This window comes from Coturnix japonica, chromosome 9 (assembly GCF_001577835.2).
Source record: "Coturnix japonica isolate 7356 chromosome 9, Coturnix japonica 2.1, whole genome shotgun sequence".
Taxonomy (NCBI): Eukaryota; Metazoa; Chordata; class Aves; order Galliformes; family Phasianidae; genus Coturnix; species Coturnix japonica.
The window spans coordinates 13,868,498-13,975,546 of record NC_029524.1 but is presented as its reverse complement, the minus strand read 5'-3'; the positions used below and the strand labels follow the sequence as shown (position 1 = coordinate 13,975,546).

At 61.5% G+C, this 107,049-nt stretch overlaps 16 protein-coding genes and 2 non-coding genes across 45 annotated transcripts in view; 8 read left to right on the top strand and 10 right to left on the bottom strand.

Annotated features, from left to right (window-relative positions):
• Positions 1-10,441: 10,441 nt before the first annotated feature.
• Positions 10,442-15,794, top strand: POLR2H (RNA polymerase II subunit H). 3 transcript variants are annotated; one of them, XR_004308365.1, is made up of 6 exons: positions 10,442-10,580; positions 10,690-10,773; positions 10,851-10,944; positions 11,070-11,153; positions 11,270-13,487; positions 15,689-15,794. XR_004308365.1 is itself a non-coding variant. In XM_015871881.1 (5 exons), exons 1-5 carry the CDS (start codon positions 10,508-10,510, stop codon positions 11,385-11,387), a joined length of 453 nt encoding a protein of 150 aa, XP_015727367.1. In that variant the 5' UTR covers positions 10,444-10,507; the 3' UTR covers positions 11,388-11,788. The 3 variants fall into 3 exon arrangements, 2 of the variants coding, with proteins under 2 accessions (XP_015727368.1, XP_015727367.1); XM_015871881.1 differs by lacking the exon at positions 15,689-15,794 and having other exon boundaries at positions 10,444-10,580; positions 11,270-11,788; XM_015871882.2 differs by lacking the exons at positions 10,851-10,944; positions 11,070-11,153; positions 15,689-15,794 and having other exon boundaries at positions 10,443-10,580; positions 11,270-11,367.
• Positions 12,195-15,692, bottom strand: THPO (thrombopoietin). 5 transcript variants are annotated; one of them, XM_015871880.2, is made up of 5 exons: positions 14,251-15,692; positions 13,299-13,426; positions 13,107-13,193; positions 12,709-12,873; positions 12,195-12,612 (listed from the first exon to the last, which is right to left on the bottom strand). In XM_015871880.2, the coding sequence occupies exons 1-5, from the start codon at positions 14,261-14,263 to the stop codon at positions 12,472-12,474; spliced, it is 534 nt and encodes a 177-aa protein (XP_015727366.1). In that variant the 5' UTR covers positions 14,264-15,692; the 3' UTR covers positions 12,195-12,471. The 5 variants fall into 5 exon arrangements, with proteins under 5 accessions (XP_015727366.1, XP_015727363.1, XP_015727364.1 ...); XM_015871877.2 differs by having other exon boundaries at positions 12,694-12,873; positions 13,299-15,692; XM_015871878.2 differs by having other exon boundaries at positions 12,694-12,873; positions 13,107-13,426.
• A 4,228-nt stretch (positions 15,795-20,022) lies between the features above and the next one.
• On the top strand, positions 20,023-26,579 carry CHRD (chordin). Its single transcript, XM_015871872.2, has 23 exons — positions 20,023-20,172; positions 20,502-20,605; positions 21,095-21,218; positions 21,351-21,497; positions 21,572-21,689; positions 22,246-22,342; positions 22,424-22,565; positions 22,655-22,795; positions 23,072-23,154; positions 23,223-23,370; positions 23,456-23,562; positions 23,646-23,762; positions 23,848-24,004; positions 24,087-24,328; positions 24,416-24,529; positions 24,683-24,883; positions 24,964-25,057; positions 25,186-25,242; positions 25,317-25,420; positions 25,491-25,593; positions 25,675-25,829; positions 25,951-26,044; positions 26,155-26,579. Exons 1-23 carry the CDS (start codon positions 20,055-20,057, stop codon positions 26,211-26,213), a joined length of 2,826 nt encoding a protein of 941 aa, XP_015727358.1. The 5' UTR covers positions 20,023-20,054; the 3' UTR covers positions 26,214-26,579.
• Positions 26,580-27,282: 703 nt separating this feature from the next.
• Positions 27,283-38,283, top strand: CLCN2 (chloride voltage-gated channel 2). 4 transcript variants are annotated; one of them, XM_015871894.2, is made up of 24 exons: positions 27,283-27,708; positions 31,427-31,583; positions 31,899-32,030; positions 32,110-32,238; positions 32,563-32,696; positions 32,779-32,856; positions 32,929-33,007; positions 33,546-33,671; positions 33,748-33,832; positions 33,915-34,016; positions 34,119-34,203; positions 34,282-34,437; positions 34,717-34,786; positions 34,896-35,006; positions 35,260-35,473; positions 35,542-35,675; positions 35,761-35,918; positions 35,991-36,096; positions 36,164-36,237; positions 36,826-36,876; positions 37,262-37,300; positions 37,377-37,481; positions 37,554-37,640; positions 37,711-38,283. In XM_015871894.2, exons 1-24 carry the CDS (start codon positions 27,532-27,534, stop codon positions 37,900-37,902), a joined length of 2,781 nt encoding a protein of 926 aa, XP_015727380.1. In that variant the 5' UTR covers positions 27,283-27,531; the 3' UTR covers positions 37,903-38,283. The 4 variants fall into 4 exon arrangements, with proteins under 4 accessions (XP_015727380.1, XP_015727381.1, XP_015727383.1 ...); XM_015871897.2 differs by lacking the exon at positions 27,283-27,708 and adding an exon at positions 28,110-28,236; XM_015871895.2 differs by lacking the exon at positions 36,826-36,876.
• On the bottom strand, positions 38,253-39,600 carry LOC107318273 (heat shock protein beta-7-like). Its single transcript, XM_015871900.2, has 3 exons — positions 39,352-39,600; positions 38,669-38,820; positions 38,253-38,557 (listed from the first exon to the last, which is right to left on the bottom strand). The coding sequence occupies exons 1-3, from the start codon at positions 39,476-39,478 to the stop codon at positions 38,345-38,347; spliced, it is 492 nt and encodes a 163-aa protein (XP_015727386.1). The 5' UTR covers positions 39,479-39,600; the 3' UTR covers positions 38,253-38,344.
• Positions 39,601-39,709: 109 nt separating this feature from the next.
• FAM131A (family with sequence similarity 131 member A) lies at positions 39,710-44,652 on the bottom strand. 3 transcript variants are annotated; one of them, XM_032446575.1, is made up of 6 exons: positions 44,353-44,651; positions 42,854-42,984; positions 42,329-42,422; positions 42,061-42,243; positions 41,387-41,515; positions 39,710-41,263 (listed from the first exon to the last, which is right to left on the bottom strand). In XM_032446575.1, exons 1-6 carry the CDS (start codon positions 44,456-44,458, stop codon positions 40,815-40,817), a joined length of 1,092 nt encoding a protein of 363 aa, XP_032302466.1. In that variant the 5' UTR covers positions 44,459-44,651; the 3' UTR covers positions 39,710-40,814. The 3 variants fall into 3 exon arrangements, with proteins under 3 accessions (XP_032302466.1, XP_015727385.2, XP_032302467.1); XM_015871899.2 differs by having other exon boundaries at positions 44,357-44,483; XM_032446576.1 differs by lacking the exon at positions 42,854-42,984 and having other exon boundaries at positions 44,357-44,652.
• Positions 44,653-45,932: 1,280 nt separating this feature from the next.
• On the bottom strand, positions 45,933-63,943 carry EIF4G1 (eukaryotic translation initiation factor 4 gamma 1). 12 transcript variants are annotated; one of them, XM_015871808.2, is made up of 35 exons: positions 63,824-63,943; positions 62,597-62,657; positions 61,566-61,674; positions 61,368-61,454; positions 61,055-61,087; positions 60,157-60,177; positions 59,401-59,574; positions 58,994-59,093; positions 57,160-57,272; positions 56,182-56,274; positions 56,037-56,103; positions 54,765-55,682; positions 53,697-53,785; positions 53,310-53,496; positions 52,862-52,995; positions 52,488-52,625; positions 52,102-52,275; positions 51,812-52,009; positions 51,405-51,551; positions 51,079-51,315; positions 50,884-50,988; positions 50,361-50,514; positions 50,174-50,274; positions 49,989-50,091; positions 49,768-49,858; positions 48,853-49,109; positions 48,645-48,760; positions 48,331-48,503; positions 48,077-48,202; positions 47,912-47,993; positions 47,644-47,742; positions 47,417-47,551; positions 47,256-47,337; positions 47,046-47,186; positions 45,933-46,944 (listed from the first exon to the last, which is right to left on the bottom strand). In XM_015871808.2, exons 3-35 carry the CDS (start codon positions 61,638-61,640, stop codon positions 46,763-46,765), a joined length of 4,932 nt encoding a protein of 1,643 aa, XP_015727294.1. In that variant the 5' UTR covers positions 61,641-61,674; positions 62,597-62,657; positions 63,824-63,943; the 3' UTR covers positions 45,933-46,762. The 12 variants fall into 12 exon arrangements, with proteins under 12 accessions (XP_015727294.1, XP_015727296.1, XP_015727291.1 ...); XM_015871810.2 differs by having other exon boundaries at positions 49,768-49,870; positions 52,488-52,607; XM_015871805.2 differs by having other exon boundaries at positions 49,768-49,870; positions 63,824-63,942.
• On the bottom strand, positions 52,365-52,440 carry LOC116653880. The gene has a single exon (XR_004308473.1). It is a non-coding gene; the product is annotated as a small nucleolar RNA SNORD66 (small nucleolar RNA).
• LOC116653878 lies at positions 53,576-53,652 on the bottom strand. The gene has a single exon (XR_004308472.1). It is a non-coding gene; the product is annotated as a small nucleolar RNA SNORD66 (small nucleolar RNA).
• A 335-nt stretch (positions 63,944-64,278) lies between the features above and the next one.
• PSMD2 (proteasome 26S subunit, non-ATPase 2) lies at positions 64,279-69,707 on the bottom strand. The gene is made up of 21 exons (XM_015871825.2): positions 69,526-69,707; positions 69,294-69,350; positions 68,929-69,093; positions 68,661-68,782; positions 68,327-68,551; positions 68,073-68,231; positions 67,695-67,839; positions 67,427-67,487; positions 67,107-67,253; positions 66,855-66,961; positions 66,576-66,703; positions 66,412-66,499; positions 66,125-66,287; positions 65,940-66,041; positions 65,708-65,853; positions 65,447-65,530; positions 65,117-65,284; positions 64,943-65,037; positions 64,705-64,836; positions 64,506-64,628; positions 64,279-64,424 (listed from the first exon to the last, which is right to left on the bottom strand). The coding sequence occupies exons 1-18, from the start codon at positions 69,658-69,660 to the stop codon at positions 64,948-64,950; spliced, it is 2,292 nt and encodes a 763-aa protein (XP_015727311.1). The 5' UTR covers positions 69,661-69,707; the 3' UTR covers positions 64,279-64,424; positions 64,506-64,628; positions 64,705-64,836; positions 64,943-64,947.
• A 472-nt stretch (positions 69,708-70,179) lies between these two features.
• Positions 70,180-77,109, top strand: ECE2 (endothelin converting enzyme 2). Its single transcript, XM_015871829.2, has 19 exons — positions 70,180-70,606; positions 71,911-71,997; positions 72,335-72,479; positions 72,629-72,844; positions 72,920-73,044; positions 73,129-73,275; positions 73,350-73,415; positions 73,573-73,761; positions 73,854-73,996; positions 74,085-74,199; positions 74,411-74,521; positions 74,613-74,711; positions 74,784-74,861; positions 74,961-75,064; positions 75,423-75,533; positions 75,650-75,717; positions 76,254-76,444; positions 76,518-76,613; positions 76,735-77,109. Exons 1-19 carry the CDS (start codon positions 70,565-70,567, stop codon positions 76,909-76,911), a joined length of 2,310 nt encoding a protein of 769 aa, XP_015727315.1. The 5' UTR covers positions 70,180-70,564; the 3' UTR covers positions 76,912-77,109.
• A 369-nt stretch (positions 77,110-77,478) lies between these two features.
• LOC107318229 (mitochondrial ubiquitin ligase activator of nfkb 1-A-like) lies at positions 77,479-79,786 on the top strand. 2 transcript variants are annotated; one of them, XM_015871827.2, is made up of 4 exons: positions 77,479-77,700; positions 77,894-77,981; positions 78,063-78,183; positions 78,349-79,786. In XM_015871827.2, exons 1-4 carry the CDS (start codon positions 77,584-77,586, stop codon positions 79,028-79,030), a joined length of 1,008 nt encoding a protein of 335 aa, XP_015727313.1. In that variant the 5' UTR covers positions 77,479-77,583; the 3' UTR covers positions 79,031-79,786. The 2 variants fall into 2 exon arrangements, with proteins under 2 accessions (XP_015727313.1, XP_015727312.1); XM_015871826.2 differs by having other exon boundaries at positions 77,855-77,981.
• A 2,866-nt stretch (positions 79,787-82,652) lies between these two features.
• On the top strand, positions 82,653-84,957 carry CAMK2N2 (calcium/calmodulin dependent protein kinase II inhibitor 2). The gene is made up of 2 exons (XM_015871828.2): positions 82,653-82,901; positions 84,350-84,957. The coding sequence occupies exons 1-2, from the start codon at positions 82,733-82,735 to the stop codon at positions 84,418-84,420; spliced, it is 240 nt and encodes a 79-aa protein (XP_015727314.1). The 5' UTR covers positions 82,653-82,732; the 3' UTR covers positions 84,421-84,957.
• An 844-nt stretch (positions 84,958-85,801) lies between these two features.
• EEF1AKMT4 (EEF1A lysine methyltransferase 4) lies at positions 85,802-89,646 on the bottom strand. The gene is made up of 3 exons (XM_015871779.2): positions 89,538-89,646; positions 88,161-88,449; positions 85,802-86,721 (listed from the first exon to the last, which is right to left on the bottom strand). Exons 2-3 carry the CDS (start codon positions 88,350-88,352, stop codon positions 86,428-86,430), a joined length of 486 nt encoding a protein of 161 aa, XP_015727265.1. The 5' UTR covers positions 88,353-88,449; positions 89,538-89,646; the 3' UTR covers positions 85,802-86,427.
• Positions 89,585-92,209, top strand: ALG3 (ALG3 alpha-1,3- mannosyltransferase). Its single transcript, XM_015871774.2, has 9 exons — positions 89,585-89,960; positions 90,043-90,142; positions 90,231-90,378; positions 90,497-90,657; positions 90,736-90,856; positions 91,044-91,249; positions 91,389-91,465; positions 91,595-91,739; positions 91,829-92,209. Exons 1-9 carry the CDS (start codon positions 89,708-89,710, stop codon positions 92,016-92,018), a joined length of 1,401 nt encoding a protein of 466 aa, XP_015727260.1. The 5' UTR covers positions 89,585-89,707; the 3' UTR covers positions 92,019-92,209.
• A 216-nt stretch (positions 92,210-92,425) lies between these two features.
• On the bottom strand, positions 92,426-101,799 carry VWA5B2 (von Willebrand factor A domain containing 5B2). Of its 4 annotated transcripts, none has more exons than XM_015871773.2 (22): positions 101,101-101,799; positions 99,444-99,632; positions 99,172-99,333; positions 98,689-98,920; positions 98,431-98,585; positions 98,061-98,192; positions 97,858-97,982; positions 97,593-97,769; positions 97,412-97,522; positions 97,100-97,305; positions 96,909-97,023; positions 96,656-96,841; positions 96,436-96,574; positions 96,083-96,366; positions 94,822-95,047; positions 94,399-94,740; positions 94,195-94,332; positions 94,040-94,120; positions 93,728-93,805; positions 93,581-93,650; positions 93,268-93,376; positions 92,465-93,064 (listed from the first exon to the last, which is right to left on the bottom strand). In XM_015871773.2, exons 2-22 carry the CDS (start codon positions 99,580-99,582, stop codon positions 92,465-92,467), a joined length of 3,807 nt encoding a protein of 1,268 aa, XP_015727259.1. In that variant the 5' UTR covers positions 99,583-99,632; positions 101,101-101,799. The 4 variants fall into 4 exon arrangements, with proteins under 4 accessions (XP_015727258.1, XP_032302415.1, XP_015727259.1 ...); XM_015871771.2 differs by having other exon boundaries at positions 99,444-99,605; XM_015871772.2 differs by lacking the exon at positions 101,101-101,799 and having other exon boundaries at positions 92,426-93,064; positions 98,701-98,920; positions 99,444-99,697.
• An 87-nt stretch (positions 101,800-101,886) lies between these two features.
• LOC107318208 (serine/arginine repetitive matrix protein 2-like) lies at positions 101,887-103,811 on the top strand. The gene is made up of 2 exons (XM_015871776.2): positions 101,887-102,386; positions 102,447-103,811. The coding sequence occupies exons 1-2, from the start codon at positions 101,970-101,972 to the stop codon at positions 103,233-103,235; spliced, it is 1,206 nt and encodes a 401-aa protein (XP_015727262.1). The 5' UTR covers positions 101,887-101,969; the 3' UTR covers positions 103,236-103,811.
• A 128-nt stretch (positions 103,812-103,939) lies between these two features.
• The window catches only part of LOC107318209 (PHD finger protein 13-like), a 4,328-nt gene continuing 1,218 nt past the window's right edge, over positions 103,940-107,049 (bottom strand). Inside the window, exons 2-5 of one of the 2 annotated variants that reach the window (XM_015871778.2) lie at positions 106,922-107,014; positions 106,200-106,803; positions 105,903-105,938; positions 103,940-105,794 (exon numbers count right to left, since the gene is read on the bottom strand). In XM_015871778.2, coding sequence (XP_015727264.1) covers positions 105,568-105,794; positions 105,903-105,938; positions 106,200-106,803; positions 106,922-107,014 — 960 coding nt within the window. In that variant the 3' untranslated portion in view covers positions 103,940-105,567. Of the gene's footprint in view, positions 105,795-105,902; positions 105,942-106,199; positions 106,804-106,921; positions 107,015-107,049 lie in introns of both variants that reach the window. The other variant, XM_015871777.2, reaches the window with a different exon arrangement.

Sequence of the window (107,049 nt, the reverse complement as noted above, 5' to 3'; positions counted from 1 at the left end):
TCTGATCCCCTTTTATTGCCCTCATTCTGCTTTGATCTCGTGGTATCTCTCCGTGCCCGTCCGGGGGCCGTGGGGCAGTCCCTGTGTCAGACTGGTTCTGCGACACATTGCTGCCTAATGAGAAATTTCCTCTCCCCGCGCTTCGCTGGTTTATTTTAGCACTGGTATCGCTACCCCACCTCTGCCTCTCGTAGGGCTGAGTCATGGGGCACCTCCCGGCCCTCGTCCCCACTCCGCCACCACTCTACCACCCTCTCTTCTCCTGGGATGGCATCAGAAACCCGATGTCCCATGGCCCACCACGGCGCATGAGTGGGTGCCCATAAGCGATACCCCAGGACAGGCCCCAATTCCCTGCTCCGTGCTCAGGGAACCGCAGCTCCAGGCTGCTGCTGGAGTTCAAAGGGACGGGAGAAACCCGCAGCTCCCCCTCTGCGTGAGGGTTTGGGCTCGGCTCCCCGCTCTCAGCCTGCCGATGCTCCGTGCCTTTCCAGGCTTTCCTCACTAATGAGGCAGCGTGGGAAGCGGTGGGAGGTGTGGGCCCCAAAATTGGGTCAGGATGTGGTGGGGGGAGAGGGGCCCCCATCCTCGTCCTATATGGAGACTGTGGGGTCTCGTCTGCTCCTCGGGATCCCCAGCTGCCCCCTGCCCCTAACAGATCCCTGCTGGCCCCAGACCATTCCCCAAGAGCCCTGTACTGGTTCTCTGAGGGCTCAGGATTGATAGCCGCAAGTGTATCTATCATGCTGTCCCCAGCGTCACCCAGGTGTGGGGCTGAGGCTGCACCCCGGGAGGACAAAGCAGAAACCATGACCCAACCCGGATATGGTGAGTCAGGCTGACTGAGGCAGCCTGCACTGGAAAGCACTAGCCAGTACCATCCCTGTCCCCATCCTCATCCCCAGTTCTGTTCACATCCCTGTCCACACTCCTGTACCCATCCCTAACCCCCGTCCCTGTCTCAGTCTCCATCCCCATCCCTGTCCTCATCCCCATCCAAGCAGAGATCAGTGGCCAGTGGTCAGGGCACATCCCAGCCCCTGTGCCTGGATGACACCATCCCTTCTTTCACCCTACAGCTGCTGCCACCCACCCAGACCCCGGCCTCACCCAGCTTCTCTTGGGGCAGTGGTGGGGCCGAGGGCCCCCAGCCCTGCCATGGATTTATGACACAGCCGTGCTCTGGTGTTCAGGGGCCAGGAGAGGCAACAGAGCCTTTATGGCTTTCCTACACCTTTCTGCCAGCACCATCTAAATGGCCTCATAAACCGCCCCCCGCACCCACCCCCGTCAGGAGGCGGTGGTTTATTAGGGCCGTAACTCATCTCCTGGCATTTCATCAGCATCCTTTTAATCTGCACATCAGTTTTTTTTATTCCTGTTTAATACCAGCAGCTGGACGTGTTGTTAGGACCCTACAGAAGGGCTGGGGGCCAAGGCAGCCCCCTCCCTGGTACAGCTCCGCAGTGCCATGCGAGGAAACCTTCCCAGCAAACACTGGGATTTCGGGCACTAATCCTTTGTGTCAGCCTTTCTGCTTTCATCCCATTAACTCCCGCGCCCGGTGCCGCTGCCCTCGCGCTTCTCTGCGGCGGAGATAAGTCCCCGTGCTCGGCGCAGCGCATCCTCCCAGCCACGGTGCTGCTGGCGGGCGGCTTCCATCCAATTACAGCGGGGTGAAGCTCATTTTAATTGCATGGAGCAGCCGGGATTAGGCAGACTTTATCTCCTAATTCCTTCTTTATCTCCTAACTTCACACTCTCCGCTCGCACCGGAGGCACGGTGGCTTGTGCCAGCACTGGTGATTTTGGAAGAACGCATGCCCACTGCATATCACCCCACTGCATGGCTGACTTTGGAACCAGTGCCTCCCAAGTGCCCCCCAAATGCTACCAAATGCCAGGGCAGGGGCTGGTGAGGATGTCTGCCCTATGGAATGGGGATGAGGCGTTGACCACAGTCCCTTGGCTGCCACTTGGGGTGGTGCAGGATGTCCCTGTGGTGGCACCCACTGCAACACCATGCATCACTTGGAGCATCCAAGGATGGGGACAGGCACAACAAAGGGTCTTTTTCTCCTGGGTATCCAGCCAGCACTCGGGGGTCCCCATAAGAGAGGATGAAGGTGGCAGCAGTTTGGGCATCCAGTGACACCCACTTGTCTGTGCAGACATATCCACCCTGACCCGAGGGAGCTCTCAAGATAGCAGGAGAGCTGGGGGCAACCCAGCAGGGGCTCTTAGGGCTGCTTGATAGCCCTCATCCCCATAGCTCAGCTGGTGACGCTACTCCATGCTGCACTGTCCTCTGCAATGGCACATGGCTCACCCCTGGGTAAAGCGTGGCTCCATGGCTCAGCCATGCAGGCTCTGCATCAGCACAGCTGCCTGCTAATTAGCCACCATTAGCATCAGCTAATTAATGTAATTCTGGTGACCCACAATTCCGGAGCGTGGGAGCTGCTCCTCGTGATGCCTCTGCCCACAGCCAGCAGTTCCCAGCACCTTCACATGGGGTCTTTCCCCCATGGGTACCCTCATGCTGCACATTTGCATGTGACCATGATGCAGACTGTGGGGGGCTGAGGGGTAGGAATCTCTTGCATGCATGCACATGCGTGCTGGTAGCTTAGCATTTGTGAACTCATGTGTCAGTACCTTTGCAGGCACACACATGCATGCTGATGGCTTTGCACAAATGCGTGCACATGTGCAGCCCCATAGGTGCCCCATAGCAGGGGCACAGGGCCCACGGCAGCGAAAGGGTGGCTGCTAATCCTCCAGCAGCTGTGGGGCCCGCGCTTGCTTGTTCAAGGGATATGGCAGCTTGGTCAACAATCCCCCGGCCCGTTTCGGGGGGATTAGCAGCCCCCCGGGGAGCAAAGGGGCCTGCATGAATATTTGGCGGGTGGGAACGTGGAGAGACAAAGTTGGAGGGGGGGATTGATGGGGAGGATCCGCTGTCCCCAGGGTGTCCCCAAGGCAGGGATGGGGTGCAGGGAGTATCCCCGTGCGTTCTCACACCACACTGTGCTGACAGCAGGGAGCTCTGGTTATCATCCCACACAGCCCCATAGCGATAACCCTCACAGCCCTGGGGCAGAGGGCAGCCCCTGGAGTCACCCTGAGAGGGAGCACCCTAATGCTGGCACTGGGAGCTCAGGTGACCAAGAACCAATGTGTCATTAATTAGTGCCAGGGTGCAGCTGTGGGTCAGCTTCCCACCATCAGGGGCAGCTAAGGGCTAATGAGGGCTGTGTTAGGCTGTGTGGGGTATTAGGGCTCCGCCTGGGTTCTCCTGTGTAAAGTTAGACCTGGAATCCTAATGGACTTTGGGGTCAAAACAAGAGGTTTCAGATTGTGTCTGGGCAGCAGGTTGGACCTGGTGGTGGGTGAAGGGAGGTGGCATCAGGTCCTGTATTTCCCTGTCCAGCTTTGTCTGATATTTGGGATTTCTGCTCAAGGTGCAGCCCCAGCCCCCCTGTGTTTGCTGAGAAGCTTAGTGCCACCCTGGGCTTTGTCTGCCCTTAGGATTTACCCACCCAAGGAGCATAACCCCATGGACCCGCTCCCTCCTGGGTTGGGTGCAGGTGCCCACAGCCACAAAGCAGCGTACATCAGGGTGCCAGCGGTGCCCAGGGATGCCCATGTGCTCAGGAGGGTACACACATACATGGGGTCGGGTGTCCCTATGGGACCCCCACCACCACCCCATTACCCGCGGGTGCCGCTTTTCTGCTCCGTTAGCCACGGCTGTGCCGGCACATAATGACATGGTAATTGCGAGCCAGGTCCTGGCCACACGCATGGCCCTGTGCCCCACACCCAGGTTAGCCATGACCCTTTCTCCCCGTTCCCACCCCAGTGCCTCACATCAGCCCTACCAGTCTGGGTCCTGCCCCAGCCCCAGCACAGAGGCACCCTGGTCACCTCCTCGCCCCAGGCGCTGGGAAACCCATCCTTCCCCTCTGTGTTTACATGGGTAACAGGGGTCCTCTGCCGCTGCACATCGCATTTTCTGCTTGGTCACTTCCATCTGTGTCCCCGCATAATGATTTTTTCTGCTACATTAATTTAACACATTGCGGCGGGCCGAGGCGCTGGGACCCTGCGCTCCTTAATTGTGTCAAAGGAAAAGCTCCGCGCTCCCTTTCTTCGGGGCCAGGGGATGCTGCAGGGTGGGTGTCCCACTGGGGGGGCTGTGGGAAGGGGATGTGGGCTCGGGGTGGTCGTGGGCTCTGCAGGGAGGAATGGGGGTGGGCTGAGGATGTCCCTTGGGGGGCATGAAAAAGGTCTTAGGGTGGCTCTAAAACACTGCTTCCAGAGATCCTGCCCTGCTGGGATGTCCCATCCCATTGAGGTCCCCATGGTGGTGGCATGTCCCTGTGCCCACTGCATTGCTCGGAGCCCCGCATCCCCTGGAGGGGTTGTCGGGATCCAGAGGGTTAAGTGCAGTGTTTGTCTTGGCTGAATGCAGCAGGATCCTAACAAGGCACGGCGAATGGAGGTGAAGGGCTGTCCAGACGGGAAGTGACAGCCCGATTTCAGGGCTGTCAGCCCCGGCGTGGTGGGCATTGAGCAGGAACATTCTTCCCTGCTCCCCTGGCTCCGCAGCCCACGCTGCCAACAAAGCCACCGGGGCAGCCCCTTACCCATATGGGGGGCTACAGGGCAGAGCCGGACCCACAGCCGGGCTGGGGGTGTGGGAGCCCCATTGGCCCTCCCCGCCGGCGGCCCCGCAAGAAGTGGCCTCCGCTATTTGCAAACATTGTGGCGAGGGGCTGGGAAGGTCTCGGCCCACCCCAGCGGGCGCCTTTGTGTCAGGCGGACCCCTGGGGGCTCATTTCCATCCCGCCCGGGCGCTTGCCCCAATCCTTTCAGAGACCGCCTGCGCCTTGCTCCGGCTGCAGACAAAAGCGGTGCCAACCCCACAGCTGTGCCATGTCCCTGTCCCCATCCTCATGCCTCTCCCATGGCATGCTGCACCCCTACACATTGTGTCCCATGTCCCAAACCCAATGTGTGTCCCCACAAACACCCACATTACACACCCAACACCCCACACACAACATGGGGTTCCCAGCAGCCCCCCATGAACCGCAAAACCAGGTCCCCTGGTGCCGGTGGCACTGTGGGTACAAAGCAGGACACAAGGAGTGGGGTGGCACAGCTGGCACTTGGCAGCGCCCTTCCGCACACACCGCTGCTTTTATGGCCGTGCGTAAAACCGGTAGATCAATGCGCATTTTATTTGTGTTTGTGGTGATAAAGATGAATTAACACAACCGGGTGCTGTAACTGTCCTGCCAGGCACAGCCTGCAGGGCACAGCCAGAACACAGCGGGCTCGGTGCTCCCGTTCCTGGTGGCCACGCTCACAGCTCATGGGGCACCGCAGCCGCTGGGGTTGCTCTTTTCTCGTGCTTTTTATGGCCAGGAAATCTTCTTGAGGGCCCCTGCAAGTGACCTCTTCCTCAGCGCGGCCGCTAAGCCCTTTGTAATGGGATTTTGCTGCAGAAGCGTCGAATGAGGGGAGAAGTGAATGCCTTAAGCTGCCGCGTTCCCTCTGGGTTCCCCCTCCCCAGCCCATGGGCACAAAGGGGACAATCCCCGCTTTTATCCGCGGCCCTTAGAAGTGGGAGCAATACTGGGCCGTGTCCCCATCCCGAGCACACAGGGATGGGCAGGGGCTGGGGGCTGCCCATGGGAGATGGGGGCACTGGGAGGCTGAATCCAGGTTGGAGCTGCCCAGAATAGCGGCGATGCTGCGGGATGCTGGGGGAGGACCCGTCTGCTCCTGAGTTAATATTGTTCCAGCACAAGGACTTCATTAACGCTGGCAAACACGAGCTGTAAATACTCATTAATTCCCCACTCGCTGATGGCCTTCTGAGCTGCTAATTCAGCTCCCATCCCTTGGGTTCCCATGGGGGCTGCTGGGCTTCCCATGGGGGAAGAAAAGGGGGCATGCCCCCAGAGCACAGCCACCCCATTGGGACTCCCCATCAGGCTGCCCCATCCAAACCCATGGGCAATGCCCACTCGAAACCCCCCAAATGAGGGCACAGAGGTGGTGGGGTCCCACAGCCAGGGGACACCATGCTGCCCCCCAGGGCCCCCCATAAGGATCTGATTTATGGCTGTCTCCTAAACGATGCCATTAAGCAAGTGGGGCCGGAGCGGGGAGCACAGCTGCAGGAGCAGATCAGCGCCTGATTAATGTTGGGCAACTTGTTATATTGTCAGATAATTATCCCCAAACTGTATGACTTTTCTGCTAAGTGGCAGTGCTTAATTGCGTTTTTAATTACACCCTGATCACTGTGGCCCCTCCAAGCGGGGATGCCAGGAGAGGGGCATGGCACAGAGCCCAGACCCTGCAAGGGGGCATTTTGGGGTCATCCCATGCAAAACTTCCCCCTGACACAGCTGCACTTGGTGTGGGGTGCACCTGCAGGACCCCAGCCCTGCTATGGGGATGGTCTCTGCACCCCAGCTCTGCTTTACCCCGCACCATGGGGCTGTCGGATGCAGCACAGCCAGGAGGAAACACGGGTGTTATCGCCCCGCTGGCTCAGCCCTGCCTCAGCCACGGCCTCTGGCCCCAGATTTCCTGGCATGGCCATAAAGCAGCGCTGCTGTGGGCTTCACCCAGGGCCACCAAGCAGGCATGGGATGTAGCTTCCCACTGAGCAACCGGGCTGGGAAAGAAGGGAGGGCATGGAATGGGCCCATATTCTGCTGGCAAATGGGAAAATTGGGGTTTGCCCCTCTCTTCATGGGGCGCCTGGACGGAGGATGAGCATCAGGGTTTGGGGAATGAATCCCAAACCACAGCCATCCCCAGACAGCCCCTCTTGGTGTCGTGGCAGCCAGACGGGGTCCCCCCAGGAAGGGCTCCATCCGTTTAAAGGGGAAAAATTGTAAATAAAGGTCCCTGTCCTGCCTGTCCCCGTTATCTCAGGAATCCGGAGTGCGCCGGCACAGCCCCGGCCCCTTCTCGGAGCCATATTTCATCCTGCTGGCTGTGGACCAACGTGTCGGGATGGGGCTGGAGGGAGGCTGCAGGCACAGTGCTGCGAGGCTGCACGGGGTCTCGGTGCCTCAGCCCCGGGGACACATCCCCCTGCTCCCAGCTCAGCCGCTAATGATGTCTCCCGACCCACTCGCAAAGAAGAGCGTAAATTATTCAGCTCCTCATCAGGGCAATTAAATTAACTCGTCGATGTGGGACATGAATATTTCACGGGGGCAGAGGCGGAGCTGAGCCCCTTTTCACAGCTCTGGAAGGGACGTGCAATGAGCGCATCCATCCTCAGCCGCGGCAGGAGAGGTCTGTGCTGGGTGCCAGGCGGCTCAGCCCCCCTGGCCCCTGTCTGCCCAGGTTACTTCCAGTGGCTGCTGATGGAGGCCAGGTGCCGGCAGCCCCCTGCACAACCCCGGCCTCTTTTGGGGGCGGGGGGCACCACTGGGGGCTGCCTGTATCCCACAGACCCCATTTCCCTGCCCTCCCTGCTCCGTGCCATCTCGTGCCCGCCTCCCTCTCGGGATCTCGGTCAGGATTTCTCTTTTCTTTCTTCCTCGCTTCGAACAATTAATAATTTATCCCATAATAAAAGAGGAAACGGTTAATGAGATGAAAACAAGCCAGAAACATCTGCTGGGGCGGCTTTCATCGCCAGCCCTGGGCCGCCCGCGCAGGAAGCGGTGGCGGGAGGGGGACGGGGATGCTGGGGGGGACACGGCAGCAGGAGGCTGTCCCCCACACCCGGCCTTCCTCCCCTCCTCCTCTTCCTCCTGCTGCGCTGCTGAGACCTGCCACACTCAGCTCACCAGCGATGCTGGGAGATGGCACCCCAAAACAGGCAGCCGGGTCTCCAGTATCCTGGTACCAGAGACATGCCTGGCTGCTGGAGGGGACGTGATGCCATCGGGGATGTAGAAACCTATCAGTAAAGCAGGGCTGCAGGATTGCACCCCTGTCTTGGGTGCTTTGATGAAACCAACAGGGCCCTGACAGCAGCCTCATGCCCCCCTGCACCTGTAATGCCAAGCATCCCCTTTGCCCCCTCTTCCCCTATGGCAATGTCAGCCCTGCTTCCTGCATGGCATGGGAGGAGTGGTACAAAGGGACATGGCAGGGAAAAGGGGCACAGGGAAATGGAAAGGGACAGGAAGGGAAAAGGAAGGGGAAGCGCAGCAACACCCAGAGGCAACTGACACATGGCCAAAACCCAGGGCAGAAGGGACTGCTGTGACCCAGCACTGCAGGAAAGGATGGGGGTGATGGGGACAGGATGGGGTGCTGTAGGAATGTGGGCTGGGGCTGGCCACAGGGATCGGGGTGCTGCCTCTGCTTCCAATTTAGCTGATCCCTGTCCTGACTGCTGCAGCTCTCTAATCTGTTTGTCTTCCAAAGCCATTAAGCTAATTTGGAGCCCTCCAAAGTCCCCCAGCTCTCATCCCAACCCAGCTCAGCCAGATTTGGTCAATGGGTCTGGGGGGAGGGAGCAGAATTGCTGAGTTTTGGGGGAAGAGGAGACCCGATGGGACCCAGCACCCCAGAGCTCCCCGAGACTCCAAGCGGGGCACAGAGGGCAGCAGGAAAGGGCACTCAGCCCCCCACCACCACGGGAATGGGGGCCGCAGCCTGCAGCCCAGGGCCACCCGCTGATAAGGGCCATCACGGGGACAGCCCAGCGTGATGACAGCTGCAGGAAGATGGCCCTGTCCCCCCTGCAGCACCGGCCGAGGTGTCACGGAAAAACAGACGTCAGCATCAGCACACAGGAATTTGGGGACAGGGCTGTGGGGCACAAGCCTTTCCCCAGGCCCCGCACTGCAGGGGCAGAGGACCACCACTTATCACATATTTTCCCCCCAAAGCTCATTTTTTCCCCTTCCTTCATCGCCCATCATGTCCTCAGCAGGGAGAGGAAGGGGCTAATCCCTGCCCAGGGCCTTGTCCCTCACTCAGGGTGATGCGGTGCTAATGAGGGGATGATCGGGTGGGCTGTGATGTTGCTCCGTGCCACCTCCATCATCTCCTCCTTACCCACATGGGTAATTGGCAGCCTGGTGACAGACAGACTCATTAACAGCTTAATTTTGGCTCGCTCTCTTCCTGCCCAACCCCAGCCTTAGGGGGGCCGCTCAGTGGGGGGATGTCAGCGCTGCACCCCATAGCACCGCAACATGGGGATGGTGCCACCCCATAGCACCGCAACATGGGGATGGTGCCACCCCATTGCCCGATGCCAGCCAGCTTCTCCCCAGGTCTGTTTGCTCCATAACGGCGGTGCCGCGGCTCCTTTGTGCCCGCAGATAAGAGGGGCCGCGGCCGCCTCTGAAGCACCGCTCCCACCCCCGAGCCGGGCAGGCTTTGGGGAGAGGGCAGGGATTTAGGGTGCAGGATTTGGGGCTGCCCAACCACCCAGGTGCCGCCGTGGCTCTGCCACCTGCTCTGCCTCTGTGTGCAGACCCCATCCCCATCAGCCCTTCACTCCAAAGCCACGGCCCCATCTCCATCACCATCCCCCCCATCAGAGAGCACTGGAGGCTGTGTTGGCCCCCCAATGCTGCCCCACCGGATGGAGGCCTGGCCGCCGTTCAAAGCCGTGCTCATGTTGTATAATTTATCAGTGAAAGATAACAGCCCCACGGCTAAACCTCCCCACCCACACACAGCCCGGCACTGTGAGCAATGGGACTCCCAGCCTGGGGAGAGCCCACATGGAGGGACCCCCGGTGTGTCCTACTGTATGCTGGGATGCTTTGGGGTGCACCAAGGCAGAGCTGTGCCCCCCCCCCCCCCAAAATCCCTTCATATATCCCGGCGCACCGGGGGCTGCAGAGCACCTGGGGACGGTCTGTGGGATCCGTGCAGGTTGGGGGCGGGCTGAGGGCTGGTGCTGTGTGCTCTGAGCGGCACCAGGTGCCGGATGGGCTTGTTTGGCTCCAGATAAGGAGGAGACGGCGGCACCGGGCAGGTGCTATAGTGTGGGGGCTGCCCACCCCAACCTCGGCTCCTCGACCCCGGAGGTGCGGGGCCGCCAACCCGGGTCCCTCCGTGTCCCTCCGTGTCCCTCCGTGTCCCTCTGTACCAGCGCATCCCTCCGCTCACACAGCCCGGCCGCATTGAGCCCTTTGGGGAGGGGGCTGGCGGTAGGAGCTGGGTGTCACCGGGGATGTGACACGGAGGGAAGGTGACGCTGTGGGGTGTGACACGGGTGGGCTGTGGGGTGACGCTGCTGCCCCCCGCCCAGCTCCGAGCTCCGTCCCGCCGTGGATCTGCCCCGACCCACGCGGTTCGATCCGCGGCCGCGCAGCGCCCCCTACCGCCCCCTGCGCTGCAGTGCGCCCCCCCAGCCTGCAGGGGGCGCTGCCGGCGGCGCTAGGACCGCGCGGGCACCTCTGCCCGCCCACCACGAATGAGGTTTCCGGATGTGGAAACACGTCATCACCGTGCGCCGCAGCGGGAGCCGGCGCGGGAGCGAAGGGGCGCCGCCATGGCCGGCATTCTGTTCGAGGACATCTTCGATGTGAAGGACATCGACCCCGAGGGGAAGAAGTTCGACCGTGGTGAGATACGACCCCCCCGCTCCCCGCCCCTTCCTCCCACCCGGGGCTCCGAGGGCCGGGCCGGGTGCGGCGGGCCCTTCCCGTTGACGCCCCGTCCCGGCCCGCTCAGTGTCCCGGCTGCACTGCGAGAGCGAGTCGTTCAAGATGGATCTGATCCTGGACGTCAACATCCAGATCTACCCCGTGGATCTCGGTACGGGACGGGCGGGGAGGGGGGGGGGGGCAGCTCCGGCTGTGCGCTCTGAGCGCTGCTTTGTTATCGCCTCCCAGGGGACAAGTTCCGTCTGGTCATTGCCAGCACCCTGTATGAGGATGGGACGTTGGATGATGGGGAGTACAACCCCACTGATGACCGGCCCTCCAGGTAACGTGGCTCGCAGTGGTGGGAGAGACCCCTCCTACAAGGGGCCTCCTCGCAGAGGATGCTCTGTTAGGGGATGTGGGAAGGATGGTCTGACGCTTCTCTCAGCTCCCCTCATGTCATTGCAGGGCGGACCAGTTTGAGTACGTGATGTATGGCAAGGTGTACAGGATTGAGGGGGATGAGACGTCCACAGAGGCAGCCACACGCCTGTGAGTGGCTGTTGAGAAGGGGACGCGTTGCCTGAGGGTGGTGGGGAGGCAGCGTTATCTTGACTGGGTCTCCTATGGGTTTCCCTGCTCTCACTGCTCCTCTCCTCCTGCCCCAGCTCTGCTTATGTGTCCTATGGGGGGCTGCTCATGCGCCTTCAGGGAGACGCAAACAATCTGCATGGGTTTGAAGTGGACTCCAGAGTTTACCTGCTGATGAAGAAGTTGGCCTTCTAGGAGATGATGCACCTCAGAGGGCTGCCTGCCCCCAGAGACATTCTGTTGGAGAGCAGAAAGGACACCATCACCCCAAATCCTGCCCCAGCACCTTTGCTGCCCAGTCCCTCCAGTGGTGGTGGAGGAGGGGACTTTCCCCCTTTGTCATCCCAGTCTTTTCTGACTGTTTCCCTTCTGTGCAGGGGCTGATGCCTCATTCTCAGTGGAGACCGTGGGTGCTCTGTGGCCCTGCCTGCTGATCTCACCTTCCTGCACTTCAAAAGCAGGCTTAGCCCCAGCTCTAACCAGGGGCCGCTGGACTGGGGCACTCACCTGTCTGTGCTAGGGCTGGGCATCATTTTCTAAGGAGCTGTTCTGAGACAGATGTGGCTTCTTAATTAAACTGCTATGTGTTTTCTAGATGTGGTTGTTGTGGCAAGGTTGGCTTCCCAGAATGCCGGTTGGTAGATGAAGATGGGATGCTCATGGAGGATGTTGTGGTAGCAGACAGCAAAGGTACCACATCAGGGGCACTGGCTTTCAAGCTGCAGCTCCTGGAGGGGCTTGGCCTAGTCTGAGTGATGCTGTGTGACCCCAGAGCTCAGCACAGTGAAATTGGCAGGTGGATACTGGAAGGCAAGGGGCATTATTATCTCACATCCCCAGCTGAGCCCACCTGCCCTGCAGAGATGGCAGCCACCACAGGAGGGAGCTGGACACTGGGAAAATCAGGAGCGTTTGTTCCCCAGCTATTGCCTCCCCCAGAGACTGGTGTATGCTCCTTAGGCCAGTGCTACAGCAGGGGGAACAGGAAGACACAAACAATCCTTTAGAAAAATAGGTCTTTAATTGTAAAGCATTCACAGTCTGATAGGAGCAGGGCATGTGCCTCGTGCTGCACAGGTATGGCTGCTTTTGACCTCTGTGGGCCGTGTGATAGCCAAAGGCTTGTGGAAAAGGAGCCAACCCTTTCCCCGTGGCACCTTCCTGGGCATCCAGAGCACGGCTCCTTCTCCTGTGGGATTGCTCTGACCTTTTATCAGTGTTAAATCCCGTGTACAGCTTCATCAGTCCCTGGACTGGAGGTCCCTGCTTCCCCCCGATCTCAGTCACACGAGTCCTTAGCCAGGTTGTGGAAGAAGAAGCGCAGCTTGCCCTGCACCAGCTGTCGGTAGGTGAGGAAGATCTCAGTGACTTCAGTCTGCTCAATGGAGCGAGGGGAGCAGCCTGGCTCCCAGGGCCCTTCCTGAGGGGCAAGAGTGAGATGGGGGGGTTACAGATGCTATCATGCCCAGCGGACACGTGCCCTGAAGTTGTCTTTACTCACACATGGAGGTCTCACCTCCCAGCCGAATGTCTGTAGGAGCAGGAGGAAGGAGTTGGCGTGTCGATAGAGCTGGCTCAGCTGCCCGGCCCCGCATTCCTGGCTCACCTGGCCCTGAGCCTCTGTCACAGCACCCACCAGCAGCACCAGGTTGCACAGGATCTCACGCCACTTGATCTCATCCTGTGGAGCAGTGTGTGTGCTGACCCCACTGGCACAGGGCTGCAGGCCCATCCTTCCCACGCCCACCCTTGATACGGATGGATCCTCCACCTTATCCCCACACAACGCTCCTGTGCTGCTGTTCCTACAAGCTTATTGTTCAGCTTGCTTGGTGACCATACCCCTCTGCTTACCCAGGGGCTCCCCCTCGAGTCCCACGGGCACCCCAGCACCATCCTCCCAGCCCCTCTCACCGATTTGCTTTTCCACTGTCGCATGTTGAAGTCCACCAAAGGCAGAACCACGGGGCAGCTGAGTGCAGGTAGTGCCTGGCACTCGCTCTGTTGGGGGAGAAGAGCTGCTGCAGTGAGATGCCAGGAGCTGTTCCCAGCTCTGTCTTGCCAGCGCAGCCTGGTTCTGGGTTTTGGGGGGCACTGCTTCCTCACCACTCTCTTCTCCATGTCCTTGGCCTCCCCGATGTACTTCTGGATAAGTCTCTTGTCGCAGACCGGTCCAATCGGCCTGGCATGGCCCTCTTTGACGTGCAGGAGGAAAGATGTGAGGAGCAGTAGTCCTGGGAAAGAAGGGGATACTCGTGGGCACCTGACCACCCTCTTCAGAGAGCCCCAGCTCAGGTAACGCCTACAGCAGCAACTGCTCTGCCTGGTCTGGTGGTGGCTGGGATTGCCTTGTAGTAGGGCATGAGGAGCTTTTGGGGGCTGAGAAGGGTCTCGTCTCCTTTCTGTTCCCAGGGACATGGTTCTGTCTGGGCAGAGCTGGGATTTCCCAGCAGTGTAAAAGGGCTGGGGGGGAAGTGACAAGCATCAGTGCTGGGTTTTAGGCTCAGCTCCAGCCTGGGAAGCAGGCAGGGAGCTGAGCAGTGTTCCCTGTGCAGTCCCTCCTTTGGGAGCTGGTGCCAGGAGCAGCTCTGGCTGTCACGTGCGTTTCGGGGAATCCCTGCCTGCAGCCTCCTGCCCTGCACGTCGGCTCCTCCGCACTGCAGCAGCCAAGGGCTCAGCTGTGCATACAGTCACTGGGCACCGTGGGCATGCTGCTGCCCCAGGCACCCCTCAGCTGGCTGACGTCTGAGCTCCGTGCTGGTAACTGCCATCTCTGAGAGCCCTTGGTCCATCCATGTGTCCCTGCTTGCTGCTACATCAGCATTGCACCTGTCCCCAAAAGGATTGGGCAAAACCTGCTCCCCAAGGCTGGACGTAGCGAGATGCCAAACTGGCACTGGGCAGCACCAGCCAAACCAGAGCCACGCTTGGCATTCCCTTCCAACGTGTGGGGCGAGGGCTGTGCCCATGCCTGGGAGTCTGGGACTGTGATTTGGCCTTCCACTGCCACAGCAATGCCCCTTCCCACTCGTGCCCATCCCCTTCACCCCACACTCACTGTTCAGCTCCATGCTCTGCTGGGGGCTTCAGCCCTGCGTCCTCCGCCCTGGGGCCAGCGGCTGCTCCCCGGCTCCCGTCCCCCTTCCATGGAGGGCAGCTGTGGCGCGGGCCCCCCCCCCGCAAGCCACCGGTCCGGGATGGAGGGCTGGGGGCTGGGAACAGCCCTCGGGCAGCGCAGCACGGCGCAGCGCTCTGGCCCGGCCGCCGTGCCGAGGGAGCGTGATTTCCTGTTGTGTTGCTGCTGACCTTCGAGCAAAAGTGCTCCGGGGGCCCTGGGGACGGCTTCCTGCCTCCAGCCGCTTCCTCCCTTGGCTCCGGGATCGGGAAGGGCGTCCCCAGGCACTCACCTGCCCCTCGCCCTGGGTGAGAGTGATCTGCAAGTGGGATATCGGAGCTTGGAGCGGTGGCTGTGCCTATCCGTGGCACGAAGGTGGTCCTGGAACCAGCAGGATAGATGGTGTCAGTGGTGCTCTGAGCTGAGGGACAGTATTGGGGTGTGGGATCCAGGAAATGTTTGGGTAGGGTTTTATTGTGGAGAGAGATTGGAGAGACCCCAGTGGCAGGAGTGCATGCAAATATGCCCATGTGCACATCTGTACTCACGTGCACACCCATACTTGCACCACAGCCCCACATAGGCACTGTGGGTTGCGTGCTCACGTGGCCCCTGTGCACCCCACCATCGTGCAGCCCCCTATGTGTTCACACCTGCACGCACTCAGGAGCCCCCAGATCTCATCCTCCTGCACTCTATGCACAGCGCTGCTCTGGCACTCTCCTACCCCATCCCAGCAGTTCCTGGCAGCCCCTGGCCAGGTGACACCAACCACAATAAACACCTCAGCCACACTGTGCCCACCCCATGTCCCCCTGACCCCAGAGCTATCAACCCACCTTGCGGGTGGCGGGGGGTCCTGGTGGGTCCTGGCAGCCCTGTGTCTATGGGGACGGCGCTGGTGACGCAGCGCAGCATGGTTTGGCAGCAGCTGTGAGCACTGGGGTCAAACACCGCTGGGCTTCCCCGCTCGGACGTGTCCCTGCTCTGCGGACGTGACGGGCTGCAAATGCATCCCACTGGCACCCTGGGACAGCTCTGTCCTCACTCCCGACTCTTGATCCCTTCTCACAGTCCCCAGCATTATGCCCTGGTCCCCATCCCTCTGTGGGCACATAGCCCCTCACAGTGCCAGGCTGGAGTTCTGCAGTGCCCCATAGCCTTCATAATTAGGCAAAAAGCTCATCAGGGAAATGGGGCAGCTGGTACATGGCAGGATGCAGGTGCCCTTCACCCCCAAATACTCCTTCCAGCAATGCCAGCATGCAGCTTGCTGTTTTCCTGCTGTGAATGGTGCTGCTGGAATGTGCTGTCCTGGGGGGGACGCAGAGCCGTGCAGCTGGCCGGATCCCAGTGCTGTGTTTCCCACCTCTGCTTACAGGGTGCAAAGTGCCGGGATTCCTGCTGCGGGGAGCAGCCGTTCACACCCACTCCAACAAGTGCCAAGGGCAGCCGGAGGTGCCAGGCAGCGGGGGAGGACCGGGCAGGTGATAGAGTTGATGTCCCCACGGGCCACCCAGGTGTCCCCAGTAGGCACCCCCAGGATGTTGGTGCAAAGCAGTGGGACACGGGAAACCAACATATGGGCTTTGCAGGCAGTAGGGGGGGGGTGGTTCTGAGCCCCCTTTGAAGCCCCCATAAAAGGGTCCAGCATAAAGGGAAGAGAAAGTCAAAGGAACAAAGAGAGCAGCTAATCCCGGAGTGAGCAAACAGCCCCGTTTGCTCAGGACCCAGCTGGGCACAAAGGGGCTGAGGAACAAGGAACTGAGCTGGGGGTGCCAGCAGGATGCTGTGAGCAGGCCCTGTGCTCCCCCCACCCCACCACAGGCACAGATCTCAATCCCCTCCGGTCCTGTTTTACATTTGCAAATTGTCAATAAACATCCGTGGGCAAACAGAGTTCTCCTGCTCCACCGTCCCGCTCCCAGGAGCAGCCCAGGGAGGTGGTTGTGCTGCAGAGGGCACCTGGGTGGGAGAGGATTTGGGGGGGGGGAGGGGTTGGCACAGTTTGCCCATTCCATATATCCCACAGGCCCTGCACAGGGAATGTCTAGTAAGGGGTTGCCAGGATAAACCATGCTGTGCCCTCAATGAGCATCAGCATTGCCATGCCCAGAGCCGAGGCCAACCATCTGCACCACACGCTGCCCTGTCGCACTCCTTACCCACACTGCGCACATGGGGGGCACCAGGAGGGCACTTCCCTCCATCCCCTGGGGCTGTGAAGGGGTTAATGCCAGGCGGCCGAGCCGCAGGTGGGCGCAAGAATGAAATTCCTTCTCGCCGTCCCGCGAAGTCTGGGCACAAATATTTGCCTGCATGTCCGGTGGGGAGGGGGGGGAGACCACCATCGATTGCTCTCGGTGTGCTAATCCCCATGCCAAACAGGGCCCCCCCACCCCATGCACCCCCTGCCTTCTTCCCATAAGGATGAAGGGAATCTCTGCGGTGGAGGGGGCACTGGCGCCTTTGGGTGCCCCATAGCGGGTAACTGGGAGTGGGCACAGTGCCCTGAGCGTAGCACATGAGGATGCTTTGGGGTCTCTGCCCACATCCTGCCCCCATCCACCATGAGGCAAGAAGGGACAGAGAGCCCCATCCATCCCCACCGCACTGAGAACACGCAGTCCCTAATAAACTCCATGTGTCTGGAGACAAAAAGCAGCCGCTCCCCCAGCTCCCCAGCTGCACCCCTTCACCCCATACCTGCCACCCCCAAACACCCTCAGACCCCCCCCTTGCCTTCGTCTGGGGCGGCCCAGCCCTACAAGCCGCCTGCCAGTTGTGCAAATATTGCCGGAACGGCTGCAATCCCCGTGTCCAACGTGAATTATGAGATATTTCCACCCATTACGACAGCACCCCCCTCCCCGCCGCGTATGTGCGAGGCCGGGGGGGATTAGTCACGGGGCACGGCTTCGTTCTGCACAGAGCTTTGGGGAGGCCATAGTGGGATGGGCGAGGGGGGCTCTTTTTGGAGAGGGGGGGTGTCCCTGTAGTTCCCCAGATCCGGTCGGGTCCGGTCCCCATTGCTTGTGGCACGGGGTGCCAAGGTGCCTGCGGGAGGATGGAGACCGTGGGAAGGGGTTAGGGCATGCGGTTTCGCTTCGACCCCATCCCTGGGGAGAAGAGGCTCCTTCCTGCCGCCCCGAGCCCGGCTCATGTTCAAAGCCTGAAGCAGACAGCAGCTAATAGGGACAGACAATAGGGAGCTGCGTGGGGCGGCAGTGCTGGCACGGGCACCCCAAAGCCAGGCACGGCACCACTGGGCAGAGAGGGACGGGATGGGGACCCTCCGAATGACCCTTCGTGGCTACATGGCTACAGAGCACACACAGCCCATGCAGAGCCCACACAGAATTGCGGGGTGCAGGGAAGGAGCATCATCAATGCCCACCCTGATGTGCTCTCAGCACCCACATGCCACGGGGCCGGGCACCTGCTTCAGCTTATGGGGTGGCACACAGTGGCCGTGGCTGCCTGGCTCTGTCCCCATGCAGCTCCAGCTGCCCGCAGCCGGTAGCCCTGTCCCGTTGGGGCTGTGCCGGCGCCAGGCCCGGCTGCAGGGCTCCTCAGAGCCGCCTTTGTGCCGGGAGCTCCCAGTGCTCGAACAGGCGCCGGGATCCAGCTGGCAGCACTGGGACCCCTTCCCACCCCAAAAGTACGAAGACCCCTGGGGGGCGCTTCCAGGACTTTACAGGGCCATGTGGGGCCGTGGGGTACGGATGCCCACGTGCATCCTATCTCATCCCGTGCCTCTTTCCTCCCACGCTACGTGCCCCCGTTGTAGCGGTGACACCTCGCTACCCCCCACGCCCTCCCCGTGCCTCAGTTTCCCCCAGGACAAGGCCACGGCTCTCCCAGCTTTCCTTCCTTCCCAGGAAAGGGGAGGGAGCTTCCCCTGTTGCTTCCCCACATCCCCGCAGCCGAGCCAGGAGACTGTGACGAGCTCCGGGTGCGCGGAGCCAGCGGCGGATTCCTGGCACCGGCGGGGCGGCCGGCAGCCATCGCCCGCCTCCTCCTCCCCGCTCTGCCCCGCTCGCTCCCCGCCGTTCCCCCCGGGCTGCTCCACGGTGGTGGGCACCGGGCGGTGACGCTGGCACGGCCGCGCAGCCCCCAGCCCTCCCCTGCCACCGGATCCCAGGCCAACAGGAACAACGGGAGAGAGGAGCAGGGACAGGTCGGTGGCACTGACGGGGTGGGCACGGGGATGGGGTGCCCCGCCGCTGGGCACAGCCCATTGCGAGCAGTAGGGCGTCACACATGGGATAGCCGTGGTGTCCCATCCCCGGAGGTGCCGGCGGAACGTCCCGTCGGGGAAACCCGGCTCCCCATTGCTGGGGCTCGCTCGTGTCGAGTGCGGAGGGCACAGGGATGGGGCACCCTGGCAGCAAGGGCGCGGTGCGTGGGGTTGCAGCCCCCCCAGCTGCTCGCTGTGCTGTGGGGAGGCCCAGGAGGAGCTTTCTGGGGAGGTAAGGGCCTGTTGTGCTCCAGCTGCGCCGTGTTTCCCTAGTTACACCGTGCAGCTGGCCGGCTGTTTGCACCGCCCAGAGTTGATTTTGGCAGCCCGGCGTTTCCCCCTCCTCCCCTGCATACCCGCCCGCCTCCCACTGGTGGGGGGGGACCCGGCATCCCGTTCCCTCCCTGCTGGTGGGGGAGACACGGGTGGGACACACCACCCCCCTCTCTCCTTTTGCCCCGTGCCTCAGTTTCCCCAGCTACACTGTGCTCTCCCCAGGCCTTCCCATGGTGTCTGCTCCCTGCCCACCACCGCTGCTGCCCTCGTCAGCCCGGGCTCATGTGGGTGAAGAGCAGGATCCCTACTGGGTGCTGTTCCCGTATCCTCGGCCGTGGCACCTCCTTGGGACCCCAGGTCCTGTCCCTATGCTCGTGGGAACAGTCCTGTGGCACTGCTCTGGGGTCGCCCTCTGCCCTGGGATCTGGGGATGCCAAAGGCACATGTTGTGGGGTGCGTGAGTCTGACAACACGTGGCACAGAGTGGATTTGTGGGGGATGCTGAGGGGAGATGTGCCCTTTGTCCCACGGGTGATCCAATGGTGTGGGGGAAATGAGGGCTTGCAGGGGCTTTATGTCCTGGTGGAGTGTGAGGGGGGGATGTGGATTGGGGTGTACTCATGGTGTCCAGTGCCCAGAAATACCCCCAAGCCCCACAGAGGGGGGTGTGAGTGTGGGTTCTGCATTGCCCCAGTGAGTGCTGTGTGGATGTGACGGGGGTCCCCCACACCCTGACCAGGGGCATGCAGGTGAAGGGGTTACATTTGACCCTCATGCTCCAAGGTTGCTATGTGAGCAGGGGCTCCATACCCGAGGTACCCCATGTCTGGGAGGGGACCAATGGTTCAGGGGGATCCAAGGGATGCTCCGTGCCAAGGGGTCCCTAATGGTGCTTCATGGACGGGTTCTCCGTAGGTACCCTATTATCCCAGAGCAGGGGGTCAGTGGCTGGGGGGGGTCCCTATGCCCAGGGGGCCGGGACCCGTTTGGGAGGAAGGAGGGGGGGCTCGGTTCGCGGCGGGGGCGCGTCCCCCCGGCCGGCCGCTGCCTGCGCCTCATTAGCGGCCCTTTGTTTGCACAGGGCTCGCAGCTCCCGCTTGCCCATGCCGCCGCCTATAAAGCGGGGCCGGGGCCGGCGGCCGGGCAGAGGCGGTGGCAGCGGAGGCGGCAGGCAGCGCCCGGCCCCCCCTCCCCGCCCCCGGCCGCCCGGTTCCCCCGGTTCCCCGGCACCATGCGCACCGCCCTGCTGCTGCTCGCCCTGCTCGCCCTGCCCGCCCGCACCGCCCGCCCCAAGCTCGCCCTGCCCATCCGGCCCGACAGCGATCCGTTGCCCCCCGGGGGGACGGCAGGTAGGACCCCCCTCCCTGCACCCCTTTCCCTTCGATCCCCCTTTCCGTGCACCCCCGCTGCATGCAACCCTTTTTCTTCCAACCCGTGCACCCTCTTTTCCGGCACCCCCCCCCCCCCGGTGCATCCCTTTTATGCCCCCCAACTTCGTCCCCCCCCACCCCCGCCTGCCCGTGCTGCCGTTCGGTCCCAATAACCGGGTCCGTACCCGACGGGGCGGTGCCGGACGCTGTCCGCCCCATCGGGGCTGCGGCAGGGGGGTGCCCGCGGCCCGGAGGTGACTTTTTTCTTGTGGGGGTGTTCCGATGATGGGGTGGGGATTCATCTGCAGGTTGTGCCTTCGGAGGGCATTTCTATGCCCTGGAGGAGACGTGGCACCCCGACCTGGGGGAGCCCTTCGGGGTGATGCGCTGCGTGATCTGCCATTGCGAGACGGTGAGTGCCCCCCACCCCCTCCCCTGCCAGGATAGGGGACCCCCACACAAGAGGCCCTGCTGGGGACGGGATCACCCCTTCGTTCATTACCCCTGCCCCGAGGGAAACGGCAGCGGAGATTCCTCCAGCCGATGCCACACCTGGATACCCCCCAGCAGCGGAGGGTTAAAGGCTCATGCTTCATTCTCCTCCCTCCCCTCCTCGGAGACGGCCCCCTCCCTCCAGCAGCCCCCCGAGGTCAGGGCTGGAGGGGCTGTGCACAGCTGGGCAGGGGGGTGGGGGCCGGGATTTGGCTGCCATACAAACAGCTGGAGGCTGTGCAAGGTGTGTGGGGCCCAGGGGTTGTGCAGATGGGCTGAGAGGATCGGGGCTGCACCAGAGGAACACTGGTACCCACTGCTGTGCCATCCACTGGGGCTGGATGTTGGGGTTAGCTGTATCTGTGGCATAATTAGGCACAATTTGACACAGTTCTTACCACCCCAGCAGAGGAATCGCCGAGGGAAACCAGTGGGGAAAGTGAACTGCAAGAACATGAAGCAGGATTGCCCTGTTCCCACTTGCCCCCGTGCCACGTTGTTGCCCGGGCACTGCTGCCACACCTGCCCCAAAGGTGAGCATGGTGCTCTCACCCACTGCTGGGCTCAGGCTGGGACATGAGACACTGGGCAGCCCCACGGAGGGGCTCCTTGGTGTCAGGGTTACCCGTGCCACATCCATCTCCCTGCTGTGCCTCCCACGCCAGCCTTGCCAGGACCCCCAGAGAAGAGCTCCGAGCCACCTTTCGACACCTTTGAGTACTTCCAGGACAAGGAGGACGAGCTGGACAAGCCATACAATGACCGCTCCTACCTCAGCTCCGAGGGTTTGGCACGCGACGATGCCCGCACAGGTGAGCCCAGGCAGGAAAAGCGGTGCAGGGCATCCCCGTGCTCCTCTAGTAATCACTGTAATTCACCCCCATAGAATTCGTGGCCCTGCTGACGAGCGGCCCCGAGCCGTGGCACCCCACGTCCGGTGCAGTGGCCAAGGCTCGCTTCACCCTGCTGCGCTCCTACCTGCTCTTCTCCATCAGCTACGAGCGGTGAGCACAGCCTGAAACCATCAAACCTGGGGATGCGATGCTGCTCGTGCCTCAGTTTCCCCTCTACCTGCCCTCAGTGCTATCACAGCATTGTGTTGGTGGGGTGAGATTTTGGGAGGGGGCTGTGGGTGCAGTGGGAGACAGGCATTGTGCCATCCTATGGCCCAGCTCATGGGTACCACCACAGGACCCTAAACCCTTGCCCTCCCCCAGTGCCCGCTGTCTGTCTCTCCCTCTCTCCTTCCCGCACGGGTTGCTTCTGCTGTTCCTCACTTCCAGGCCCCTTTACATAGTAAAGTGGTGACTAATTTCCAGCTCCAACCAGGGGGAGCCAAACTGAGCTGAAAATGCTCCTAATTTACAGCCAGGCCGAGCGCTCAGCTCCCGCCGTCCTTCCCAAATGTGCACTCCCTCCCACACGGTGCCAACCTGGGGACCCCTTGGCACCAATGCCAGCTGGCACCCTGCTCCGTGTCCCACCCCCCCTCAGGCACTACATGGGGCCGGTGCCAGGCACGTGGGCTAGGAGTCCCTGCTCAACCCCTGGTGCTTGCAGGCTGGGCCGGCCGAGCCGTGTGCGTTTCAGTGACCCTGAGGGCACCGTGTTGTTTGAGCACCCAGTGCAGAAGAACGCAGCCCCTGAGGACGGCATGGTGAGAGGAGTGGGCAGGGCAGGGTGATGCGCATGGCACACCAATGCCGGTGCCCCATGCCCAGCTCTGCTGTATCCACAGCTCTGTGGGATGTGGAGGACAGTGTCCAAAGCCAACATACAGCTGCTGCGTGCAGAGCAGCTCCGCGTGTCCCTCATCACCCGTGCTCAGCCCTCCGGAGAGGTGCATGGACACATCCTGAAGCACCGTGCACTCTTTGCAGGTAAGATCCACCCTCATGTACCCCCACACCCATGTACCCCCTGAGGGGGTTCCCTTTAAAGTGCTCCTCATGTCTTTCTCCCTGCACAGAGACATTTGGTGCCATCCTGACCTCATCAGACCCTGCACATCTTGGGGCCGGGGGCATGGCCATGCTGACACTGAGCGACACTGAGAACAACCTACACTTCATCCTCATGGCCCGTGGGCTACTGGAGCCAGGAGCTGGGGGTGAGGGTGGGCACGGGCACCTGCAGGGCATGGCATCACTGGGGGGACTTGGGGGTCCATGGTGTGCAATTGGCTTGGGATGCATGGGGTCAGGATGGGAGTGCGCAGGGGGATTCAGATGTGCATTTTGGGGCACAGGGTGTGTGGGGGTGCAGTGGGAGTGCATGGGTGGGTGGAAGCTTGTATAAAGATGTGGGGTTGCAGAGTGTTGTGCTTTGGGAGCATAGCCCCATGCACAGACACCCCCTGCAGCCCCAACCCCTCTGCCATGCCCAGAGTCCCCCTGGGTACCACTGCGAGTCCGCATCCTGCACCAGGGCCAGACGCTGCGCGAGGTCCATGCCAACATCACTATGGAGGTACAGCCATCCCCCTCCCCATGCCCCGGGTATTCCAGTATCCCCCTCACTGCTGCCTGCACCCCCAGGACCCTGACTTCGCAGAGGTGTTGAGTGACCTGTCTGCACATGAGCTGCAATGGTTGGCGCAGGGGCAGCTCCGCATCGTGGCTGACACCGAGGGCCGGCACCCACGCCAGATGGAGGGCACCATTACTGCCCGTCGCAGCTGTGACAGTAAGCAGGGCGCAGCAGGATGTGGGGGTGTCATTGCCTCCTCTCTGTCCTCACCCTTTTCTCCACTCTCTGTGCTTGAGTGCAGCCATCCAAAGCGTGCTGTGCGGTGCAGATGCATTGCAGCCCACCAAGACGGGGGCGGTGGGATCAGCCAAGCTGGCACTGCATGAGAACGGCACGTTGGAGTACCAGGTAATGGGAACAGGCATGGCACCGGACACAGCACTGTGCCCCGCCAGTCACTTTATTGCTGTCTCTCTATGCCTTGACTGCAGGTGCGGGTGGTGGGCACAGCCAGCGAGGTGGTGGGAGTCACACTAGAGACCAAACCACGGCGGAAGAACAAGAGGAACGTCCTCTTTGACATGACACACAGCTATAGGGACGGGCTGGTGAGTGCTGGTGACATGGCACAAGGCTGGTGCAGGCACAAGTGGGCACAACCCCATATGTGTGTTCTCCCCCTCTCCATGCCAGGCTCAGGGATTGTGGCACAGCCCTGGCGCCCGTGATGTGCACATGCTGCTGCAGAATGAGCTCTTCCTCAACGTGGCCACCAAGGACTGGGCAGAGGGTGAGCTGCGGGGCCAGGTCATCTCCCTGCCCTACAGCGGGCTCCTCGCACGCTACACAGGTACATGGAGGGGAGAGTGGTGGCAGGGAGCAATGGTGCAGCCCTTCACCCATCACCTCCCACCACCCCTCTCTGTGCGCAGAGATGCCGGTGCCGCTGGCAGGGCAGCTGGTATCCCCCCCAGTGAGCAGCGGGGCTGGAGGCCACGCGTGGCTGTCGCTGGATGAGCACTGCCACCTGCACTACGAGATTGTGGTGGCGGGGCTGGGCCGCCCGGCTGATGGCACAGTCAGCGCCCAGCTGCACGGTGTGGCCGAGCTGGGTGAGATGGGGACTCGGCCGCACCTGCACAAACGGATGCTCAAGGGGTTCTATGGCACTGAGGTGAGGAGGGCACGCAGCAGGTACACCACGGTGTCACCACAGGTCTCAGGCCAGTCCTCATGTTCCCTTGTCCCCCTCGTCCTGTAGGCTCAGGGGGTGGTGAAGGACCTGGATGCTGAACTGCTGCAGCACCTGGCACAGGGCACGGCGTTCCTGCAAGTCAGCACCAAAGCACACCCGCGTGGGGAGATGCGGGGATGGGTATGTGCTCCTAACACAACCCCATGGGTTGGTGCTGGAAGGGGACAGCGTGGGGACACGTGTGCCCACGGCCATGTGTCTTACCAGCCATGGGTGGCCTAAGTAGGATGCCTAGTGAGATGCCCATGGTGTCAACCCACTGCTGCCCTCCAGGTGCATATCCCCAACCGCTGCCAGGCAGGAGGGGCTCGCTTGTCCACCGGGGAGGCTGAACTCTCCGAGGGCCCCAAGGGAAGAGACGTGGAACAGCTGAAAAAGGACCCCAACTCCTGCTTCTTCGAGGGGCAGCACCGCGCGCATGGCACCCGCTGGGCACCTGACTATGACAAGAAGTGTTCCATCTGCAGCTGCCAGGTATGGAGTTATAGGGGTGAACTGTGGGTGGCCCCATTGATGATGGATCCTTCAGTGAGCCATCTGCCTGCTGTTCCCAGAAGCGCACGGTGATCTGCGATCCCATCCTGTGCCAGCCCCTCAACTGTACCCGCCAGGTGCACCCCGAGGAGCTGTGCTGCCCAGTCTGTGAAGGTGTGGGGGCACAAGGAGCTCCTGGGGGGGTGTGGGGCAGAAAGAGGGGGCTGTGGGCAATGTCTCTATGGGTATAAGGTGGGGGTCCCATTCTGGTACCCTGAGCATGCCCTCCCTGATCCCTGCAGAGAAGAAGATGGAGCAGGAGGATCTAAAGCTGGAACGGGCACGTGACAGCAGTGAGGGTGAGTCCCCCGGGCACAGGCTGAGGGCACTGCAGCTGTCACATGGATGCTGTGCCCACCTCCTCCACTTTCAGGCTGCTACTTTGATGGGGACAAGACGTGGCGAGGCTCCGGTACCCGCTGGCACCCCGTCGTGCCGCCCTTCGGCCTCATCAAATGTGCCATCTGCACCTGCAAGGTGAGTGCTGGGGGTCTCAAAGTAGGGGAGCTCTAGTGCCCCCCCCGATCTCTGTGCATGCTCCCTACAGGGCACCACGGGTGAAGTGCACTGTGAGAAGGTGCAGTGCCCACGTCTCACTTGCGCCAACCCGGTGCGCGTCAGTCCCTCTGACTGCTGCAAGCAGTGCCCAGGTATGTGCAGCCTGCTCCCCCCTCGTCCCCTGTGCCTCCCACACCCTGAGGGCATGCAGCTTCCCTGTGCCCTTTTCACAGCCCCTGAGAAGAGTGTCCCTGAGCTGACTGATGGCATGCAGGCGGATGGACCCCGTGCGTGCCGCTTTGGGCGCCGCTGGTACCTCAACAATGAGAGCTGGCACCCCTCAGTGCCACCCTTTGGGGAGATGAAGTGCATCCTGTGCTGGTGTGTGGTGAGTGTGCTGGGCATGCAGAGATGCCGTTTGCCATCCAAGCACTTTGGGGACAGCTGGGAGCAGAGCTGGGCTGGTGGTGCAGGTACCCTTGTGCACCAGCCCTGCTTATGCCCTACAGTCAGGAGAGACGCACTGCCAGCGCCAGGAGTGCCCGCCAGGTGCCTGTGCCAGCCCCAGCAGGAGGGACAACCCCTGCTGTGCCAAGTGCCGTGGTGAGTTTGGGTACCCACTGGCACACTGTGCATTCCTGCATCCCTTTGGGGACCATCACCCACCCGCACACCCTCCATGTCTTCAATTCATCCCATTTCCCCCCCTGCAGCCCCGGATTCACCCCCAGAAAAGATGCATGAAGCCACAGCAGAGGCATGGAGCCACTGAACAGTGAGCACAGCTTGAAAGCGCAGCAATGCCGGGTGGCCCTACAGAGCCCCATCGCTCCTCCCCCCAGGGCTGGGCATGGGGCACAGAGGAGCAGGGATGGGGAAGGCACCCCATCCGGGCACAGCTGCAGTGCCGAGCCACCCTAATAGCCAGCAGCGGGGCTGGGGGAGCCGGGGCACCCCACACTCCCACCCACGAGCTCCCAGCTGGTGGGTGCAGCAGGCATCATGCCCTCCTTGTATATAGTGTAAAATCCCTCTCACCCCTGTCTTGCTGTGCCTGCCCCAGCTTGGCTGGACTTGGTGTGTAATTTATAGGGACAGGGATCCCAATGTATTTATTAAAGACAGAGATATTGCCCACTCCTTTCCTCTGTATCACACATTCATGGGTGCTGCTGGGTTTGGGGACATGCAGGCCATGTCATTTCGGTGGGGACATGGGGTCTTGGAGACATGGGGCTTCTACGTGGAATGGAGAGCTGTAGGGTGGCACCAGAGGGAACTGGAGCAGGGCTGGGGTGGCCCTAATTGGTACCTGTGGTTGAAGATGTGATGCCAGAGCAGGTACAGTGCTGAGCCAAGCACTCCTGTGATGGCACAGAGATGACAGGGTTGGGCCCTAAGCCAGGGAAAGTAACACTGGGCTCTGCTGGGATGGCACTGGATGCACTGGCACAATGATGCTAGGCAGCATTAGTATATACTGGGACACTGGGTTGTACTGGTACTGGTGTCATGACACCAGGGGCTGGTACCATGGCATTAGGAGGATGGCATGGTGGCGTTTAGGGTGGGCATGGAGTCCTTGGTGCCAGCTGAAGTGTTCCAGCCCCTGTGCATGTGCCCATGTGGTGCTGTGGCCAGCAGGGTAGCAGCGCCGGTGCTGACCTTGCGGCCAGTGGCCCGCTGGCAGCAGCACTTGTGTCCTGGCATGGGACTCCTTCCGGATGCGTGGGGCAGTGCCAGGAGCTGACGCGTGAGGAGGGGACTCGGTGCCCAGGGAAACAATAAGTGGGGGGTTCCTGTATCGCCTGCCCGCCGCAAACTGGTTCACGGCAGGCGATGAACCCTCCCAGGCTGGTGCAGGGCAAACCCCAGCCCTGGCCATTGTCACCCACCCTTGGGGGTGCCAACGTCAAAGGAGAAGGCGGCACCTGGGCAGTGCGAACCAGCCTGTTCCTGGTCCCACACCACCAGCCCGGCAGTGCCGCAGCTCCATCCTCACCGAGCGTGCCATGCTGTACCAGAGGGGAGAGAGCAAGCTCGGTCCTTCCGGCTGCCCCAGTTGCTCCTGAGCCCTTTGAGGTGGTGAAATGGAGATGCCGGCGGCCCCAGAGGGACAGCAGCCGCTGTGCCATGCCGCAGTGCTTCGCCCCAGGAATAGCGGTGCCAAGCTGTGCTCCTGCATCCCTGCAGAGCGGGCTGAGCCGCTGCTGCCCGGCAGTGAAGAGCGTTGTCTGGGACCCCATCCCGGTGCTGGCAGTGCCACGGTAAGGGCTTCCTTCAGCCACCTCCGACGGGTCCTCACTGTGCTGGGGTGTCCGTAATCTGTGTGCATCCCCAGTTCCCTTGCTTCTTTGCCGGTGGTGCCAAGACACTGGGCGCTCCTCTCCCTAACCTTGACCCTACAGCTGGGGGTGGGCACGGTGCTCTCTGCTCAAACCCCAGACCCTGCAGCAAAGCTGCTGCCAGCCCCCACCAGGTGCCCGTGGATGAAAACAAGTGTCCGTAGGGCCACCTCGTCTGGAGGGCTCTGAGCGACCCCTGCCCCGCATCCCCTCGGTCCTGCCCGGCTGCCCGGTGCCGGTGCCGGGTGCCGCCGTCGGAGCGGCGGAGGCGGAGCGCGGCCGGGCCCTCCCCTGAGCAGTGCCCCGGGTCCGCCCCGCACGGCCCCGGGCGGAGCTGCTGCCGCCGCGGGCGCCGGCACCGGCACGGCCAGGAGCACCGGGAGCACCGGGAGCGCCATGGCCTCCGCCGAGAGCGCGGAGCAGCGGGCGCTGCAGTACGAGCAGACCCTGGTGAGTGCCGTCGGGACCGGGCACCGAGAGCACAGGGCACGGCGGGGGGCAATGGGCACCGCAGCACGTCGCGGGGAGAGGGGCGGTTTCGGGGTGATCCCCCTCCAGGAGCTCTGTGAGGGAGCAGCGCCCGTGACACCTGCTCCATCCCACCGTGTCCTCCGAGCCTCGGGGGCTGTCTCCATCTGGGGGCCGCTGGGGGACGTTCGGTGCCGCCCCACAGCCCGACAGCCCCACAGCAATAGAGAAACCCATTGGAGTCCCCAGCCCCGTGGTGGGACCCTCGGGCACACCTCCCCCCAGCAGCATGCCCTCAGCATAGGGTGCCCCACACCACCCAGGCACCCTTTAACCCCCAGACCGTGCCCAGCCTCAGCTTTCTGTCCCCAAGATAGCATATCTCCCCCGCCTGCAACCTTAGCCCCATGTTTACGACTGTCACCTTCGGGGCCTACCCACTGGCACCTCGGAGTGTCGTCCCTCCCCACTATGCCCACAGCCCCTCCATTGCCCACAGCCCTCTGACATTGCGGGCAAAGGTACTTCTCTGCAGTCTCTGCTTGGGCTGGTGCCCGGTGCAGCTCAGTAAACGGGTACTTTGCCCTGGCAAAGGCCTTCAGGCAGGGCAGGGAAGGGGCTGAGCACTGCTGGGCACTCACAGCTGTAGGGTTTGTGTAGCCTCAACCAGGGCATGCCCAGCCCGCACGTGGCACTATGGCCCTGTGTGCCGGGTGCCCTCTGCATCTTCTTCCCAAGCACCTTTACCGCAGGAGGGCAGAGGCACAAGGCTGGCATCGGGGCAGCCCTGTGGTGCCAGCAGACTTTGCCCTCCCCACCTGCAGGCAGGGAGGTACCCACACCTCGGGGCGCTTATCCCATGGCCTCGGGGCTCCTGAAGCCGCCCACGTGGGTGAGGCTGGGTATGGGCACCCATCCCACAGCCTCGTGCTTGGCTTCCAAAAGCCACCCCCGTGCCAAGCAGAAGGGCGGGTGCCCTCCCCGGTGCCACCAGCTCCTGCCAGGCTTGAGCTCCGGCCACAGCCTGCATGGGGCAGGTGCCCGTGGGAACCACCTGCTGTTAAGGGTGCCTGGGGTCCCTGCCACCCCCAGCGCCCCCCATGTGCCAGGGGACCAAAGGGCCTCCAGTGGGGAAGATTAAGCTTGACAAACTGCCCTTGTTCACCGTGGAGCCGATTAGATCCCGGCTAAGACAGGCAGCGTGACACAGACCCCCCTGGCCTCTCTGTCTGCCCAAGAACAGGGTTCCCTGCTCCCTGTGTCCCCCACCTTTAGAACTCCCCAGCTGTGGGCATCACTGCCAGGGTGCTCAGTTCCCCATCTGCCATGGGACAGGGTGGCCTGGGGACACAGCAGCGCTGATGCCAGCAGCCACACCGTGCACCGCATCACCCGGGCACAGCAGGCACCACTGCCTGGCACAGCCCAGGGGGGGGGCACGGCACAGGAGTCCAGTCCCAAAATACAGACCTCATCCCGTGCCCATGTCCCTGCATGGCCCCTCCAGCCCCCCCGCCCCATGCCCGCTCCCTGCCTGCCCGGCACTGTGATTGTTCAGCTGCTTCACGGCGGAGGCTGGAGTCCCGGGGCTGTTTGTGTTTCAAAAGGCCTTTGTGGAAAAATAACCCGAGCGGGAGGAGGAGGAGAAGAAGGAGGAGGAGGAAGGCACAATGCATTGCTGGCCCTCACTGACAGTCAGACTCTGCTATGGGGTACCCCATGTCTGTGGGGTTGCAGCATGGGGTGGCATAGCCCCTTTCCTCTTTTTAAGCAGGGTTGGTGCATTCGGGGGCTAATGGGGTTATAACCCCCCCCTGCCAAGTTGAACCCCTTCCATCTATAGGGGCATCCTGCTGGGGACCCATGGGGCAGCTTTCCAGCCCCCCAGCAGGGGGCACAGGGGGGTCTCAGCCTGGGGTGCCCCCATCCTGACAAAGGGGGGATATAGGGCTGGGGGGAGGCAGGCACTTGGCAGAACAACAGAGCTCCTGGGGTGTGGGGCCGTTTGTTCTTCCAGAGGAAACAAGCTTTGCCCGAAGGGAGCCTTTGAACACCAAGCACCATGCAGGGCTGGGGTCCTCTTCTGGCACGTAGTGCTGAATGCAGCCCCCGAGGAGGCTTGAGCTGCAGCTCCCAGCACATTTCCATAGGCCCGTGCCCAAGTTTTGGGGTTAGCAATGGATGTGGCTGTGCCCTCCCTCTCCCCTCCCAGGGCTGAACCTAACCCAGGTATCAGACAGCAGAGAATCCACCTGGCGCCACACTGGCTGCATTCTGCTCCTGGCCAGAGGGATCTGGGCAATGCCCCACAGGAAATTCACCTTTATGCCATTCCCACTTGATCCGGCACGTGCCAAGCACAGTGCCCACCCGTGCCACAGCCCCTTTGCTGGGCACTGTGCCGGGGTAGGGGCTGTGGGGCGGCCACGTGCAGCACAGCAGGCGGGCATACATCGGCATGGGGCTCACGTCGACCCGACGTGGGAGCCTGGCAAGGGCCCCCATGGCCCTGAAGTCTCCCTTTGTGCCCAGCCAACCTCTGGCGCTTGGCATTCAGGTCATGGCAGGGGGAGCGAGGTGGAAACCAAGCAACCAAGCCCTTGGCAGTGCCCATAGTGTGGGACTGGTGCCCCCAGCTTAGCAGGGAGGACAGGCACAATGAGCACAGGGGGCAGTGCCAGGGGCCAGGACACGTGCCGTGTGCCACCCGAGTGGGCACAGTGTCCCTATGTGCCTTGCACCCTAAATCTCCATGCCCCCTTTTTTGCAGGGCTGAGAGTGTGCCCTGCTCTATGCTGCTTTCATGGGCTCAGCTGGGAACATATGTGCCCACCATGGGGGGGGATCCCAACTCACGTAACAGCTCCAACAGCAGGCACAACCCCAATATTGGCCCTCAGAGAAGTTCTCTGCCAGCCTGGCCATGTTCCTGGCACTGGATGCCCTCACCCGCCCACCTCAGCCCAACCCATGGCTGAAGCACCTGGGTAGGGCTGGGGACTGGTACCAGTGGGGCCAGGCACCGTGCTGGGTGTGTGGGCGAAACAATTGCTATTGATCCCCACCCTGGTGCCGGCACCATGTCCAGTGCTTCCCTGCCTCAGTTTCCCCACCTGCAGCCCAGAGCCCTGTGCCACCCTCCTGATGCCCCTTCCCACTCCTTCTCCCCCAGATGTATGGCCGCTACACACAGGACCTGGGCACCTTCGCCAAGGATGAGGCAGCCCGGCTGCGACTGAAACAGGAGCACGAAGACAGTGGGACCCCGCGGCCACGCCGCCCCTCTGAGCTGCTGGAGTACAGCCAGGGACGCTGTGCCCCCTGCTGCGGTAAGGGGGGGTGGGGACATACCGGGGGACCCCGACCCCCTGGCACTGCGGCTGGGCAGTTCTGTGCTCTTCTGGGCACCACTGCCCGCCCAGCTGCCGCCACCACGGGTAGGGTTTCTCCTGCTGTCATGGGACACTGGCGCCGAGGACAATGCCACCTGCGGGGACACAATGGCCCAAAATAACCGGACGGCAGCAGTAGGGACGGGGCCCTCTGGCAGCTCTGCTTGGGATGGTGCCAAGGGGCAGCACTCAGGCGTGTTGTGCTGTGTTGCTCTGCCCATCCCCAGCACTGAGCCTGCCCTGTGCCTGCAGGCTGTGCTGTGCGGTGCCAGAGGTTCTTCATCGCCAGGGTGGGTGAGGACTGGGTCTTCCTCATCCTCCTGGGGCTGGTCATGGCACTGGTGAGCTGGGCCATGGACTTTGCCATCGCCACCTGCCTCCAAGGTGAGTGGGCAGCAATGGGTGATGAACACTCCAGGGCAATGGCACATCCCCTGCTGCCCGCAACTTGCTGTGCCCATAGCCCAGAAGTGGATGTATGGGGGCCTGGACACCAATGTGATGCTGCAGTATCTGGCCTGGGTCACCTACCCCACTGTGCTCATCACCTTCTCAGCCGGCTTCACCCAGATCCTCGCCCCACAGGCTGTGGGTAAGGTGCACGTGCCCTAATGGGGTCACTCCTCCCTGGGGCTGTGGGTTGTGAGCAGTCTAGGTGGCCTAAGCTATGGGGCTGGGGTATTCCAAGATCCATGGGATGGTCTTTATGGGGTCCCTCGGGGGTGTGAGACTGGGGTCCCTGCAGGGCTATGGGTTGGGGTGTCCCATCATGGCCTAGAGATGTTCTCAGGGGTCCCACCTGCACAGTGAGAAAGGCTTCACAGGGATTTCTATGGCAGTGTATCAGTGTATCCCAGGACTACCAAATGGAGGCTTTCCCCATGGCTGTGGGTCAGGACTATCTCTGTGCTGCCAGGCTCAGGGATCCCCGAGATGAAGACGATCCTGCGGGGTGTTGTCCTGAAAGAGTATCTCACCCTGAAGACCTTTGTGGCCAAGGTGATCGGGCTGACATGTGCCCTGGGCAGTGGCATGCCCCTGGGCAAGGAGGTGAGGGCACTCCCCATGGCTGGAGCAGGCAGCGGGCTGGGTGGGGGGCACTAGCTTCAGCCCCCCACCGTTGTCCCCACAGGGTCCCTTTGTCCATATTGCCAGCATGTGTGCAGCCCTGCTCAGCCGCTTCCTCTCCTTCTTTGGGGGCATCTACGAGGTGAGTGGGCGCAGGTAGCACCTGGGGAGCTCCAGCAGTGCTGGGACTGATTGAACCTGTGCTCACCTGCAGAATGAGGCGAGGAACACAGAAATGCTTGCAGCTGCCTGTGCTGTTGGTGTCGGCTGCTGCTTCGCTGCCCCCATTGGAGGTAGGAACCCCTCAGCTCATACCTCTTGCTCTCAGAGAAGCCAGCAGGATCCCACTCAGAGTACCAGGCAGGGGACAGGGGCCCACCTGGGTGGGTATGGCAGAGGCAGCACCACTAGTCAGGGTGCCCACAGGGCAGAGGATAAAGGGAGAAGCAGGCACCATCCTCCTAAAGGTGTAACATCTCATCTCGTCCTCTTCCCCACTGCACTGTGCTGCACTCCAGGGAGCTCCCCGCTGAGCCCTGCCCATAGGTTTGTGCTGTCTGACTCTTTCCTTGTCTTGTGCATGCTGAGCTGCCCCATCCATCCATCCATCCATCAGTCCATCCCTGTGCATGTACCCCAGCGCCATCTGCCATCCCTTACCTTATGGCTTCCCACGTCCCCACACTGCCCTCTTGCTCACAGACAGCTTCTTTGCTGAAGAAGCCCTGAATTGCAGTGTGGCCATGGGGCTCTGGGTGGGCAGCATGACAAGCACCTGGGTTCTGCCTGCCTTTCTCCTCTCTCCCCTCTTGTCCTTCTTCTCACTGCCAGGTGTGCTGTTCAGCATTGAGGTCACTTCCACCTTCTTTGCCGTCCGCAACTATTGGCGTGGGTTTTTTGCCGCCACCTTCAGTGCCTTCATCTTCCGCGTGCTGGCTGTCTGGATCAAGGATGAAGGTACCCCCATGGAGTGGGAGGTTGGGGACACCAGGGTCCCCCCACCCAGCCCTGCTCACACCCACCGTGCCCCCAGAGACCATCACAGCACTCTTCAAAACCCGCTTCCGCCTCGACTTCCCCTTTGACCTGCAGGAGCTGCCTGCCTTCGCTGTCATCGGGTGAGTGTGTCGGCCCCATCCTACATCCCCCGTCCCACACTGATGTGGTGGACACGAGCACTCAGCCTCAACCTCTGCCCAGGATTGCCAGTGGTTTCGGTGGTGCTCTCTTTGTCTACCTCAACCGCAAGATTGTGCAGTGCATGCGCCGACAGAAGACCATCAATCGCTTCTTGATGAAGAAGTAGGTGCTCAGTGGTCCCTACCATCATGGGAGCAAATGTCCTCTCTGGGATGGCAGGGATGGGGTTGTACCAGTGTCATCACCTCCATGCCACCCCACCAGGCGCCTGCTGTTCCCTGCCCTGGTGACACTTCTCATCTCCACGTTGACCTTCCCACCTGGCTTTGGGCAGTTCATGGCTGGGCAGGTAGCTATGGTGTGGACATGGGGCAGTGCATTGGTCCCTTGGGCCACCTGCACCCAGCTCAGCCAAATGTGTCCCCAGCTCACACAGAAGGACACGCTGGTGACATTGTTTGACAACCGGACATGGGCCAAGCGGGAGCCCAGTGATGAGTTTGAGTACCTGGGCATCTTGGAGGCCTGGCGACATCCCCGCTCCAACGTCTTTGTCACCCTTGTTGTCTTCATCATCATGAAGGTGGGTGCATCCTCCTACCCGCCACCAGGGAGGTGCTGGATGGGAGCCAACAAGGTGCTCCTGGGAGACAGTGGGTGGCTGCTCCCATGGCCACCAAGGTGGTGGCTGGGTGCCACCAATGTGCTGTCAAGGAGATCTTGGCAGAGACCCACCAGGGTGCCACCAGGGAGTGCTGGCGGGGTGCCCCTGGTGGGGTGCCATGCCTGCTTCCTGCTCTAGGGCTGGCGCTTCTCCAGCCAAGGGGATGGCAATTAACATGTGCTTGTATCCCCCATGCAGTTCTGGATGTCAGCCCTGGCTACCACCATCCCAGTGCCCTGTGGGGCTTTCATGCCGGTCTTCGTCATTGGTGAGGGACAGAGTCGCCTGATGTCCCCTGGCAGAGGGACGTGGAGCAAGTGTAGGACTGGGGTTGGGATCTGGGCCTCAAGGCCTCCACAGTCTCTCTCTGTGGGCAGGGGCAGCCTTTGGGCGGCTGGTCGGGGAGAGCATGGCAGCCTGGTTCCCTGATGGCATCCACACCGACAGCAACACCTATCGCATTGTGCCAGGGGGCTACGCCGTGGTGGGTAAGCACTGCACCCTTCCCATCCCCATCCCATCCCATCCCATCCCATCCCATCCCATCCCATCCCATCCCATCCCCATCCCATCCCATCCCATCCCATCCATTTCCATCCCTACTTGATCCTTCCCATCCCACTCCCAGAGAGCTGCTGGGGTCCCTGGGTGACCCCCATCAATGGGGTTGTCCTAAGGATGTCCCAGTGGTGTGGGACATGGCCCCAGTAGACAGCTGTCCATGCCTCCTGGGTCTGGCAGGGGCGGCTGCGCTGTCAGGTGCTGTCACCCACACTGTGTCCACTGCCGTCATCGTCTTTGAGCTGACGGGTCAAATTTCCCACATCCTGCCTGTCATGATCGCTGTCATCCTGGCCAACGCAGTGGCCCAGAGCCTCCAGCCCTCCCTCTACGACAGCATTATCCGCATCAAGAAGCTGCCCTACCTCCCCGAGCTGGGCTGGGGACATCATGAGTGAGTGCCCCCACATCCTCAACCACAAGTACTGTGTGGCAACGTGCTGAGGACATTTCCCTGGGCAGGAAATACAACATGCGGGTGGAGGACATCATGGTGCGGGACGTCCCCTACGTCTCCCTCAATTGCAAGTACCGGGACTTGCAGCACGTGCTGCAGAGCACCAAGATGAAGAGCTTGGCGCTGGTGGATTCAGCAGGTAAGAGGCACATGGGAGCTTCTCCATCATGTCCTCAGTGTCCCTGCAGCACTGTCTCCTCCAACGTTTCCCTTCTTGATCACAGAGTCCATGATCCTGCTGGGTTCCATTGAGAGGGCGCAGGTGGGGGCTCTGCTGGGCCAGCAGCTGCATCCCCAGCGCCGGCTCCAGGCCCTGCGGCAGAAGGCGTGGGCAAGCGCTGATGACGGGCGCCGGTTTTCCGAAGCCAGTGTCTGCTTCCAGGTGAGGAGCCACCCCAGGATCCCCCCCTCAGGGTGTCTTTGCCTCCCTGACTCCATCCCTTCCCTCTCACAGATCAGCACTGAAGCTTCCTCCTTCACTCCCACGCGCAGCGGATCCCGCAAGCCCCTAAAGCCAGCACTGAAGCGTGTGCCCAGCATCCCCACCGATGGCTCCCCAGGTGAGTCAGCACCCCACGACCCCTTTGGGAGCCCCCCACTCCACGCTGACCCCTCTGCTTCCTGCAGCCAGCGCCACCGACAGCTCCAGCATCGCCCTCAAGAGCCTCTTCTGTGCTAACAGTGCTGCAGAGCCTGCTGAGGTGAGCGCCTGTCCCTGCTTGTCCCTCACTACTCCACACCTTTCCATCCCTCTCCATCCTTCATTGGCCCTTCCTGTCCCTACTTGACCCTTCCTATCCTGCCCACCATCTCCTTCCCCTGCCTGACCCTGCCTGTCCCTTTACATCCATAGTTGACCCTTTCCATCCCATCCCATCCCATCCCATCCCATCCCATCCCATCCCATCCCATCCCCATCCCATCCCATCCCATCCCATCCCATCCCATCCCATCCCATCCCATCCCATCCCATCCCATCCCATGCCTATTTGACCCTTTCTGTCCCAGCCTCATCCTCAGTTGACTCTGCCTGTCTCTATTTGCCCCTGCCCATCCCATCCCACCTCATCCCTACTTGACCCTTCCCATCCCATTCCATCCCTATTTAACTCTTCCCATCCCATACCACTCCATCCCATCCCTACCTGACCCTTCCCTTCCCTTCCCTTCTCATCCCATCCCATCCCATCCCATCCCATCCCATCCCATCCCATCCCATCTCTGTTTGTCCCAGCCTGGCCCCGTGCCATGCCATGCCCCCTAACACCATCTCTCCTGCATGGTGCCAGGCGCAGGGCCAGGCCCCTCGCAAGGCCAAGCACGTCCGCATTTCTGTCACGGTAAGCTGCAGCCAATGGCAGCCCAGGCAAAGCTGCTCTCAGCCAATTGGAGGCCAGCCTGAATCCTCTCAACCAATCATGTCCTGGCACGATTCCACTTGGCCAACCACGTTTGGCCTGTGTCTGCGTAGACAATCTCAGATGCGTCCCGATTTCTGCTTGGCCAATCAGGGCGCGGGAACTTTCAATCCCAAATCTGCTTGGCCAATCATAGCATGGATCCTATCAGCCAATCGCAGCAATGGAATTTCCCCCACTTTCCTCCACCAATCACAACCCAGGCTGCATTCTCTCCACCAATCACAAGCTGGGCGTGCCCAATCACATTCTCCCACACAACCCCATTGTGCACACACGGCAAGGTGTCACCCCACCTCTCCCATAGGAGGACCTGGACCTGGGGGACAGGATGACGCCAGCAGAGGTGAGCCTAGGTCAGGGGACTGCCTGTGGGACCATGCCATGGGGCTGGGTCCTATAGCGTGCTCCCCATGCCCCAGATCCTGGACTGGGAGGAGCAGCAGCTGGAACAGAGCGTGGACTTCAGCAGCGCCCAGATTGATCCCGCACCCTTCCAGCTGGTGGAGCGCACCTCACTGCACAAGGTGGGCCCCTGCTGCGTCCCCCCACCCCTATTCTCCACTGCATACCCCACTGAGCCCCCCATTTTCCTACAGACCCACACCATCTTCTCACTACTGGGCCTGGACCACGCGTATGTCACCAGCATCGGGCGCCTGGTGGGCATGGTGTCCCTCAAGGAGGTAAGGATGGGGGCAGAGCATGGGACAGGGATGCTCTATTTACCCACTGATGACACTGGGGTGCCCACAGCTGCGCAAAGCCATCGAGGGCTCACTGACTGCCAAGGGGGTGAAGGTGTTGCCACCGCTCGCCAGCTTCCGCCGCAGCAGCACCAGTGCAGGTGAGCTGGACACCACCGACCTGCGCCAGCTCTGGGACCGCCACCAGCACCACCCCATGCCCCGCGAGGCCGGCCCTGATGACGGGGACACCAGCAAGTGACGGTGACACCGGACCCCTACCCTGTGTCGGGGGTGCTGTGGGGGCACCCTATGTGGGACATGGGCATCCTCCTTTCAGTGCCATGGGGTGGCCAGGTGCCCCCCCAGCCCGCCCATGCCCCGGGGCTCCCCCTGTTGCTACCTCTGCCCCCTCCCTGCCCCATTACCCCCCAGCACAGCCACAGCCCTCATGGGCACCCCAGTGTCCCCAAGCATGGGGCAGAAGGACATTGGGTCGAGGGACATGGGGACAAGAGTGGTCGTCACCCCCTCCCCAGTGCCTCAGTGCCAGGAATGGGGACCCTGCAACCTTTCCACCGTGCATCCCCCTGTGTAAATACAGAGATTTTTATATTAATTTAATTAAAGGACTTTATAAACAGCCACTTTTGACAGAGCATGGAGGTGGGCAGGGGACACTGAGCCCCAGGGTACGGTCACCATCACTGTCCCCGTGCTGTCCCTGCACCCAGTGTTGCCTCGCTGCGGTACAGCGGCTGTGGCATCTCACCGGGACGGGCACCAGCACGGCGCTGGGCAGTGATAACCAATGTGCCGGTATCCGTCAGGGCACAGCTCACCGACAGCGGATCCGTGTCCTCAGGCAGCCGGCACTGGTGGGTGAACGTGTCGCACACTGTGCCGTCCTCTGCCACCTGCATAAAATGTGGCATCAAATGGTCACATGTGGTGAGTAGGCAGTAGGGTGATGCCCAGTTAGTCCAGTACCAATGATGGTATGTGGGGAGGGATGAGGGGGTCCTCACCTTCTCAGCCCAGATGGCAACGTGGCCGTTGGAGGTGGTCACCACAATGTCAGGGGGGTCGAACTGGCTGACGTCAGCCACCACCTGATAGGCGTCACCCTGCACCCGCACCCATGTGCCCAGGGTGTAGGGGCACACGGCACCTGGGGAACCTGTGGGGATCGGGAATAGGGGTGTGTGGCACAGCATGCAGGGGGCGAGGTGTGAAGGGAAACTGGGGGCTGAGATCATTGTGGGGGCTTCAGGGAGAAGTGGGGTATGGAGAGGGAATATGGGGTGGCCTGAGGACAGGGGGACACGGGATGGCCAGAAAAGTCTGGGGAAAATAGGCTGGGGGCTGGGTGTTACCGTGAGGGCTCTGGAAGGAGGAATGGGAGTATCTGGGTCACCTTGAGGATCTGGGTGCACAGGGGTTGGGGGGAACACAAGGGCACCCAGGAAGATTGGGGTCAGGGGAGAAAGAGGCATGGGGGTGTCTGGGGGCAGTGGGAGGCTCTGTAAGGTTTAGGAAGGAGATAACAGGGGATACCGTGAGCCTGGCGACCCTGGGGGGCCCTTGAAGGGACTCAGCTTGAGGGGATGGGGTAGGAGATGCAGGATGGTCCATAGGGCACTCAGGTTGGCAGTGCCTGGACACAGGGCAGCAGGCTGCATTTTGGGGTCCCCCACCCCACACCCCATACCTGGGTACCCGAAGGTGTCGTAGCAGTACCGCTCCCCCTCGAAGTGGGGCTCGCCGGCACCCAGCCCCTGGCTGTAGGTGCTGATGTGCTCAGCACGGTACGTAGCAGCCGAGCTGAGCGATGCCATGTCAGTGTGCCACTGCCACCTCCCAACCTGTCTCCAGTACCCCGCACAGGACAGGGGGATGGCCAGGCGCCTGCTGCCACATGCCCATAATTAGCCTGGTAGCCCAGCCAGGAATGCGAGATAACGGCCGGGGCCTCTCTATCACTCTATGGGGGGACATGCAGGGGACTCTGCTGTCACCGCCATCCTGCCACCCTACCAGGGCCCCTCTCCTTCAAGGAGACGCAGCTGTGCAGCGCTCACACCACTGATTTTATTGGAGGGCAGGTGGGATGGAGGCAGGGGCAGGGGCACCCCGGCACGGGGCAGATCCCGGCACCCCATGGGGATGTACCCAGGTGCACATACCCCCTCAGAGGCGCGTGCACACAAACACCCCTTTCTCCCCATTCCACTGTGGGTTTTGGGGCCAGAATCCCTGGGTCCTGCTCTGAGTGGCCGATGTCCCCATATGCGGTGGTGGACAGGGGCCAGGGGGCAGGGAGACCCTCACCATGGCAGCAGGCCCCCCTGGCAGCTTGGTCATGCAGAGTTGGGGGCTCCACTACAGGAACGGGGTGGCACAGGGCAGAGCTGGGGATGTGTGGCAGCGTGGGAGCAAAGGGCACAAGGGGGGTGCAGGGATGGGGGGGCAAGGGGTGGCATGCAGTGGGCAAGTGGCCCCACAAGAACACGTGCCATGCAGGAAGGGAGGGCAAGCGTCAATGAAAATTGGCATTCCTTCCCCCAAACAGTGTGCCCAGACAGCTGGGGGTCCTGTACTGGGGTGTCACCCCTCCAGATACAATGAGGGGGAGCAATCACCTCCATGTAGGCACTTGGTTCCCTGCTAGGGGTGAGCAACTTGGGGACAGGGACATCAGTCATGGGACCTGTCACACACCCCAGGTTGGCCCACAGCAGACGTGGGGGGGACCCTACCATGGGGCTGGTTGGGGGTACTCCCACAGGGGGTTGTCATGCCCACTCCACTCCCACCCACAGCCTCCCCATGTCAGCCCCCACATGCGTACAAAAGCATAGAAACCTCCATCACCGCGGCACATCAGCACCCCCCTGGCCCCCTCCTGAACCCCCTGTCCCAAGGCAGCAGTTCACAGTATAAAATTCATCGGGGAGCAAGGAGAAAAGCCTCTGTGCCCCAACTCCCACCCCCAGCCCTGGTCCAGAGTGGGGGCTTAGCCCAGAAAAGGTTCAGCTGTGCCAACAGGGTGGGGGGCTCAGTGCCCAAAAAGGGATGGCAAGGGGATGCATGCGGACAGCCAGCCCCACAGCTTCGGGTCCCGTCAGTCCTGGAGGGCACGGTGCTGGGGAGAGGCAGGGTCCCTGTGGGGCATCATGGCTCTTCAGCCTCATCGTCCTCCTCCTCCTCATCCTCCTCCTCCTCTTCCTCCTCCAGTGACACCACCCCAGAGGAGGCAACGTCGGAGATTTTGCGGCGGAGCGCGAAGTCCTTGCTCAGCACCACCTCATTCTCGGCGGGTGAGAGGCAGGCCTCAGCGTAGGGCATGGGGGACAGTGAGTCCTGGCAGCGGGGCCATACCAGACCCTGCAAGGCACTTTGGCTGCTCGGGGGGGGCAGCTCACCCCCCAGGGAGCCCAGCAGTTTGGCAGTGAGTTCAGAGGGGGACACCATCTCCAGGCTGCAGAGGCTGGAGCAGAGGGTTTCGGGGGACAGCGTGCGTGACGAGTCACTCTCTGGCTCGCAGGAGCCGTGCCGTGCTCCCAGCTGGCACAGGTGGCCCCGCAGCAGGTCCCGCAGCAGCGCCGCACCGGGATGACGCTCTGCAGGAACAGCAGTCAGCCCCACAGCCAGGAATCCCAATGACTGCTAGCCCCATGGCGGCACCATGGGGAGTCCTGGCAGCAGGACACTGTCCCCAATCCACACATCCCCAGGGTGCTCACCGGCTGGCAGGGAGCTCTCCGAGGATGGCATGAAGTCCTCATCGTAGGACTCATCGTTGGAGTCATCCCCATCCACCGAGGACCAGGCGCGCAGCTTGGCCTCAGCGATGGCAAACTGCTCCGCCACACCTGGCACAGGACAGTGTGGTCACAGTGGGAAGTGGCACAGACCCCCACACAGCCAGCAGTGAGCATTTGGGGGACACCGGCACAGCGGGGACAACATGCAAGGGATGGATGGATGGATGGATGGATGGATGGATGGATGGATGGATGGATGGATGGATGGATGGATGGATGGATGGATGGATAGGGACACAAAAGTGGATGGCAGATGGATGGGAACATGAGGGTGGATGGATGGGGACATGGGGACGGGTGGTAGGAGATGTGGGGATAGATGGAGGGATGGACAGATGAAACAGTGGATGAGTGGGGGGACAAGAAGAATTATTGATGAATGGGTGGGTGGGGACATGGGAGGGATGGATGGATGGGTGCATGGATGGAGGATGGATAGATGATAGATGATAGATGATAGATGATAGATGATAGATGATAGATGATAGATGATAGATGAGCATGGGCATGGGGATGGATGGATGGATGGATGGATGGATGGATGGATGGATGGATGGATGGATGGATGGATGGAGACTCCACACAGTGCCCACCTGCAGCGAATCGTGCCTCCTGCTCGCCCTCGCTCAGGTGGCAGTAGGAGTTAAAGGCGCTCTCCAGCGCAGCGGGTGGCTCCACGGGCTTGCACCAGCCCTTCCACTCAATGAGGTGTGCGACGCGGCCCTGCGCCATGGCCGTCGGCTTCGTCACATGCTCCTTCACCACCTGCGAGATGCCTGGGGCAACACCACGTCAGTATCACAGGGACAATGCAGGGACCCCTCCGCCCTCCCTTGTGCCCCCATGTCCCAGAGTAGTTACCATGCAGCGAGGAGCGGGCCAGGGCAGCAATCTCTTGGATGGTCAGTGCACGCCGCGACTTGGGCAGCATCTCGACAGTGTCTTCAACATTGACCTGTGGGTGAGCAGGGCTGTCACGCTGTGCACGCACTAAGGTGTGCCCACTCCCACCGCTGTGGTGACACACACGTGCACTTGCACTGATGCACATAGAGCTGTTGTGTGTGCACGCTTGCATATATGCACACGTGCTCTGCTCTCTGTAGCTGGTGCAGCTGAGCATGGCTCATACATACACACACACACGTGCAAGGCTGTCAGTGCACCCGCTGCGCTGGGGCATCCCTTCCCAATCTCCGTGCCCACAGCCATGGGGAAGTGAAGCAGGATTTGGAGGCGCGCAACAACTCGTATTGCCATGGAAACGCGGCGCCGTGGACTGATTTCTCCCAGGATACAGCCCAGCTCAGGGCTGACGTCAGAGCCGGCTGTGAGCCGGTTATGGGGCCGGGCAGGGCAGGCAGCAGGGCCCCGGTGCGGCAGTACCTCGAGGAAGTCCTGGCTGTCGAAGGAGGCCTGGCGCAACAGGCGGGGCAATGGGGCTGGATGGGCAGCTCGCAGTGGGGACAGCGCTTTCACCTCCTTCCACTCCACGCACAGGGTCGTGTCCACGGCCACTGCAGGGAGAGCTCAGTGCCTCCATCTGCCCAGCTGAGGCTGGGTGCAACTCATTGCACAGAGCACCGGCGCTGCGGCACTGGGTGACTCACGGCCGGGCAGCTCTTCAGCCTGTGTCAGCGGCACCAGGCTGGCACCGGGAGTGGGAACACAGCCCGCCTTGGCCCGGGTTGTGGGAGCTCAGGATGCATGAGCTCAGGGTGGGAACAGTGCAGGAGGCAGCACTCAGCTGGGTGTCTCTGGGATGGGGCCAAGGCAGGTAGGATGCCCATGGGGTTGGGGTTGAGTTTAGGGCTTGGGGAGCTTGGGACAGGCTGTTCTGCTGGAGGTTGTGCTTCTGCACCAGCTCTACAGCCCTAAATAGAGGGGAACCCGCCCCCTCCAGCACTGACAACCCCAGTGTCGGTGTTGGGGGGGGCTTCCCAAAGCACCGCAGCTCCTAAACAGGCAGCGGACCTCCAGGGGCTCATTTCCTTGCTCTGAGGTGTGTCGGGCTGATGTGAGGTGGCCATGGGGTAGGATATGGGGGGCAAAGAGTGCACCTCGACCCTGGTCCGGCTCCAGGGGAAGCTGCTGATCCCCCTTCCCCCCCAATCAGCTATGGGCAAAGACACACCTGGGTCACCCCCCAGCACAGCCACCCCCAGGACAGCCCCACCATGCCTGTACCAGCCCCAGCCTGGGGTCACCACAGCTCCATAACCACCCACTGCCTCCACCTCTGTCAGCCCCCATAGCCCCCCAGTCCCCAAGTAAACCCAATCAACTCTCACAGCTTCCCACGTCCCCGCAGGCCCCTCAGCAATACCCTAATCCCATAACCCTTGTCCAACCCCTGAACCCCTAGAGAGCCTGTGGCTCCCCCATAGCCCCTGCACAGCCCCCCACCTCCACATCACTCCTTATCTCTCCTCACTCCCTGAGCCCCCTGACTCCCCTCAAGCAACAACCCTAAGTCCTCAATGCCCCGTCAACCCACTATAGATTCCCAAGTCCTCCAGTACCCACAGATCCTCCATATCCACCCCCATTTACCCCCATTCCTCTATAAATTCCCAAGCGCCCCAGCAATGCTGAGATCCCCATACCCCCCCCCCCCATACAGTGTACCTATAACTCTGCACCCCCTACCCAGGCCTTACAGCCCCCACAACTCTCCTCACCCCACAGCCACCCCACACACCACCCTCACCGCATCAGCCCCACCCCCAAAGCTTCCAGGATCCCCAAAAGCAGCCTCCCCCATAACCCACGCAACACCCCTCTCCCCCCCTCCCCCCTCCAAGTCTCCAAGACCCTATACATTCCCTATGCCCCCCTCGGCCCCAAACACGCCCCCCCGGCAGCCCCATCCCGGTGACGCTCACCCACCGATGGTGGTTTTGGAGCCGATGCAGCCCATGCTCCCGGGGGGGGCCCCGGTGCGGGCACTACCGCCGGCTCCGCGCCGTCCGCATCGCCCCCCGACCGCATGGGCGGCCCCAGGCGGTGCCCGCAGCCCCCCCGGGACGGTGACACCGGGCCCGGAGCCCCAAACGGTGCTGTGAGCCGGGCCGGTACCGGGCACGTCCAGAGACGTCACTGCTGGGGGAGGAAGAGGAGGGAGAGAGGGGAGGCGGGGAGACGGGGAGGAAGAGGAGGAGAGGGAGGAGGAGGAGGAAGGGAGGGAGAGGAAGACTGAGGAGAAGAGAGGAGCGGGGGGATGAAGGCAGATGGAGGATGGAGGAAGGCGGGGGCGGAGGAAGAGGATGAGGGGGAGGGAGGAAAACGAGGAGGAGGAGGAGGAGGATGGGAGGAAGGCCGGGCACCGAGGAGAGCGCCGTGCCAGCACCGCGGACAGCGCCCGCCCCAAAGAGCGGCCCGGGTGTCCCCCCAAGAGGCGCAGAGCAGGGGAACGTCCGGCACCGCCACCCCCAGAACCGAGCTGGGGCCGCACCCCAAACCTCCAGCAGCCCTGGCGCAGGCAGAGGGCTGCTCACCCTGAACCTACTGACAGCACTGCTGGGTGCTGCCCCAGCCCAGGGCCTGGGGACTTGGGCCCTCGCAGGCTCATGGGCAGAGGGAGCCCTATGGTTATGGCTCCCAGGAGCCCTGCTCAGCCATTCCCTGCCAAATGCTTCCCAGCATTAAGTGCTGCCAGGGCTGCAGCTCAGCCAGATCAGCCTCTAATCTGGGGAACAGCCTCTGGTTAATTATTCTGGGCCCTCCAGGCTATGGCCAGGGTGACTCAGCAAGCAGCAGCTCAACACAGCCAACACCAGCCCCAGATAGGGCCAACACCACACCATAGGCCAACCTCGCACCTCGACCCCACAACACCCCACAGGGACCTACAGCCCAGAGCCATCATCCAGCCTTGCCTCCATATCTGCTGCAAGACTACAAAGGGTGCAGAGAGAAATTCCCCCAAGACAGAAGGCATAGGAGCAAACCTAGCGTATCCCTAACCCTCCCACCACAGAACTGCACCCAACAGATCCCCCAGCTCCTGCCACCTCCATAACCACAGCAAGAGGGATACACAGTGCTTGGGAATGGGGAAATTGTCCCCACCCCCAACATGTTGGCGCTGAGGCCCATTCCACCCTGGGCCACATGAATAGCGGGGTCTGGGGACATGGAGGAACATCCAACCCTGCAGAGCTGAGCACCACACACCCCCCTCCCAGCCCCAGGAGGGAGGTACCCACCATCTACTTGGGATGGCCCTCCCTGGGGCACCCCCATAACGGGACAGGGGGCAAGAGACAAGGGACAGGGGACATAGGGCCAGGCGGCAACAGTGGAACACGGGGCGTTATTTAGCAATGTTCTTTTTATTTCCAGTTTTAAGGTGAAAAGATGCCTTTTAAATCTTCAATTAAATACTCCATAAAAAAAAAAAGAAAAAAAAAAAAAAAAAAAAAAGAAAAAAAAAGAAAAAAAAAATTATTTACAAATTCACGTGACCAGTTATTGAATCCTTGTTTTAATAATTACACGTGCGGCTCGTCACATCCGGTGCTCTATAAATACAGGGGACGCGGATGCGGGGCCGCCCCGTCACTTTGCCCAATTGTGGCCTTAAACGTTTGGGGTGGGGAGGATGGGGAGGATGAGGGGAAGACGGGGACTCGGCCTGGCCCAGAAAGAAAGGGTCACACATTACCGCCCCCCCCTGCCCCCCAGGCACCCTCCCCAGGTGTCGTAGCAGGAGCTGGGGGGAATGATTTATATTTAAAATAAAAAACCTTAGGGAGGAGTCCAGGCAGTGAGAGGGGAATAGAGAGAGGACAGGGGAGGGGGAGAAATCACACTCCTGTCCTCAACCCAAATTTAATAAGTTTATATATATATAATCTCTCTATATTTCAGCAAGGAGGCGGGAGAAGGAAGAGGAGAGGGGAGAGGAAGGGAGACCATCCTCCCCATCTCGACCCCCTCCCCATGACAGAAGCCTGGTGGGCTCAGACCCCGCTCCCGGTGACACAGGGTGCTGTGCTGGGAGGGGGGGACAGAAGGGGCCTGGAGCAGACCCACAGCGACAGCCGCCTCCATCAGCATCCATTTATTATCGTGACAAACTAGTACAGGCCTGGCCAACAGAAATGGGGCGGGGGGGAGGAGGGAGAGGAGAAATAAAAAGTGAGGGCGATGCTGCTGGGGGCACAACAGGTCCCTCGGCCCCGGCATGAGCAAGTCCAGGGGGCCAGGGCTGGGAGGGGATGGAGTCACACCCCAGGGTGCCCCATGCGCTCTCCCCCCTTCCTCCTCCTCCTCCTCCTCACAGCTGTTCATTCAGTTGTTGTCTGACTCGTCCTCTGCTTCCCGGAGCCAGGTGAAAAATGCTGTCACTGATTTCAGGGCCACCCCTTTGCCCTGCTGCTCGGCTGGGTCCTTGCTGGACTCCCACTTGTAGAAAGCCTCCTCCTTGATGACGTCCTCATCATAGAGAGCATCGAAGAACATCCGAAGCAGGTCTGTGTGGAACAGAAGGGAAAACAGACACCCTCTGTTAGCAAGGACACACCTGCCACCCCCAAAACTCCCTACATCATCCATCCCTGTGCGTGACACTCACTTGGAGGCTGGTCCAACTTCACCACCAAAGCCTGCAAGGCGTAGAGTGCCTGAAGCTCCTTCTGCTCATCCCGCATGTACTTCTGCAGCAGCTTGGCCCGGTTGCGGATCACCAGGGCATCCACACGGTACGGGTTCTCAACTGCAGGAGAGTAGGTGTGAGAGGGGGCTGCAAGGGCTTACCAGGCCCCCACCTCCCCCCAGTACTCACAGATGATGGCTGAATGGCACACAGATGTCATCAGGGCCCTGATAAATGTGTTGGACGAGACCTGCTGCTCACTTAGGTTGGCCTGAAGGAAGGAGGGAAGGGTTATGAGATGTGAATTGAGCAAGGAGGATGCCTTGCAGGCGTTCTGCCCTCACCCTCACCTCAATCCAGTCATATATTCTTTGGTTGTTCGAGTTCTCCTTCAGCAGTTTGTCCATTTGCTTGCACAGCTCCTCCGAGGTCAGCTCCTTGCAGCTTGGCGTGTCCGAGTTGTCTCCCATCGTGTACTCCAATTTCTGGGGGACACAAGAGAGATAATCTGTTAAATGCTATGTAGGGGAAAGCTGCTCCCAGCAGCAGGGTCTGGGAGCCACAGTCCAGCTCTCACCTGTTCTGTGACGAATTTGTTGACATCCTGGTCCTCAGGCAGGAATTCCTTCCAGCTCAGGCCCCCATCTCGCCACAGCTTGCCCGCAGTCTTCTGGCTCTGCAAGAAAACCTCAAGTCAGCCCTCAGTGCCACTGCTCCCCATCCTGCAGCCAGCTGCCCCAGTTACAGCAAGAGGCATTGCCCACCATCATCCTCTCTGTATGCAAAAGGGTTCAACCCCTTCCATGAGCCAGCCCCTGGCAACTATGCGAGCAGCATGCACTTACCATGCCCTTGCACAATAAGCCCAGCACCTCGACCAGCAGTGTGGTGGCCTTCCCAAGGGGCACCAGGGGCTTTGTTATCTCCCTGTGGGGCACAAGCAACATAGTTGTCACCACTTGCCCCTACCAGGACCCCACAGCAGCCCTGAAAAGGAGTACAGCCCCTACCTGAACAGCTCCTCCATTGGGATGCCTTCCTCTTGCAGGATAGGTGTTATGAGCTCGGCGAGATACAGCCAGATGTGCGGGATATCAATCTCCATGTCTTCCGCAATCTCCAGGATCTCCCGCAGCCTGGAGGGCAGAAAGGGGGTATTGGGATCAAGTAATTCCTGCGCCCTCAGCTGGGAGGAGCTTTGGGAGAGTTGAATTCAAAAGCAGGTCAAATGATGCTTTGGGGACAAGCTGCCTCAGCCCCTCACCCTTTATAGTACTGCTCCTTGGAGAGCGTGCCAGCCTTCACCAGGTGGCACAGCAGGATCCCCATGTGCTCGCGGGAGATCGTGCTCCGCTCAAGCGTGGACTCAATGCCATTCCGCACGAAGACGTAGAGCAAGGAGGGGCTGCCCAGCTCCTGCACACACTGCAGGGCCTCCTGTGGGGACAGAAGGGTCAGTGCTGCCCCATAGCCAGCCCCTGCTCCTCATCCTGGCACTGCCAGCAACCTGTCCAGCAGCAGTGCTGCCTGGAGAAGCAGATGACATCCTGCGGGTGCCTGGCCACCTCCTCTTCTCACCTTCATATCATTGATGTGCAGATATTCCTCTATGATCGCCTTAGATTTCTTCTCCAGCTCCTCCTCTGACAGCATGGGTTTGGGCGATGCCGCAGGAGGTGCTGGCTCTTGTTTAACTGAGAAGAGCAGAAGGATCAGGCGCCGCTTGGGACCAGCAGAGCCTCAGCCCACAGCCAGACTCCAAGGACACCTCTCCTCCCCAACTCACTTGTCTCTCGGCTCCTGTCCCGTTCCTCTGACATACTAGCAGTTTTGCGCACAGCCTCAGGGCCACTCTGCTTTTCCCGTTCTCTACTCCTGTCCTCTGTCTCTTTGCTGAAGCTCCTCTTGGTGACAGCAGACCTGTTCCTCTCTCCCCGCTCACCCCGATCGGGACGCTCCAGACGGTCGCTGCTCTTCTCTGAACGTGACTCCCGGTCCCCTCTGTCTCCAGCCTTTTCTGACCTGTCGCGGCTGGAACTGCTCCTGGGTGGAAGGAGGAAGAACAGTGTGAAAAAGTCCATTGCTACACTCCTCTGACCCCAAATTCTGCACAGTTACGCAAGGCAACGCTGTCCTACTTCAATTCTCAGCCCTCTCCAGTTCCTCCTCTACTACTCTTCCCTCATGGGAACACTCCCTGGTCCAAAGCCCCACTGCCATCCTTTGCTCTGACCTTCAGCAACGCTGAGGGCAGTCGGCCTCCATTCTCCCCACACCACCCCTTGCTGCAGTAGGCTTATTCCTTCTCCTGACTGAACAAATTCAAGTGTCTGGGATCTTGCACTTCAGCTCCAGCTACCCCCAGTGGTCTTTGTAAGAAACCCCCGGGCCCATCCCTGGATGTCTATTCCTGGTAGCCCCAGACTGCACACAGCACCCAGATGTTGTCCTCCAAAGTGCCAAGCTACAGCAGAAAGATCTGCCTTCCCATTTCTGGTGGTAATGGGGCTTGTGCAGCTCAGAACAGGGACTGCCTTTCCCACAAGAATGCAATGATGCCATACCAAGCCCATGCCCACAGACCCATCCTGCCACAGAGAATGACTCCAGCCTGGACATCAGATTCCATTTACCCACACACCAACCGACCACTGCCCAATCTAGGGAATGTTCCCCAGCCCACCAGGTGCAGCACACTCACCTCTGCACCACGCGACGGGACTCTGAACTCTCGGCAGGGGTGGACTGTTGGAGTGCTGAGAAGCGATTCAAGGTGCTTGTGGCCGGTCGCCCTGAATCAGATGCTGGGCGTGAAAAGAGGGGAGCCTCAGAGTTCGGCATATCCCCAGTACAGGAACCACTGGGAGAAAGGGTTCCCATTCCCATTCAGTGGCACCAACAAGCCGGCCCCATGCCACCTACCTGAATCTGCAGGCTTTGCACCAGACCCTCCACTACTGCCTTTGCCCCAGCTCAGACGCCCGCCTGGCGCAAAGAGCTGGTTGTTGGAGTCGATCAATCCAGGCTGAAGGCAGAGAACAGAGTCAGCTCCGAGCCCTGCACCAAGACTGTGGGGCAAGGCAGCCCAATGTTCTCCCCAGCCTCACCTTGGTGATTTTCGTTAGCCGGCTAGTGTCGATAGGCCGGTTGCCCTTGCTGATGGGCACAGTGTTCCAGCCATCATCTGCAACCAGGCTGCTGCGTCCACCTGGTCACAAGGGGACAGAAGTCAGGCACAGCCCTACCTCAAGCAGTGATAGGGTAACCAGTATCTGGTGGTCCTAAGTCACTCACCACTGATGGATGGTCCAGGAGGTCCTCTCCTTTTGTCTTTTGACATGAGCTGCTGCACTTTGATGTGTTCCCGATGCTCCTCCATCTCTGCCTCTTTGTGGATCTGGTCGATGGTTTTGGGGCCCTGATCTCCTCGCCGTGGCACCCAGCTATTCTGCAGAGGGCAGAGGAGCAGGGCATGGGGTACTCAGACAGCTGGAGGACGGAGGCAGCGACATTTCCCCCTTCCAATCTGTCCAGTCCCCAAGGCCCACCCACCTCAGCTCCCTGTGTGCTGTGGCAGCTTTTGGCACAAAAGGGCTCCATTTCAGGAGCTCCCTGCATTAAACAGCTGCCAGTTACTATGTGCCCACTACCGCTGCCATGCTAACCAAGGGCTGGGAGCTAGCATGGTGTCTCTGGGGCTGGCCACAGCTTACATACCCACATCTGTGCTCTCAAGGACACATGGATTGCTGGCACTCAGAGGATAGGCCAACAGCTCCATGAAACAAAGCAGGGGATAGCAGGCCACAGGCCTTACCCGCCTGAGATCAATCACATCCTGCAGCATAAAACGGATTCGGGATGATGTCTTCTTCTCCTTGATGATTTTCTCCATCTGGTTGAAGTACTGGTCCATTCTGGGCTGTAGGGGCACAGAATCATGGTCACACTCCTCCTAAAAGCAGGGCAGGGCAAGATGGGGCAACACAAGATGGGGCAGCGCAAGGAGTACCTTGGCCTTCTCAAAGTCTAAGTCCTTGCCAATGGTTGTAAGCAGGCGACAAAGGCACTCAAGAGACTCCTCATCGTGGTTTTTGAGTAGCTTCACCACGCAGTCATGCATGATGGCCTCTGTCAGCATCTTCAGTTTGAAAAGCTCTCCAATGAACTTGATGTTACCCAGAGACCTCCGTCGGGCCTTGTCCCGCGCCTCCTCCAGCTCATCCTTCATACGTGCCTTCTCCTCGGGCTGCAAGGGTCACACCAGGGCAGGTCAGAGCCCTGAGCCACCTAAAGGCTTGGTTCCAGCCCCAAGCTGCAGCTTGCACCCTGACTCACAGCACTGGCATCATCCATTTCTTTCTGACGCTTCTCGAAGATCTCGTCGTCATCCTTGTCCTTCTCAAACTCCTTCTGGCAGCGGTTGAGCAGCAGCTTGCGGAAGTTCACAGTCACTGTGGGCTTGTCTGTCGTGGGCACTTTGAGCTGTAGGGAGAGGTACAGCCCAGAGGAGTGTGAGTTGTACCTCCCATAAAAGCCCCAACCCCTGGTAACTGCTTAAAGCAGATCCAAAACATCTTACCTCGTGATGCTGTGCTACAATTCTGTGCTCAACCCGCCAGCCACACACCCCATTTTTCCCCTCTTGCTAGAGGTAAATTGCCCACCCCATGCAGAAGCAGTGGCACCTTGCAGAGCTCAGCCAAAAGTCCTTAACAAATCCCAGGCCCCCAGCCCCTGCTCACCCCCATAAGGCAACGGCACATGTTAGCGTAGGCAACAGAGAAGTTTGGCTCCGAGATGGCTTTCTCGAAGACAAGGTCAATGACACCCTTGAGTCTTTCCTCCGTGTCGATGGACAACTCCATCACCTGCTTCATCAATTGCTGGAACATTTGGGGCGTCAGCTTGTTAAGGATGCTGCGGACGCGGCGAAGTAGTTCCTGTAAGGACAACAGGGTCAGCAAGAGTAGGTACATCTCCTTGTCTCTTCAGTGGGTACCAGGTGCATCACCCGCCTGCTCCCAACTCCTACCTGTGTCTTGATGTTCTCAGGATCCTCCTCCTCAGAGGCACGCTTGCTGCTGGGTTTCCAGGCCTTCTCAGCCTTGTTCAGCTTGACATCCTCATTGAGGGACACAGTGGCAATGATTTTGCGGGGTTCCTTCCTCTGAGTCTGCTGTGAGCGGCGAGGACCCAACCCTGAGGGCTGACACAGGAAGACGGAACTCAACTCTTTGCTCCAGCCCTTCTGGTGGATAGGCCAGGCTGGCCAGCTCCTGCGACATCCCCATCTGCCTGCTCAGATCCTCAGTTCCATCACCGACATCAGTGGCCCAGACACAGTGGCTCAAAGGCTTGATCATCATAGAGAGGCAGGGGGATTTAGCACGGCAAAAGGAGGAGCAGGCAGATACTCACCAGACCCCTGTTGCCCATGACAGGCCGTCCAAGGTTGGCAAAGGAAGGGGTGAAGTCAGGGCTGCAGTTCATGCCGCTGAGGCGGATAGGGTCGAGTGCCCGCAATGGGGTCTTGTTGGCCTGCGAAGGTACACAGGGCTGAGGATGCCCGGGGGGGCAGAGGAGGAATGGATCCATCCCCCAGCCTTGGCGCCGGGACAATGAACTGGAAAAATGGCCCCAGAGAGCTCCCCATACTCCCCCCCATGCTTTGCTCACATCACACGTGCTGCAGCAGGACCCAAAGCACAGCAGATAGGTCCCTGCCCAGCCCTGCCATGGTGCAGAGCAGAGGTGCCCAACCCCCATACCCCAATTTCCAGGACCGCACCAACCTTGTCCAGCACCACATCTGTGATCTGGGGCAGCCCCTCAGGTTTCTGCATGCTGGCAAAGATGAACTGGAAGCCCAGCAGGAACTCCCGGTCATACCGCTTTTTCTCCTCAGGATTCAATGGCTTCCACTGTTCTACAATGGGAGAGAAAAAAGAGACTGTGATGCTGAGGAGCAGCAAGACAGGGCTGAGACAACCACAGAGCTGCCATGGCCTGGCACCCCACAAACACAACCCTGCTTTCTCAGAGAGCCTGATGCTACTGGCTTCCTGCTCAAGACACATGAGCCAGAGCCTCTGTCCACAACACTGTGCAAAGTCTAAGAACAAGACAGGAGGAGCACATGATGCTTAGGAAAGCTGGCCCATACTACCCAGAGCTCCCCCATCTCTGAAGCCAGAGTCGGTGTTTCTTATCAGAGGCCTCACAGGCCCAGGCAGGGCTCACCTTCCTTGTAGCGGTACTTCTGGTCCCCAGCCTTGCCCTTCTCTGGGGCCAGTTTGTCCTCCTTCTCCTCCCACGTCTCCTCCGACTCCTCCTGGGGACGGGTGGGGGCTGCTTCTTCTGTTTCACGGGCAGGGGCAGAAGGGGGAGGCTTGTTTTCCACCTCTGAGGCACTGTCGCTGATCTGAGACTGCACCAGGGGAGGGATGGGAACAACAGTCACGCTGTGGGTCCAGCTCTACCATTCCGCCCTACACCAGGTGTCCTGCTCCCTCAGATCCTCTTTACCATCACAGACTATCAGTGGCCCAGACACGATGGCACAAAGTAGAATTCATCACAAGAAGGGATGGAGTGCGAAGTGATCCTCAGGTGCCTTGGGACACTCACCTCTTTAAAGGCATCCAGCAAATCGCCTACTGCCTCCTTCTTGTTCAGCTCCTTCAACCTTCGCTTCTTCTTTGGCACCGACACAGCAACTAGCAAAGAGGAAAGGATGTGAGGGCTGGGCACTGATGCAGCATCCACACGGCCCAGTGCCAGCTTTGAGGTCACTGGTGAGGCCCCAGTAGCACCAAGCAATGTGAAGATGGGGCCCCATCACTTCCCAGTACAGCCCACCCCAACATGGTACCTATGCACTGATTGCATACTTACACGCAGTACCATGCAGGGACTCCGTTCCTTTCCCTATCCACACCCCTGCTCATCTTGTGCTGTAATGCAGCACCACATCCACACCCTTCCCTGGCCTCAGGGGCTCCCCATCCTCACAGCACTCCAGCCCCTGTGCAGGGCTGTGCACAAGGGTACCCCATCTCCCTCACAGACACATCACCATGCATACTTCTCCCATATCCACTGCCCACGAGATGCACGATCCCCATCCAAGCAGCCCTATGTACTACCTTATACAGACACACGCCCCAAAAAACACACCTGTCCCATGCCTTCCTATGGAAACCTGTACTTCTGCAACCCATACTTCTATGAACACACCCTATCTCCCCCACCCAACCCCAGGGTGCACAATCCTCCTTTAGCTCCATCATTTAATTCCCACACATCTGTGTGGGGTGCCTCAAAAAACAAGAATATAGAGCATCTTCCCCCCCAGCCACAATCCCAAGGCACCCCATTTTCCACTCAAGGGTGCCTTTATACTTCACAACCCTTGTAATTCCACAGTCTCTCAGAAGCACACCTCCAACCATCCACCTCATCCCCACATCCCCAAACAACATCAAATAACCCCGGCACATCCTCTGCATACCAGTGCTTAAGGTACCTTATATACACCCATATGTCCCAGTGTCCCAGAGCCACTACCACACATCTCCTCAAACTGAACCATAGCCACATCACATCCCAAGGTGACATGCGCCATCTTCCTGTTCTACACCTTCCCCAACCCTATACCAAGTGCTCCACCCAAGTAACCCCCCCAGCACCCCAAACCTTGCACAGTCGCCTCCAAGGTCTGTGATGGGGCAGGGGCTGGACTTGAGCTCCGCTCCTGGGCCTCAGCAGGGCCTTCGCTCTCTTCCTCTTCCTCCTCTGCTGGGGGTGAGGTGGGTGTGCCAGGCTGCGCTGGCTCCTCCGGCTCTGAGATTGGGCTGACGTCCGACTCAGGCTGCTCCTCACTCGGCTCCACTTTGCTGGAGCCCTCCATCCCGTTGGGCAAGGGCAGTTCTTCAGGCTGCGCAATGGGGGAGTCCAGGGTGGGCGCTGAGGTGAGCACCGGGACAGGCTCCGAGACGGGTACGGGCACCGGCTGGCACACAGGTGCCTCAGGTTGAGGCTCGGGCACCTCCTCTAAAACCCCATTGGCCTCAGCAGCAGGCTCAGCAACAGGCTCAGGGCAGGGCTCTTCCTGGGGCGGCGGTGGGCTGGGAGAGGCGGGTTTGGCAGGTGCTTCAGGGACCAGTGGGACAACGAGCGGTGGTGACGGCACAGCTGGCACTGGGGGCACAGCTGGCATGAGGGGGGCAACAGGCACCGATGGCACCTCGGGCAAGGCGGGCGCCTGCAAGGTGGGCTCCAGGAGAGGAACGGCAACCTCTTCCTCCTCCTCTGCTACCTCCTCCTCCACCACAGCCACCGTGTCCATGTCAGGTGGGGGTACGAGGGGCAACTCCCCAGCCCCTGGCACTGTAGTGATAGCGCTAAACGTCTGGTGCAGGTCGGGCGGCGCCTCGCCCAGCTCCACTTTAGTGTCCGCTTCCACGGGGGGCTCCATTGGCACCAGCGTCACAGTTGACATCACCACAGGCTCCACCTCGGGGATGAGGGGAGGGGGAGGCGACGGGGACGCTGACTTGCTGGGCTCCAGGGAGACAGGCTTGCTCACCACCAGCGCAGGCTTTGGGCGGTCATCTGCAAGAAAGGAGGTGTCAGTGGGGGGCTCTGACCCCTGCTGTGCCCTCATCCCCCCGAATCCCAGATCTCCATCAGCAGTAGGGAAGGGACAGGTGTGCCAACCCACATTAAGCGGACAAACGGGGAACAGGGATGATGGGGGTCCTCCAGTGCCCAGGGTACAGCCAGGCCAAGCAAAGACAGTCCCCATAAACTCTCCTGGAACCAACAGTGGAAACACTGGTCTCCAGGTACACAGGGAACATGTCCATCCCCACAAGCCCCGAGTGATCTGTGGGGCTGGCGTGAGGCCTGGCACCAGCTGTGCCAGGAAGCAGTGTGGCACAGCCAGCCCCCAGTGCGTGCACATACCTGGCCGGACAATGACTGCTACATGAGGGGTTTCTCCATTAGCCTGGGGTTCCAAACTGCTTCCAGCCTAAGGAGACAAAGAGGGAGTTAAGCAGGACGCCATGCATCTCCTAGCACCCCAGCTGGGAAAATGGGGACCACCGACCTGGGGAGGGGTGGGGGTAGATGAGGTCCTTGCTCCGGACATTATTTCTTCAGTGATGTCTTTGCCACCTTGGTTGGGGTCTCGTATCCGAATCTGTGGGCCAGAGCGGAGATAGGGGGACTGTCAGTAGAGGGGAGAACGCAGCACTCAAAGGCCACCTGGCCAGTTGTATGTCATCTCTCAACAGGGCACAGATCCTCACAGACAGGGTGCTAACCCACTGCCTGGCCAGAAGGAATGGTGCAAGGCAGGGTTCGTCTCAGATGCCATCAAGCAATCAGAGCTAGCAGGGTGCTCCCAGCCATTTGAGGGCATCACTACACTCAGATCAGTGCCTGCCTCCATGGCTTGGTGGACCAAGGGCAGCACCACACTGGTTAAGGGGCTGTAGGCACCCCACATCCCTACAGTCAGTGCGGGTGCAGCACGAGCTGCAGGGCACCCTGGTGGGATGTGTGAGTCCAGTACAAAGAAGAGGCATGGCTATTGCTCTCACTCATCTGCAAAAAGAACCAGCTGACAGGTACCAACAAGAGCACAGCCTAAGCAGCACCGATGCCTCTCCATCAGTACACCTGGAGAAATCCCCAGCCCAGCAGCACCCCCTGCCCCCCAGCTCGCAGTGCAATGCAGGCCCAGCAGCTGCTTGGCTCCCCACTATAAATAGGACCCACGTAAGGCCTCTGAACGCCGGCATCTCCGGGAGCAGACAGCAGTTGGCAGCCGCGGCACACCCACCCCCCTGGAGCCATGACTCAGCACAACGCTGCCTGCTGGGACAGCCAAGGTCGTCAGCACTCACTGAGCCCCCCAACCCAGGTGCACAGCCCGGTACCACCCCCAGCTGGTGTGCCACATACCAAGCACAATAGTCAGCCAGGAAAGAGTCAGCACAGGCAGCGTGCCCCTTGCTATGCATAGCACCATCCCCATCTCCAGCACACATCTCCCACACGCCAAAGGTGCACGGCTCCTTACCGTCTTGCGTTCTCGTTTTGGGGGGATCGACGGCTGCTGGCTCACAATGACCTGGGCAGTGGGGACCCCCGCTGGGAACTGCTGCACCCCCTGGGCCGGGTAATAAGCACCCGCTAGAGGAGAGGAGAGAGCGTGAGAGGCAGCAGGTGTCCAGTGTGCATCCACCGAGTCCAGTCCTCCCACTCCCACAAATGCAGGGGGACTGCCAGGAGCCAGGGGAGCCCACACCACACTGCAGAGAACCCCAGTAGCATCTGGCCTGCATCATCCCAACCCACCTGACAGGCCTGACCAAATTCCTTCCCTATGAGACGCGGCGTCCCTGCGCCGCCCCCACACCCAGCCGTGCCCACCGGCTCCAGGACACCGCCAGTCCCTCCGGGATGCTGAGCCATGCTTGGGTGCAGGAGCCCTGGCTCCATGGGTTCTGCCTTCCTGCCAGCAACCTTATCTCTCCTGGGCCAGCAGCAGCCTAAGGGCGGCTCCACACAGCCCCATCCACGCCCTCCATTCATTCACACCCTTGGGCTCCCCACTCAGACCACTGTGAACTGAGCTCACAGCACTGAATGATGCTGAGGGCTGGATGCAACACTGGGCCCTGATCCAGACCCCAAAAGGTGCTGTGTTCCTCCCCAAGTTATCCATGCAATGAGCTTCTTAGGTAGGGCTGGCATCAGCCAGGGCTGCATCGTGCCCCAGGCTGGAAGCGACTGCAGTACCTGCACAGGGAGGGACAGGGGCAGCTGTACCCTGGCCTCCTCCCACCTCTAGCATTTCTCAGCCACACTGAACACAGAACTCACTCAGTGACACACTGACAGCCACTTTGCCCCCATTCTGGTGACCCACGCGTGACACAAAGCCAGCCTGCCTGCCCAGGGAAGCAGCTTGGGGTTGGGGCCAGATGTTAGGGAAGCCATGAAGCCACAGAAGAGGACCCCAGTGATAGGCTGGGGGAACATCAGAAGGGCCTCAAATCCCTCTAGTAGCTAGGGGGATGGGGAAGGAGGAGACCCTAAGACTGCAGGCTAGGGGACAGAACCACCCAGCACGCTCCAGGCACTATGGAGCAGTGCAGCAACAGGCCGAGTGCTGGGACTGGGCCCAGCTGGCCATGCCTGGGGCCACCTCCTCCCTCCGAGGGGCTGATGGGACAAAAGGGAGGGAGGACAAACACATACCTGGCTCAGGAGAAACCCCTCTCCGCCCCAGTTTGCTTTGCTGCCATACCGGGGACGGGACGGAGGCCTCAGCTCACATTTCTGAGTCTGCCAGGCCTCCCGGGAAGGACCAAGCCTAAATATAGTCACAGCCTGGGTGGCTGCATACAAGCCGGGGGAAGGAGGGGGGGCTGCTTTTACCACCACTCCCCAGCTCCGGGAGAGGGCAGGCGTGGAGCAGTCACTGCCCAGACCCTGCTCACCCAGGACATGCAGCTGGCTCAGGCAGGGGAGGCAGCACCAAACAACCACTCACCACCAGCTTGCAAGCCAAGGGGAAAAGGGGATAAAGTCTGCCCTGTCCCTCTGCCTGGGCAGTTAAACATTAATCTGTCCCGATTTGGAAAAGGAGGTGGGTGGACAGATGGGACACGATGCACGGCCTTCAGGAATGCACTGGGAGACATAGAGCCCCCCCTAAGATCCCAAAAGAGCACGTAGTGGCGTCAGCAGTCACAGAATGCACCTCACAAAACCCAGAGACACAGGGAATTTGTGCTCAGCCCACCAATTTGTGGGGTTGCAGGGAGGCCAGAGTCAGAGGAGCAAAAGGGATGAAGCATCGTGGATGGAAGAGCAATGGCACACAGAGTAATCCCCCCAGTCTGTACCGTAAGTCCCAAACTCTGTGGGGCTGGCTCCAGGGTAAAAACTAGGGGCACCAGGCTGAACTGGGTACTGTTGTGTTGGGACAACGTACGTTGAACGACCCTGAAATAGGGGAGAAGAAAGTTGGTTATATTCCCAGCAGGGCACAGGCAAATACCAAACCAGTGCGTGCCCCAAACCTGCGTGCCATTAAGGCAGGGCACAGGACACAAGACAAGCATCAAGTACCCAGGGTTAGCCCACAAAACCCCACAGGTGCTGCCCCTCTGCAGAGCTGGACAACACCCTGATGGAGTCAGGGACAGCTCAGAGAACCAGGGTAACCCCCTCCACCTCCCAGAACAAACTTGGGCTCCAACCCTGAGCCCACCCCAGCCCAATCCCGCAGAGCCCGGGGCACAGCCCTCACCTGTCCGGGAATGTAATAGGCTCCTTGGGAAGGTGTGTAGGATATCTGGGAGGGTATCATCATCACCTGGGAAGCAGCTGGATACACATGGGCAGGAGGGCCAGGCCGGGCCGTTGTGTTGCTCTGCACGCGGGACGCGCTGGCAGGAGGCTGGGCCCTGTTCTGGTAGAAATGCTTTGGGAGAGACAGGGATGCAGTGAGGCCAGAGCAATAGCACCCCCCTGCCAAAGGGACGAGGCAACCGAGCCAGGCCCCCCCTCTAACCCAGACAGAAGGTTCACAGCACCTATCACCCCAAAACTCATCCTAGGCACAGGGAGCACCCCTGGGTGGAGATTTAAAGAGGGGAGCCCCCCCACCAGAATGCAGCTCACCCCTTACACCCCCTCCCCTCCTTTCCAGGCACCCCCTACTGCCCCACACACCTGTGGGGGGCCCACCTGGCTCCATCCGACCCAGCTCATGCCCAGCACAGCCCACTCCCAGCCCAGCAGGGCCGGCAGCGCCCGGAGCCGGCCACGGCTGCACGCAGCTCATCGGCACGTCCCAGCGTGCCTTGCAATGGGGGCCGGCACTCGCGCTGAATGCCGGGACCTGCAGTCCCACTGTGCCATGCTGCAACGTGCAGGACACGCAGCCCCTGCAGCACTGCTTTACTGGGTGGCAGCACCCCAGGGCTGGGGAACAGGCAGCAGGGAAGGAGGTGTCTGCACGTCTGGTGTGCAGGGCAAGGCTGGAGCAAGGAGAAAGCATTACCTGGAGAGACCTGAATCCTCCCTGATAGCAAGTGCACGCAGACAGAGGGAGAGGGGAAAGAGAGAGAGACAGGAGTTACACTGCCGCGCTGGGGTGGGATGAGGGGATGGGGTGGTGAGAGGGGACGGGGTGGGAGTGCAAGCGTGGTGCTGTGGGATGGAGGAGCAGCAGCCAGGCTGCCAGTGTGATGGCCACATCCCAGATCCACCCATGCTGGGGGACGCGGGGAGCTGCCTGCCCCTATGGAGGTCCCTATGGAGCCAGGGGGACCCAGCACAGTGTGGATGTCACTAGGTTTGTGCCCAGCTGTTCCTTGGAGCTGAATGAGGCGCTTTGCTCAAACTCCCAGGGGCAACAGCTGCAGCGTTGCAGGCAGGATGCAGGGGGACACATCCAGCTTGCTGGGCACAAGGCCTTGTCCACCTCCTGGCACTGTCAGGTCCCAGCCCCACCATGGCTGCAGCCTCCCACAGCCTAAGGGACATGCTGGGTACACTGCAGAGAGACACTATCACTCCCAGGGCACTGCATTAGTCAGGGACAGGCCAGCAGTGTGACACAACTGCTGCCTCAGGAGACCCCCCCCACACTCCACCCCACAGAAAGAAGGAAGAAGAAGATGAGGAGAAGGGCACAGGCAGAAGCAGAGGCCTGGGCTGGGACTAGCACAGGCAGAGCCACATGCACTAGACTTCATGCAAAAGCAGCCAAGAAACTCGGGGACACCGCAGTGAAACCCCTCCAGCTGATCCCACTGAGTAATGAACCTCTTTCCTCCAGCCTGCTCCCCCCTGGGGCTCGGTGCAGCTCCCCACGTTCTCCCCAAGTGTTTCTGTGCAGCGCCAGGTGCTGGGGCTGCCCCGGGCGCTCAGCATGCAGGGTAGGGACTGGTTAGTACCTGCTGGTGAATAGCACGAGGCCCTGCTGGAAACTGAGAGAGGAGAGAGCAAGGTTTGGAAAGGGGAGGAAGGAGAAAAGAGCGGTCACTTGTTGGGTGCCCTGCAGGAGCTGTCTGCCCTCACCCCAGAGCCAGGGAGAAGGGAAACCATGATGGAGATTGGGGGCAGGTGCACGCCAGCCCCCTAAGGCAGGATCCTCATGCCCCCAGCACTGCTGTGGCCAACCAGGAAGAGCATGGGCTGCTCAGTCAGGAGGCTGCAGATCTTAACCAGCTCCCCAAAGCCTCATCTTCCCCATAGCAAAGCCCTTACCTGTCGTGGCTGAGAAGGCGTATTCATTTGTGAGGTCGGTGTCGGGTTAAAAATCACAGGTGCCGTCTGACCAGGTGGGAACGCTGACTGCATAGAGGGAACCAGTGGGCACTACAGCCTCTAGAAGCCTCATCCCAAATCAGAGAGGCAGCTGGGCACCTCCCACCCCCAAAAGCCATCGGAGGGGCCGTCTATTACCTGTGGAAGTCCGGGAGAAGGGGCAGGGTGCGGGGCTGTCGGGGCTCCTCCTGTGGGCTGTGGAGCTTTGTTCATTTCATGTGGTTGTGCATAAGGATCCCCTTGCTATCTGCAGGCACAGGCATAAGCTAAATGGCATCGTGTTCACAGCCTGCAGTAATCTCCTATCCTAAAACAGGGCCACGCAGCCCCTCTGAGAAGCTCCAGGAGCTGGGGTGGAGTTGGACAGAGGCTGACGCCGGGGTGCCCTGGCTCCACCCCGGCTGACCTACAAAGCGCTTCCCCTGGCCGGCCAAACCTGTTCCTGCCGGTGGTGCCAGGAGCCCAGCTCATGCCGCAAACGCCTACCGGGGAGGGCAGGGAGCAGCTCCCACGTCCCCCCCATGCCACCACACCACCACCACCACCCCCACCTCCAGGGACACAGCTGGGTCCCAGGAGGGACTTGGCACCATGTTCCACGCTTCCTGCCCGAGTGCAAAGGGCACCTGGGCAGGAGAGAGGAGGTGCCCCCCACGCTGCAGCCCATGGAGGGGGTCCCTGTGTCCCATGGCAGCATTAGGGCAGGGGGGGGAGCCTCACTGCCAGCAGGGCTGCCCCACGAGCAGTGCCTGTAACCCGACGCCTGGCTGCGTCAGCAATTGCCGGCCTGCCGGCCCCCCAGCCCCTCTGCTGGCCCCCCTGCCCTATGGTGAGCAAGGCACAGCCTACCCCCCTCACTTTCCTGTCACCCCCCAGGCGTGGGGGTAGCAACCCTCAGAAGGACCCGCAGCACCAAATACAGCCATCAGCCCTGACACCATCCAGGTGCTTGGATGGGGCCCGATCCTATACTCAGGGCACTGACAGTGCTGGCTAATGGGGGGGGGCTAAAGGGATTCAAGGTACAGCAGGGGCAGCAGCTCTCTGGGACAGCCAAGGCACCGGGCCTACAGACACACCGAGCTGCCCACCACCACCACAAGGCCGGGCCCACAGGGAGGGACACCACAACCCGGCCCCAAAGCGCCTGCACGGCGCCCCATACTCACCCCCCCGCGGGAAAAACCTGGGCCGACTGATCGGGCCTGCAGAGACCTTTCATCCGACTGACTGGGCCGGCAGGAGGGGAGAGAGGGGGGGAGAGACACAGTCAGCCCGAGGCATCGCAAGGGGCCGGCTCAGGCCGCGGGTCCCGCTGCCGGGCTCCCGGACCCGCTCGGGCCCAGCCCCGCCCCGCCGCCAACCCCGGCACGGGGCCGAGCCGAGGGGCCGCTCGGTGCCCCCAGACGCGGGCTCAGGCCGCACCGCAGGCGGCACAGGCCCGGCCCTACAGGCCCGAAGCGCCGCCCGAAGGGATCCGGGCCCCGCGGCTCACAGGGCGGCTCAGGCCCCGCGGAGCCCGTTCCGTGCCGCCTACCGGGCTCGGACACCTCCAGCCTTCCCCCCCCGCCGTGTCCGTGCGGCCGCCCGCGTCCCGCCGTGCCGTCCTTCCTCCCCCGCCGCGGGGCGATGACGGGGCCGTTCCCCCGGGCCGGGTCGAGCCGCCGCGGCGTCTGCCGGGCCCCAGCACCGCCTGACGCGGCCCCGGACCGGCCCGACCGGCTGCGGGCGGGGGGCAGAGCGGGGCAGAGCGGGGCGGCGGTGACTCACCCCGGGGCGGAGGGGAGGTGTGTATGTGTGTGTGTGTGTGTGTGTGTGTGTGTGTGTGTGTGTGTGTGTGTGTGTGTGTGTAGGGGGGGGGTGTTAGGCCGGAGGGGCCGGCTCCATCTTGGCGGCCCCGGGATGAGGAAGGAGCGGAGCGGGACACGGCGCGGGGCCCAGGGCGGCACCCGGCGCTTCGCTCCCCCCCGCGGCGGCGCGGCCTGTGCCAAGGACACGTGTCACCGCCGCCCGCCGCCATGGCCCCGCGGCCTCACACCGGGCCCGGGCGGGGCGCTGGGGCGCGCCACGTGCGGCGGAGCGGCGGGGCCCGGCGGCGGAGCACGTGCACGGCGGCGGCACGTGGGGAAGGAACGGGCGCTCGGGCCGGCTACACCGGAACGAGGGGCCGAGAGACGGCGCTTAGCGCGGATAACGGCGTGCAGACCGGCGGCGCCCACGTGGTAGCGGCGGCGCTTGTAGCGGTAGCGGCGGGGCCCGGCGGCGCGGCGATGCCCGGCGGTTCCACGCCGCGGTTCGGTTCACCCCGCCGCACTCGGTCCCGGTGCCGGTGCCCCCCCCCCCCCCCCCCCCCCCCCCCCCCCGCGGCGCGCTCCCGCCCCGCCCCCGCCCGTTACCTTCAGTCTCCTTCAGCGCGCGCGGCCCGACGCAGCCGCAGCGCAGCGCAGCACGACCATTTCCGGAGCCAGCGCGCAGCGCAACCACGGGGGGAGGGGCACAACCAGCGGGGGAGGGGACACCGACCGGGCGGCACCGAGACCGAGCGCCGCCCCCCGCCCGTGTCACGTGAATGGAGGGACCGGCGGGGGCACGGACACACAGCGCGACCCTCGGAGCTGCACGGTGCGCTGGGTGCTGCCCGACGGACAGGCTCAGAACTGAAGGGCAGCACAGCAGCACCGATCCACGCAGACTTTATTTCCTCATCTCCCAGTAACAAATAAAAACAACCCCCCCCCCCCCAAAAAAACCCCCAGTCATTCTCCCCCCCCCCCCCAACCACTCAGCCCCCAGCCCCCCTCAACAGTCGTAGTATTGCGGTTCTTGCCGCAGGATGGGGGAAAAAACGAAGCCCTCCAAGATGGGGGTTGACGGGCACGTGCTCCTCGGTGGCCAGCTCTGCCCCGCCTCGCCGTGTGCCAGCAGCACAGGGGTGGTGTGGGTCTGGAAGCCGGTGATGGTTTTGGGTTTGCCCGCTTGGCCCACCACATCCACAGCCTGCAGGAGCAAGCATGCTGAGATGAGGAGTTATGGGATATAACCCCCCCCAGCCACCCATATCAGGCTCCAGCTCCTCACCTGTCCAACCCGAACCGATACAGGCAGAGGACGCAGCTCCTCATCGAAAGTTGACCAACATACGGCGGCCTCGCATGGCCGCAACCAGCCCGTACAGGACATAGTGGGACTTGCCCAGGATAACTGAAAGGGGATGAAAGGGAGAGTGTGAGTGTGGGAAGGAGGGGATGGATGAAACACTCTATGACACGTTACTCACTGTTGCGCACATCCAGGAAGGACACGAGGACGGTCAACAGTCAGCCTACAGCCACCGTGGCTCATGAGCTGCCCTATGCGCTGTTGCGTAGGGGCACAGGGTGAGCGTCCCCTTACCCAAGTGGGTCAGGCCCTGGTGTGGCACAGAAAGCACGTGAGCACAAGTGGGGCAACACGTGGTGGCCCCCCCATCCACAGCCACCCCCATCTCTTCCCAACCACAAGTGTGGGATCATCACCTGGGCTAACCGCACCATGAAGAGGTTGTTGGGGTCCTTGGCGTGGTACTGGGCGAGCTGCCGCAGCATTGCAGCCAGCCGGGCGTTGTTGGTACCTGGAGAAGGCAGGGATTGAGGCACCGGCCTGGTCCCATGGCTGCCCACCATAACACACAAGCTGCCACCCAGGCTTACCACTGCCCACCATGCCCATGGCAAAGATAGAGTTGTAGGAGACTTCAGGGTCAGCATCGTGGGAGAACTTGCTGAGGGTGTCCAGGATGTTGAGACGGGGGTTAGAACAGAGATTAGCGCCAGGGCCAGGGGCACAGCACGGCGCAGGGTGGGCTCCCCATACCGCAGCTGCATGGAACAGAGAGAGAGAAGATATTAAAACCCAGGTAGGGGCAAGGGCACGGTGGGGCATCCACAACCCAGCTTACCAAGGCCAAGATGTGAGAGAAGATCTGCCCTCTTCATCCAGGTCCCTTCCCAGCCCCACATTGTCCCCCAGCTGCCACTCACCAGGTGACCAAACGTGCGCAGGGCCATCTCTGCACCAATCTCCTCACCCATGGCAATAAGTGCAATGCCCAACACTGCTACACCCTGCAGAGACACCAGTACTGAATGCCAGGCAGAGACCACCAACTGCAAATGCAATCTCTTACAGCCCAGCTGGACAGCGAGAGCAGAGGATCCTGCTGGGGCCACTTCCTCTGGGTCTGACTCCAGACAGGGCAGCTACTGGGCCTGGGCCGCAGGTTCCAGCCCAGGTTTTCCTACCTGGTGTGCTCCCATGTCAGCTGAGTTTTCTTTCTTCTCTTTCTCCTTTTTGTCCTTCTTGTCTTTGTCTTCCTCTTTCTCCTTGGAGTCAAAGTGCTCACTGCAGATGTGCAGAAGCTGCTGTACCTTCAGGACATTCCCTGAACCTGTGAGGTCAGCAGTGGGTAAGGATGAGCAGAAGGAAGGCCTGGTCCCACTCCCACCTCCCTCAGCCTTGGTCAGCTCAACGCACCAGCATAGGCACAGATGTCTACCAATGTGTTGGCAAAGCTGCGGAACGGCTCCGACACCACCTCCAGCGCTGCCAGGATCGCCTCGATGGCTTCTCCCTTGCCTGTGAAGAGGCACAGAGTTCAGGGCACCCAAGAGATGCTCACAGTCCCAGCTCACAGGACCACCAGTGCTGCCCTTTCTTACCCAAGTGGTTCAAGCCCAGGCCAAGCGGCAGCCACCGGGCATAGGTGTCCTTCAGCTCCGTCTCTGATTTCTCCATGATGGTTTGGAGGATGGTGGAGGTGACATCCCCATTGCAAGAGCCCACAGATATCATGCCACAAGCCAGGGCCGTCACACCAGCCACCTGGGGAGGGAGCCATGTTCTTAGGGCACAGCACATCACACAAGGACATGCAGAGCCCAAACCAGCCCCAGCATCCCCAGGAGCTGTCAGGGACTCGTGCAGCACACCCTGCTCTGCTCCCTACCTCCATGCTGGACTTAGAGTCCCCCATCACTGGCAGCAGCAAAGTCAGGACATCCTCGCGGTTGGAGCCCGCGTAGGCCAGCCCCAGCCTATGGAGAACAGAGAGGAATGTCAGGGATGGCTGCACCATCCCACACAGCCAAGGACGCCAGGGCAGACCCTTACCCAAAAATGGCTCCGATCCGCATGGTGTTGCTGTTGTGGAGGACATAGTCAGATAGCAGGGCCAGGGCAGGGTCGCATTCATTCCTCACTCCTGAGTTGACGATGCCACAGGCCAGCAGGGCACCCGACTATGAAACAGAGGCACCATTATGCACTAGCCACCACCACATGGAGCTCCCTGCCAGCCAGTGACTCATGTCACCCCACAGGTTACACTTGCTCCCCAGGACAGGCTGGTTGGTACCAAGTGAGTATGGGGCTGAGATCAGTGCCACTCACCTTAATGTAATCCTCTGAGGAATAGAGGTACTTGTCAATCTGTGTGAGGCCCCCATCCACGTCCCACAGCAGTATAGTGCCCAATGAAGCTGCAGCACTCAACATTCCTGTTGAGTTCCCAGGTTCCCAGGGAGAAAAGCCCAAGTCAGTGTGACCAGCCTGGACACAGCAGGGCTGTACCCAACTGCCACACTTTCAGCAGGGCCCACAAAGGGTCACAACCCCAAGCCCACAGCCACCTCCAACCCTCACCGTGGTCTTTGTTCTTGTACAACCATTTATTGCCATCATCTGTCAGCAGCTTGTCTTGGCCGAATGCAGCATTTACAAAGCCGTTCACGAAGGAGGATGCCAAATTCATCCGGGCTGAGTCCACTTGGGAACCACTGCCCCCAAACCCTGGGGAACAAGATCAGAGTGAGGCAGGCCAACACTCCACTGCACAGTTGTCCCACGCCAGACAGTGGGTGAGGCCCCATCCCCAGCCACAGGGAAGGAGCAGACAAAGCCCACCAGAAGCAATGGGGTCTGCTCTATCCAGAGACAGACAAGGTCAAAACATGAGCTCTTACGGTTATTTTCCAAGTGGGTTTTGTAAATATCATCTGGTACTTTGGGCTCCATGATGTCCAGCTGCAGAGACAAGGGAAAAGAGGGTTATTTCCCCACAGACGCACCACAGCAGCTGTTCTACAAAGACAGCCTTGCCAGCAGGACCTGGCCAGGCTCATAGGGATAAGAGAGCTCTCCCCAGGTCTTGCCACAGAGCACAAAGCCTGGTGGCCAGGGCAGATCCCAGCCTGGAGCAGCCCAGAGATCTTTCTCCAGCACAGTGCTCACCTCTCTAGCCAAGGCCAAGAAATTGCTGTTGAGCTGGACGTTGGACATGATCTCAGTCAGGTCCTCGTACTCCTCCACGTCCTCATTCAGCTCCAGGAAGACCCCATGGCGGCCCAGCATAAAGGCCATCTGCTTCTGGACAACTCTGCAGAGGGAAGAGGCTTTGAAAGCATCCAGCCCCCATAGCCAAACAGCAGTCACATACCTCAGCCCACCCTGCTCAAGCAGCATACAAGAACAGCCCAGAGATGACTGGCTCCTGCTCATCTTTATTTTGGGGACACCAGTATCTGGCCAAGCCCCCAGCCACATCTGACAATGTCAGGATCCTACTCAGCTGTACTCGCCCCCCCGAGCCCAGGGACTGTCTCTACTTACACATCTTTGCAGGAGGTGAAGATGTCCTCCACCAGCTCCACATCATTGAGCATCAGAGCCAGGCGCAGGGCTTCAGGGTAACGGTTGAACTTGCGGAAAATGCCCAGAGCACAGCGTAGGAGAGCAGAGTTCTCAGGTTCTGGGACATAGCTTACGCAGCTTTGAGGAGGAGATGCATATGAGGATGAGTGTCAGCCAATGAAACTGGGCAGCCTTAGCCCACCAAGGGCCAGACAGATGCACCAGTCCCTCACCTGGTCAGGTAGAGGCACACTTTGGAGTAGGCGTTGTCATCAATGTATTTCTCCAGCATGTCCATCTGCTCGATCTCCATGAGAAGGTCACAAGCCTCGTGCTCTGCATTGTGAGCCATGTTGTAAGGGACAATCTCCTTAACCAGGGTGAGGAGTGTGTCCCTCTGTGCCTTGTCAGCTTCATCAATCTCCTGCCATTCCTTGGCCACTTCCCCTGCCAAGTGCCTGCAGGGAGAAGGGGACATCGTGACCACAGAAACCAGCCTCACCCAGCCCCGCGGATGTGAGGCAGCTGTTCTTATCCACCCCAAGCCCTGTTCCCAGCCAGTCTCACCTGACATATTCATGCCCCCACGATGCCAGCTCCTCCTGAGAGCCCACCAGGCGGTACTTCAGACACTCACGCTCCCCACTCATGGTCATAGCCAGGACAGAAATTATGTCTGCTGCAAAGCGCTGGGGACAGAGAGCTGGAGCTTCAGACTCACATGGGATTGATTGCACCCCAGAAGACCCACATGGGACTGAGTGCCCCACTGTGTCCACAGGGGGCAAAGCAAGGACGTGGCAAGTCACAGCCCACACAGGATGGCAGCACTCACCTTGTTCTCCCCAGCAGCCATGTTCTCATAGATCTCCTTCAGCTTGCCATAGTGTGGTCGGAGGAACTTGAGTGGTTTGGGGACAGAGGTCATGGAGGTGGTGGAGGAACGGATCTGCCTGCGCAGCTCCTCCAGCGCCGGGCGGTAGAGAGACGTGTCCTTCTCCTGCACATGGAAGAGGCCCATCAGGAGGTGTGTGAGGTGCTGACTCTGGGCTCAGAGCCCCCCACACCCTAAAGTCAGCCCTATGGGGCTGTGGCACAGCGAGCAGACAGGCACCCACGGGGCACAGCTCTGAGCACCCACAGGGCTGTGACACGGGGCATTTCCCCCCCAGTTCTCTAGGCTGCGGGGCCCGCACTCACCCCCAGACGCTCCACCAGCATCTCCAGCTCATCCTGCAGCTGTTTGTCCTCCTCCGACTGCCGGGATGGAACACACGGTTAGGGGCGACCCGCGGGGACAGCGCTGTCCCTGTTAGTAACACACAGCCACCCCGGAGCCCCCCGTACTACGTCACCGTATGACGTCACGCGGCCTAGGGAGCCCCGATGACGCCATCCCGCCCCGTGACTCAGCTCCCCGGCCGACTCTCACCAGCTCCTGCTCCTTCTCGGGCCCCGCGGGCGGATCCCGTCGGTCCCGTCCCCACAGCTGAGGGGTTTTCTCGTCTCCTCCCGAGCCCGGCCCGCCCTGCACCCGGCTCTGCCCGCCGCCGCCTCCCGCGTCCATGGCCGCTCCGCCGCACACCGGCCACGCTCTGCGCCTGCGCACGGCCCGTAGTCTACGTGACGTCATCACCGTGCGCCCGATGGGAGTTGCCGCTGGTCGGAGTGGGCGGGGCTTATGAGATGTGGGCGTGGCTTAGCTGATTGTGGGCGGGGCTTAGCGGGATGTGGGCGTGGCTTCGTGGACCCTCCCCGCGTGTCCTGGCGCCGGGCGGTGACACCCACGGGCGTGGGGAGCGGAGTGTCGGGGTCAGGACGGGATGGGGACGTGGGACGTGGGGACGGGGAGCCCGGAGGGGGATAATTACCCGCAAAGCAGTGACACGCGTGGAAGTGTGACACGCGTGGCACAGCCGGTCTCGTAGCGCCGTGCCCGCCTTACAGCACCCGCCCGCTGGTCCCCGGGGGTGGCAGCGCTGCCGTGGGCGGCTGTGTCTGTGCGTGACACTGTGTGTGCGTGACTCTGTGTCTGTGCGTGACTGTGCGTGGCACCGCGTGGGCTCCGTGTCCCCGGTTCCGCTCCCGGTTCCGTCCCGCTGCGCATCGCTGTGACCGCACCCGGTTGCGGTGCCGGTGCCGGTGCTGCGGCTCCGCCCGTTCTTGCGGAGGGCGCTGCCCCTCGCGGTCACCTCGGCGGCGGGGCCGGGCGGAGCGGTGCCCCCCGCTGCATCCTCCCCTGAGGTCGCCGGTCTTTAACCGTCCCCGCTCCCCGGTGCCGGTGCCTCACCCCGCTGGTCCCCAGCCCCCCGGTCCCTTCCCACTGCGGCGGCTCCATCCGTCCCTGCCCGGCGCCGCTCCAGCTCCCGGACCTATTCCCGGTGCCGGTGCCGGGCCATGGCGGAGGCAGGCGGCGCTGCGGCGGCGGCGGGGGCCCGGAGCGGGCCGGGCGGGGAGCGGAGCTAGGCGGGATGGCCAGGATGAACGTGGCCCTGCAGGAGCTCGGACACGCCGTGAGTGTCGGCAGGGAGGGACGCAGGGGACAGGAGGGGGGGGCGCGGGGACAGCCCGAGTGTTGGGGCTGGAGAGCTGCGGGAGATGGGAAGGGATGCGGGGGGCTGCGGGGAGAAGGAGCCGGGGGGAAAAAAGGGATTGAGAGCCCGTGGTTTGAGGGGGCCTGGGGGGCTCCGCATGGCAGCAGGGGAAGAGGGGCAAAGGGACCTCCCCGCTGGGAGAAATGGGGCAGAAATGGGAGAAATCGGGATGAACCCACGGCCCCTCGCAGTGCCAAAGCAGGGGGCACACCTGGAGCTTGTGGATGCTGCCCCACTGCAAGTCCCGGGGCTGGGGGGCCCATTTCCCCCACGGATGGCGCAGGAAGAGCCCATGGGCTGGATCCTGCCTTAACCTCAGGGTGCCAGGAGGGATGCGGCTGGAGGCGACATGGGGCACCGCGGCAGACTGGAGCACCCAGCCTGCCCCAGTCCCGAATACCAGGCTGTCCAACACCACCATCCCACAGTGATGGAACCCCCCCCCGGCTTTGCAACCTCCCTGCGTCCCAGTGATGGGCAGGGGAGCTGGGAGCAGAGCGCTTATCCTTCCCCCCCACACACACCCCAGCAACTCCATACCCCTGAGCACTGCAGAGATGCGCAGATGGAGGCTGAGCCACAGCCCACCCAGGCGTTAACTCTGAAGCCTGAGGACAGTGCATACCCAGAAACTCTATACCGAAGCACCCTGCTCCTTTCTGCAGTTCAATCCCCCCATCCCTCCTTCCTCGCTGAGCTGTTTGCAGCCTCCATGGCAGGGAGGGTGCAAGCAATGGGGCTGCCCCCCCGGCTCTGGTGCAAAAGGGTCTCTATCTCACCAGCATCACTGGTCCTTTGCAACCAGCCGATGCCCCCCCCCCATGGTTCCCTTGTCCCCCTGGATCCCTGCACCCTGTCTTGCATGGGTGGGAGGAAGGGGAGAGGGCTTCCAGATGTTTCAGACCAGTGCACATCTGCATGGAAAGTTCCAGGTGGGGGGGAGGGGCGAGGCAGCAGCACTAAGCAACGGTTGCCAGGAGATGGGGAGTGAATCTCCGTGGCGATGTGGCACCTGTCAGCGGGGTGATGCTGCCATTGCCATGGTGACACGCAGGGATGCTCGGGCCCCAAGGGCTCCCACCAGCATCCTGCATTGCCCTCCCCAGGGCAAACCGGGGATGGGGCTGGCTTCTGGAGGAGGCCCTGTCCCCCCCAGGCACCTGCTGTAGGAGGCAGAGGGGGCAGTGGGGTGCAGCCCCCCCCAGCCTGCTTTCCCCCCTCAGATGCCTGACTACAAGCATGCCACGCTGCAGGAGGACGAGGGGCCGGAGCCGGCAGGGGATGGCAGCGCTTCCCCCGACAGCGTGGAGGTGAGCTACGGCACAGCTCCCCTGCTTTGCTTAGGACCCCTTTCCTGCAGCCCCAGCCCGCAGCATGAGTGGGGCCGGGAGCCCGGCCAGCCTTGGCTGTCATTAGATGATGTGCTGGGAGGCAGCCAAAATGCAGCAAAGAGTGATCCCCTTCCCTGCAGCTCGACAGGGGGTGCACCAGCATCCACAAATGGCTCGTCCACAAGGGATGCACTGGCTTCAGAGTGGCCATTTCCAAGCTTAGTCCCCATCTAGTCCCCATGCCCCACAGCCAAGCCAGGGCACCTGGGAGCAGTTTGGGGAGGGGATGTGATGTCAGCCCCTGCCTCCTGCCCAGGTGGGGTTTCGGAAGGGGACGGGGCCACTGCTGAGCCGCCTGGCCTCGCGCTCCCAGCTGGAGCTGGTGCTCTGCACTGTCGCTGTCACGCTGGCCCTTCTGCTCGGCATCACCATCGTGGCTCTGGCCGTTCAGTACAGCAGAGGTAGGAGACTGCCATGCTGGGGTAGAGATGCCATTGCCCTTCGTGGGGACAGCAGGTTGCTGGGTGCTGTACCCACTCCCAGTAGCAGCCCCACTCTGTGCCTCAGTTCCACTCCCCCCCCACCCCTCCCCGCATCCCTTTCCCTGCAGATCCCTCCCATACCATGTGCCTGACGGACGCCTGTGTCCGGGTGGCCAGCAAGATCCTGGAAGCCCTGGACACGGACACTGACCCCTGCCAGGACTTCTACCAGTACTCGTGTGGGGGCTGGATCAAGAGGAACCCACTGCCCAACGGGCGCTCCAAGTGGAGCACCTTCAACAGCATCTGGGAGCACAACCAGGCTGTCATGAAGCACCTGCTGGGTGAGCGCGGTGGGGATGGGAGCTGTCTGAGGGTGCCAGCAGAAGGGGTTTGGGCTGAGCTGTAGTATCCCGCAGAGAACTCCAGCTTCAACTCCAGCAGTGAGGCGGAGAGGAAGACGCAGCGCTACTACCTGTCCTGCCTCAAGGAGCAGAGAATCGAGGAGCTGGGCTCCCAGCCTCTCATGGAACTCATTGACAAGGTGAGGGCTCAGCTCTGGGGACAGTCCTGGAGCCTCCCCCATAGCACTGAGTGACAAACACCTCCTGGTTCCATTTGGTGGCAGATCGGTGGATGGAATGTCACCGGCACCTGGAACCAGAGCAGCTTCATGGAGGTGCTGAAGATGGTGTCAGGCACCTACCGAGCAACCCCGTTCTTCACTGTCTATGTGGGTGCAGACTCCAAGAACTCCAACAGCAACGTCATCCAGGTGGGCGCTGGGGGTAGCAGGCACTGGGGGCTCTGGGATGTATGGGACACCCATGCTGTCCCTCTGTCCCCAAGGTGGACCAGTCGGGGCTTTTCCTTCCATCCCGGGATTACTACCTGAACAAGACTGCCAATGAGAAGGTGAGTCCAGGATCTCTGCATGGAGCTGGGGACTTAGGGACAGGAGGTCCAGGGGCAGCAGGTCTGAGCCCCTGGTCAGATCTTCACCCTAAGGGGTGGCCAAACCAGGAACCTGTGGGCAGAGGAGAGCTGCACATGTGTTTTGGGGTCTCACCAGGTCCTGACTGCATACCTGGACTACATGGTGGAGCTGGGCATGCTGCTGGGGGGGTCCAAGGAGCCCACCCGCCTGCAGATGCAGCAGGTCCTGGACTTTGAGACGTTGCTGGCCAACATTACCGTGCCACAGGCTGAGCGGCGAGATGATGAGAAGATCTACCACAAGATGAGCATTGCTGAGCTGCAGGTGGGTGTGCTCCCAGTGAGTGTGGGATGCAAGGGTGTCCCAAAAGGACACCAGAAGGAGTGCTGCAGAACCACGTCCCCATGCCCCTGCAGGTCCTTGCCCCTGCCATCGACTGGCTGGATTACCTTTCCTATGCACTGGCCCCACTGGAGCTGGCTGAGACTGAGCCCGTGGTGGTGTATGGGGACGCCTACCTCCAGCAGGTCTCTGAGCTCATCAACAGCACCGACAGGAGGTGAGCACCCCCAGGGATCCTATTTAGGCATAGGACATCCCCCATGCGCTGTTCTTGTGGCCACATGAAACATCCCTCTGTCCCATAGCGTCCTGAACAACTACCTGATCTGGAACCTGGTGCAGAAAACAGCATCCAGCCTGGACCAGCGCTTTGAGACAGCCCAGGAAAGGCTGCTGGAGACACTCTATGGCACCAGGAAGGTAATGGGAGGGGGGTTGGGGCCACCCTTCTCTATCCACAGCAGTGCATGAGTATTTGGGATCACTTCTGCCCCGGGCACTCCTTGGGACACTAAGCCCCAGATGCAGTTTCACAGTGAAGCATCTGCCCACAGCCAGGGGGAAGCAGTGGGCAGGGAGGGAGGTTTGTGTCTGCCCCGGCATCTCATGGGCTCTGGTCTCACTCCCACAGTCCTGCACACCCCGCTGGCAGACCTGCATCTCCAACACAGATGACACGCTGGGCTTCGCCCTGGGCTCCCTCTTCGTCAAAGCCACCTTTGACCGGGACAGCAAGGCCATAGTGAGGACACATCCCCTCCCCATCCATGAGATCTCCTGCTTTCCCCCTGCATGAGGGGCATGGGGAACACAGCATCCCCTCCTATCCCCAGGCAGAGGAGATGATCAGCGAGATCCGGACAGCCTTTGAGGTATCCCTGGAGCAGCTGGACTGGATGGATGAGAAGACGAGGCAGGCTGCCAAGGAGAAGGTGAGAGATCCTCAGGAGACCCCTCCGGTATCCCCCCACCCCATCTAACCACCAGGGCTTCTCCCCATGCAGGCAGATGCCATCTATGACATGATCGGCTTCCCAGACTTCATCCTGGACAACAAAGAGCTGGACGATGTCTATGATGGGGTAGGGGCTCATGGGGAGGGGTCTGACACATTCACACAACCCATGGTAGGACAGTGCAGAAAGAGACAGTCGTTCCTCACCCATCCTCTTCCTCACCAGTACGAGGTCTCTGAGGACTCCTTCTTCCAGAACATGCTCAACTTCTACAACTTCTCTGCCAAAGTGATGGCTGACCAGCTGCGGAAACCTCCCAACCGTGACCAGTAAGTGGGATGGAGGGCTATGGGGGTGGAGGATTCAAGGAGAGAGCACGGGCTGGCACCTTCATGGTGTCATGGCGGCAGCAAGTCATCTAAGCGTGGCTTAGGGGTCCTGGGTCACTTAGGCATCCCTTCCCTACAGGTGACCCCACCAGGGTGGGAATAAGGGTTAGAGCACTTCAAGAGATGAGGTGGCACAGATAATTGTGGGGACTCTAGCTTTTACCCAGGATGGATGCAGAGTCCTTTGGTCATGGGGTGGGTGCCAGGCCCTTGCCAGGGGGACCCAAGGAGAGAGATGGCACAGGATGGCCCTGGGGGGGGGTGGGCAGAGGACACACGTCCTGTCGCCATTCCCCAGGTGGAGCATGACCCCACAGACCGTCAATGCCTACTACCTGCCCACCAAGAACGGCATCGTCTTCCCCGCTGGCATCCTGCAGGCACCATTCTACGCCCGCAACCACCCCAAGTGAGCCTGAGATGGAGCTGAGGGGCAGCTCCTGGATGGGGGGTGCTCATGAGCTGGAGGGGCTGCCCAGCCGCACCCCTTCTACACTCACTCACCTCTTTCCTGCGGCCCCATAGAGCCCTCAATTTTGGTGGTATCGGCGTGGTGATGGGGCATGAGCTGACCCACGCCTTCGATGACCAAGGTGAGAGCAACAGAAGTCCCTGTTGTCTTCCCATCCCCCTCCCAGACTCATCCCCTCGGTGTGGGGAGGGGGTGCCGCTTTGCCATCCATTGCATCACGCGTGCTTGTGGCCCTGGCCACCCCCCAACCCGGCTGGCTGGCTTCCCCTTCTATGTCCTGTCTCCCCAGGTGGCACCTGCCGATACCTCCCCCCGGCTTCTCTGTGCAGCTTTCGCTCCATCCGCTTGGTGAGGACACGGTGTCTGCAGCTCGGGCCGGCCCGTGGCCCCCCAACCTCCTCATCCTCCTTTTGGGATGGGTCCCTCTCACATCCGCTCTGCTTTGCACCTTCACCAGACTCAGCGGGGATGAGTGGGGGCCGTGGGGGGATTTGTGATCACAGGGGATAGCTCTGTATGGGGATAAACACACCGCAGGGGCTGGGGGACACTGTGCTCAGAGTGCATGAACTCAAGCCCCCTGAAGGCCCTTACAGTGCTCAATTTGGGGAACCTACAGTGAGTTTGGGGTCGCTGCCCCACGGTTTGGTCCCACAGGCCGTGAGTACGACAAGGAGGGCAACCTGCGGCCCTGGTGGCAGAACTCGTCACTGGAGGCCTTCAAGAACCGCACGGCCTGCATGACGGAGCAGTACGGCCGCTACACCGTGCACCAAGAGAACGTCAACGGCCGCCAGACGCTGGGAGAGAACATCGCCGACAACGGCGGGCTGAAGGCGGCCTACAACGTGAGTGGGACCGCTGGGGTGGGGGGCAAAGCCTTTAACCCCCTGTCATGGCTTCACAGCATCCATCCCGTAGGCGTACAAATCCTGGCTGCAGAAGAATGGAGAGGAGAAGCAGCTGCCAGCGCTGGGGCTCACCAACCACCAGCTCTTCTTCGTGGGCTTTGCACAAGTACGGCTCCGTTCTGTGTCCCATGGGGTGCCACTTCTGCACCCCCAAGGGGTTATTGCCCCCCTTTTGTGCCCCCAAGGGGTTATTGCCCCCATTACCGATCCCTACACCCCATCCCCAGGTGTGGTGCTCGGTGCGGACCCCCGAGAGCTCCCACGAAGGGCTGGTGACGGACCCGCACAGCCCCGACAAGTTCCGTGTTATCGGCACCCTGAGCAACTCGCGGGACTTCGTGCAGCACTTTGGCTGCCCGCTGGGCTCGCCCATGAACCCCGGCAAGCACTGTGAGGTCTGGTAGGGACGGGACCCCCCGCTCCCCCATCCACCCCCGCCATCCCCCGTGTGGATGGAGGCTGGCAGCCCCCGGCCCCGCCGTCCTCACGCTCCGTCCCGCCCCGGCTTGGCTCCCCCATCCCTGCCCGCCGGGCACTGGTGCCTTCCTGTGCGGGTGGCTCTCGCTGACTTTATTGAACGATTAAACGCAGTTTCCACCCACGCCAACGTCCCCGTGTCCTTCGTGGGGGAACCGGGGGGAAAATGGCGGCCCACGCCGCCACGCGCAATGCCCGCCGGGACTTGTAGGCCTCGCGGCGAGCAGCGCGGCCTATCGCAGGGCACGACGGGAGCTGTAGTTCGACGCGAGGGATGACGGGAGGCGTAGTTCCGACCTCCGCCTCCTCTGCAGCAGCAATGCGGAGGCTGCACTACAGCTCCCAGCAGGCAGCGCGGCCGGGCCTGGGTTCGGGCTCAGGCTGCTCGGGGGGCGGCAGGGCCGGGCAGGGCCGGGGTGAGCGGGGCCGGAGGGGGGGGTTGGGGCCGGGCTGGGAGCGCAGGGTGAGCCGGGTGTGCTGGGTGAGCCGGGTGTGCTGGGTGAGCCGGGTCTCGGTGCGGCCCTGGATGCAGAGCCCGGGCCGGGTGCGGGATGAGCAGGGAGTGAAGTGAAGGGCCGAGCTCAGGCCCCAGCCCGGCCATGGACGCGCCGCCCATCAGCCCCGTGGAGCTGCTGTGCCTGGGCTCCAGCGTCGCCTTGTCCGGCCTGTTCTACTACCTGTACAGGAAGAAGGCCCGTGTTGTGGCTCGCATACAGGTAGCCTGGCCCACCGGGCCCTCCCCCACCCGCTGTCTCTGCCCCGTTATCCAGCCTGGTGCACCTGCTGCTGTGTCCTCCATCAGTATCGTGATGCCCAGCACCTGGCAGGTCATGTCCTGCCACATGTCACACACAAACCCTGTACTACCAGCCCGTGGACCTGTGTCCATGCTCGGCCCTGCTCTTCCAGGAGGCCCCAAAGCTCCAGGTTGATGACAGTTTACCAGCAGTGGTGTCTGCGGCCGAAGGGAGGTGCCTGCCTTATGTTGCCCTGGAAGGTAAGGCGTCCCCACGGCCACACGCTGGGGATGGGGAGCAGGCTCTGGTCCTTTGGCTGTGATACATCCGTTTGTCCTCAGGCATCGTGCTGCCAGCCAAGGCTGCGCTGTCCAGCCATTACCACGGGGGATTGCAGGGTGTGATCCAGAAGCTGCTTCTGAAAGAGCATCGGCTGATCTGGAACAGCTTGGCACGGAGCTGGTGAGCAACAGAGGGGACATCGGGGCCAGACCCCAACCTCTGGGGACACATGAGAGGCAGAAAGCAGCTTGCTTAGAGACTCCGGTCCTTACCCTCAGTTCAGCCCCAGCAGCTCAGGTTTCCTTCACGTTCTCCACATCTCAGTGCTGTGCTCTCCACTTGCAGGACTGAGAGCGAGCGGGTTCTCTCAGAGCAGGTCTACACTGTGCCCTTCTTGCTGGCCTCCCCGGATGCTGATGTGGTGACACAGGTGAGCGTGGAGAGTCCGCTGCGAGCTGTCTGCCTGCCCCTGGAGATGGTGTACGAGCGCTTCGAGCAGCCAGCACACGGCTTCCGCGACCTGCTGGGCCACTACCTGAGTGGGGAGAAACCTAAAGGCATCCTCGAGACAGAGGAGATGCTGCGGGTGGGGGCCGGGCTGACAGGCATTGGGGAGCTGGCCCTGCACCCTGATGGCTCCCTGCACCTCCAGCCACCAGTGAGAGAGGGCGAGTATTTCTTGTGCCTGGGGGACTGGCAGACGGTGCTGGCCGAGCTGGAGTCAGCCAGAGGGTTTTGGAAAGGCGCAGCTGTGTTGTGTGCTGTGGTGGGGCTGGCTGTCCTCCTGCACACCCTGTGCCGTGCCATCCGCCATAAGCACCAGGACAAGGAGCCAGAGGTGGAGGAGGATGGCGACGAGGGGCTGGAGGACTCCTGTGTGGTTTGCCTTACCCGGCCCCGTGAGTGCGTCTTCCTGAGCTGTGGCCACATCTGCTGCTGCTTCCGCTGCTTCCAGGCCTTGCCTACTCGTCTCTGCCCCATCTGCCGAGGGCCCATTGACCGCGTCGTGCCCCTGTATCAGGCCTGAGAGCATCGTGGGGGCAGCAGGGCAGTGCCAACCAAGCTTGGTGTGAAGCTTGTAGAAATCTCAGCCGTCCCCTGGCGTGCAGCTGGATGGACCCTGCTGGGGAGGGAGGTGTCCTGGCTTACCCCAGTCTATTCCGGGGTAGGGTTGAGGGGATTTACAGCCTAGTCATCCTATTTGCCCCTTTGTTTGCCCAAGTCACACCTCCACCCCTAACGTGAGAGCATAGGGTCAATGTACTCCTAGTGCCTGACACGAGGAGAGGAGACCCTGTGCCATTCTGGGTCTATTTTCTGAGTCCTGAACACTTCCCCCCTTCCCTCCCCTCCCTGCGATGTGGCTTTTTTCCTTGTTTTGCTTTCCCGGTGTGTGGCTTTGACTGTGGGTAAATGACAGGACTGCAGGGAGATCCCAGGGCTGGTGAGACACAGCTGGGGAAGGTGAGGGTACAGAAACCACCCAGAGCCACCACTGTGTCACACCCTGGTACCAGCATTCCCCTACCGTGTGCCCGCGCCCATTAAGCAGACCCTGTGGGGGTTGAAAAATCTCCCTTCACTTGCTGCTCTGGCACCTGGGAAGGGAAATGGGGGCAGCGTGGGCTGCAGCATCCTGCTGTCCCTCCCCACGGCCTCCCCAGAGCCGGAGGGCAGCTCCGAGGCAGCCTCGAGCACCCGCTGAGCCCCGTGCATCCGCCCTGGAGCCAGCGCAGGAGTGACGCGTGGTTGTTTGTCATTGATAAAGCTGAGGAGCCAAGCACAGCCTTACGTTTTCCTTTGCGTCGTTCCAGCAGGGCTGGGAAGTGTCACCATCCCCTCCCAACCCAGCTGGGCTGGGGACCCCTGGCTGTGGGTGCATCCTTTGGGACAGCCCCGAAAGGCACAAGGATGGGGATGAAGAAGGGGGGGGGGGTGCCGTTACCAAGGCAACTCTGCTCTTCCTGTCTCCATGGCTCCCCATCACTGCCTGCTGTTGCCCAGGCAACCAACGGGTTCTCCCATCTCCTAAAGCTTTGGGGCACCCAGGATTTGGGGTGGGAGTGATGCTGGCACTGTGTGCGCATGGGGTTCTGTGCCCCCTGCCCGGGGCCGTTGCCCCATCACTCTTGGTTTGGGGTCAGGCACTCGCTTGGGACAGAGGTGTTATCCCTGGGGCCAGCTGTGATGCCCCCAAACCCCCAGCTAAAGCTCCGGGGACCCACACGCACCATTGAAGTGAAGGAGTTTCCCCACTTCTCCACCACATTCTCTCACCCCGCTCTCTCCCCCTCACCAATATGGCTGCGTTGTGCTGCAGAGTGAGCAATGGGGACCGAGTCCCCTGCACCAGCCGGTCGTCCCCCCCGCAGCAGGAGGGATTTCGGGAAGGAGATAAATACCAGATGGGAGAGGGCCGGGCTGCCAGGAACGCGCTCCCCGTGTGCCAAGAGCTGCTGGCACGAGTGGGTGCGTGGGCTGGGAGGTGTCTGTGTACCCGGAGACTGCTCTCCTCACTCCTGGGGCTGAGCCAGGGATGGGCAGAGGGGTCCACAGCCACCCCTGGCTGGTGGCACCTGGCTGAAGCCCCATAGGGCTGAGGGTACAGAGGGAAGGGGTTGTGTCCCACTGTACCCTGTCCCTGCAGGCACACAGAGAGGTGCAGCACCCTACTGCCACCCTGTGCCCCCAGAAAAGCCACCAGCCCCACAGCAACTCAAGCACACAGACCCTGCAGCACAGCCTGGTGCACTGCCAGGCAGCACCGTGATTCAACCCCTCAGCACCAGCCGGAGCCCAGCAATGCCAGCCTGCCCCGTGTGGGGCTGCCGTGCCCCTGGGTGAACCCGCTGCACATCCCCACCATCACCCTGGGGGCGTTTGTTTTGGGGACACATGCAGAGAACGCAGTGCTGAGCCACATCCCCATCCCACAGCACCCAACAGGACCTGGGTGTCCCCACTGCTGCCACCCCCACACGGTGCCCTGTAGGTGCCCGCTGCCCCCATCGTGCCCCCCAAGGCTGCCAGCTCGCTGCCTTCTTGTCTGTTGTCAGGGTGATGGAGAGGTGCTGACAGATGAGATGGAGCTTGTCACCAACACAGAGATGCTGTCTGCCCAGCGGGGTTGGTCTCCCCTATACAGGGACCCCATAGGACAAAAGGCTTTTCCAATGAAACACGGTGCAGCTCCCAGCTCCATCCCATATGATGGACAAGGCAGGATGCAGGCGGCACTTGCAGGTGACCCCCACTGTCCCCACACAGAGTGCTGGGGATGCACTCAGGGTGGTGGCAGCGGGGAGATGGCACCCAGTGAGCACAAGTGCCATTTCACGTTTCTTGGCAGGGCTGGCAGCAAGCAGATGGAGGCACCAGGAGCAGGCTGCAGGCACAGCTCTGCACCGACAGCGCCTGACCTGCTGCCTGGGGGGACAGCCAGCCCCCGCTGTGACACCCACCCACATCCCCAACACCAAGAGCCCAACTATAAGGGCAAACCAAAGCTCTGTCCCCGCTCACCCATCACCAGCGTGGTGCCGTCACCCTGCTCCCCCCCCGGTGCACAACACCCCACTGCCATCTCCCCCGCAGCCCATCTGCTCCCCAGCCCCGTGTCTCACCGCTCCCTGCCCATGGGCAGAGGCACGTGGGCCTGGCGATGGGGAAAGCAGGGCACATCTCAGCGTGGGCCTCTCGCCTATTTTTCCAGGCTCTTCTTTTTTTGAGGGAGCAGAAGCTGCCAGATGAAGGGGTTGGAGCCGGATCCCTGGCAAAGGCAGCGATAAAGGATTGCCTTGTTGGTGGGGAGGGGGCACCACTGCCCCAGCGCTGCTCTCAGAGGGGAGCGGGCTCTGCAGAGCCCAGCACAAAGAGAACAGCACAGCAAAGCCTTCCCAGAATAGCAGCACCTGCCCCCTTGCACGGACTGGCCCCACTGATGCTCTTCTACAGCAGCTTTCATCTGCCATCTCAAAGCACAGGAGGGTGGTGGCGTTGAGAAATGGACCCTGTCCCTCCTCCCCCCACAGCTGAGCCTAAATAACACCCCAGCGATGGGGAGGGGTCCCAGGTGGGGCTTTCTCAGGTCACTGATACCAACGTGGTGCAGCTGTGGCTCTTGGAGGGGAGGCATGATGGTCTCTGGGGCTAACAGCAGCTGACCCACGGCACATCCATGTAGGGATGGCTCTGTCTCTTGTCCTTACTGCCCCGTGGCTGAGCGTAGGGGCAGCAGCATCCCCATTGGAACCCACGGCTCTGCGTCCAATCCACAGCCCCACAGATACACCCTGCGCGCATCCATCTGGGTGCACACGTGTACAGTGACCCACACGAACCCACAGAAGGGGGTGGGGGAAGCCCTACACGGGGGCTGCCAACGATGGGGATGTAGCGCCGAGCTGGGGACGGGCACGGGGGAATCTCTGCCCGCTCGGTGGGGTGGGGGGGACCCACGCAGGCGGTGCAGCGCTGGGGATGGGCGCACCGAGAGCGGACGGACCCCGGGCCGTGGGGACGGGCAGCCACCCCCGGTCCCCCCACGCGTCCCGTCCCGTCCGCGGAGCTCGGAGCCGCCCCCTCCCGCCCCGCCGGGGTGGGGGGGTCCCCGCTCCCCCCGGATGCATGACTTCATCCTTCCGCCCGGCTTTCCTCCCCGCCGCCGCCGCCGCCGCCGCAGACTGGCTCCCGGCTCGGCGCGGCGCGGCTCGGCCCGCTCGGCCCCGCCATGTCGCAGGTGCTGCCCTACGGCGAGGACAAGGTGGGTCGCTACGGCGCCGAGCCCGAGGCGGGGGAGCTGCCCTTCAGCTGCCGCCTGCAGGACACCAACGCCTTCTTCGGGGGCAACCAGGGCAAGCGGCCCCCCAAGCTGGGACAGATCGGCCGCGCCAAGAGAGGTACGGACCCCCCCGACCCGCCGCCGCGACCCCTCGCTTTCCCTCGGACCCCCCGGTTGCGCCCTGCAGCATCCCCGTTCCCCCCGGCGTCGCTCAGCCGCTGCACCTGCGGCTGTGCCCTATAGCAGCGCTGGGAGCCCCGGCTGTGCCCCCCCGCACTGCAGCCGTGCCCCATAGCATCCCCATGGACAGCATCCCCAAGGCCAGCATCCCCATGGCCAGCACCCCCATGGCCAGCATCCCCGGCTCTGCCCCACAGCATCCCCGGCTCCATCCGCCGGCACTGGGCAGCTCCAGGAATCCCACTCTGCGGCGCAGCTCCAAAGCCGCATGATGCGCCCCCCCACCCCCCCGAACTACCCCGGGCATCCCTGGGGCTGCCCCCCCGCTCCCCCCGGGAGCTGCTTTGCGGTTGCCGAACCCCCCTTGGGATGTCCCCCCCCCGGCCCCATAGGCAGCCCCCGGCCCTATAGCGTTCTCCCTGCCACATCCCCGCCTGCTGCAGCGACCTCACAGCAGCGATGCTCAGCAGCATCACCCCCGCTTTGTGCCCCCCCGGGGCTCCGTAAGGCTGTTTGTATACCATCCCCCGCCTCCCCGCTTCCCTTCATGCCGCAGAGACCCTATAGCAGCTCAATCCGAACCCAAATAAATACTCCCCCCCACCCCTCTGCTAAATCCCCATCCATCCATTCTTGGGGAACCCTTAGAGCAGCCCCCTCCCCACCTGCTCGGGGGGGGCACTGCCAACCCTCCTCTTGAGCAAAAGGGGGGCACACAGCCCCCCCCCCCCCGAGTACCTACACTCCCACCCCTGAGAGATGATGCACTGCTGCCCATGCCCCCCCCACCTCATTTTGCAATGCTGATGGATGGGGGCAGTGGACCCTCTCAGTGGGGGCTGCTGGGGGGTCCTGCACAGTGATGATGCTGATGGAGGGGCTCTGCCCAGCTGCGGGGGTCTGTCCAGCGGTGCTTTGCTGATGCCTATTGCTGTGGGGGGGGGTGTCTGTCCAAAGGCATATGACTGGGTGCAAGGGGGGTCTAATGATGCTGATTGCCATTGAGGGGGGGTCCTCACAGCTCCCCCCATAACATCACACTGCAGTGAGTGATGCCGTGGGGGCCCGATGATGCCCCCCCCCCCATCGGGTCATTACCCATTCTGCTCCTGTTGCTCTCATCAGCGGTGCCGCAGCGCAGAGGGGGGGGGTCCTTCCCACCCCCGTTTCCCCATCCAACCCCCCACACCTGACTGCCGGGGAGGGGGGGGGGGCACCCTTCACCCCACATCCCATAGGGTGTGTGTGGGGGGTCCCATACCCCAAGCCGTTGGAATGGGAGAGCGGTGGGGCAGCAGGGAGGAAGGGGGGGGAGGGTATGAAGCCACCCCCGCTTCTGTCCCCACACCCACCCACGTCCCCCCCCCTCCCCGCATGTCCCCGCAGTGGTGATCGAGGATGACCGGATAGACGAGGTGCTCAAGGGCATGACGGAGAAGTCGCCATCGGGGGTATAAACCCAGAGAACCACCACCAGGACCCACGGAGAGGGGGGGGGCCATGCCCACGCCCCCCCCCATCACCCCGGGGAGGGGGTACCGTACGCCGGGGGCCCCCGCTCCATCCCCGCCTTCGGGGCCGCCCCCTCGGGCCATGCACTTTACCCCCCCCCCTTCCCCTGGGCAGAGGGACCCCCCCCTAACAAAAAAATATACCTTTAAAGGTGTGGGGGGGGTCGGAGCGGACTCGGAGCGCTGCTGCTGCCCGGAGATATTCTTTGCTCCATCGTTTTTCTGCATGAGCTTTGGTGGCCCGAGCGCCGTGTCCTGGTGTCGAGGGTCAGCCCCACTCCGGCACGCTTCTTTTTAACAGGAAAAACAAAACAAAATCCTCATATTTGTATTTTTATATATATATCTATCGATCCGAATCTTTGTTAAATACGATCGATCCGCCGACGTCGGTCCGCTGTTGGAGCCTGCAGTGTAAAAGGGGGTCATATTTTTTTCCATAAGAAAACAACAAAAAAGAGAGAAAAAAATAATATATATATACATATATATATATATAAAGGTGGGGGGAGATGGAGAGAGAAAGAGAGGGAAAAGGGAGAGAAAAGGGGGGAATAGAGAGAGAAAAAGGGGGAATAAGGAGTGAAAGGGGGAAGCAAAAGGGTGAAGGGGGGGGTGAAGAGCGAAAGGGAAAATAAAGAGTGAAGAGGGGAAAATAAAAGGAGTGAAAGGGGGAAAGAGAGTGAAAAAGGGGAAAGTAAAAGGGTGAAAGGGGGAAAAAACAGAAGAGTGAAGGGGAAAATAAAAAGAGTGAAAAGGGGGGGAAAAAGAGGTGAGAGAAAGGGGGGAAATGGGGAATAAGGAAATGAGGGAAGGGGGAAAAAAGGAGGGAAAGGAACAGGGGGAAATGGGGAGAGAAAAGGGGAATATGGTAAGAAAAATAAAGGGGAGAAGGAGAAAAGAAAGGAGGAAAAACAGGAAAGGGAAAAAAGAGAAAAAAGGGGGGAAAGAGAAAAGGAAAAGAGAGAAAAACACAGCATGGAAAGGGGGGGGGACCACACCACCATCATCCATCGCCCCGCAGCCGCCTCTGCCTGGAGGGATGTGGGGTTGGGGGGGCTGGGGGTCCGCTCCTCAGCTGTCCTTCTTAATTTTGTACTTTAATTTAATCTTGTTTTGTAAGAAGCTTCTTTGGGGAGGGTCTGGGGGAGGGGGGGTGGGGAGGGGGGGATGTTGTGCATGAGAAAAGCCGTCATCCTGTTTTTCGGTCGCGTTTATGGGGACAATAATGCAAAAAAAAAAAAAAAAAAAAAAGGAAAAATAAAATTAAAAAAAAACAACAAAAACAAATAAGCAAACAAAGGAAACCACAGAGAAACACACGAGATCAATGAGGAAGAGGAGCGACCCGCGCGCCATCGTGTTCTACCAACGGCCCATTGTAACGCCCAGCGCCATTTGTCACTGTACGGTGAACAAAACGCGATGAATAAAACACGTCCATGTACCGCCGCCGTCTGCTCCTTCCTCAACACCACCCCCTAACACACAGCACCCCACAGCTCTGGGGGGGCCCTGCTGACCCACTTACACTGCGATGGCAGAGCCCTGGGCTTGGGACACCCCACTGTGTCACCTGCCTGCTGCGTGGAGCTGCCCTGTGCCTGGTCACACATCACCCACCATGGTCCTTGTGCCACCTCCCCTAACACAGGGGTGTCCCCAGACCGCAGGGAGCAGCACAGCAGGGTCACGTCCCCCATCCCACCCTCCCCTTCAGGCCCGGGGCTCTGTCACAGCAGCGCTGGGGGGTGGGGAGGAGGGTGGAATTAAACCCGCTGCAGTCTCATTCCCAGCTCCCTGGCTGCAATCCGAGAGGAGGAGGAGGGGTGGGGGGGGCACAAAGCGATGGGCAGTACACAGCCCTGCTGCCCCCCCTCCATCTCATCCAGCTGGGATGGGGAGCTGGATTTCCCCAGCCAAAAAGAAAGGCGCAGAGGTGACACCGCGGGGTCACAGTTCGATGGCGTGGAGAAAGTCCTCATCCTCATCCTCATCCTCTGCCATAGTGAAAAGGGGCGGGGGGGCTGGGGGGGGGCGCCCCAGCTGCCTGCCCAGGGCCAGGTGGTGGGGGTCCAGGGGCTGCCCTTTGCACATGATGTAGACGAAGTAGTGGAAGGTGTCCCCGCAGGCTGTGTGCCGCAGCGACCAGCCAAAGGCCTCCTGTGCGTAGTGTGGGATGCGGAAATGGGGCTGAGCGAAGGTGATGGAGAGGAAGCGGCCCCCCGGGCGCAGCACGCGGCTCACCTGTGTGTGGGGGGAGAAAATGGTGTCAGTCTGTCCCATTCATCAGCCCCAGGCCCCCCTCAGCAACCCCTCCGTCCCCATCACCCTCCGTCCCCCCCCCCAGGTGCGGTTGGAATGGGGAAGGACTCGGCCCTTTAATCACCATTTTCTCCTGGCTGGAGCTAAGCCCCCGCTAATAGGATGGAAAAGAACATCAATTTTCTTGCTTGGCTTTATCCAATGTCAAAAGGCTCTCGTGGCCGGCGCCCGCGTGCTCTGCATGCCAAGGAGCGCCGGGGCAGCTGCAGCAATGGGATGGCGGCACAGCACCGGGGCTCCATCCCAAATATCCCTACAACATTATCTGCCAAGCACCGCCCCACACTGGAACAGCCCCCCACCCAGCACAGGGCATAGGGACAGGAATGTCCCCAGGGGTGTCCCTAAGTCATCCCCCCCCGCACCCCCCGCCATCACCACGCAGCGGTGATCCCGTTAGGGGGCTCCCTAAGAGGATTATGGGGCAGGGGCTGCTCGGCCGCCCCCCCTGGGACAGAGGCGGCATAATGGAGGTTTCCAGGTCAGAGGCAGCAATGGGATTGGTGGGGGGGGGGGGGAGTTGGGGGGGGGGGGGGGTAATGCAGCAAAGGGGTGGGAAAAGCAGTGGATGCCCACCAGGGAGAGGGCTGAGCCCTCTGTGTGGACAGCAGGGACCAAAGGATGGTGCCGTGCCCGATGGTGCTGGGGGAGGGCAGGGATTGAACGCAGGATTAAAAATGGGGAGAAAAGAGAGAGAAAAAAAAAAAAGTCCTAAATCCTCATTGCTTGGCCCAGTGACAAGGACAGGCAGGGATAGGATGCCAGGGCTGGGCTCGGTGCTGGCAGCGTGCAGGGTGCCCTACTCAGCTGGGATGCTATGAGGTATTAGGGGATGGGGGGGCAGCCCCAGCCATGGGGGGGCCGTGGTTCTGGTGTCAGCCCCTGGGGAGGAGGGCTGGGGGCTGCCGGCACCCGCTGCCCCCCCTGCTGCACTGAGGCAGCTCCATCCCGCTGCCAATTAATGGGGGCCCCGAGGCATTGCCCGTCCCTGTGGAAACGCCACAGCCCTGTCGATGCTGACGGGAGTTTCCATGGCAATGCTGAGGTGGGGACTGCAGGACAGGGACCCCGCTAAAGAGATCGAAGCTGAGCCAGGATGGTGAGAGGGTGAATGGCTGTGACTGCCCCACTGCCGTCACCTTGCCTGGAGCTGGCAAGGCCGTGCTGCTGTGTGTGTACCCATAGCTGTGGGGATGGGGCTCAATATGCATGTGACTCCTGGGGATTTGGGCTACAAGAGTCTGGGAGAGGCACCAAAAGGAGTTGGGAGGATCTCTCGGTGCCCCTCCAGCCCCAGCACTTCTCACTTGGGGAACTGGGGGGTATGTGGGGTGGGAGGCACTGCCCCATCCCTGCCATACCTCTGCCAGCACCCGGTGCATCGCAGCGGCACCGCGGGGGGACACGTGCCAGGGGTCAGTCTCCTCCACCAGCAGCACGTCCAACGTGCCCTTCTCCAGCACCACGTCAAAGGAAGCATCAGGGAAGGTCAGGGAGCGCATGTCCATGACAGCCCAGCGCAGGTCGGGGCAGTGAGCGTAGCGGGAGCTCATGGCCTCCACGCAGGCAGGAGAGAAGTCGATGCTGGTGACGTCGGGGTAGCCCAGCTCGTGCAGCTCATAGCTCAGAGCACTGGTCCCACAGCCTGTGCTGGGATGGGGATGCTCAATCAAGAGGGGTTGGTCGCATAGGACTCCCAGGCAGGGCCCTGCCTCACACCATCAGGCCCAATGGGACTCCAATAGGACAATCCCAAGACCCTGAGCTCCCAACCCCAATGGGAACATAACAGGAACCCCAAATCCTTGTGCTTCCCTACCCTACCCATGCTCCCCAGGACCCCAGTGCTGTCCCAGGGATGCTTGGCTGGGGACTGACTCATTGTGACCTCCAGGTGGAATCCCCCCCTTGTGTCCCCCAGCCCAATAAGACCCCCTTCAAGATCCTGCCTCGTGCCCTCTGGAACCCTAGTGGCACCCAAACAAGAACCCCAAGAAGCTGTATCCCATAATCCTGCCATCATGCCCATGTCCCCCCAATCTATGACCTAAGCAGGGATGTTCTGGGGATGCCCCAATGACCCAAAATGCTGCGTGCTACCCAACCCTGCCCATATCCCCCAGCCCTACCAATGCACCCCGGGACCCAAATACTGTCTCAGGAACACTCAGCTGGGGATAATCTCAATGGGACCCGTAAATGGGGGTCAGCCTTGTGCCCCTTGGGACCCCTGAAACCTTGTGCCCTTCAACCCTGCCCACACCCCCAGGGACCCCACTAGAAACGTCTTGAGATTAATGTTCTGGGGACACCCAGGCAGGGGCTGATTGTAATGTGCCAACCAGGACCTCGTGCCCCCCACATCGAGGGGTCTCACCCCAACGAGAGCCCCGTAACCTCGCATCCCCCAACCCGGTCCGTGCCATCCCGGAGCCGAGCAGCGTCCCGGGGGGGTCCGTCCGTGTGCTGACTCCAACGGGACACCGGAGCGTGCTCCCGGTCCCGGGTACGTTGTGATACAGCTGAGCCGCGGGGGTCGCTGCCGGCAGCCGCTGATCCGTTAATGCGATCGGCGATGACACCGCCCGACGGCACCTGCCGCGCTGGGCTCATCCCGCTAAGCCGCGCGGCTCAGGTGGGATTAGCGCGCACTGACACCGCCCCGCCGCCCCCCGCCGTGTCACGGCCGCCCCCCCCCCGAGCCCCGGGGCGACCCCCCGCCCCGAACCCGCCCGTACCGAGCACGAGGATGCGGTCGTGGCGGCGCAGCTCGGGCTCCAGCACCGCTCGGAAGCGCTGGAGGCCGCCCAGCCACTCGTGGTGCTCCGCCCCGTCCCGCCGGTACCGCTGCTCCCAGAAGCGGCGCCGCGCGTAGCACCGAGCGGCGGCGGGCGGGGGGCACCGCTCCATGGCGGCGGCGGCGGCGAACACGTGCAGCTTCCGGCGTGCGGCTGCTAAAAGCTTCCGGTCCTTCCGCTCAGAGCTTCCGGCTGGAAACGCGTCTGTGAATAAAAGGTTCCGTGTGAGAGGCGGCATGGCGGCGGGGCTGCGCCGGTTGTGCCGGGAGCTGCTGCTGGAGCCGCGCTACACGCCGCTCGTGGCCGCCTGCCTGTGCCTGGCAGAGGGCGGCGTCAACCTGTGGGTGATCCGCAGGGTGCCCTGTGAGTACCGGGCTGTGCGGGACGGGGGGACGCGGGGACGCGGGGAGCCCCGAGCCGCCCTGAGCCTCGCACCGCCCCGCAGACACCGAGATCGACTGGCGGGCCTACATGCAGGAGGTGGAGGGGGTCAGCAACGGCACCCGGGACTACACCGAGCTGCGGGGCGACACCGGGCCGCTGGTGTGAGTGACGGCATGGGGACGGGGTGGGGGCGGCTGTCCACACGGTGTGTGTGTGCACGGTGTGTGTGTACCCGCTGTGTGCCCGCAGTTACCCCGCCGGCTTCGTCTACCTGTTCCTGGGGCTGTACTACGCCACGGGCCGCGGCACCGACATCCGCCTGGCACAGCACATCTTCGCTGCCATCTACCTGCTCAACCTGCTGCTCGTCTTCCGCATCTACTGCCGCACCTCCAAGGTACGGGGCACCCCTGTGTGCTGCCCCTGTGTGCCATGCCCTGTGTGCTGCCCCTGTGTGCCATGCCCTGTGTGCCCCCCCTGTGCCAGGCCCTGCCGCTGAGCCCAAGTTTCAACAGGTTCCCCCCTACGTCTTCTTCTTCATGTGCTGCGCCTCCTACCGCATCCACTCCATCTTCGTCCTGCGGCTCTTCAATGACCCCGTGGCCATGGTCATCCTCTTCCTCGCTGTCAACTTCTTCCTGGAGGAGCGCTGGTCCTGGGGCTGCCTGCTCTTCAGGTGCGAGGCCGACGGGGCTGGTCTCAGCATTGAGGCTCTCCCTGTGTAGGCTGTGCTGTAACACCACTTCCCACCTAGCCTGGCTGTGTCAGTGAAGATGAACGTCCTGCTCTTCGCACCCGGGCTGCTCTTTCTCCTCCTACTGCGCTTCGGCCTCTTGGGCTGTATCCCCAAGCTCTGCATCTGTGCCGTGCTCCAGGTTGGTTCCTGCCACTCACCATTGCCCGCTGTCACCAGAGCATCCTTGTGGGTCTGCTGCAGCTCCAGGACCTGTGTTGGCCCCATACAGCCCCCCAAAGGGTTCCCAGCTTTGGCTTTCCCCCATACTCACCTCAGCACACAGTGGGGGTAATGGAGCCCCAAGTATTGGCTGCTGTATCTTGCAGTTGGCCCTAGGGCTGCCCTTCCTGCTGGAGAATCCTGTTGGATACCTGACACGCTCCTTCGACCTGGGCCGTCAGTTCCAGTTCAAGTGGACAGTGAATTGGCGTTTCCTCCCAGAGGAGGTTTTCCAGCACCGGGCGTTCCATGTCGGGCTGCTCCTGGCACACATGGCTGGCTTGGTGCTCTTTGCACTACACCGATGGCACAGGTGAGACCTGGGTGTCCTCATTAGTACTGGTCCCCCATCAGCCATACCTTGCCAGCCCTCATGGTTATGGCTCATGGGGTAAACTGGGATTGGGAAAGGCTTTGAGCAGCTGAGACTGATGTTTGTGCTTTCCCCGCAGGTCCAAAGAAAGCATCCTATCTCTGCTGAAGGATCCAGTCGAGAGGAAGCACCCATCTCCTCCCTTGGGTGCCAACAATATCCTTTGGCAGGGTGGGAGACAAGGAGGGTGGGAAGGGCAGGGCAAGCACTAAAGGCTGCTCCTGGGGAACCATGGGGGCATTGCGCTTCCAGCCTCTTGGGTTTGTTACCTCAATGCCCACTCACAGATCGTCTTCGTCCTCTTCTCCTCCAACTTCCTGGGCATTTGCTGCAGCCGCTCCCTCCACTATCAGTTCTACGTCTGGTACTTCCACACGCTGCCCTACCTGCTGTGGTGCACCCCAACCTCCAAACTCGCTCACATGCCCAAGTACGTGTTGGTAGGGCTTGGTGTTATGTGGCTGCTGAGGTTTTGAGGAGGCTGTTATGCCCCCTACTAACCCCTGGTTCCCCCCACAGAGTGCTGCTGCTGGGTGTGATAGAGCTCTGCTGGAACACCTACCCCTCCACTGTCTGCAGCTCCCTCTCCCTGCACGTCTGTCATGGACTGGTCCTGCTCCAGCTGTGGTATGGCACAGCCTTGCCACCAGCCCCACAGCCCCCCCGGCCCAGCAAGAAGTCGGATCCCCTCTCCAGGAAGGCACTGTGAGAGCACTGGCTGGACAACGGGAAGGGACTCCATGTCGGCTCCTCTGCTTGCTCTTCTGCCTGCCTTGCTTCCAGGTTGCCCCTGGCCACCTGAGGAGGGCCACGAGCCCTGGAACTACAAAGGGGGCAATATGGAAACCTGTGCTGGGCAGGACTTCTCCAATAAAGGGGCTTTGGGGGCCCTTTCCTGGCCGCAGTGTCCTTGTACTGTGACAGTGCCCAGAGTGTGCTCCTTTTGGAGAGTGGTGCCTGGGGCCAGCGAGTGGAACAAGCCTTGCTGCAAGGCTTGAGTGGCTTTGATGCCCCCCCTTGCAGCCTGGCTGTTCCCTAACCTCCTGTCTGCTCCCTCCCCCAGGGGAAGGGTTGATGATCTCCAGGTCTCTGGGCTGAATGGAAGCGCACAGGCAGCACGAAGCCAGGCACCTTTATTGATGGCCCCTGTGGCCATCACACGTTGTTGGGGTTGTAGCACAGCATGTTCAATGTGATGTTCTCGTCCCAGTGCCGCAGCAACAGGAACAAGTGCCGGGCTGCCCCTTTGAGACAGCTCACGTCCAGGCCCTCAGGCAGCTGCTGTGCCTGCAGCCACGCGTCTGCCTTGGCTGCCACCAGCTCCCATTCATCAAAGAAGGCAGCACAGCGGTGCTCCAGCCACGCCAGGGCCACCGCCGTAGCCCAGCTGGCACTTTCCAGGTCCTCCAGCCCCACATCCTGCCAGCCTGCTTCCGATGGGGCAGCTGAGTGGGGGGCAGTGTCAGACTCGGAGCCGTGCCCGCTGTCTGCCTGTGCCCACACGGCCACACTGGGCACCTCAGAGCAAGTGCTGTGGGACTGGGGTGAGCCAGGCTCTGGGGCTGCAACCGGCTCCTCGCCCTCAGTGCACAGCCCTGCCCTGGGGCTGCTCTTGGCCACGGGGGATGTGGGGCTGAGGCTGGCACGGTGGGAGGCATAGGGTGAGGCACGACGCAGGCGGTCTAAGGGGATCTGCACCACTTCAGAGAAGGTCTCAGTGAGCTGGAATGGCCCCCGTGCTTGCTGTAACTGCACCTGCAAGGGGGTTAGGGGACTGCAAGGGGAGCAGGCAGGGACCCAGATTGTCTGCAGTCCCAATACTTGGCAGTGCAGGAGGGGCCCTGGGCTGCAGGGGCTGCCCGATGCTGTGGGTTCACCAGTGCTCCTCGGAGCCACTGGAGATGTATCCTCTGCAGTTGCAGCTGGAGATACCAAGCACAGCCTGGAAGGGTCCTTACCAGCGGGAGGTAGTCGTGGCTGGCGGCCGTGCTGGAGCACTCGCTCTCGGGGCTGAGGCACTGTGGTCGCAGCATCAGGCTGGGCCCCCTGCGCCGGGTCAGGCTGAACCTGCAAATGGTGAATGAACAGGGCAAGGTGTCGCCTGGTCCTTCATGAGGGGCAGTGGGACCCCTGCACGCTGCTGCAAGGATGGGGCTGGACCACTGACCCTCCCACCCCACCCACAGAGCTCAAGAGGTGACACTGCCCAACTCCTCCCATTGAGGTGCTGCATCCCCCCCACCTCAGAACCCATATGCAGGGCAGCCCCACCTGGAGCCAGCAATGCTCTCTGTGGATTTCCGGGAGGCCACGGAGGAGCTGGAAGGGCTGGTTGGAAGCCCTGCAAATGGGAGAAGCAGGCAGTGCAGAGAGGCCGTGGTGCACGGGGATGGGTTCATCCTCAGGGCCGTGTCCTACCGTGAGAGCCGTTCTGCTTTTCCCAGCCAGAGGTGGCAGAGGAGGCACTGACTGGAGACCCAGGAACCTCATCCCTCCCTGTAGAACAGCAAAGCACTGAGGGCAATGAGGCCTGGGGACCTGCACAGCCCAGTCCTCGTGGTAAATTGCTGCTGACCCCATGCCCAGCACAGAGCAGAGATCAGTTCCTCCTGCAGCCTCATTACCACCAACTTGGGCTGGGCACGTGCAGTTCAAGGGACACCCTGCTATGCTCAGGGTCATTAAGATCCCCAAGGGCTCGGGGTGGGATGTAAGGGGTTGGGTCCATACCTGCACCAATGAGAGCCTCCTGCTCCTCCGTATCCCGTTGCCGGCGACATCGGCTCCCTGCCGTGCCTGTGCTGCGTGTGGCTGCAAGGCACCAATGCCAGCTCAGTGCATGCCATGCTCAATTCCCCATCCCCACCCTGTCCCCCCAGCCCTACCTGTGCTCCACACCTGCGGGGCTGCAGGCAGCACCACCTGCGTGGCCCCATCCACAGGCACCACGCACGTGTAGAGGGAAGGCACGTTGCAGGCTTTGCTGGTTTGCATGGCTTTCAGGCGGAAGCGGCGGGCAAAACCTGCACAGAGCCAGGTGTCAGCGTGTGGTGGCAGCAATGGTGACCTGGGCAGGGAGCAGCACTCACCCTGCTCCAGCTCAGCTTCACGCTGTGCCGCCTTTTCGCTGTCCTGGATGACGGAGCGTGCTGCCAAGCCATGCAATGGTTTCTCCCCTGCTGTGGCTGCCCGCCGCGGGGGGTCCTCTCTGCCCGCCCCATCCCGTGGCTGCAGCAGGGCCTCCAGCGAGGCCGTCACCTCCCAGGACACGGGCTGGCCAGCGTGCAGTCCGTGGATCACCACGTGGCAGCGCAGGGGCAGGCAGGGATCGCCCTGGCTGGGCTCCTTCGCCTCGGGCACCACCGCGCTGAAGAGGTAAGAGGGCTCCACCAGCATGTCCCAGTCCAGGTGTGTTGGTGACAGGAGGTTATCTGCATGGCCCAGGATGTGGGATCAGTGCGGTGACCCCAGGTGACACTGGGATGATTGTCCTTCCCAGGGCAGACACTCACTTGACTCCCCAGTGCTGTGCTGCAGCCGCGGTGTCCTGGGGCCCAGCTGGTCCAGCTGCCCCTCCACAGACTGGTTCCTCTTCTGGGACACCTTCTCCAAGGCTCGGCAGAGCCGGCGTGCGTCCAGCTCCCCGTGCGGCGACGAGAAGCTGCGGCCAGCCAGGGCAGCTCGTGCCAGCACCTTCTGCCGCCGTGCCAGCTCCTCACTGCTCAGAGACACCGGCACCTGCAGGGAGCTCACGGCGAGCACGGGGCTCAGCGGCACGGAGTGCAGGTGGGGCTGTGCCAGCACTCAGCAGGGTCCCCCAGCCCTATCTGGTACCCTGCCCTGCTGCAGTGTGAGCTGGCACCCAACATCCATCACCTCCCTCACAGCAGGTTGTGCTCATACATTGCTTAATGCACATGGGAAGGAATGACAGCACCGAGACGTGAGTTTGCAAACATCTGTCTAGGGCTGATGTGGAGACAGGAGGGATGCCCCATCCCTGGAGACGCCCTTCCAACTCAAACATTTCTATGATCCTACATGTTTTTGGTGATGTTTGCACTTGTGGGTGCTGAAAACCCCACACTGGGGCAGGGCTGCAGCACCCAGAGCCAGCAGCCGGAGCGCAGGGATGGTTTACACTGGGGAAATCACTTACGCTTGACATTTCAGCTGCAAAGGCCACCAGCTGTGTGTGCTATTGTGCAGCCGGTTACCTAACGCGTCGGGAGGGAGCAACAGGCGGTGCTGGGCTGGGAGACAGCTGGCCTCACCTGGCCTCGGGGACATGGCACTGTGCTTAGCAGGGTGCAGCTTCCCCTGGCACAGCAACCAGGCTGGATCCAAACCCAGACACGAAGCAGCAGGGACGAACCCATCGCTAACAGAGCATCCTGCGGCTTTGGCAGAGGGCTGCAGCAGCCAGGCAGGAGCCAGACCACCCCCTCCCTGCCTTGGCAGGTTCACTGCCTGACGGCCAAATGGTTGTTTCCACTTCATTTCTGCAGCATCAGTGAGGACGTGAGCTGGCTGAGGCTTTCATTAGCCACACTTGCCTACCGGCACCTGGGGGGGACTGACTCTTTGGTGCCCAGCATTCTGGTTCCAATGAGACAAACCCACCTGAGGAACTTGCTGGCAGCATCCAGAGCTGACCCTGACTAAATACAGACCATGGCCCTCCAGTTTCCACCTTAACATCCCCCCATATCCAGGCCCAGTGGGATGGCAAAGCCCCAGCCAGGTGGGAAGAAGCTCCAGTGCATCCCTTACCTTGATGGCAGCAGGGGCCGAGGGCAGTGGGGCAGATTTGGTGGAGGACTCACAGAAGGACAAGCTCTTCTGGCCCTGCTGGGAGGTGGTGTCAGGGGCTGCAGAGCCACTGTCCGGGGCCACGTCACGGGAGCCGGTGGACTCGCTGCTGGTGGAGCTGCGGGACAGCAGCCCCTGGCTGCGCTCCGTGCTGACTGAGCAGTGTGTCAGGACATACTGCTCCTGGATGTAGGAGGGCTGGTAAATACGCTTCCAGATATCTCCCCCTGAAGTGAGGTCAGCACCTGCAGTGCAAGCACACAGCCGTCAGCTCACAGCCCCTCTCAGCCCCTCTCCATGCCCGTTCTACTCACTGCGCTCCGACTCCTCTGTGCCAATGGCAGAGATCTCCACGGAGGTGTCTCTGGAGCTTCGGGACAGCCGTGTGCCCGCTGGGGTGGGCACCTCCTCCTGTGAGGGGACGGCCGAGCCCCGGCGAGCTCCATCCCGGCCCTGCAGAGAGTGTGTCAGCACCAGAGGGGACCACAAAGATGGTCAGGAGGATCCCCAATGGCAGTATCCCCCCGGCCTCACCACAGGGCGCTGGTCCCGAAACCGGGCGATGCTGTACAAGGTGCAGTGGCTGATGAGCCGGTCCCCGGGGTAGAGTGCTGCAATCTCAGTGGGGGAGAGCAGAGCCTCAGTGCTGTCAGGCACGTACCAGTCGATGGTGATGTCGCTGACGGCCGGCTCCATCGCCTTCTTCAGGGCCTTGATGAGCTGGGGCAGGGAAAGGAGCTGGCATCCAGCCCCACCATAACCCACGTGTCCCACGTCCCACTGTTACCTTGGGCTGCAGCCTCTCAGCCAGATCCAGGAACTCAGCACGGCCATGGCTCAGCTTGGCTATGGCTGTTAGCAGCCGCCGGCACACCCGTGGTCCCATCCCAAAGCTAAAGCACCTGCAGGAGGGAGCCATGCACTAAAACACCTCTGATTTCAGGGACAAGCCTCTGGATTCCATGCCTGACGCCATACCTGACAGTGCTGGCCTGCCTGCGCACCAGCTGCAGGATGCGGCCCACATCACCCACTGCTGCCGCCGCGGTGAACAGGAAGAGCTGCCGGGGGTACCCGTGGTGCAGGGGCTGTGCCAGTGCCCAACTCAGCGCCGCCAGGAGGTCAGGGCTGCCCATGGCCGCCCGCAGCTCACCCAGGTGGCAGCACGCCCGCTGCAGCGTCTCCTGCCCGCCAGGACAGCCGGCTGGTGGGGATGGCACCAGGCAGCCATCTGCAGCGGGGCTGGGTGGGGAGGATGAAGGGGGACAGAGGGTCCCCCACAGCACTCACATTGCTGCAGAGGCGGCTGGAGGGGAAGAGCGGCTGCAGTTCGGCACCAAAAGTTGCCATGTTGAGCAGAGTTCCTGGGGGGAGGCTCTTCAAGGCCACCAGCAGCGCTTCCTGGGGTTGGGGACAGTCATCAGGGCTCTCAGCTCGGTGCGGGGTCCCCAGGCTCATCACACTGCCTCACCTTGACCCTGTCGACGTCAGGGCTGCTCACGGCTCCGCTGCGATCTACAAGGAAGAGGACCTCACGGGTGACACTCTGCAGGTCCCCTGGGGTGGCCTCCACCTCCGGGCAGAAGTTGAGCATCAGCACGGGGTTGTGGAAGATGTCCTTGTGGAAACGCTTCTGCACAAAAGCCACCTGCGAGAGTGCAACTCACATCAGGGCCTTCCTCGCCACCACCACCACCACCTTCTTCTTCCTCCCAGTCACATCAATGCCCGCTCACCTGTCTCTCCCCACTGCCATCCCTCCTGGCTATCCGCATGTAGTCCCGGCGTCTCCGGATGTGTGCCTCATATTCTGGGTACGTCATGGTGCCTTCCTCCATCACCAGGTGGGGCTGGTGGGGCTCTGCAGGCGCTCACGTTTGCCCCATGCTTTGGGGACATGCCCACCCACCCCCGGACCCGCTGCACCCCCAGCCCTTACCACAGGGGTAGAGGATGATCTCCACATCTCTGTCATAGCGGTGACGCTCAGCCAGGGTGACGCAGGTGGTGGTGGCAGAGCTGGCCCAGGGGTCGGCATCGGCACGCAGCGCGTGGGTCGGGCTCTCCAGGCCTGGAGGGGGCACAGACCCACTTGGACCCAGCCCTGGGTAAGCCACCAGGCAGCGCTGATGGGATTCATGCTGCTGGCAGCCAGCAGCACCGTGGCTGACCAATGTGCCCCTGCAGCCTCCATCCATCACGCCCCCGCCGAGGATGTAGGCTGCTGACTCAGAGCCTGGTGGCGCTACTCAAACAGTGCTAATGTCACATGCAGAACAATTCTGCGAGCCCCCAACCCCCAGCCCTACCTGCCAGCAGGCAGGGGCCCTTCACCAGCAGCTCAAAAGCAAACTCGTAAGGAAAGGGGTTGTAGGGCTGTCCCCTGAAGACATCTGAGCTCTCCGCAGGTGCTGCGGGTACGGGCTGGCTCCGTGCACCGGGTCCCCCGAAACAGCTGGTGGGGCTACAAGGGGAATGGGGTGAGGGCAGCTCCCACAGCTCCCCTGCACACCCAGCATCCCCCCCGACCCCAGGACAGCAGAGACTCAGAAAGCCATGAAAATCACCATAGGGCCAACCTGTCGTCACACAAGCTTCCCGGCTCGCTCTCACGCTCGGGGGCGGCAGCAACGCGTGGCACAAGGACGGAGGGTAGGACGAGGTGCAGGGCCCCCCCAGGCAGCGTGGGCAGCTCCCGTGCTGTGCTCAGGGTCACGGCCAGGCTCTCCGCCGGCCCCATTGAGCCCGTGATGATGACGAAGGTGGAACGCTCAGTGTCCTCATCCAGGACAAGGTGACCTGGGTGAGGGGAAGGACAACGTGGGCATCAGTAGTTGAACCAATTACTCACCGAGGGGATAACAGAGGGGAGCACAAAGGGATGGGAAAGATGGACAGAGAGGAAGAGAATAGGGCTGAAATGGCAGAAAGTCGTGGAGTCACTAGGGAGAGCAGAAATAAAGAAAGAGAAGCATCCCTGCAGCTCTTCCGGAGCCGCAAAGGGGCCTCATCAGCCCCTCGTGTCCCTGTGCTTTGCCCCACGCACTCACCGCTGGCACAGCGGCGCGGCTGCCCTGGGCTGCTGCCACACTCCAGGCAGCACTCCTGAGCCCGGTGCCTGCTCTGCACCTGGAAGGTGATCCGCCGGCTGCCCACCACTGCCTCAAAGCCAGCAACCAGCTCTGAGTCCTCCAGCGGGTAAATGAAGACACCTGCAGGTGGGAGAGAGCCCAGAGGCAGAGTCCAGAGTGGCAGTGGGGTTGGAATGGGGTACCCCAGCATGGTGTCTACAGGGTTCCTGCACCCCAATAACCGTCCTTACCTTCCACAGGATCTTCACGTGGGTTGGTGTACAGGAGCTGGGCAGTGATGCTCAGCACGTACCCATTGGTGCACGCCTTCACCCTGGAGCTCTTCAGAGGCAGAGCCTCCCAAGAGGAGAGCACGTACAGACCTGGCATAGTCCCTTGGTCCCTTGGCACGGCTGCAAGATGAGGTGCTGGGAGGGGGTCTGTAGAGAAGGGGCTCGTGCACACCAACAAAGGAACACACACATGGACCTGAACCCAAATCTCAGCTCTGGAGCCGAACGTCAGCCCTGTGGAGCCATGAAAGCCCACGGGGCCAGCAGCAGCAGACAGCCACACATCCCTGTCTCCTGGCCACCCAAAGCAGCTCAGCAGCCTCAGGGCCTCTGCAGCCCATCCCCTGTGCTGGAGGGAAGAGCAGCATCTGCCACTCCCATCTCCATCCACCCACTGAGGTTACCAGGGTAATTTGCTTAGGAAAAAAAAGAAGAGATGCACAAGAAGCCCACGGCGTAACTAGGGCACAACAGAGTGCAGTGTTTGCTGGGGGTTTAATAATTAACAACAAGGTCAGTGCTGCACTGATGAGCAGCACAGAGGGGAAGGGGCAGCACAGGGATGCATGCGTGTGGCTATCCCTAACCCTATAACTGACCCTATAACCCTATAGCTAATCCTAACTCTAACCTTAAGCCTGACCATATCCTAACGCTAAACTTAACCCTAACCCCAACAAAAACCCTTACCGTAACCCTAACCCTAACGGTAACCCCATTCTAATCCCAACATGGGAAGAGAGGAGCACCCACCGTGGGACAGCAGTGGGAGCAGCACCCAGATGGGGACATCCCCAACCCCATTGCCTGGAGCCATCATGGATGGGGCCATCCCAAAGCCCTCCCATCAGTTCCCAAGGTACCCGGCTCAGTGCTCAGCAACGTGCCCGCTATTTGCTGTGCCACGCAGCCTTGTTTACCGGGGCTGCCAGCAGAAGCTGTTCCAGCTGCTTTTTATCACTTCTCTTTGCATTTACACTCGCAGGGTAAACAAGGCCCATCTGGCCTCATGTGCTGCTCTAAGCCCTGAGGTGATGAATAAAAGCAGAGATGCTCTTCGCCCCGAACTCAGCAGCAAATGGTGCCCAGCACAGAATCCCCACCATGCCCCCGTCCCCTGCCCACCTGCAGCACTTTGCAGCCCCCTCCTCACCCTCCCTGCCACGAGCAGCTGTAAAGTTGTCAGAGCTGCACCTGGGAGAGCTCAGCCCGGACATGGGAAATTACAGCCCCACAAACATGATGTCCCATCACAGCCCCAAACCCAGCACTGTGCGGGTCCCCCACTGCAGCTGACTCAGCTCAGAGCTCCCTCCCGTTAAACCCCTGGACAGCCCCAGCCCCGTGTCAGGGCACTTCCCCTCAGTGCAGCCCCAAAAATAAAAGCATCCCAACCCCACGGATCCCTCGGAACGGGAACAATCCCAGCAAACAGCTCTGACAAAGGGTCCCGCCGGTGATGGGAGGGCATTTATGGCACAGTCCTAGGACTGATGCCCTGGGGCAGGTCTCGGTGGGGCGATGATCTCAGCACTCGCACGGCCCCCCATTGCCTCACCTCACCATTACGCAAACCATGGGCAGCCCAAGCCCCCCATCGTGCCCCGGGCCTTACCTGGAGGACGATGATACAAGGACTGGGGGCTCAGCGCCCACACGAGCCGCACCAAGCTCCGCCCGGAGCGATTCCCTCTGCTGCGCTTGGGGTCTGCGCTCACCGATGCCGCCGCCCCACCCGCTGCAGGCTGCCGTTCTGGCACCGGCTCCTCACCGCCTCTCCATCCCCGTGCCAGCGGCACCAGCTCCAAGCCCTGCCTCGTTAAAGGGACACGGACCCGCTACGGCAGCCCCAGGGCGGGGGTCAGGCTGCGGTGAGGCCGAGCATCCGCCCCAAACCCACCCACCAGAACCCACAGCGTGCGGGGAAAGCCCTGATGGAGGGCAGGGAAAAGCAGAGGGGGCTCGTGGGGGGAGCTCAGCTTTAGGGCGAAGAGCGGGGATGGGGAGGGGGCGGGCAGGGGAGGGAGATCCCGGAGAGCACGAGCCGGGAATCCCTCAGCTGAGCGGGGCCGGGCAAAAACCCAGCAGCTGTAGGGCTGATCCGGGCAGCCCCCGCCCTGCGCTATAGACAGGGCTATAGATAGACAGGAGACGGGGCCGCGCTGCCGCTGCACTTTTTATAGAGCACGCACGGGGGAGGCACCGCCGCCGCTCTGCCGGCTCCAACACACCCGCATTGAACGCACACACTGCGGGAACACGGCACGGGGCCCGGGACGCTCCGTGCACCGCGGGTCCGGCCGTCACGGGGCGCGGCGCTGCTGCCCCCCAGCGGCGGCACGGCTGGGCGGACGGCACGGGGCGGGCGCTGCCCGGAAGGCCGGCCCCATCCGCCGCCTGCGGGACACGGGTCCGGGCTTGTGTCGGGGCGGGGCAGAGGAAGCTGAGTGCGGGGTGCGGGCAGGTCGTGCTGCTCCTCGAGACATGGGGAGGCCCAGGAAGGAGCCGGCCGGACACGCGTCCCCGCAGCCCGCGGCCTCCAAAGTGCCGCCCGCCGCACCGCCAACATCCGCCACTGCCGGCCGGGCGGCTCGGAGCGCTGCGGGACGGGAGGCGAAGGGCGGCGGGGACCGGACACGAGCCAACGCGAAGACACCGCCCGCCGTACAGACACCGCCCGCGGTGCAGCCAACACCCGCCGCTCCGTCCCGCGGTGCTCGGGGTGATGGCGGGGAGCAGCGAGCAGCCGCCTCCGGGAGCCAGAAGAAGGCAACGGGAACCAGAGCAGCGCCCAGCACGGCCAAGGGCAGAGCAGGAACGCACCTGCATGAAGGCACCAAGGCCGACACCAAGGCTGACACCAAGGCTGACACCAAGGCTGACACCAAGGCCGACACCAAGGCTGACACCAAGGCTGACACCAAGGCCGACACCAAGGCCGGCTCCAAGGCTGACACCAAGGCTGACACCAAAGCCATCACCAAGGCCAAGGCCGGCCCGTCCGGGTGCTTCCCACCCGCCCTGCAGAGCCACGACATGAGCCGTGTGGAGGAGCAGACCCGCGGCCAACGCGACAACCCGCAGTGGTTCGAGTGGCGGCAGAACCGCATCACGGCCTCGCTGGCGCCGCGCATCGCCAACAGCAGGTTCGCCAACGGGAAGACGGACAAGGTGCCGCAGTCCTACCTGAAGGCCGTGCTGGGCAACAAACCTTCCGTGCAGACGCCGGCCATGTCGTGGGGTATCCGCAATGAGAAGGAGGCCGTGCGGGCCTACGAGCAGCTCAAGTCTAAGGAGATGGGCCGGCCCGTGCAGGTGGATGATTGCGGGCTCTTCATCCATAAGGAGAAGCCGTGGATGGCCGCCAGCCCCGACGGCATCGTCACCGAGGCCAAGACGGGGAAACCATTGGGGCTGGTGGAGGTGAAGTGTCCCTACAAGCACCGCAACAGGACGGTGCGGGAGGCCTGCAAGGACAAGGACTTCTGCCTGGAGCTGAGCGGGGACTCCTACGCGCTGAAGCGGGATCACGACTACTTCACCCAGGTGCAGTCCCAGCTGGCGGCCACCGGCATGCGGCACGCTGACCTGGTGGTGCACACCAACAAGGAGACGGCCATGGTGCCTGTGGAGTTTGATGCCGAGTTCTGGGGGGAGACGGTGCCCAAGCTGGAGAAGTTCTACACCGAGGCCGTCCTTCCCCACCTGGAGCAGCAGGCCGCCAGCGCCGCCTGGGCCAAAGAGGAGTAGAACCCGCTCGTTGCTCTCCCAGATGTTCGCTTGGCTTTGGGTCGGCCATGCAAACCCTGCTGGCAAACCCTTAGAGTAGAAGCTGCACCTGAATCTTCTGCTGTTCCTGTTCTGTTCACTGCTTCTGTATCGCACCGGGATGAAAGAACCCACACCAGCAAGGAGTGATTTTGTTCTGTATGGGGAAAGAGAAGAGGCCTGGAGCCACCCTGCACTCCTTGCTGCATGAGCCCTTGGCACTGTGTGATGGAAGCCTGCACATCACGTCCGTCTGCACTGGAACTCCATGGGGAAAACTGGATCCTTCACCTCAACACTCGGCAGGACTAAACCTCAATTCCACTTGAGTGGAAAGCAATCAGGACAGATTTATGTGAGCTCGAGAGCAAAACACGAGTTGAGAGCTAAACCACCATGTGCCTTAGCAGCCACAGCAGGGGCAGCCCTCGTCCTGAGCCATCCCGCTGTGCTCAGGAATGGGATCAGATGCTGCCCACCCAGGAGGGGCTCTCAGGGAGGTGGGCATTGCCCCTTGGCTGCTTGATTCACTGTCAAATAAACCATCTGTTGAACCACTCCTTGCCTGTTGTGTGTGTGTGCGGCCTGGGGGGTACCTGCATGGGGGGGTTACATGCAGAGATGTTCAGCAGCTCGGCCAGATCCCACCTGGGAGGAAAAGGGAGAAACAGGCCGAAGCCAGCACCATTATGGCAAAAGTACTTTATTATGTACATATGACTCCAGCCACACTCCACAGGGCAAGGACCAGAATTTGCTATTTTACATATCAATACAAAGTAACTATAAAAAACATAAAGCACTTTCGGGGCCCAGGCTTTCCACAGGAGAGGCACAGGGGATGAGCCTGGGGATCGCCAGGTGGCGGGGGGCTGCCCCCTCACCTCCCCCAGCTATGGTCCCATAGTAACCCAGATGTGCAAGTAGGAGAGAACCCAGCTAAGAGAAGCAGTGATGGGATGTACAGCGAGTTGGGGCTGCCCCACACCCTGCTCCAGCAGCAGAGTGCCAGGGCCAGGGGGCAATGGGACAGCAGCGGGGTCTGTATTCCCCACCCAGAAAGTGCAGAAGGCACCGGGCCAGGCTCTTTGGAGGGGCTGTGAAGGAGGATTTGGACAGTGAGTGAACGCAGGGCCCCAGAGCGCACACATTGCTTGGGGAAACGCCTTCCACTCTGAACTGGAAGGTAGGTCCTGCACCTCTGGAGCAGCAGTTGCATAGCAAAAGGGGCTCAGGGCCTGTTCCTGACATCAAACTTCACTCTTAAGTGTCAAGAAAAGAAGTAATAATACAAAAGAACAGCCAACAAAACCATTTCTGTGCTGGAGGGGCACGCTCAGAAGCAAAGCCAGCTCTGTCCCAGCTCAGCTCTCAGCATCACGCGGATGCTCCACCTGCAGGCAGGAGATGGCCGCAGGGTACAAGGTTCAACTGTTAGAAACATGGATAACCAACAGAATGCTTCCCACTGCTCATCCCACGCCCTACTCGCTCTGAGGGTAGCTGGGTTCCCTACCACCAACCTCACATCTGTTTCAGACAGGAGACTTTAGTGCAACCGGAGTATGTGAACCAAGAGGACTCAAAGAACAACTTGTCTAACAATCTACCATAGGACGCCCTTGCTGCACGCCGTTCTTTGCCCAGTGGGACTACCCTGAGGTCTCAGGCACAGCAGCTGAAATCAGAAGCACCATACAACAGGGGCAGGGCCTCCCCTGTGCAGCCTGAGGGGCTGATGAGCCAGAGATGGACACCTAATGCCCAACACGGAGCAGCCTGGTTTGCTCCAGGGTCGGGCAGGGCCGATATTCATTCCTTCCTCTCATCCTAGAGAGCAGCACACTACACAGAGGAAGTTTGCCTGGGCTGTATCTACATCCTGGAAGAGAACTTGGGTCACTGGGGCTTCGCCATCGCAGCCCACCTGAAGGTCTCAGGCAAGGACAATGGTGAGGATGGATGAAGGAGGATGAGAGCCACAACTTAGAATAAGAGTAAGCTTCCACCACGCCACATGGAAACTATCTGAACTAGGTTCTCCTCAGCTGGCCTGGGGGGAAGGCACCGAGCCAGGTTTGTGCAAGGACAGAGATGTGTCTGAGTGACCCAACGCACGGCTCCTCTCCCCCAACATCTCAGGGGTAACTGAGCTCCGTGATCAACACAACGCCCAGGAGACAAGGAGCAACAAGGGGGACAGCCCAACACCACAGCCCAGCCCTTCCCCTGCCGTTACTGCATTGATTGTCTAGCCAGATTGGGCTACGGCCTGAGGTGTAAAGAGGGGCCCCTTCCCTCCCAGCCCCCCTGCTCAGTCACAGAAGCGCTTGCGGGGCACCGTCCGCGCTCTGTTGGAGCGGCGAATCTCCTGCTTGGCGTCACGACACCGCTGGCAGATGAAGATCTCAGGCACGTTGGATTTGCGGATCTTGGCACAAGAGAGGTGGATCCAGGTAGCGCACTCGCTGCATTCAATCATGGGCCTCCCCGCAAAGGGCTTCAGGCAGAAGCAGGTGATCAGATCCCAGGCGTCATCGTCTGGTCACAGAGAGATGGATGCAGATCAGAAATGGCCCCACAGCTGTGGTCTGACCCCACCGTGGGGCACAGCACCACCTCTGAAGCCACAGCACCCCCCCAACTCACCTTCTGCTTTGGTGTTGGGAGCTGCTGCAAATTCATCTGCTGGTGTTGCAAGAGGGGAAAGAGAAAAAGTAAAGACCAGATCAGCACGGCACCTTTACAGCCAACTCCCTCCCTCCCTGACACCTTCCCAGCCCGCACTGCACTCTCTATAGAGGAAAGTCTCTAAAAACCAGGTCTCTGCTCTCCACTTGTCCCTTTATGGGGAGAACCCAGGACCACATGCAAGTGCGGGTGGCCCTGGCCAAGGGAGGGTCGGTGTTTGGCACCAATCACAGCTACGTTCCTTCAGGCACTCACCGCTGAGCTGTGAGCTCCCTCTGCTTGCGTCTTCCCCTTCGCTTTGGTCCAAGGTAGTACAAGAACCGGGGCTTTTCCTCCCTCCGGAGCACTGCTCCTGCTCCTTCAGCTGCACATCGTCTCCTGCTGGTTTCCCTGCTCCCTGTGCTCCGTGCTCCCAGTCCTTCTCCTCCTTCATCAGCTCCTCCAGGAGGGCACGAGGCTGTGTGTCCCCAGCCAGGCTGAAGGAGGGCTCCAAGAACTCTTCTTTCCCAGGCAGCACCCGTCCCTCCAGCGCAGCCAGCTCCGTCCCACGCTCCTGCTCTGACCCAAAGCTCTTCCCGGCGCTCAGCTTCTCCACCTCCTGCTCCAAGATCAGTTTCTTCACCGGTGGCTTCTTCCGCTTCACCTGCTGGGGCCGGACGTCATAGAATCCAGTGGGGAAGGCAGTGCAGCCCAGAAGCAGGCTGCTGTCTGCAGCCCCCCTGGCCGCGCTCCGGCTGCTCCTGTCATCAGCCAGGAGATGGATATCAGAGGAGTGAGAGGAGGCCCAGCTATCGCTGTCCTGTGTGCTCCCCGTGCTGTTCTGGGGGCTCATGCTGCCGCCGTGGCCCCAGGGCTCGTTCTGCAAGAGGGGAAAGCACAGCAATGGTGTGAGATGGCAGCAGGGACAACGTGAGACTGCAGCACCGACACCAAGGAAGTGTCTGTGGGACGCATGGGAGCCTTTGGGGGGGACTCACCTCATCGGGGTACGGGATGTACCCGGCGTAGGCCAACACGAAGGTGCAGAACTGGTTGAAATCCTCCACGGTTCTCTGTCGCTTCATTAACGGCTGCAATGAACAGCAAACACGGGTCAGCCCCACTG

Coding starts and splice junctions, on each gene's coding strand:
- FAM131A (XM_032446575.1), bottom strand. CDS start 44,458: ATGCGGTCGGGGGGCGATGCGGACGGCGCGGAGCCGGCGGTAGTGCCC. Junction 41,516..42,060: donor GGAGGCACGATTCGCTGCAG/GTGGGCACTGTG, acceptor GTCCTGTGCCAG/GTGTGGCGGAGCAGTTTGCC. Junction 41,264..41,386: donor GGAGAGCTCCCTGCCAGCCG/GTGAGCACCCTG, acceptor CTGTTCCTGCAG/AGCGTCATCCCGGTGCGGCG.
- CLCN2 (XM_015871894.2), top strand. CDS start 27,532: ATGGAGATGCCGGCGGCCCCAGAGGGACAGCAGCCGCTGTGCCATGCC. Junction 32,031..32,109: donor CATCGCCACCTGCCTCCAAG/GTGAGTGGGCAG, acceptor CTGTGCCCATAG/CCCAGAAGTGGATGTATGGG. Junction 37,301..37,376: donor ACAGGATGACGCCAGCAGAG/GTGAGCCTAGGT, acceptor CCCATGCCCCAG/ATCCTGGACTGGGAGGAGCA.
- CAMK2N2 (XM_015871828.2), top strand. CDS start 82,733: ATGTCGCAGGTGCTGCCCTACGGCGAGGACAAGGTGGGTCGCTACGGC. Junction 82,902..84,349: donor GATCGGCCGCGCCAAGAGAG/GTACGGACCCCC, acceptor ATGTCCCCGCAG/TGGTGATCGAGGATGACCGG.
- ECE2 (XM_015871829.2), top strand. CDS start 70,565: ATGGCCAGGATGAACGTGGCCCTGCAGGAGCTCGGACACGCC. Junction 72,480..72,628: donor GGCCGTTCAGTACAGCAGAG/GTAGGAGACTGC, acceptor CTTTCCCTGCAG/ATCCCTCCCATACCATGTGC. Junction 73,416..73,572: donor ACAAGACTGCCAATGAGAAG/GTGAGTCCAGGA, acceptor GGGTCTCACCAG/GTCCTGACTGCATACCTGGA.
- EEF1AKMT4 (XM_015871779.2), bottom strand. CDS start 88,352: ATGAGCTCCCGCTACGCTCACTGCCCCGACCTGCGCTGGGCTGTCATG. Junction 86,722..88,160: donor TGCACCGGGTGCTGGCAGAG/GTATGGCAGGGA, acceptor CCCCACACACAG/GTGAGCCGCGTGCTGCGCCC.
- PSMD2 (XM_015871825.2), bottom strand. CDS start 69,660: ATGGACGCGGGAGGCGGCGGCGGGCAGAGCCGGGTGCAGGGCGGGCCG. Junction 67,254..67,426: donor AACCCACTTGGAAAATAACC/GTAAGAGCTCAT, acceptor CTTGTTCCCCAG/GGTTTGGGGGCAGTGGTTCC. Junction 66,288..66,411: donor ACTCTAAGTCCAGCATGGAG/GTAGGGAGCAGA, acceptor CTCCCTCCCCAG/GTGGCTGGTGTGACGGCCCT.
- CHRD (XM_015871872.2), top strand. CDS start 20,055: ATGCGCACCGCCCTGCTGCTGCTCGCCCTGCTCGCCCTGCCCGCCCGC. Junction 22,566..22,654: donor GCACCGTGCACTCTTTGCAG/GTAAGATCCACC, acceptor CTCCCTGCACAG/AGACATTTGGTGCCATCCTG. Junction 25,243..25,316: donor GGCACGTGACAGCAGTGAGG/GTGAGTCCCCCG, acceptor CTCCACTTTCAG/GCTGCTACTTTGATGGGGAC.
- ALG3 (XM_015871774.2), top strand. CDS start 89,708: ATGGCGGCGGCGGCGGCGAACACGTGCAGCTTCCGGCGTGCGGCTGCT. Junction 90,379..90,496: donor TCTACTGCCGCACCTCCAAG/GTACGGGGCACC, acceptor AAGTTTCAACAG/GTTCCCCCCTACGTCTTCTT. Junction 91,250..91,388: donor GCACTACACCGATGGCACAG/GTGAGACCTGGG, acceptor CTTTCCCCGCAG/GTCCAAAGAAAGCATCCTAT.
- LOC107318273 (XM_015871900.2), bottom strand. CDS start 39,478: ATGGCATCGCTCAGCTCGGCTGCTACGTACCGTGCTGAGCACATCAGC. Junction 38,821..39,351: donor CGACACCTTCGGGTACCCAG/GTATGGGGTGTG, acceptor CGATCCCCACAG/GTTCCCCAGGTGCCGTGTGC. Junction 38,558..38,668: donor TTGCCATCTGGGCTGAGAAG/GTGAGGACCCCC, acceptor CATTTTATGCAG/GTGGCAGAGGACGGCACAGT.
- POLR2H (XM_015871881.1), top strand. CDS start 10,508: ATGGCCGGCATTCTGTTCGAGGACATCTTCGATGTGAAGGACATCGAC. Junction 10,945..11,069: donor ACTGATGACCGGCCCTCCAG/GTAACGTGGCTC, acceptor ATGTCATTGCAG/GGCGGACCAGTTTGAGTACG. Junction 11,154..11,269: donor ACAGAGGCAGCCACACGCCT/GTGAGTGGCTGT, acceptor CTCCTGCCCCAG/CTCTGCTTATGTGTCCTATG.
- LOC107318229 (XM_015871826.2), top strand. CDS start 77,584: ATGGACGCGCCGCCCATCAGCCCCGTGGAGCTGCTGTGCCTGGGCTCC. Junction 77,982..78,062: donor GCCTTATGTTGCCCTGGAAG/GTAAGGCGTCCC, acceptor GTTTGTCCTCAG/GCATCGTGCTGCCAGCCAAG. Junction 78,184..78,348: donor AACAGCTTGGCACGGAGCTG/GTGAGCAACAGA, acceptor CTCCACTTGCAG/GACTGAGAGCGAGCGGGTTC.
- LOC107318208 (XM_015871776.2), top strand. CDS start 101,970: ATGGGGAGGCCCAGGAAGGAGCCGGCCGGACACGCGTCCCCGCAGCCC. Junction 102,387..102,446: donor ACACCAAGGCCGACACCAAG/GCTGACACCAAG, acceptor GCTGACACCAAG/GCTGACACCAAAGCCATCAC.
- THPO (XM_015871873.2), bottom strand. CDS start 13,610: ATGTCCCTGGGAACAGAAAGGAGACGAGACCCTTCTCAGCCCCCAAAA. Junction 12,874..13,106: donor GACAGTGGAAAAGCAAATCG/GTGAGAGGGGCT, acceptor ACTGCTCCACAG/GATGAGATCAAGTGGCGTGA. Junction 12,613..12,693: donor GGGAGGTGAGACCTCCATGT/GTGAGTAAAGAC, acceptor CTTGCCCCTCAG/GAAGGGCCCTGGGAGCCAGG.
- VWA5B2 (XM_015871773.2), bottom strand. CDS start 99,582: ATGCCAGGTCTGTACGTGCTCTCCTCTTGGGAGGCTCTGCCTCTGAAG. Junction 98,586..98,688: donor GACGACAGGTTGGCCCTATG/GTGATTTTCATG, acceptor TTCCCCTTGTAG/CCCCACCAGCTGTTTCGGGG. Junction 94,333..94,398: donor TGAAGCTGAGCTGGAGCAGG/GTGAGTGCTGCT, acceptor GGCTCTGTGCAG/GTTTTGCCCGCCGCTTCCGC.
- EIF4G1 (XM_015871805.2), bottom strand. CDS start 61,640: ATGAACAAAGCTCCACAGCCCACAGGAGGAGCCCCGACAGCCCCGCAC. Junction 59,094..59,400: donor CCTATTACATTCCCGGACAG/GTGAGGGCTGTG, acceptor CCCCTATTTCAG/GGTCGTTCAACGTACGTTGT. Junction 56,275..57,159: donor CAAAACGAGAACGCAAGACG/GTAAGGAGCCGT, acceptor TCTGGCCCACAG/ATTCGGATACGAGACCCCAA.